Here is a 135,868-nt window from a genome sequence, read left to right as displayed (position 1 = left end):
CTAAAGTAAAGATAGAGGGATGAGAAGAGTCAATCGCAAACACAAGGTTTTATAGTGGTTCGAAGCTTCCACTGCTCCTACATCCACTCCCCAAAGCACCTTTGGGAATTTCCACTATAATCCAAGATTACAGTCCGGTAGTTTTGCGAGTGCACTACCCAACTCGTTGTTTTACACCGGGCTAACAACGAACCCTAAAACCCCCAATTTAACCTAGGCTTGGGACGCCTTTCCCTTGTTCCAAGTCCCTTGACTGGAACAAGCACAATATTGAAGGAGTTTTACAAACAATTAGAAAGCTCTAAATAAGCAAATATAACAATGATAAACAATAGAACCCGGAAGAATCCTTTTGCCGTTGGAAGCGTGGAAAATGGTGATTCTTCCGATGTGGATTGCGTAGGTTTGAGTGTGAGCTTTGAATCCCGGGCGGAAGAGAGTAGTTGAGCTTGAAATCACTTGGGAAGCTTGAAAGCACTTGATTTCTTCATTTGAATGCACTAACTCCCTTGAACCTCTTTTTCTTTCTTCTCTCTTGAATGATTTTGCTTTGGGTTGGTAAAAAGTTATTGAGAAGCACTTAAGAGCTTCCTTTTATAGCTCAAAAAGCAAATATAGCAGTTAGAGATAAAGTAAAAGAGATTTGAAATTCAAACCAAACCTGTAAAAGCTGTCAGTCGCATCCCAGGCGCTCCGGGGACGTCTCTGCTTCAACGAGAGACGTCTCGGCTACAAGATTTTACTTTTTACGTTGTCTGGGGACGACTCGGCTCTTTACGGGGACGACTCTGGAATTGTACCGTTTGAATCCTTGCCTTTCTGATTTGCTGAGAGGGTCGTCTCTGCACTTTACGGGGACGTCTCGGCTTGTTTGCACTTTTTGAATGGGGACGACTCCGCTGCCTCGGGGACGACTCCGCTTCTTTATCTCAGAAAAACATGTCTTCTGGAATTCCCTGAGAGAGTCGACTCCGCTCTTTCAGGGGACGTCTCCGCTGCCTTATCACCGAAAAAGTCATTCTCTGGAAAACCCTGAGAGAGCCGTCTCCGCTATCTTGGGGACGACTCGGGAAGTCTGCTTTTTACTTGCGGGGACGACTCCGCGTACGGTGGGGACGTCTCGCGCATATCTCTTGAAAACTGCCTTTCTGCCGCCACTGAGAGAGTCGACTCCGCTACTGAGAAAGTCGACTCCGCTATCGCGGGGACGACTCGGCAGGTGCCAGGGACGTCTCCAGACGTGCCAGTTCTTCCTGTTTGTGCTAGAGACGTCTCTGAGACAACCCGGAGACGTCTCGGCTGTCCCTGAACTTTTTTTTCATCTCAAAAATTCTTTAATAAGTCCTTAAAAATCATGGAAACTTACCTAGACATTTCTTAACAATATTCCTAATAAAATACATGAAATCCTCAATTAAATTGTTAAGATAAATGGAATTATACTCTAGTGTTTTGTATTCATCAAAATCCATTAGGGGGTCAACAACTTTTGCTACATTTATGCTGCTGGGAGAAGCGGATATTTGGTGGAATGTGGAAAGAGGAAAGATGGGACAGAATGCTACATCTTTCACTTGGGAAGGATTTAAGGAGCTTTTCTGTGATAAGTATATTCCCCAAAGCGTGAGACGGCAGAAATTTCGAGAGTTTACCCAGTTAGAGCAAGGGAATATAACGGTCGCAGAGTATGCTGCAAAGTTTGAGGAACTGGCCAGGTATGCCCCAGGACAGGTGGAGAATGAAAGAGAACGAGCTGAAAAGTTTGATAGTGGATTTAGAGCCCGAATCAGACAACAGGTGTCTACCTTCGAGCTTTCTTCCTACAAGGATGTGGTTAACAAGGCTTGGGTAGTTGAAAGGGGCTTGAATGACACTCAAGAAGAGAGGGAAAGAATTTTGAAAAAGAGAAACAGGCAAGCTGAGTTACAAAATAAGCATGGCAAAAATACTGAATTCAGGCCCAAGAAACAAACTACTGTGAATGATAAAGCTCAGCGCAAGGATACTGTGAAATGCTATAGATGTGGCGGACCCCACTATCAGAGCGAGTGCAACTGGTTCAATGGGAATTGCTTTTCGTGTGGCCAGCAGGGCCACAGGGCAAATACATGTCCTAATCGCAGTGAGCAACAGGCTCGACAAACGTCTCAGCCTATTTCGGGAGCTCCAGCAAATCAAGTATCTCAGAATGAACAACAACGAGGAGGACAGCAGAGGCCTAGAACTCAGGGTCGAGTCTATGCTCTTACACAACACGATGCCGACGCCTCTAACACCGTGGTGACAGGTACAATTGAAATCTCATCCATGAATGCCTATATTTTGATTGATCCTGGAGCTACTCATTCTTTTGTATCTGCTGATTTTGTTGGAAGAAATAGTACATTGATTTCCTTGCCACTAGAGACTGAACTGTGTGTCTCCATCCCTAATGGAGATGTAATCTTAGTTAACCTTGTCTGCAAAGATTGTATCCTGAATATTGAAGGCAGGGAAATGAAAGTAGATTTAATAGTCCTAGGGATGAAGGATTTCGACATGATCCTTGGGATGGACTGGTTGGCAGCATATCATGCCACTGTTGACTGCTTCAAGAAAACAGTAAAATTTCAAATTTTTGGTCAGCCAGAGTTTACTTTTAATGGCAACAGAATGTTACCTCCGCCAAAAGTAATTTCAGCCATACAGGCTAAGCGACTCCTTCGAAAAGGTGATGAAGGATTCTTAGCCATGGTAATGGGCACCCAGCTGGAAGAACTCAAACTAGAGGACATTCCTATTGTGAGGGAATTTTCTGATGTCTTTCCAGAGGATTTGCCAGGATTACTCCCTGATAGAGAGGTTGAATTCTCCATTAATTTGATTCCTGGCACTGGACCGATTTCTAAGGCCCCATACCGGATGGCTCCAGCTGAATTAAAAGTGCTAAAGGAACAACTACAGGAGCTGTTGGATCAGGGTTTCATCAGGCCTAGTGTTTCTCCTTGGGGTGCCCCTGTATTATTTGTGAAAAAGAAAGATGGCAGTTTTCGGCTTTGCATTGATTATCGAGAAATAAATGGAGTAACAGTGCGGAACAAATACCCTTTACCGAGAATTGATGATTTGTTCGATCAGCTGCAAGGGGCACAAATCTTCTCAAAACTTGATCTACGCTCCGGATATCACCAGTTGAGAATAAAGGCTGAAGACGTACCAAAGACAGCATTCAGAACTAGATATGGACACTATGAGTTTTTGGTTATGCCCTTCGGGTTAACAAATGCACCAGCAGCCTTTATGGATCTTATGAATCGGGTGTTCAAACCCTACCTGGATCAATTTGTGGTAGTATTTATTGATGACATTCTAGTCTATTCCAAAAGTCCACAAGAGCATGAGGAGCATTTGAGGATAGTATTACAAACTCTTAGAGAAAACAAGCTTTATGGCAAGCTGCAGAAATGTGAGTTCTGGTTAAACAGTATCACCTTTCTCGGGCACGTGATCTCCAAGGATGGCATCTCTGTCGACCCAAAGAAAGTAGAGGCAGTAGTTGATTGGAGTAGACCTACTAATGTGTCCGAGGTGCGCAGCTTTTTGGGAATGGCGGGATATTATCGGAGATTCGTTGAGGGATTCTCTCGTATTGCCATGCCTCTATCTCGTCTAACCCAAAAGCAAGTAAAATTTGAATGGAAGGAGGATTGTGAGTAAAGTTTTCAGGAGTTGAAAAGATGATTGGTGACAGCTCCGATATTGGCCCTTCCATCTGGAATAGGAGGCTTCAGCATCTATAGTGATGCATCACACAAAGGTCTTGGTTGTGTTCTTATGCAGAATGAGAAGGTGATAGCCTATGCTTCTAGACAGTTGAAATCATATGAGCTGAATTACCCTACTCATGATTTGGAGTTAGCAGCTGTGATCTTTGCTTTAAAAATATGGAGGCACTATTTATATGGTGAACATTGTGAAATTTTTACGGACCACAAGAGCCTGAAGTATATTTATACTCAAAAGGAGCTGAATTTGAGGCAAAGGAGATGGCTAGAGCTATTAAAGGATTATGACTTAACTATTAATTACCATCCGGGAAAAGCAAATGTTGTGGCCGATGCTCTAAGCAGGAAATCTTCAAATAAATTAGCGGCCTTGATCACTACACAAAGAAACATTTTGTTTGACCTAGAGAGATATGAGATTGAAGTACGACTGCATGATCCTCAGTTACGACTTGCTAATCTTATGGTACAACCTACCTTGATTGAGAGAATTAAGTCATCTCAAAAAGAGGATTCAGAATTACAGAGGGTAAGGGGAACAGTAGAAACTGGTGTCCAAAGTGAATTTCATGTGCATGAGGATGGTTCTTTAAGATTTGGTAGCAGATTGTGTGTCCCAAAAATTCCAGAACTAAGAAATGAAATTTTAGAGGAGGCTCATAGCTCGGCTTATACAATGCATCCAGGAGGCACAAAGATGTATCAGAATTTAAAGAGACATTTTTGGTGGAGTGGTATGAAAAAGGATATTGCTCAATTTGTGGCTCAGTGTCTAGTATGTCAGCAGGTAAAAGCAGAACATCAGAGACCTGCGGGACCATTACAGTCTCTACTTATTCCTCAATGGAAGTGGGAGCATATTACCATGGACTTCGTGACTAGCTTGCCTAAAACCCTACGAGGTAATGATGCCGTGTGGGTAATTGTTGATCGGCTAACTAAATCAGCACACTTTTTACCTTTCAGAGTTGGTTTCTCCTTAGAGAGATTGGCAGGTTTATATATAGAGCATATTGTGAAGTTGCATGGGGTCCCAGTTACCATTGTGTCAGATAGAGACAGTAGATTTGTATCACAGTTTTGGAAGAGTCTTCATAAGGCTCTTGGAACCAAATTGAGCTTTAGCACAGCTTTTCACCCCCAAACCGATGGACAGTCAGAAAGAACCATCCAGATTTTGGAAGACATGTTGAGAGCCTGTGTCATGGATCTAGGAGGAGCGTAGGATGGCCACTTATCATTAATAGAGTTTGCTTACAATAATAGCTATCAAGCAAGTATACAAATGGCTCCTTTTGAGGCGTTGTATGGCCGGAAGTGTCGATCTCCTATTTGTTGGGATGATGTGGGCGAGAGGAAATTATTAGGTCCAGAGATAGTACAACAGACTGTTGATAAGGTGCAAATGATCAGAGAACGACTTCGTACAGCTCAGAGTCGCCAGAAGAGTTATGCTGATAATAGAAGGAGAGAATTGGAATTTCAAATTGGAGATCATGTTTTCTTGAGAGTGTCACCTACAAAAGGTGTGATGAGATTTGGGGTTCGTGGCAAATTAAGCCCTAGATATGTTGGTCCGTTTGAGATTTTGGACAAAGTTGGGGAGGTGGCGTATCGACTGGCTTTACCACCGGCTTTGTCTAGTGTGCACAATGTTTTTCATGTGTCAATGTTGAAGAAATATGTCCCAGAACCGAGTCATGTGGTAGCATATGAACCATTACATCTTCAGGAGGATTTAACCTATGAGGAGTTCCCGGTACGAATTGTGGATAGAAAAGATCAGGTACTACGACATCGAACCATTCCTTTCGTGAAGGTACAATGGAATAATCATACAGAAAGAGAGGCTACTTGGGAGCTCGAAGAAGAGATGAAAGTCAAGTATCCGCAACTTTTTGAAACCTCAGGTATGTCAATTTCGAGGACGAAATTTTTTTTAGGAGGGGAGAATGTGAAGACCCACATTTGAGTTGGGCCGGCCTTTGAACAAGGGCGGCCCAACACGTACAAGGGGGAGGGAGTCTCCCGATTGAAATGCCTCCCTCCCCTATTTCGGAAGTATTTCCCCTCCTCCCGAATCCACCGGAAGAGAGGTAATAGGGTGATAAATCCTACCAAATCAGGAAGATCTCCCCTCTCTCCTCCCCTAGGGCATCAACCGAGGGCTTACACACACACACAAAAAAAAAAAAAAGAGAGAGAAGGGAGATTGGGTTTTACCTTGCCGCGGGAGGAACCGGAGCGGTCGCCGTCGATCCGGCCGGGAGGAGCTCGCCGGAGGCAAGGTGAGCACCTTCTCCTTCTTCTCCTTCGTCTTTGGCTATTATTTCCTTGGGGATGTGGCTGGGAAGCCGCCGGGCTGATGGGGAAGCCGAGCCTCTGTTCGGCCTTCTCCCCTTCCGTTCCGGCCGGCCGTCGCCGGGTGTGGCACCACCATGGGGCGTCGCCGGCCATGGGCCGCCGGCTGCCAAGCATTCTCCTCCTTTCCGTCGGGAAGGAGGAAGGAAGAGGGAGAGAGGGAGAGAACCAACTCTCTCTCTCTCTTCTTTGTTGTTTTATTTACGGGAAGAAGAAGGAAGAGAGGGAGAGAGAGAGAGAGAGCCGACTCTCTCTCTTCTTTGTTATTTTATCTTCTCCCTCTAGATGCTGTCTCTTATTAGTCTGTTTTCTCTCTAGTTTAATTCAGGGAGATCATGGATTGTTGGATAGTCTTGGAATACTAGATTTTAGAAGACCCTTTAGAGGATTAAACAGGGGTCCTGGATTATCATATATCTTGAGTAAATTTTAATGATGATTTGGTTCTGTAGGGGAACAATCTGTTGGACGAGAGGACGTTGAGCGGAATTCTGTGCATTCCGGTTCTTTATCGCCGTGAGGGCGGGTGATTGGTTGTCTAAATTTTCAACAAAGGTAAGGATCCTTGTACGCCAATCCTGCATGATATAATATTTTTATACTTAGATATGTATGATATGCCATAATCCAGATAAATCAAAATTAGTTTTATATTAAATTATATTTTGATCGTGTCGGCTTGTGGTTGATATTATGATCGTATTCGCTTGTGGTTGGTATTATGATGGATGCATGCATGCGCATAACTTACACCTACATAATTGGACTGATGGATGTGGTGCTCTAAACTAACCATGTGATATTGGTTGCCCCGTCACGGGCTGGAAACGTGACCGTGGTTAGTTTAAAGCCGGAAATAAATGTAAAGAAATTGATGTGTGGATGTAAACTGGATTGTATGTAAAGGGACTTTGGATTTATCTTGTTATTATGGCAGGCCCCGTCACAGGCTGAAAAATGTGGTACTTTGGTAGGCCCCCTCACAGGCTAGAAATGTGGAACTATAATATGCAGGCCCCGCCACAGGCTGAAAATGTGATACTTTGGCAGGCCCCCTCACAGGCTAGAAATGTGGAACTATAATGTGCAGGCCCCGCCACAGGCTCAAAATGTGATACTTTGGTAGGCCCCATCACAGGCTAGAAATGTGGAACTATATTGTGCAGGCCCTGCCACAGGCTGAAAATGTGATAATTTGGTTGCCCCCACCACAGGCTGAGAAATGTGACCGAGATTTGACCCAAAGTCGGAAAGATAATTAATCCGGATCAAGTTGAAGAAAAGGCATTGAAACTATAATACAGGTTTATAAGCTATCCTATGCTATATCATTATTGTGTGGCTGGACTTTTATTGATGTTTTATGTACATATTTATATTGATTATTTGAGGTTTGATAGCCAGTTTATGACTTCATGATATGTGCATTGACTTGTCGTGATTTTCAGATTTATATTATTATTGTGTTGGTGTGGATGTATAGAGATTCTTACTGGGCTGTAAAGCTCATCTCCTTTTCTTCTTTCTTTTTATCAGAGTTGCAGGATGCTTAGATTTGGATGGGATGGGCGCAGAGTGCAAGTATCAGAGTCATTAGCTAGTTAGTTTGTTTGTACTTCTTTGATATCGATGAACATTTGAAGATCTTGTAATTGAACTAATTTGTTTATTTGGACATGTTGGACTGCTCTATTTGAATTACTAGATTAATTGTGGATTTATTGGAATTTTGTTAATCATAGGCCTTGCATGAGCTTTAAGGCACTGCTCTAGGGCTCATGCGGCCGGTCGCGTACCGAACCTGGGTGCTGGGTTCGGGGCGTGACAGTAAACAGGCGAAGGAAATAGTCCAAGAAATGCCAGAAAGAACTGAGTCAGACGACGCGGATAATCTAGGCATGATGCTTAGACCGGACCGGGTCCATGTAGGGCTGATTTATGATGCTAATAAGTAACAGCAACCCATTAGTATTGGAGGCTGCCGCAAATCCCTCTCTTAAGCTGTTTCCACGTTTTTGTTCTAAAAAAAATTATTTATTATTTTTTAGTGTGACTCCACTAAGTTTATAATAATTAATGCCACGCGGTCAGATTATAATATGATGGCGTCAAGACGAATCATTCAAATACCAAAAGCAAAGGCTCATAAATGCATGGCTTCCCCTACGGAGTTTCTGGTTTGAACGTATCAAGGGACACAGAAAATTAGAAAGGGTCAAGCAATTTTTTATTTTCTTTGGTAGAAAACGGTTAAACAATTAATGTTCTTCCCATGCTAGTTCTTCGTGAAGCCTGTAGATTTTAAAAAAAAAAAAAAAATCAGAAAGTTGACTAAAGATGGGAATTTATGATCCGAGGACAATATATTTTAAATAAATTTAGATTTGATGTAAATCTATTTCCATTATAAATGGATCAATCGGTCTACATTTGTTTATTAAATAAATTAAATTTAGATTTAGATCTTGACTCGTTTAAATTATTTTAATTTGTTTAATAATTGAGTCGGATCATTGTCCGACTCATTTCATATGTTTAAAATTTTATTAACCTACTTAATTTATTTGAAATCTGCTTGATTTATTTATTTTTATTTTTTTGACTAAAGCGGACATTTCGTACATCACGGATAGAAATACATCCAGTAGAACCAAAAAATAAAAGGTTTCGAAGTGCTCTAGACAGCTTAATCTATTTTTAATCTGTTTAATCTAACCCGTTTAACTTATTTAATCTATTTAAATTTATTTAATTTATTAAAAATTTATTTTAATTTATTTAATCTAATTTGATTTATTTAATAAATAGATTATGTGTATCGTATCAAATTATCTATTTAATTAAAAAAATAATTTAAATATAAACTTTTAGTTTGTTTTATAAATAAGTTAGATTTGGATTAGCGGTGGTATCCCTTCCAATCCGGTTGCCATTCTTAAACTTGACCATATACAAATCCAAAATCTGACAATAGCATGAACCCAAGTGAGGGACCATCAAAAATATACTCGCAACCACCCATCCATTTTTAATGGAGGGTCCACATCCACCGTCATGCACTCTAGGCTCTTCAATATTGCCAGTCCTTTCGATCTTTTTTTCTTTTTGACCTCGTCGATCGGCCGGCGTCAGGAAATAATTCCTTAGCATTGGATTTTTTTCGCTCATTTTTTTCGTTATTTCTTAATGCGAAGTAATTTGGATTGGGGTTTATTAGGTCTTTAACTGATCTCTTGTAATTTATCCAGTAGATGCGGGAATAATTAGATGAAGGATGAAATACTGTAGGATATTGCTAGAAATATATATTTTTGGATGCTCTGCGGTCGATCTTTTGAATATTTCACTTGTCAATGTGGTCCAAGTGGGAGAATGTTGGGATCCCGTCAAGTTGTGGCCCACATTGACAAATGGCGTCAATATAGTCCAAGTGGGAGAATATTGGATTCCGTTTTAATTAAACCCTGATCCCGTTTAATTAGAACCCACGTTTGACAAGTGTTCCTTCAATTTCGTAAATCATGATAATCACAAGGGCATTGAGGTATTTTCACAGCAGTGAAGGGTTACCTTGATGGGGGGTGACTCTTCACGGGTGTAACCACCTGCTGCGTTTAGTCTCTGAAGAGGGCTATAAATAGCCTGTTAGACCCCTTCTCAAAAACATGCATTAGGAGTTTTCTCTCCAGAAGATCTCTCGCTAATCTCTACCCAGATCAGAGCAAATCTCGATTGATTGCTGCTACGGATCAGATTGCACGCATCCCAAAGTTTAATACAAGATGAATTTAGCGAGTCAAGATATAGTTTATGATTCATTAACATATAAGACAATCTTTGCTTGTCAAGATCGTCTCACTGGTAATTCATTTGTTTTCAGTTCAACATCAAACAATTTCCTGGCATGAAACATCTTTAAGAGTCCAGCAGTGTAAAGGTAAGGCACCATTTACTCCTTTAATTTTAATTAATTAAATAAATTAAGATAGCGATGGATCTTGATATATTGAATGATAGACCACTATGCTTAAGGAACATCAAGACATGGATTCTCAATTTAGAAACAAACGTAACTTCTCTATTAAAAAAAACCAAAAACAAAAAAGTGGTTTGCAATATATTATATTCCATAAAGGCCCCTGCCTTCACGGTTCCAAACATGAAACATGTCTTGTCACCATCAAGATGGTAGCCTGGTGGTAAGGAAGCTTAGACTCGATCCAAATTGTCCGGGTTTGAAACGCTCGGGCGTCAATTAAATCAGGGAACTGCACATGCCTCATGCCCGGATGGCTCTGTGTGGATATGCTTTCCTTCCATCAGTACTGAGGTAGCGATGAGGTAACGTACTCATACGTGGATGGCCCAAGAGGGTTTTCCACGGGTTGGGAAGGGCACGCGGAAACTTGCGATCCGCATCGAATATTCTCTGGTGGAAGGAAGGCCCAGTGGGGGCTGCTATGCGGGTGGGGTTCTGCCCCTCCCCCTCTCCTCCTATTTTTTTCAACAAAAAAAAAAAAAAAAACATGTCCTGTTTCATATTTGTATGACATTGCTCAGTAATATTTTAGGCCATAATTACTGTTATATATTGCAATCAAGGATAACCACAGCCTTGTATGTTACATAGAACATAGTTTTTAAGTTGCAAAGCCAAGATTGGAAACAAAATGTTATCAAAATGCAGGAACATTACATGCATCAACTCTTTGTTGGAGAAATTGAGCATTAAATATCTGTTCTCCAATAAAGAAATAAAATATATGCTTAACTCTCTCTCTCTCTCTCTCTCTCTCTCTCTCTCTCTCTGTGTGTGTGTGTGTGCGCGTGTGTGTGTGTGTCGCTTAAAGAATAAAAAAAAAAAGAAAATTAACTTCTCAAAAGGGATAGGACTCGCTCCTTCTAGCAGGATATCATGAAGTCCATCATGATGGTAATTTGAAGTCCATCATGTACTTCCATTAGACATATCTATTTTCGTTACCAGGTCATTTAAGTTGCCTCCATGACCCGACTATCCTTGCTGGTCTTAAGGACACATTAACCAAACTCAAAAGTCTTTGATCTACAATAATTGGAAAAGTGTATATATTTCATGCATGTTTTTGTAACGGTAACTATTGAGTTTTGTCCCAACCATTTGCAGTTAGCTTTGTAAAATATTTGATACCATCGGAGAGAAGAAATATTTTTTCCATCCCGCTCAACCCGAATCTTTTAAAAGAAAACTAGAAAAAGATGAAAGAATGGTGAAAGTAGGGCTCTAGTTCTCTTTCCTTTGATTGATGATTCACACATACAAAATTGAGGTAAATAGTTCCTATTTATAATACTAGTGAGATTACCTCCTTCATAAATTAAGTTAGATTTCTCTCTTAGTTTAAATAAAATTAGGTATCCTAAAAAAATATGACTAATTAAAATAATTAAAAAAATACTAAAATTCTATAGAAGATAGATCTCGATTTTTATATCAACCGTGCCTCCTGTCGCTTTGCCTAATTCTTCAGGGATTGAAAAATAATGTCTTGTCAAAAATTTTTCTAAAAGAAATGTTTCAGTTTGACCAGCCGATTTTGGAGCCTAAGCGATGGAATTTCGACCCATTTCAACCTCCTAAGAGGTTGGCCCAAAGTTTTAGATCTTGAAAAAACCACTACATTTCAAAAAAAACATCATCCCAATCAAGCAATTATAGACTCTAGAAGTTTGGCCTACGATTTGGCTTCTTAATGTGGCAGATCTCACTCGTAGATCCTCTCCAGCCCTACTCGAGCCAAAATAGTGTATATGAAGTTTCTTAATCCTTTTAGATACCTATAGTGGCTAAAGTGGTGTACATCAAGTTCAATAATCCTTCTACATACTTGTAGTGGACAAAGTGATCCAAATCAAATCTGATGTTTATTCTTGATATCTGTAGTGGAGAAAGTGGTTCACATCGAGTCTACTAATCCTTCTGAATACTAATAGTGGCCAAAGTAGTCTATATCAAGTCTAATAATCCTCCTAGATCAAAGCTTTCCTTATTTAGGAGATTTAGCTCATGCTAAATTAGAACTAAAGATGGAAAATGCATGCTTCCTGCCTCGCAGTTGAACGACTTTGTTTTACTCAGAAATAGGGTTGTTGGTGCTTGTGTTGAAGGTGTCACCAATTGAGACACGATCTCGGTGAGTTTGGCTACCTTCTCCTCTAAATATATGAGACGTTCAATCATCTCATCTTCCATCGAAGTAGAACTAGCAACATACTTGTACTTCAATGTACTTTAAGCACTGATAGACCTACTCCTGGCCGCTTATACCACTCATGCATTTGGACCATGCACTAAGGCTTCCATAGATGTAAAGGATCGAAGCTCTAATACTAACTTGATTTGATCAGATCAAATTGGAATTCCACTAGATAAGAGCATGGCTCTGATACCAACTTGTTCCAATTTGGTTCAATTCCTCGCCTAGTTCGAATAGAATTAGATATCCTAAAATAAATATGACTATTAAAAATAATTAAAAAAATTAAAATTTTATAGAAGATAGATATCGACTTCTACATCAACTTTATTTCTGTTGCTTTATCTCATTCTTCATAGATTGAAAGATATCGTCCTCTTAAAGTCTTTTCGGAAAAGAAAAGTTTTGGTTTGACCAGGCCATTTTGAAGCCTATATACCGAAATTCAGTCTGATTCAATCTCTTAAAGGGTTGGCCTAAAGTTGTAGATATCAAAAAGTCATCCAATTTCAAAAAAAAAAGATCATCTGAATTAGGCATCGTATGACCAAGTTAAAGCCTCCAACCTACGATTCGACTTCCCAATATATGGCAGATCTCATTCCTGAACTCTTTTCATCCCTACTCATAGTAGCCAAAATGGTCCACATTAAGTTTATAACATTTTTAGATACTCGTAGTAGCCAAAGTAGTTTATATCGAGTTTAGTGATTCTCTCAAGATCTGATAACAACTTGATCTGATCAAATCAAGTTGGAATTCCACCATGTAAGATCATGACTCTGATACCAACTTGATTTGATCGGGGAGAAAGTTTTTTTTCAATCTGCTCAACTCGAATCTCTCAAAAAAAAATAGAAAAAGATTGAAGAATTACGAAAATAGAGCTTAAATTCTATTTTCTTTCATTAATAATTCACACATTCAAAATTGAGGTACATAGTTCCTACTTATAATACTAGTGAGTTTCTCTCTTTCACAATGGGTTGGATTCCTCTCCTAGTTTGAATAGAACTAGATATTCTAAAATAAAAATAACTAACAAAATAATTAAAAAAATAAAATTCTATAGAAAATAGATCTCGACTTCTACATCAAGTTTGCCTCATATCACTTTGCTTAATTCTTAACAGAATGGAAGATAATGTCCTATCAAAGTCTTTTCTATTAAAAAAAAGTCATATTTTGACCAGCCTGTTTTGGAGCCTAAATGATAAAATTTGGTTCGATTCAACTTCTTAGGGGGTTGGCCCAAAGTTGTAGATCTAGAAAAACGACCCAATTTCAAAAAGAAAAAAAAAAAGATCATCTCAAGGCATTGTATGACCAAATTATGGCCTTTGAAAATTTGGCCCGCACGAATCTCGCTTTTGGACCCTATTCAGCCCTACTCGTAATAGCCAAAATGCTCCACGTCAAGTTTTGTAATCCTCTTAGATATCCGTAGTAGCTAAAGTGGTCTACATCGAGTATGATAATCCTTCTAGATATCCGTAATGATCAAAGTGATGCACATCGAGTCTGAAAATCTTCTTAGATACCTATAGTGGCTATAGTGGTTCACATCGAGTCTGATGATCCTTTTGAATACTTATAGTGTCATAAGTTATCTATATCAAGTCTGGTAATCCTCCTTTCTACTGTGATTATTTTTATTTTGAATGATCTCATATATTGCTTTGAATGTATATAAGTTTCCTTTTAGACCTTCCATTACTATCTCAAGTCCTTTCCTTCTGTTCCTAAAACTCCCAAAGAAAGATTTGAGTTCCTTTCCAAAGTCTTCTTGCGTCTTTTCCATATGTATACTTATGCCATCTTATTCATTAGTTTCTACTTTCTATAACAGTTTCTTAATTCATGCATTCTCCATAGCTTTTCTAATATATTCATTGTTTACTCTGTCCTTCCTAGTTTTATTATGCCTCTATATCAAATCTACTTGAGACAATATTCAACAGCTGTGAAACATGCATTGACTCTCAAATAAATATTACTACAACTATCTATGAAAGATGGACCTGATTAAGTTACAACTGAGAATAAATGATACAAAAATGATGTGCAGTTGTGGTGTCATTGTTATGCTTGTACTCATTTTTTTTCCTCGATCTTGAAGCCTTTTGAGATTAAAAACATGCCCAGTCATTGCTTGCAAAAGACCATTCGCAGACCCATGGACCCCTTGAATCAGGGATTTGGTGTTCAAACTTTTATTCTTCATACCTAGCACGTTTTGAGAGGGTTATTCAGGAAAAAGATTTCCATCTTAGCGACCATTCAACCCAACTTATAAACAAATTTTGATGTTACTAATATGGGTTATTCAAATGATTAATGTGTATCTTTTGTAACCCAGGTCTAATCCGACTTAAAAGCTGGTCTAACTACAATATTGTGTAACTGAGCATAATTTGGTAAATTTGGCTTATATAGGATATATAAAACGAGCAGAGCCATGTTTCTAAGAGATATTTATTAAGTAAAGTCATCACTTATTTTAAAAAAAAGTCATCCTGTTTCCAAAGCATTAAATATTAGATTGTATCTGTATAACAAGTGCCTATTTTTTTTATTTTCTTGTATGAACATATAACAAGTGATTAGAGATATGTAGTTGTCTATATAATCTATCCATACTAGCATATATAGATGAAAGAAATTAACCATTGTTAGAAATCGACTTGTCAAATTTGCAATTAGAGTTGTAGTAGGTTACCCAATCTTATAAGCTTGTTTCTATTTCCTTGTCAATTAAAAAAAGAAAGTACAGCTATATTCCTATTTCCAAAGCATTAATTAGATTGTACGTGTCTAACAAGTGCCCTCTCTTTATTTTCTTGCAAACATATAACAAGTGATTTGAGATATGTAGCTGTCTATATAATATATCCATGCATCTAGCATATATATATATATATATATATATATATATATATATATAGATGAAAGAAATTAACCATTGTTAGAGATCGACTTGTCAAATTTGAAATTATTGTTGGAGACTTGGAGGTTACCCAGTCATATAAGCTTGATACGATGCAAGATAAACAACAAGAAATTAAATTGGTGTTGACTTTGGATGATAGCTTGGAATTCACACCATTCATGCCAACAATCTTTAAACCGTATCCCATTTTGTCAGAATGATAGCTCGCTTTATTTGACAGGATCCACATCATATCATCTTAATCCAATTAAAGGATGTGTCTATGAACCCAAATCTACTGCAGCTTTGGAAGCAACTGGACAACAAATCATCTGTTGCACCTATAACACAAAACAGCATAGATACGTCAAAATCCTCTGTAATTGGCGTGACCTAGGGAGATAATAAAAGTACGTGGCAAGCAAGCATGGGGACAGCATGCAAGTCTCAAGCCTTCAAGTTAGCAGGTTGACGTACCGAGTGATATACTCCAAATTATTGCTTTGAAAGGGCTTGCCGCAGCCACCAAGATGGTAACCTGTTGGTAAGGAGGCGATAATTTCATCCGAGTTATCCGGATTTGAAATATGCGGACGTTCATTAAATTCGAAGATCGGATGCCCCACGCCTGGATAGCTCGTTAGCAGTTATACTTTCCTTCTATATGTAGCTTGGTGGTGTCAGGTGTGACGTACTCACCTTCGGATGGGGAGGGTATGAGTAAAACGAAGTCTGCCCACATCGAACATTCTTCTGGCAGGATGGAGGCCCAGTGGGGGTTGCTATGCGGGGGTGGACTGGTCCCTTCCTTTTTCTACCCCTTTTATTTCCAAAAAAAAAATAATAAATAAGAAAAAGAGGACTTGCCAGCATGCATCATAAAGACACAAGATCGGACTGGGCATGGAATAGCGGTTGGTGGAGGTCCCTCCGACGCATTATTTTCTTATTTTTGGACGTTAGGCGAGGCAGACGGACTATAGTACTGCGGTTGGTGTTGGGTCATGGAATGGTAGCTGGTGGATGTCTGCCGACGCATCCTGGTTTTCTTATCTAGTTACCTTTTCTGTTTTTTCTTTCTTTTTTACTTTTTTTTGAGGTCACGGGAGGCCCACCAATATTAAAAAAAAAATGGTCAAGCAGAAAACTTTGCTACGGTGATCGGATGAATTCAAGATTAATACAAAACAGGCAACGGACATCCATTACTGTAGAACATCTACAAGCTGATGAGGGATTGTAATGCTTTCTAGATCACTTACATATACCAGAAGATGAAAAGAACAGTTGATTAAATCGCCTCCTATATTGCTCTAACACTCCAATGATGTCTTCTAGAATAGTTATAAGACTATTCCACAACCTCCCCTCTTTCATCACCTTGTATTTTTTGATACTCAAACTAGAGCCATATGCTCTATCCAATCTATCAAAGAAAAAAACAAAGAGTGGCCGAGCTGAATATTGCTTAACTTTCTGCCGAGCTTTTTCTAAGCTTTAATCAGGCTGAGCTGAGCTTTCCTGCCATATTCAAACAGCGTAAGTGCTCGTGCGAGACTCATAAAACAATCTGAAATGTGTTTAAGCTTAGTTTATTTTCTAGCTAAGCCGAGCTCAAATGAGCTCCTAGTGAGCCAAGGCTGAGTCGGTTCGCTTGCACCCCTATCCCAGAAGCACGGAAAGGGTCACAGGTGTGCCTCCATGGCAGCATGTCCCCAAAATATGGGCCTTATTGGCTACTGATTGTGGTTATGGACTACCTAATTGTGGCTCAAGTCTAACTCGCATCTAGATCCTAGTCCGATGTTGGTGTTGTAGTTTTAGGTGAATGATGCATCAGAATGTCCTAGTGTTTGTCTTTCTAATGAAAATAGCTATTACCAAAGATAGGCACAAGATCAGAAGAAAGCAGCCATTGATCTCTCCTCTGAAACCATTTTCTTGGAGCTTATAACTTCTTCCAGCGGATGGCTAGCGACGCTGAAAAACTTGCAAACCCTCCACCTTGTAAGGGAAGTCTGGTCACGGTTCTGAGCATTGATGGTGGCGGCGTGAGAGGCATAATCCCAGGAACCATCCTCGCCTTCCTCGAATCAAAGCTCCAAGTAAATTATACTTCAACTATGAAATGAATCACCTTTCTTAAGCTTCTTCCTTCCTTCAAAATTTTATTATGATCTTAATGAGAGGTTGGTGGAAGCAGGATCTTGATGGAGAGGATGCAAGGATAGCAGACTACTTTGATGTCGTTGCTGGAACAAGCACAGGAGGGCTCGTGACTGCAATGCTTACAGCTCCCAACAAGAATAATCGCCCACTCTTTGCGGCAGAGGATATCCCCAAGTTCTATTTAGAAAACTCCCCTAAGATTTTTCCTCAAAAGTAAGTAGGACAAGTTATAACTTGGTCCGTTTGTGATAACATGGAAGAATAGCAATTGAAATAAAACAATTCAACCGCAACAACGGATCATGCATGGCCATTAAGGAACTGATTGTAATGGGTATGTCATATCTAATTACGTACCCCATTTTTAGGGATTAAGAGAAACTTTTCCTTCTTTCAGGGCTGGGATTTGCTCTTCAACGCGTAATTTGTTTAGTGTAGTCACAGGGCCCAAATATGATGGGAAGTATCTGCGCTCGATAATACGAGAATTACTTGGTGAAACAAGAATTCATCAAGCTCTAACTGACATAGTTATTCCTACTTTTGATATTAAGCTTCTTCAGCCCACTATCTTTTCCACCTTTGAGGTATCAGTCTGCCATCCCTCCATAACCTTCTTATTTTTTAAGTCTCATTTTGCCCTTTGTGCGTGCAGGCAAGACATGCACCTCTGAAAGATTCTCTTCTGTCTGATATATGCATTAGCACATCTGCAGCTCCAACCTATCTTCCTGCCCACTACTTTGAAACAAAAGATGCTAAAGGAAACACGAGAAGCTTCAATCTTGTTGATGGAGGGGTTGCAGCAAATAATCCGGTTAGAGTTTATAGATTAATATTACCTTTGTTTTAACACCATAAGCTTCTAATAATAATATGATCCAATAACTTGACAGACATTAGTAGCGATCAGCGAAGTTATGAAGGAGATCCTCAAGAAAAATGAAGATTTCTCTCCCTTCAAGCCAATGGACTATGGCAAATTCCTTGTGATCTCTCTTGGGACGGGGTCAGCAAAGAACGAAGAGAGATTCAGTGCACAAAAGGCATCCAAATGGGGTGTACTAGGTGTTAGAATAATTTCAAAATATGGGCATACACTGATTGCGTATTTTTGTTTTATAAAACGGGTTAGACGTATGGCTCAGAATGGTACTATGATTAAGCCCAATATGATGTGTGATCATTTTGTTTTATGGGCTTTGGTGCACCTTGGATGTATAGGATTGAGTCCTATTTATTGTGGTACTTTTGGTATGTAGGCCAGGAAACCCAATTAGGGTTTTGGAGCCTTTAATGGGAAGGCTCCTCTATATTTCCTATATATAGGCTAGGTCCCCCTCTCCTCTCCATATGGTTGATAGCTTGCCCCATTGACGGCTATCTTTTGTGAGGAGCAAGGAAGGGAAGATCCAGCCGCTATTATTCCAGGTGATTGAAGAACGTATTCAATATGTCTTCCGCAGGTATATCTCTCAAACTTGAATACGGCATTATTGTGATTCTAAATCTTAGCATGTTATTATTTATGACTAACAATTGGTATCAGAGCCTCCATGCTAAGATTAGAGTCCTTCATACACAATTATGATTTCATCTGGACTTACAGATTAATTTTATGCATTGATGAATGGATCTTCTGCATAAATCTGCATACACAGATTTTTTATTGATAATCAAATATCAGATTTGATTTTAATTTAAATCTGCCATTGTATATTATTTTCGGATTAAAAAAAAAAAAAAAAACTTAATTTTTCCTTCTCCCGCATACATCCTTCATCTTCTTCCCGTTCTACAACTCCTCTCTTCATGGGCTAAAAGAAGAAGAAGATGAAGGATGGCAAGGGGCCTTCCTCGCCGCTGGCCGGCGCCTCTGTGCCGTGCGACGGCCGGCGGAAGGAGGCCGAGGCGGCTCGCCCGCCACCACCGCGGGCGGACGGCCGCCCTACGGCGCCACAGCAGGCGGACGCCGCCGCCGCTGCGGGCCGCGGGCGCGTCCCAAGCCACCCCACGGCCGGCCGCAGGCCGTGGGTCCTCGCGGCGACGCCGTCAGGTCCCCGGGAGGCGGACGGCATGGTCCCGCGGCTGGGAAGCCGGGGGCGCGTCCCAAGCCACCCCACGGCCGGCCGCAGGCCGTGGGGCCTCGCCGGGACGCCGCCAGGCTCGGCCGTGGGGGCCCTCTCCCGGCCACCCCACGGCCGGCCGCGCGTCTCAGGGCGTCGCGGCGGCCCGGCGGGGGGGTCGCCGGCCACGGGTGGTGGCCGGCACAGTGGCTGCCATGGGAGGCAGCCACGGGTTGCTTCCATCCCCCCCCCCCAAAAAAAAAAAAAAAAAAGGGGCGGCGGCCGTGAAGACTGAAGAGGAAGAAGGTGGAGAGGGAGAGAATAGCTTAAGTTTTTTTTTTTTTCTTTTGCTTGGGCTTAAGCTTGGGTTTTGGTTTTGGGCTTGCAAAGCCCAATCTGAATAAGTCCATGATTGCAGGTGGGCCTTTTATTTAGTCAGCCCATGTTTATTTCATTTGCATTTTATCTTAATGGATCAGAATGGGCTTCGGCCTGGGGCAAAGAGTTAGTAACCCATTTAATTATTATTTAAATACTGAATAATTTGAATTAGGCCCTCATGCATATTGATTATTGAAGTGTTAAATTTTGGGCATATATTTTGGACATATCTTGCTACCATATATGCCTTGAATTTTGTGATTAATATTTTTTGTTTAAATCACATATGATTTTGATTATGACTATAGCATGTTTAATGGTTATGATTTTGTCACATAACTATCATTTTGTGATTAAAATTTGTTGGGCATAAAGACTATCCTTATTTTCCCATTAAGAGAATATTTTGAAATTGAAGTGGGTGGTAGCCACCAAAGTGGCACACTCACTGATATTTATCTAATTTTCTCAAAAAAAAAAAAAGGGGTAGCATTGCATTTTTTTTAGATTATTGCATGCAATATCTTGCCCGAAGGTGTTATTGTGTATGATGATTTAGAAAAATGACATGAAGTGATTAATGGGATTGCATTAGCTTAGAATCATTCTTCTGCCCAAAGGCGATGGTGTTTCGAAAGCTGATATGACTTTGTTAATTGGCTTCATGATATGTTTTAAGAGTACCTTATAGCGTGTTGTATTGTTAGCCCAAAGGTGACTTTACAATGATGCACCAAGGCTCTTACCGTAATTAGACTTATATGTTTTTCAAGTTGATTACGGACTATCTAATTAATAGCCCAAGTTGATTAGATAGATATGTTATCATCCATTGATTGCATGCATCATATTTGGATGATATTAAATAAAATATGTTGTTTCCGCAGTTTTGAATGCCTCTTCTCTTTTCAAGCCAATTGTCTGCTATTGAAACCTTGACTGAAAATAATTATGTGAGATGGAAGATAGCACCATCCTAACCTGTGAAACCAAATCGTCGTGAGATAAGATATTGAATTATGCTCTATTAGCTTAGCATAACTATAGCTCACCGATCTCCAATTGAAACTAGCTACATCATATGCATCAAACTTAAAATGCCTTGTAGTGCCTGCTGGAAGCCCTGGCAACATTAAGAAAATGCTGAAGGCAAGAAGAAAAGTTTCCATGCAGAATGCTGGATGAGGAAGAACGGCACCCATCCCTTTGCTACTCGTTTAAGACTCGCTAGTGGACAGATTGAGTAGGTGACATACGTTGAATATTGAATACTGGATACTGCACACTGGTGTCCTATTTCCTCAAGCATGGGCCTTACTCGGTTGTCCCTAGCGTTGGGTCAGTAGAACTTTAGAGTGCTCACAAAGAAAGAATGCTTTTTAATGTGCCCAACGTTAGATTACCAAAACAACCTTCACCAGTCCGGAGTCTCTCTAGTTCATGACATGAACTGAAGGGTGCAGCTCAATGACCCACCATCTGCTGTGAGTAAGAATGGCGTGGATGTACTATATGAGTCCTACAACCTATACCTCTTCTATATTTGTGTCATCTTATTATAACCGAGGCATAAATGGTAATGGATGGATGAACAAGACCCTTCAGCTAGTAATATGTACATCATAAGGAGAGAATTAAGACTGATATGATTACTACTACTGCATGGTAAAAGGGCCTTTTTTGTAATCCTTTGGATACCCTTTTGTTTTGGGATTTTAGCTTAGAAGGGTGCGGTTGTTGCAATGAAACCTCTGCAGTCACCAACTTCTAGAGGGAATTTGATTAGTCTTGGTAATCAAAGGGAGACCGCCCAACCCTAATAATTACAAGAACTAATAGTGGTAACAACCCTAGCATCTAATCATTAGAAACAAAAAAAAAAAAAAAAAAAACTTAATTGCTTATATTATACAATGCCATTCTGCTGGCTTCCCATATTGGCTGGTAAGAAGTTCCTCTATATTATGGCATAAGCATTTAGGGCACATTTCAAAAAAAAAAAAAAAAAAAAACGAATAGAGAGATTGATGAAAGTTGAGATTCTACCCTCTTTGAATTTTTCGGACTTTGACACTTGCATAGATTGCATAAGGGGAAGCTGACTAAAACTACAAGAAAGGGATCCAGTAGAAGCGATGGTCTTTTGGATCTAATTCACACCGATATTAGTGGACCGTTACTTTCTACTATATGTGGGAACAAATATTTCATAACCTTCATTGATGATTTTCCGCATTATAGTTATGTTTACTTGAGTAATGATAAATCTTTCACTCTTGAGAAATTCAAGATATTTAAAATGGAAATAGAAAAGCAATGTGGGAAGAGTATTAAAATTGTGAAATCTGACCGTTGTGGTGAATACTATGGTAAGTATGATGAGTCCGGTCAAAACATGGGTGATTTTGCGAGATTTTTACAAGAATGTGGGATAGTTCCGTAATACACAATACCAGGAATAGCTGAGCAAAATGGTATTTCTGAAAAGCATGATCGGACTCTGAAGGATAAAGTTAGCAGTATGATTAGTAAAACAAATTTTCCATAATTCTTATGGGGTGAAGCATTGAAATCTGTCGTATACATTCTGAAAAAGGTTTCTAGTAAAGCTGTTGAGAAAACTTCTTTTGAATTGTAGACAAGACGTGAACCCAATTTAGCCCATTTTAGAGTTTGGGGCTGCCCAGTTGAAGTTAGGATTTATAATCCTACTGAAAAGAAATTAGATCCCAAATCTACACCAAAATTTATAGATCAAAGGGCTATAAGTTCTATAGTCCTAATCATGGCACCAAAATTATTGAGTCCATTATGGAGAAATTTCTTTCTTGTACTTGGTACTAGTGGGAGTTCTGTATTAAAGAAAACATTTACAGAACCGAGTCAAGTTGTGGTTTCAATTTTCGTTGTACAAGAAAGAGTTATTTTTCAGCTGATTGCCACGGTTCATGAAGAACGTGGGCATCAAGAAGAGCCTCACGTTCCTCCTTCAACAGTGGTTGAGTTAGTTTTTTGAACCACAGGTTAGGAGACCACAAAAAGAAAGAAGGTCTGCCTTGCCTAATGACTATAATGTCTACTTACTCGAGAGTGATTTTAATATTGGGCATAATATTGATCTTGTCTCTTTTAATGAACATTAACAAGACCTGATTTAGATAAATGGCTGAATGCCATGGAAAATGAAATGCTTTCTATAAAGAGAAATGGAGTTTGGAAACTTGTTGAACTTCCACCACATGTTAAGGCCATAGGTTGCAAATAGGTTTACAAATTCAAGTAAGACTCAAAAGGGAATATTGAACCACAAAAAGCTAGATTGGTTGCAGGGTTCACTCGTCGAGAGGGCATCGCCCATAATGAGACTTTTTCACCGGTTTCATCCAAGGATTTCTTTAGAATTATCATGGCACTTGTAGCACACTATAATTTGGAGTTTCATTAAATGGATGTTAAGACAATGTTTTTAAATGGAGATCTCTATGAAGAAGTTTACATGAGGCAACCTGAAGGTTTTGTCGTAGAAGAAAAGAAAAATTTGGTGTGTAAGTTGAACAAATCCATATATGGGCTCAAGCAAGCATCCCGATAATGGTATTTGAAATTTGATGAAGTTGTGCTTCTCTTGTTTTTGTTGAAAATACAGTGGACCAATGCATTTATCTCAAGATCAGTGGGAGAAAATTCATTTTTCTTATTTTGTACGTGGATGATATTTTACTTGCTAGTAGTGACTAAGGTTACTTCATGAGACAAAGAAAATATTATCTGCTAATTTTGAAATGAAAGATCTTGGGGAAGCTTATTTTGTACTTGGAATTGAAATACAGTGTGATAGAGACCGTAGCTTGTTTGGTTTTCACAGAAGACATACATACGACGTATCCTAGAGAGTTTCAATATGCAAAAGTGTGCACTTAGTGATGTACCTATTGTAAAAGGAGATAAGTTTAGCAAATCCCAATGTCCAAAGAATAAACTTGAAAGGAAATCTTTGAAGAACATACCGTATGCAAGTGTTGTAGGGAGCCTGATGTATGCTCAAGTTTGCACTAGAGCAGACATAGCCTATGCAGTGAGTGTCTTTTGTAGATTTTAATCGAATCCAGGACAAGAGCATTAGAAAGCAACTAAGAAAGTTTTGAGATTATCGAAAACGACTGAAGGTTATATGCTTACCTTTCAGCGTACAGATCATCTTGAGGTGGTAGGCTACTCAGATTTTGATTTTGTAGGATGTCAAGATAATCTGAAGTCAACTTCAGGTTATATTTTTATAATGACTGGTGGTGCTATTTTTGGGAAAGGTATTAAGCAAACTCTAGTGACTTCTTCTAACATGCAGGCTGAATTTGAGGCATGTTATGGAGCTACAGTCCAAGCCATTTGGTTGAGGAATTTTATTTCAGGACGGAAAGTTGTTGATTCCATCTCGAGACCAATTACCATCTATTGTGATAATAGTGTAGCGGTATTCTTTTCAAAGAATAACAAGAGTTCTGGTGGCTCTAAGCATATAGACATCAAGTACTTGGTGGTCAAAGATAAAGTTAAAGAAGGGCAGAAAAAAATAGAACATATAAATACAGAGGCAATGATTGTAGACCCATTGACTAAAGGACTCGCACCAAAAGTCTTTAAGACACATATTGCAAATATGGGCATTGTGGAAACCTTTGATATTTTTGGTTAGTGGGAGTTATTTATGTAAAAGAATTATGTTTTAGCTTGATTCCCTTTACAGGGTACGTAGGCAACCCATATGCTTCGGGTACAGCCTCTTCCAATAATAATAATATTTATTTTTCTATTTATAATTCTGTATTTTGTGCACAGAAATTATAATTATGTTTGAGCATGCATTTCACATATGTCTTTTATTATGATATCATTTTGATCTCGAGATATAATGCATAAAGACATGATGTGAGTCTCTTTTGAGATATGTAGCTTCTTTTGAAGCATTTATGAGGACCAATATGAATTAGCACACCTTTGATCACATTTTGGTGCTAAGTTCATACTACATACTACCACATTGGTTGGAGGATGGGGATCCATGTCGATAAGGATGTTAGCATTTGTAGCTGTGGAGTGGTCTTACATCGATTAAATGGTGTAACGACTTCCATGTTCAATGTTGATGTTCTTGTTGGACCGGATCATGTATCCAAGGTGATTATCATTTGAGCTATATGTGTGGCCACTTTTGTAGTCTAACCCGAGAGTCGTTTTCAAAACAAAGTTTTTAAATTAATATGACAATCCGTGTTCGCCCAAGTGGGAGAATGTTAGAATAATTTCAAAATATGGGCATACACTGATTGCGTATTTTTGTTTTATAAAACGGGTTAGACGTATGGCTCAGAATGGTACTATGATTAAGCCCACTATGATGTGTGATCATTTTGTTTTATGGGCTTTGGTGCACCTTGGATGTATAGGATTGAGTCCTATTTATTGTGGTACTTTTGGTATGTAGGCCAGGAAACCCAATTAGGGTTTTGGAGCCTTTAATGGGAAGGCTCCTCTATATTTCCTATATATAGGCTAGGTCCCCCTCTCCTCTCCATATGGTTGATAGCTTGCCCCATTGACGGCTATCTTTTGTGAGGAGCAAGGAAGGGAAGATCCAGCCGCTATTATTCCAGGTGATTGAAGAACGTATTCAATATGTCTTCCGCAGGTATATCTCTCAAACTTGAATACGGCATTATTGTGATTCTAAATCTTAGCATGTTATTATTTATGACTAACACTAGGATGGTTGTACAACAATGGTGCTACGCCTCTGATCGACATTTTTAAACAAGCTAGTGCTGATATGGTTGATATCCATGCATCTGTGGTATTCCAAGCAATTCATTCTACGGGAAACTATCTTCGCATTCAGGTAAGCTTCACTATTTCTCCACTATTTCGTCCCCTCTTTTTGCAGCAAGGGTTACGATTATGTTGATCATTGTTAAATATAGGATGACAACTTGACTGGAAAGGCTTCATCTGTGGACATCTCTACGGATGAGAACTTGCTAAGGCTTATGCAAATTGGGAAGGACCTCCTCAAGAAGCGAGTGTCAAGGGTGAACTTGGAGACTGGCTTGTCTGAGGAGGTCAGTGAGGACGAAACCAATGAAGAAGAACTCATGCATTTTGCAAAGCTTCTCTCCGATGAAAGACGGTTGAGGTGTGGGAAAATGCTTGAACCCGGACAATATGGCTTACCCTTGCTTTGTATTGGCTTTTACGCACAAATGTTTCAGTTACCAGGGTGTAATTCTAAGATTGCTTGGAGCACAGTGATCTCCTATTTCTACAATAATTATTCTTCATGTCAGAGGAAAGAGGGAGGAATAGATTGACTGGGTCTAAAGCTAGTCATCACTAGAAATATTTGTGAAATACCGCAGATTTTTTTGCCAATAAAAAATAAAAATGTTGAAGTTTGAACTAGTTTAATAAGTTTGCAAGTCATGTAGTAGACAACTTTTGATGTGTTCGCAAAAATGCTTTTGCGAAACTAATCTCCCAAGTGTAGGAGAATTGCACAAGCAGTAAAACTCGGAAGTCCGAGGTCGATTCCTCATGGAGCGGTATATGAATTATCAGTTTAATTTCAGATATAATTTCAGATGGTTTATAGAAGTTTAGAGAAACTAATTAATAGATTAAGTTTGATAATATGGAGATGGCTAGGGATCCGGAATCCCCCTTGACAATATTACTTTCAACAAATAAACTCGACGATTCTCGATTAAGGATTGAATAAATAAAATAGTTTTAATCATGAAATATATCGATTAAATACAAGAACTCAATGTCTAAGCATTCATCGTGCTAGTTATGTCTACGACAAATCAAATATCAGAGCGATCCGTGTATCAATAAATATAAAACATGACTAAACTATCTAATAAATAAATATGAGAGAATCAGAACATATGAAAAGATGTAAATCAATTAAAATCAAAGTTCAGAGTTTACTTCATGAAAGCAATAAGCCAGGGATCTTCCATCACCCTTGACCCAAGGAGTTAGCCTCCCATTACAAGCGTCAGCATCTCTCCCCCTTTTTTTTTTCTTTTCTTCTTTTCGGAAATAGGGCATCCCCTGTTTCTCTCTTCTTTCTTTTTTTTTCAATGGCTCCCGACTCCTCTTTCGAATCAGAGCTCCTCCCCCTCCAGCCGAGAGATATCCTATATATCCCACTCTCCTCCTTAACGAATCAAATGAATCTCCCTAAATCTCGTTTGCTGTGATTCGGCTGGGAACGTGGAAGGGATGGATGGACGCGAGGAGGAACGGAAGCTGTAGAGGAGGCAGACGACTGGGAGATGGTAATGGATGAGAGCTGTGGCATGATCTTTGGCATGTGTCACGGGAAGAAGCTGATAGCGGAGGATTGCACGCAAACGGGTGAAATTCGGGAAGTGAATCACGGACGCGGGCGCTTGGGATCAATCCGGAATGTTGAGCCGGAATTTCTGGGATTCAGATGATTGAAATGCTGCTTCTAGTTTCTTTCTTTGGCCACGAAAAGCTGGGAATGCTAGGCGTGGATGAGCTGGAAATGAAGCTCGGACGGGTGAGGCTTGAACGCTTGGGAGAAGCAAACATGGAAGATAGAGAGTTAGACACGAATGCTGGGAGGATGCCGGATATGCACGCGGGCGGATCCAATGCTGAGAACGGACGCGGAAGACTGAAAATCGGACGTGGGGAGGATCCAACGCTGGCTCACGGACGCGGAGAGGGTGCTGGCCGCGGATTACTTGGCATGCATCGCGGGAAGGAGTTGATCATGGGTGCGGAAGATGCGCGGACAGCTGCGACGCTTCACGGGATGCTAGGATCGCACATGGGCTCAGAAGCCGGATGCGAATGAAAGGAGGAAAATGGAGCTCAGATGCGGGATCTCGGACTCGGACGGACGAGTGGAATGCGAGGAAGACGCGGAAGGAAGTTGAGATTCAGGATGAGTGAGACTTGGAAAATCCACACGCGAGAGAAGAGAATGGGCTGCACAAGGGCTCCATCGGGATGAGATGCACGGGCTGCTGGCTGCTGGGATTTGATTGCAGTGAACTAGACGGCTGAACTTAGCCTCCTTCTAGTGTGCAACTGGAGTTGACCCATGCGGTTGGCTGATCACCTGCAGTGATGCATCTTTTTGGACCCGATGCGCATTTTAACTTTGATTTACAATTACCTGCACCCCACAACAATATAGTATTAATGCAGCACTTTTTATCATTATTTGTTAGCAATAATACTAATTTAAGTGATGTGTAGATCGCACTTTTGTGCTCTCATCAACCTTCAAGTCACTTGTTGGTGCACTCTTGGTATAAATAATATAATAAAAGGTTTTGCATATCCCATCCAAGATTTTATCAGTATTATGTAATAAAATTCCTTTAATCCCCATTTGCAAATTGACTCAGATAAAGTTATGTTTATTTGCAATGCACACTTTAGGTTAAATTTCTAACACTAAACCCTAGATAATGCTACAAATAGTCAACCTGACCCAACCCGGTTAGACACGACCCAACCCATTTTGGAGGACCCGCGAGCCGGGTTGAGTCTTAAAATTGGACATGTTACATTTTTCGAGTCAGGTCTGGGTTTACTGAATTCAGACTCGACCCGACCCGAATGGAACCAAACCTTAGATTTTTCTTTTCTTGGATTATTGGGGAGAGCAACGGCGGTGCCTCCGATGGCTAGGCCTTCGGACTTACTTTCTAAAGCTAAACCCAGCAGCTTCGGACTTTGGGCTAGATCTCGCACTTTCTGGACCTAGTGGACTAAATGAGAAAAGGCCTCAGAGAGCATGGAGAGAAGAAGGAGCGGATCTTGTCAGTGGAGCGGGTGGGGAGGAAGGGATCGGAGCCATCTACGAGCTCCTAGATCTCCACCATTCTCGCCTTCTCTGCTTCCCCTCCCCTCCCCTCTTTTCTCCTCATACACCCAACCATCATATCGAAACCCTCACCATCAAATCTCCACCATCAGACCGATTTCTTCTCGTTCGAACCTTAGATTTCGTCGCGCTCCTCATAGATGTAGATCTTTAGGTTGAGGCCAGAGCTGTAGCCCTGGTAGGGCTAGGGGAGGGTGCCGGTGCAGTCGGAGAGGGAGGCAGCAGAGTGGCCGGTGGAGAGAGGAGCAGGGGAAGGGAGGGGGCAGGAGAGGCAATCAAAGGCACGAGTGAGGAGGAAGGTGGTGAGGACAAGGGTGAGGGCCCCGATCTGGTAGGCCCTCATGAAGAGAGGGAGGGGATGGTTGTGGTGGTGGGGCCCGCTGCCAACAGCAGAGAAGCCTCTAGAAGTCTCTATCACCTCACTAGCTTTGTCATGGCCCATGGGCCTACGATAGGTTATCCCAAATAGGGCCCAAAATATGCGACCCATATGTTTATGTTCATGATTTTGAGTTGATCTATATATTTATTTATTTTATTTTTTTATAACAAAAGTCTTGATGCTACCTCTAGCCTGTGAATTCCGTTTGTCCCAAGAAATGAAAAACTTGCAGTTACGGATGGTCAACCATTGTAGATTCTTTTAGCAATTAATGTGTTTCTAGGATAAACATGATTTGTTTATTCTATTGGATATAGTTTATTTTTCTACTTTGTAATTTCTGCAATGGCTTCTAATGTTCTGATCCAAACCAGACTCGAATTTTTTGGATTAGGACTGGATTATAAATAATTCCGACCTGACCTGACCCGAATGACCTATTGGGCTAGAAATTTTAACAATGGATCCGACCCGATCTTCTATTGGATTGGGTATGGGTCCAACATTAGGACCCAAATAAGGAAGCGAGTTGAGTCGGAATCATTCATAACTCGGTCCAATCCGACCGATTTGCACGCCTAACCCTATATAAGCCATTAGTATTGATGTTAGTAGGGATGGTTGAGGGTTTAGGGACGAAAATACTTTCCATATTGTTTCTTAAATGGTGTGATTCTTGTCTAGGGTTCTTTTTTGCTTAGTATATTCTAGGCATTAGGGTTTCCTCCCCTTTTTCTAGTTGCTTACACTTCTACCCCTCTTCCTCTTTTACTTGTATTCTCCTGTTTTCCCCATTGTCGGTGCTCCTCTCCCATGCATTGGGGTGGACCAAGAGATCAAATCAAGTACTTGATTATTGATCAATTGTTTGATTTCTTTCTTTGGGCAAATTCCCCAAATTTTCATGATAAAGAGAGATTCAAACCATCAAAGGAATAAATTCAGACTACATGCATTGCTCAGAATCAACTAAAACAAAAACCAAACTACCTCAGATATCCATCAAAGAATACTATCAAAACATGAGAGAGAGAGAGAGAGATAATGCTCCATCAAAAAACACTGCAAGGCATGGCAACCCGCTCTGTAAGCATGATTGCTTGCTTCCTTTAATATCCTTGATGGCGATCTAGAGGATGTAGTGGGGTGGGGCCCAACAATGTATAGGAGCTTGTGAAGGATAATGATTTGGAGCTTAGAGTAGGTGGAGCCGAAGTGCACCAGCACCTTCGACAGCCAACAGTAATGCAAGAGACTATCGCAAGTGCAAGGAGAAGAATCAAGTGGAGTTGAGGAACCCTAAAAACTAATCTGGAGAAATAGAAAACCCTATTCTACAAATGAGTGGACCCTATTTCTTTTGTTACTGACATACTGTTAATGGTAGACCCTAATTGAGAGTAACTAGAGAATAATTGACATATAGTACCTGTGGTTAACTTAACTAGGGCCCATGGTTTATAGAGGAGATAGTAGGATAATAAGAGAGATGTATGGCAAATAGTCACACTACAAAAAGAAGAAGCAAAGCCGACTCTTGAATGCCGACGCTATGGGAAAGCGTCGGCAAATTTGGCTGGTTTAGAACTTTTGCCGACGCATATTAGACGCGTCGGCAAATTAAAACAATCTATGATGCTTAAAAGCGTCGTCATAGTCCTCAATTCCGAATGACGCTCGGAAGCGTGGGAACTGGTTATAGGGCGATGCTATTACGCATCATTGTTCTTCTAGACCTACAACGACGGTTAAATGCATCGGGATAATACGACGCTTATAAGCGTCGATATTAGACGACGCGTATAAGCGTCGTCGAAGGCGATCACACCACCCTAACCCAGTGACGGACCCCAATCGAGCCCTTATTTCTCCTCTCCGGCGCTGCTCGAGCTTCTATGTTGCTCCTCTCCGGCGCTGCCCTAGGTTCCGTCTTGCTCCTCTCCAGCGTTATCGTCACTTCCGTCTTGCTCCTCTCCAGTGCCGGCCGTCCGACTCCAACCCCTTCTCCTCCTCCCTCCTCTCTGGCGCCGACCGACCAACCCCAACCCATCCGTCCGAGGTATTTTTCTCCTCCTCCCTCCGCTCCCTCCTTCTCGCTTGTTCTCCTCCTTCTCCGCCTCCTCTTGTTCGTGTGTTCGTTGGTGTTTCTTCCAAATTTTACTGATTCTCTTGCTTGGCCTCCGCTCGAGGATCTCCTCCTCCTCCCTCCTCTCCGGCGCCGTCCGAGCAGCCCTCAAGCCTCGATCGAGCGGTATCCCTCCTGTCCGGAGACCGGCGTCGACCGACTGGCCTGAAGCAACGAGGTATTGTTCTTTTTATCTAATTTTTATTTAAAGGGAAACCCAGGTTGGATTTCATTACCATCCGGAGAAAACATTCCTATGATTTCTCAAAAACAGCCCTAATTTCTTCATGGTAACTCTGTTGAACTGGGTTAACATTAAGGAACAACCTTTCTTCATCAAAGAAGAAAGATAGAACTAGGGAAGGGACCTTATTTCTTGATTAATTACATTAATGAGAGATACACAATTTTTTTCCTTTCTACTGCACAACATACTATTTCCTCATTTTACAATTTTAGATATTTCATGTACAATGCATGTGTAATTTTTTATATAAATTTTTATTGATTATTTTATTCCATGAAAGACCTTGTGAAGTAAATTATTTATTTTATTTAGTGTTTAGTAAATCCCAAGAGCATGTCTTAAGAAACAGCATATAATCATGGAAGGAGGGATACCATAGATGACTTCACTACTAGAAAGGTGGGTTTTACCAACACTTTTTTGCCGACGCTTGTCACAAGCATCGGCAATTTTTGGTCTAGCACCGACAGTTTAAAAAAGCATCGGCACGAGACGACGCTTCTTGGGCTAAGACGACGCTAAATAGCGTCGTCAAAAAATAAAAAAAGGCCGACGCTTTTGAAAGCATCGTCGGAGGCCATTTTTGAATCAGAGGCCGCACCCCCCCTCCCCTCCTCTCTTCATTGCTCTTTCTCGATCTCAGTCAAATAAAAATAGTTGAATGATAAAAGACGCGTTTGACCCGTTGCCCTTCCTCCCTTCCTCTCCTCTCGGGATAATAGAACAAGAGCAGGAGAAACTAATTAGGTCCTCGATCAAGATAAAGGTAGAACTAATTAGGTCCTTGATTTAGCCCCACATCGACGGATCAACAAGTGGTGGTGGGGAATTAGGAGGGCGGAGGTGGAGATGCGATGATTGACACCGAGCTGGTCCTGGAGAAGGCGCTGGGCTTCGCGTCCAAGTGCCGAGCCCACGGCCTGATGCGCCGCGTCTTCGCCATCATCCCCACCACCGCCTTCGCCAAGATGTCCACCCAGCTCGGTGGCGGCGTTGGGGTTGGCCTTGACGTCCTCCACCACCCGGCGGGCCTCCTCCTCCCAGCCGTAGCGGTTCTGCTGCACGACCTTGTTGGTGAAGAAAGGGACGGTCATGATGCGGCGCATCTTGTGCCAGTGCTCGCCGTAGATGGTGAAGACCATGTTCTGGCCTTTGCCGGTGAAGATGTCGAAGACGATGTTGCGGGTGCGGAAGCCGAACTCAACGCCCTGGGTGTGCAGGACATCACGGGCCATCTCGGGGGACGAGACCACGACGAGATTCCGCTGGCCCATGCAGAGGAGGAAGATGTCGCCGAAGCGCTTGGCGAGGGCTGTCAGATTTCGATGGTTGAGGTCGTCGCCGAAGCGCTTCCCCCCGGAGCTTGGACACGGCGATGGCGAGCGTCACTGCGGCGAAAAGCCCTAGCAGGGCCTTCTCCAGAGGACTAGATCCATTACCCTCCACATGAGACCAAAGGCAGAGAGAGGGTTTCAGGAAAAAAAAAGGCACAGAGAGAGAGAGAGAGAGAGAGAGAGAGAGAGAGAGAGACGGGTGCCGGGTGGGTGGTGAGGATTGGGATGGAGTGGATGAGAGGTGGGGTGGGGACTTGGGAGGGTTTTAAAGGGGGTGGGGTTAACGGAGTAGGTGAGGACTGAGGGCCGTTAGGTGTGACGGAGTAGGTGACGGAGGGCTGTTAGGGGTGACCTTTGTAATCTGGGGCTTTTAACAACACTTTAAAGCGTTGCTAAAAGAGTTTTTAGCGATGCTTAAAAGCGTCGCTAAAGGTAGCGTCGCTTCTGGAATGCGTCGGCAAATATTTTTCCCACTCTTACATAGCCGACGCTTTGGCGACGCTTTGAAAAGCGTCAGGAAGAAATGTGCCGATGCTTATAAGCGTCGGTAAAGACCTTAAAAAGCGTTGCCAAAGCTTCTTTTTCTTGTAGTGCTTCACGACAACTATTGCTGAATTAGTGAAGAGAGAGAATCATCACATAGATAGTTTTTCTATTGAGGTCTCGATACCACCTGTTATAGTGGCTAACGAACGTGCTATCTGGTAAATTGTCTTTTCCCAATTATCTGTACCACAAATGTTGTTGAAGCCCTTGTTGAATTATCATAAATATAGAATCATTACTTTTTGAAAAAGCATAAACCTATATCAAGGAGGGAAGAGAAAATTTTCAATGTCGCAACTGATTCCTTTTTATGACGTTTATGTTGATTTTATTTATGCATTTATTATCATGGTTACTTATGTATGAGAAAGTTTATATTATTATTATTATAATTTGGCTCACAAGTCACAAGGATGGTTTTAATTATTGCGATGCTTTAAAGATTATCATGTTAAATAATGAGTAAATAGGAGAAAATATAATTTAAACTTGTGGCTGTTAGTCTTAAGCCATGATGTTGTTTCAGATGAAAATTTTGTTAAATTGAAGGGCATTTCAATATTTTTGTGAAGCTTTGCTGTTGTGCTTCTTTTAAGATGCTAAATTACTGCTGTTGTTATACCTTTAGTTTCGATTAATTTAATTTTGTTGCATGCATATATGTGCATGTTTATCTTCATGTGGATCTGATGTGTGCATTTTATGGCATTTAGAGGATGATTTTGTATCCATTCATGCTGCATCACTCTGTAAAGCAAAATACCTTTTCCCTTTAATCACTGCTGCAATTTGAAGATCATAACTGTTTAGTGCAGCCTTCAAGATTCAAACTTCAGGCTGCTTTGCTTGTTGGTGATTGGATTAAGTGGCGTAAAATCGGATTACAATCCTTATTACATAGAAATTATTTACGTAATGCATAATTTTATATGAGTTAACAGGATAATTAAACCAGTTCTTGGACTTTGAGATATCCTATTATGCAAAGATTGTGTCCCTCTCTTTAATCAGTTCCATTTACGGATTTCAAGTTAAAAAAGAACCACTTACCTATGCGTTGAAGGTCTGGAAAGAGCAAGGGACCACTGACAAATTTGGATGGAAGTTTTAACATGATGGAGAAGAAAGCATGCAATAGTGACTAATGTTGTTTTTTATAGGAATATAGGTAAAGCATCTAATGCTGAGCGCCGTTATGAATTTGTTGGTTATTGTTTATCAATGGGCAGTTCATAATGTAAAATCTTTATCATTTAACCAAATATTTCTCAATCCTCTTTATCATATTTAAAGACTGAATAACAGCAGGAAAACATAATAGCAACTAGGAGTCTAATTGTTTGTGAATTTTCTCAATTTACAATCACAAAAAAAGCTGACCAAGAAAAAAATGTAGGAAATTGCATATGGATATCAATCTCTCACTATAAAGTTTGAGATAATTTTGAAGTTATCATGACTGTAGGTTACTGAAAATTGTCCCTTTGGTTTAATGATTAGTTAACTAATGAAATTTTAGCCTGTTATGCCCATACTGATAAGACCTTCGTATAGCATGTGCATTGTACTGACAAATGATCTCACTAATAGAAAACATATACAAGATTATCAATAGATGTCTAACATAATTATATTTGCTTAAGACATGCTGTATATATAACTTATACAGTGCCGAATATGTATTTATTATATATATATATAATAAAGTAACCCTTGCTTCTTTCCTGTCTGTTTTACTATTTGAGAGACATGAATATGTTCACTTTCCCATTGTATAAAGGAATGAATTCTTGTATTCTGTTGAAACTCGCTGACAGAGTACACCTAGAAGATGTGGTAAAGTATGGGTTGATTCTTTAATCTGTTTGTGTAGATGATTGGTATCAGCCACTTGACTGATGGATTGGTATCATTCAGTATTGTCTGGACTTTATCTTCTTTGTTGAGATGTCCTAATTTTGTTTATATTTTTTTTATAAACTGCAGTTCAATCGGTATTCTAATAGAATGGACAAAAGTTGGATAAATAAGTTGAGATCCAGTGCCGAATATTTGGATGAAGTTCAGAATTTCATTAAGTTTATGTAATTATAATGTATTCTTGTATTTGAATATTTAGTTATGTTATCCTTCGGTACATACTAAATCTATTTGAATATTTTATGTAATTATAATGTATTCTTGTATGAGCGTGATGACATTCGTATTTTTAGTTTCTAAAATATTTTTTTTTCTTGTAGGTTGATGATACTTCATCTACTCGTAGAGATGATGATGCCGTCGACCCTTGATACATATCGTAGATTGTGTACTTAGGAATTTGAGATGTTTGTTTATAGAATGTTTTTGAAGTACAGTGTAATCAAATATGATAATATGAATGTAATCAAAGTTCTTGTTTGTGACGTGTATTTTGTTATATATGTGATTTAGTGTATTTGTTTTGTTAGAATTTAATGTATACAGAGTATTAAAAATTACTTTATGAAAAAAAAAATTTTAAAAAAATTCTATTGCCGATGCTTTTAAGCGTCGGAAAAAGCAAGTGACACGAAAACTGGCACGCCTTTAACGATGCTTTATGGCGTCGGCCTAGTCCGACAGTAACCAACGTCGGTCCAAGTTCGCCGACGTTTTTAAGCGTCGGTTATCTCGATGATGAACGACGTTTAAAAGCGTCGGCATAAATCGACGACGCTTTTTTGACGCGTCGGCCTAAACCGAGCCCACGCCCACCTGCCCGACGTCTTACCCATGCTTTGGGGGGCGTGGGCAGAAAATCTACTGACTAAAAGCATCGGTAAAGACCAAACAAAGCGCCAGGAGATATCCTTTCTTTTGTAGTGTCATAACTCTACCTGGGTCGATTTGCATATAGGGATAACAAAAGTTTAACATGCAATATTGGCAAAATCTTGAGTGCATTGTGCATGCAAAAAACTCAATAATAAAATATCATGCAACTTGTGCAAGTAAGGAAATAACTAAGAAGATGTATTAACCAATGTAGGTCTTGTTTTCACAACATTATACCATAAAAAATCCTTTCTACACATAGCATTCATATTGAAAAAATACCCATCTGTATTTTCTGATTTAATTATGAAGTAAATATGGTATTACTCATATAGAACAACGTATTAACAATGTCAGTGATTACAATCTTTGTAGGATTAGCTACATAACATTTTGGGAGAAATAAATTATACAATTGATATGCTTTCTTTGATAACTTGATCTACTTTGTCAATTCAAGTTGACTTTGATGTAACATGAAAATAGTTGTAATTGTTATAAACTCATATTCATGCATTAGTTAATAGGCAATCATATTCATAAACTGTAATTAGTAATCATAGATATGTAGTTATCCATCACATATGGGTAGAAGACACCAGCTTTGAAGAACTCCTTTTCACATGTTCATATCAAGTATTCCATTAGTTTACAACATCAATTTTTGCTGAGCCTTTTTAACAACTCCATCCATGTTCTTGTATTTCTTACCCCTACTCCATCTATTTTTGCCTTAGAGGACAAGCTCAAGTCTCTCTTTTGCAAGGCACATCTTAATGTTTTACTTCTTTCTCTTGAGATAAAATACATCAAGCTTCAATTTACACTGCATCTTGTAGATGGCTATAAGTCTTCACATCCTATGACCATTAAATGGTTTTCAAGGAAGTTGATTATACTGGTTTGTAAAGGTATATCTAATACATCCTTGGAGTAAACTTTCTTTCTTGAGAGAAAGGGAGTCTGCCTTCGCTATAATTACTTAAACACAAATATCGAGGATGTGCTACCCGAACCTTCAGCTATTAGGCAAAGAGTTATGACGTTACAATACATATATTTAGAGAGCTAGGTTTAGACAGACTTAGTCTATCAAAACAAGATTTAAGCTGCTTATTTCTTTTGCTCTTCGTTGCTTCGAATAATCTTATAGTTTCACAATCCTTTTGTAATTCTTCTATATGGAAGGTGAAAAATCACCTCTGTGCCGCTTCATGATTTCATGCAAGTCCCACTGGCATAAAAACTACTAATAAGATGTATCAACTGAATTGATCCTTCTATTGACAAATTTCTAGAAGAATAATTGTTTTATATGGTGAGTATTCATATCGAGGAAACCTCTAATCTACATTATTTTTTTATTTGGTTACAAGAATGGAAAAAATATTATCTATAAATCTAAGGGAATTTATAATATCAATGATTAAAAGTATAACAAATTATCTGATTAATATGTTTTATCTATTCTGTTTTTATCTAAACTTCCAATTGAAGAAAAGATTCTAACATAGTCATAAGATTCGGCAATTTTTTTAAAAAATTGTGAATTATTTGAATCTGACTATGCCAGCAGATCAATCAACAAATAACTCAAAAATAATGGATATGAGTACATAGTAAGAAGCTGAAAATCCATGAAATATTTGTGTGTTCCTGAATTATTCACTTATAACTTAGAATAACTCATTGCTCCATGCTCATGCATCATGCCACTAGTAGTAAAGGTAGGATTTTCTGAATTTTGATCTTAACGGAATATAACGATATATTTTCTTTGTAAGTACAATAACCTGTTATGTGCCTTTATCTCTTGTTAACATTTTCTTTATCTCATGTTCCCTTCTCCATTTTTTTCTCACCCTCTCACACAACTACCTTTTGTAGCACCTAGATTCAAGAAAATCCACTAGTTTTGTAGAAATATTTATTTATTTTTATTATACTGAATTTCTCTGCATTTTTTTTCTGAATTTATCAGAATTTTGCCAAATTCTGAACTTCACAGCCTTGCTGAATTGTTCCCCGATGTCGAACTTGTGACTATGATTGTAATATGAGTGAAAATAATTGTAATAATTTTAATTATAAATAAATTAATCTAACTGTTACAAATTGATTAATCTAACAACTAGGCGCATATGTACTATTTGTATTGTACAGAATAATCTTCAATCTTATGCATAGAAGTCAGTTTTATAATTCTTCATTAGCATATGTTTCTATTGGGAGCCTTGTTGCCTATGCAAAATCTCTCAAAATAAATCCATCTTGTTGTAGCTCATCTATTTTAAGACCTTTAGTGCTAAGCTGCTCTCTTCACGGGGGCATCTTGTAAATTTTGTTGCACGATTAGCAAGAAAGGGGAGACAAAATTGGAGGAAGATTTTCCTACATATTACTTGGATTTTGCTTATAATAAACATAGCAACTTTATTTTGATAAACATTATTTTTATACATGATTATCCTCGTTGTCACCAAATTCGGACTATGGTCAGAATTTGAGCACGCTGGTGACATGTTGGGTGCTGGTCTCCTCCGCTGGTCAGAGCGCAGGTCTGAGCGTAGCTCGGTCGATCTTGAGGTCAGAGCGTAGCTCGGTCGACCCTGAGGTCAGCTGGAGGGAATTTGAGCAGGCTGGTGACATGTTGGGTGCTGGTCTCCTCCGCTGGTGGCCTGCAAGAAGTCCGCTTGCTAGAAAGTTTCTAGCGGAAAATCCTCCGATATCTAAGTCAAAATAACGAGACAACAGTGCAGAAGGGAGAGGGTTTAAGCAGAGAATAACTCTGTGAGTAATATTGCATATGTACCTGAGGTCCTTTGGACTATCTCTTTATATGGAGGGTTAGATTTATTGTTACCTGGGCTGACGTGGCATGTACTGATGGCTAGATAACGGCCAGTAGTACGGCCGCATCATAGATGTCAGTCTGAGTGAGCGGCATGTAGTGTAGGTCTGACACAGAGCGTGGTACTACCATGAATGCAGGCTGTCAGGACTATCGATTGTTAGAACTGACAACCCTTATCGACACGTGTTGATTTTTCTTCTCAGCTGGTCGGCTCCTCAGTTGGGGATGAAGTTGTTCACCTTGTTTATGTCGAAGGTCAAGGAAGTCGGTTTGACCCGAGGTCGAGGTGTCCTATATTGTTTTCATCATTTGTCCTCCACTTTTGAGGCTAAACTACATTTCGGTTCGGACGACGGAAGTCAAGTCGCCACTTTGATCCAGGGCAAGACTTTTGTTATAGGCAATAATGTGTCGATCTATCTTCTCGAAGCGTCTCCGTATTTGAGTTATCCCAAGGCATCATTATTACGGGGTTTTCCTTGAGGCATGATTACTGCAGCAATCCTGGTGAATCGTCGCACCGTGGCTCGAGCTGATACATGACTTGATCTACTCAAGTAGCCGAATTAGCATTTTGATCAAGGTCGTCTGCACCTCTATATAAGGGTGGTTCTACCCTTCAGTTATACTTCTTTGCTTTATCTGCTGTTTTGCCTGTGTGCACAAGCATTCTGGCCTCCGATTGGTGCTCTGACGAATCTCCGTTCCTCCAGCACAGGCATCCTCTGTGTTCCTCCATTTTTCGGTGTGTTTCTGCTCTTTGGCTGCTCGACCACTCTCCTTCATCTTCTTCTATATCTTGTCCATGACATTTTTCTTGGTCTTTCCTTTCATCTTTGTCTTACCACCATGAGTCGGGCTAAGTCCAATGCTTCGGAGAAGAGTTGGTCGTTTGACTGCTCTTCTTGAGGTCGGCAGTCGTCACCTTCGGGCGAGGCTAAGTCCAAGGTTCGGTCGGGCTCAGATATGAGGCATTCGTCCTTACTTAGGAAAAAATAAACCATATCCAAGCTCAACATTTTGTGCCCCCCGAGTTCACCTTTGAGCTCGCCGATCCTGGTGACCAGATGACGAACCCATGTCCTTCTCAACTCGACTTCTATGAGAAAACTCTACAAGTTGGGCTGAAGCTTCCTTTCCTCTCCTTTGTGCAACTGCTGAGGTCTTACAGCCTCGTTTCGACCTAGCTAGTGCTAATTTCGTAGTGGGTCTTAGTTGGCTTTCTTTCTCTTTATTTTCTCTAGAGCATCCAAGCCTCGATTCTCCTCTTTCAGAGGTGCTTTACCTTAAAGAGACATCCTCAAGAGAGCAACGGGTGGTATTTTTCTCTATGAAAAGGCCATGGGTTGCTCTGAGGTACTCTCTCTTCCATCCACGAATGAAAAGAAAGGTTTTTCTTTATCCACTCCGAGTAGCCGTGGAGGTTTGAGACCTAATGGAGGGTGCCTCGGAGAGACCTGAATCGGCCCCCAAGGCTATCCAATGACAATCAAAGGGCCTTGGACAAGCTTCTAGAATCTCAATATGAGGCTCCCACCCTGTAGGAGCAGTTATTCGAGAAGGCTCTGATTGAAGTCGATTTAAGTCTGGCTGACCTTTAGGGTAAGCTTCTCCTAGATTTTTTCTATCTTTGCACCTCAATGTTATCGACTAACTTTGTCTTCAATTCTGTAGCTCTTGCTGCTATGAAGACCGACTTTAAGTTGATCTGTCATAGGAGGAAATTGAAGAAGAAGTCCGCTACAGGGTCCAGGGGGAAGCCCACCAAAGGAAGATGTTGAGGTGGGAATCCTCCTCGACCCCTGCTGATGAAGCTGTCGAAGCTGCCGCCAAGGTTGCTGTCGAGGTTGTCGAAGCTGCTGAGGTTGCTGCTAAAGTGGTCGAAGCTGCCGAAGTTGCCACCGAGGTCATTATTGAGGCCTCAGTTCTCGAAGTATCACCCGAGGTGCTTGTATCTCTGGGTGAGACTGTGGTCATCGACCTCGAGGTTGAGGTTGTATTGCCTATCAGGTCGGCTCCTCTAAGGGGTCATCCTTACCCAACCTTCTACCGCTGCAACGTCTCCACACTGGTCATCCTCCGAGATCCGCACCTCAGCTCAGTCAAATCAGGCCCGTCTACCTTTGACAAGGGAGCCCCTCAGCTTCGGCCCTCCGGCCCACGCATCCAAGACCTACTTCCCAAAGTGGTCAATCGAAGAGTCTGATTTAGTGCTGGAGTCTCCTAAGGTGGCGAGGGAGTTGGTACGAGCCATACAACTCCAGATTGACAGGGAGGTCGTGCAATCCCTCAACTATGCTGAGTTCTTCAGCAAGGCCTTCACCATGATAGTTCGGGTAAGCTTTTGACTTATAAATCCTCATTAAGTTACTCACTTTGGCAATTAACCCTCCTCTTTTTTTCAGCATGCCCTTGAGGTTGGCTGCATGGATAAGAGGATCATATTGCATTTGAGGCTAAGCTCAGAGTTCAAGGTGAGGGCAAGAGGGAGCTGAGGAGCAGGCCAAGAAGGCCGAGGAGCGGGTCGATTGGGCCAAGTAGGCTGAGGAGCAGGCCGAGAGAGCCAAGGCAAGGGCAAAAGCCTCCAAAAATAGGATCAAGTCGGCGGAGGCCCATGCCGTGGCCGTGCAGATCGAGGCGATAATTAAGAGGAGCCAATTGTCCATGACCTAAGAGGCCCTAAAAGTTGCTAAGCAGCAGGTCGCGGATCTTTCTGGGAAGCTAGCCCGGGTGGAGCGGAAGACCGATTAGGCTCAAAAATTTGCCTGCCAAGTCGAGGGAAGAGTTTTCGAGGCCTAGAAGCTCGTCGCCCAAGCCGAGGAAAAAGCTTCTAGAGCAGTCAAGGAGTTCCTTGGAGAACGCGACCGATGTTTTTGCAAAGGGCTTTGAAGCATGTCAAGCTCGAGCTCAGTAGTTCTTCTCGGGGATGGACTTCTCTGTTTTTGATGACGACGACAATGACGCCGATATCCTCGGCAGCGAAGGCGGCAGTGATAGAGGCAATGACCTTGGTATTGGTGAAGATGGCAAGGTCAATGGGGATGGCGGAAGCGGCATCTTCAGCATCGATGGTGATGGTGAGGGCACCGGGTGGGGCGAGGGAGTTCATCCGGGGTGATGCCCTCCTTGTCCTGGATCTTGCCCTTGACTTTGTAGATCACATCTGAGGACTCGACCTTTAGGGTGATGGTCCTACCAGTAGGGGTCTTCACGAATATTTGCATCTTGCAAGATCGGATTATGAACACTTCTCTTCAACTGAAGGAAACTAGACACATCGCCAGTGCCGAAGGTGGTGATAGCGATGAATAAAGTCCCACCTTTCCACCTTTTTGATCGTTTTTCTTTTCACTCGAACCGAGGTTGACGTACTTTTTTTTTGTTTAGCCTTTGCTGTGGTCAGTATAAAGATTTCAAAGCAATGAAAGTGAAAAAAAATTCAAAGTACCTGACTTTAGTTTTCATCCTTTCTGTTTACTTTTGCTTATGTTCAAGTCATCGCCCCAAGCTTTGACCTTCTATGTAGCTCTTTCTGTTCGGGTTCTACCATGCTCAAAGTATACACTAAAAGATAGTAATAAAAGTAAAGAAATTTTCAAAGTATCTAACTTCGGCCTTTAATTGTGTTCGACCACTTCTTGATTTGAGCTTGGATCGTTGCACTGAGCTCGTCCCCTTGTGGGGCTTCAGCTTGTCTTGGGCTCTTCGGTCGATCTTTCTGAAATTTGGCTCCCAAGAAATTCTGAGTGAGCTCGACTAAATGAGGTCCCAGGTCGGCCCATGGTTCTCCTTTCATCTCTGGACTACAGTCCTAGAGGAATCCCTGGATTGAGATTCGAGAAAAATTCCAAGTGGGCTTGGTCTTCTACTTGGGTCGATTCTGATCTATGGAGGTCGATTAGCACGCTAAGCCTACGGTACAGGGCCGATCTTCTACTCGGGCTATTCTTAACCTATAGAGGTTTATAGGATCTCCAAGCCTTCGGCATGGAGGGCGGTCTTCTGCTTGGGACATTCTCAACCTAGGGAGGTCGGTAGGCAAGCCTAGCCTTCAGCGTCGGGGCTGGTTTTGTGCTCGGGCCATTCTCGACCTAGGAAGATCGGTAGGCACGTCAAGCCTTCGATAGGAGGGCCCATCTTCTGCTTGAGCCATTATCGACCTAGGGAGGTCGATAGACATGCCAAGCCTTCGGTGCGGTGGCCGGTCTTCTCATCTCTAGACTTCACTCCTAGAGGAATCTGAGTGGGCTCGGTCTCAAGGAGGTCGACGCCTTCTTTCATCTTTCGAGTATGCTCCCAGAGGTATCTCTGGAGTACGCTCCCAAAGGAATTCTGAGTGGGCTCGGTCTTGAGGAGGTCGGCACCTCCTTTCGTTTATAGAGTATGCTCCCAAAGACATCTCTGGAGTTGGCATCCAGAGGAATTCGAGTAGGCTCAGTCTTGAGGAGGCTGGCACCTCCTTTTATCCCTGAAGTATGATCTCGAAGGCATCTCTAAAGTTGGCTCCTAAAGAAATTTCAAATGGGCTCGGTTTTGAGGAGGTCGGTGCCTCCTTTCATCTTTGGAGTATGCTCCCAAAGGCATCTTTAGAGTTGTCTCCCAGAGAAATTCTGAGTGGGGCTCGGTCTTGAGAACGCTCCAGGCATCCCTACGGTGTCCCAAGTCGAGTATGCTTGTCATAATTGTCCAATCTGAAGACAGAAGTATAGCAAGAATATTTATTTCATTAGAAATGAGTCCGAAATAGAATGGACCTTACTGATAATAGACACGCAGATTGTTGGAGTTCCATGTCCATGGGATCAGAGTGTCGCCGAGTTGCTCCAGTCTATGCACTCCCAGTCGTACAACATCGATTACTCGATATGGGCCCTCCCAGTTTGGGCTCAGCTTTCCAAGTTCTCCTGGTTGGGACGCTTTTGCTTTTCTCAAGATGAGATTACCAGGTCAGAAGAGCTTGCCTTTGACATTTGAGTTGCAGTACCAAGTTGCTTTCTTTTGGTATGCTGCCATGCAGATCCGTGCTCGCTCTTTGGTCTCTTCCAACAGGTTGAGATTGGCTCGGAGCTGATCCAAATTTGTCTAGTCATTGAATCCTTCCACCTGAAGTGATGAGAGTCCAATCTCCAGTGGGATCACTACCTCTATTCTAAAGGCAAGGTTGAAGGACATTCCCCTAGTAGGAGCTTGAGATATTGTTTGATATGTGCACAAGACATTATAGAGCTCTTTGGTCCATAGCCCTTTTGCTAGATCTAGTCACGCTTTCATCTCATGCAGGATTGTCCGGTTGGTCACTTCGGCCTCTCTGTTGGACTAGGGGTGTGCTACTAAAGTGAGCTGGTGATTGATTCTAAGTTTGGTGCCGAACTCTTTGAATTGGGTATTGTCGAACTGACGCTCATTGTCGGTGATGATTACTCAAAAAAAGCCCGAACTTGTAAATTATGTGTTGTCAGACAAGTCCTGTGCTTTTGCCTTGATAATTCGATCTACTGGTTCGGTTTTTGCCCATTTGCTGAAGTAATCCACTACTACAACAAGTAACTTAAGCTGCCCGATTGCCACTGGAAATGGTCCGAGGATGTCAATCCTCCATCACTTTACCAGTCGACCTGCATTTTCAGGCTTCTAAAGAACCTATCTTATCAGCTGGTTGGTCAGAAATGTGACGGAATGGGCCTAGATATATGGTGGGAGCATCTGGGCCAACATGATGAGGGCGTAGACCATCTTCTCCAATCTAGAATATCTAGTCTTAGCATCGCTCAGAATTTGACTTATGTAGTATATCGGTTTCTGGCATCCTTCCTCTTCTCAGATCAGGACCGAACTCACAGCAATAGAAGAAATGGTTCGGTACAGGTAGAACATTTCTTTGACCTACAGTTTTATGAGGAGGGGCGACAAGCTGAGGTACTTCTTTAGTTGGTCGAAGGCCTCTTGACACTCCTCAGTCTATTGGAAGTTCTTCAGATGCTTCGATGCCTTGAAGAATGGGAGGCAATGCTTTGCCAATCTGGAAATGAACCTAGCCAGCACATCGACCCAACCAGTTAGGCATTGAACTTCTTTGACGGTCTTCGGGAGATGCATGTCCTTCATTGCTAGGATCTTCTCCGAGTTCGCTTCAATGCCGCATTGCATCACCATGAACTCTAGGAATTTTCTCAAGATGACCCTAAAGGCACATTTCGCCGAGTTAAGCTTCATTTGGTACCTTCTGAGAGTTGCAAATGTCTCCTCTAGGTCGGCGATGTGCTGCTCCGTTGCTCGGCTTTTTACAAGCATATCATCCACGTACACCTCCATATTTGGACCGATCTATTCCTTGAAGATTTTGTTGACGAGGTGCTAGTAAGTGGCCACTACATTCTTAAACCAATGGAAATTACCTTGTAGGAGTAGTAGCCTCAGTTTGTAAGAAAGGTCATCTTCTCGTCATCCTTGGGTGCCATTGGAATCTGGTTGTACCTAAAGAATTCGTCCATAAAGGTTAATAGCTGATGTCCTAAGGTCGTATCTACGAGTTGATCAATCCTCAACAGCGAAAAGCTATCTTTCGGACATAATTTATTTAAGTCAGTGTAGTCGATGCAGACTCGCCACCTCCTATTAGCTTTCTTGATAAGTACAGCATTGGCTAGCCAGTCAGAGTAGCTTACTCACGAGCAAAGGTGGCTTCTAGGAGCTTGTCGAGCTCGTGTTTTATAATCTGGTGCCTTTCTACAGTGAAGTTTTTTTTTTCTTCTATCGCACAAGTTGCTGAGTCGGGTCCACATTGAGCTTATGAACGATCACGTCGGGATTTATATCTGGCACGTCAGTAGCTAACCAGGCGAAGGCATCCACGTTGGCTCAAAGAAAGTTGATCGCTGCGGCTCGATTTTGTCTATTTGGGCCGGTGTCGATCTGAATAGTTCGGTCAGGCTCATCTTTCCGTAAGGAAACATACACCAACTACTCAGCTAGTTCTCCTCGCTACTCTTTTGGCTTATCCTTTATATCTAGCCCTTCAATCGGCAGGGCTTCTACCGGCTTCATTTCTTTGAGGGTGGCCATGTAGCACTAGCGAGCTATCTTCTGGTCACCTCGGATTTTTTCCACTCCATAGCTCATGGAGAATCGCATGAGTAAGTGGTAGGTGAATACTATGGCTTAGAAAGCATTCAGACTGGGTCGGCCTAAAATTACATTGTATGCTGAGGGGACTCGAACCACGAGAAAGTCCAGCCTCAAAGTGTTACTTCGGAATTCTTGTCCTGTGGTGATCACTCCTACGAAAACCGAGTCTCCCGAGAAGCCAACCAGAGGAGTGTTGACCTTTTGGAGTTATTTGGCAGGCTGCCTCATTTTTTGAAAAGCATTATAAAACAATACATCGGTCGAGCTTCCATCATCAAAAAGTATCTCTTTATATCAAATTTTGTGATAGTAAGATAAATAACTACAATGTCATCATGAAGAATCTAAACTCCTCCTAGGTCGGCATCAGAGAAGTTGTCTCTTTAGAGTAGCTTTGGCCCCTTGGGGAGCACGGAAGCCTAAGGAGCTTGGGACCTCGGTGAAACTGTCGGTGATGGTGTGATGACTCCAGTAGTTGGATTGTTGTGAATTGGCTCCAGGGACCGTGGATGAAAGGCTGAGGCAGGTGCTTCTTGGTCACACTTAGCATGGATGTATCAACCCAACCGTCCACATCGGATGAGAACCTCAATCTCATTCTTGTACTGGAGACACTCCTCGGTGTCGCGGTCCTGGTCTTGGTAGAAACGGCAGTAGAACGTCGGGGCCTTCATCCGACGAGAAGGGTGCCTCGGCCTTCTATTTTTATGAGGATCTGCGTCCGCGAGATAGTGAGAGGGGTATACCTCACAAACTTTTGAGGAGAGCTCTTAGGCCATAGCGAGCCCCTCTTGTGCAGAGGTAAGACACTCCTTGGTTCTTTTCGCTCCTTGTGTACCCTCTTGCTTCCTCGGGGGAGTCTCCCACCAACAAACTTGTGACAGGAAGCCATGGCTTTCTCCGTGTTGGTATACTTGTCAGCCTGTGCCAGCATTTTGGTGAAGTCGATAAAGAAGTACTTTTTCAGAAAGAAGAGAAAGTTTGATGGCCGCATGCCACTCTTCATCGCTGACATCACGATCAACTAGTCCAGGTTGCAGACTTCTAGTGTCATTGTATTGAAGTGACTGATGTATTCTCTAGGAACTCTCTCACCCTCTGCTTGATGTTGAATAACGCATCCAAATTGGCACATCGTCTTCAGCTGGAGATGAATTGTGTCACGAAGAGGCAGACGAGCTGTTCGAATGAGTGGATGGACTCGGGTTAAAGCCCGGAGAACCACAACCGAGCCACCTTGTGAAGGGTTGCAGGAAATGCCTTGCAAAGTGTGGTGTTGGTGGCTCTGTGTAGTATCATAGGGGCTTTGAAACTCTCAAGATGATCCAGAGGATCCGAGGTGCTGTCGTACGGCTCTACTTGAGGGATCTTGAACTGAAGTGGGATCGGTTCCTTCATGTCTTCCTGGTGAAGGAGGCTCCGAGGAGAGGTTGAGGTCGTTTTTCGCCTTTGAAGCCTGTCCTTTGAGGGCCTAAATCTGTTGGCCCATCTTCTTGATTCTCCTAACAAGATTAGTGTTCCGCTAGGGCGGGAGCTCCACCTAATGGAAAGGCGAGAGGCTCGGAGTGAAGTCTTCGCCGGAATGGAGCTTGGAGCATGCTGCCTCCCATCCCATCCAGGGCTACTCCTCTGGGTGTGTTGACTCTGACACAGCCGCTCGAAGTCCAGAACTGGAGAGTAGTGGCTGACCAGGCGCATGTGGTGCGTCGTGATTGAGAATGGTAGCTGGGTTGGCTAGATTCCGGTCAGACCGGCTTCGGTCGTGCCATTTTTTGTTGCAGGTCCTAGACCGCTGCAGTCAGCACCTGCACCTATTGAGTGAGCAGGTTGAACCGTTCATAGTCCACAAGCATGGCAAGTTGTTCTGGTGGAGCAGGTTGCAGACTCTATAACGACCTTTGGGAGGTCGAAGCATGGCGTTGCGAAGCATATGATGCACCGCAGGCTCCTCGCGACCTCATGCTAGAATCTCTCCCTTCGATTGATGTTGATGTAGCTGAGGATGCCTGCCTTTTAGTGCCAATCTATTGCCATCAAATCAGGACTGAGGTCGTAACATGACTCGGTCGAGCCTGAGGTCGGCTAGAGACGATTTGAGCAGGCTAGTTGACATGTCGAATGTCGGTCTCCTCCATTGGTGGCCTGTAAGGAATCTGCTTGTCGAAGAGTTTCGGGCGGAAGACCTTCCAATGCCTAAGTTAGAATAACAATGCAATAGTGTGGATGGTAGAGAGTTTTAGCAGAAGGTGACTATGTGAGTAATATTGCATGTGTACTTGAGATCCCCCGACCTGCCCCTTTATATAAGAGGTCAGATTTGTCGTTTCCTAGGCTGATGTAGTATGCACTGATGGCCAGATAACAGCTGGCAGTACGGCCGCGGCGTGGAAGTCAGTCCGCATAGCCAGCGTGCAACATAGGTCCGATGCAGAGCATGGTGCTACCACAACTGCAGGCTGCCAGAGCTGTCAGTTGTTAGAACTGTCAGCCCTTATTGACATGTGCTGATTATTCTTTTCGGCTAGTCGGCTTCTTGACTAGGGTCGAAGTCATTCACCTCGGCTTATGTCTGAGGTCAAGGAGGTCGGTCTAGTCCGAGATCGAGATATCCAATATTTTCTCCATCAATCCTCATTCTAGAACTTCATTCCAAATTCTAAACTTCATCTCTGGCTATATGACCCCAACAAAGCTTATCATCCTTCATCTTTGGCTAAAACTTCTCGAGCGTCATTGGGCTTTGATGTGAGAAACTTGTTCTTCATAGACTGATGAGTATGTGACCGTAGACCTTTAGTGATACCAAGATAAGAGAGATAGAACTGAAGGAAGTTTCTTTTATGTATTACTCTAGCTTTAGTTACATATAGTATATACCAATATTCATGGTGGGATATCATCTTCTCGATCTCAAACCATTTCATTCCAAAAATATTTTCATAGATGTCTAAATTGAATTGCACCATACGCTGGTTCTTGTGATTTGGTCAGCAATGCCATGACATCTAATGCTTCAACCATCAAATGGAACTATAATAACTGAAAGCCATAGGAAGTAATCCGATGACTTGTTGAATTACATCCTAAATATTAATTTGGAGAAGTGTCCAACAACATTTGCCCACAATTTAGGGGCTCCAGTGTTGCTACTTCACAGAGGTGTCATGGGGCATCCTATTTGTCAGTCTGGTAGACAATGATCATAACAATTAAGCTTCCAATAATTTGGAACTGTTAATATAAGTCCTCATTTACTGACGTGCTATGAGAGGCTTTCTCTGGTGTTGTTAGAAGAATTTCAAGTAAACATAATGGTATTCAAATCCTTTTTGGCAATTTCCATCCATAGAAATGAATGGCTCAGTTAGAAAACGAGATAAACTCAAACAGAATTCAGAGGTCAGCTCATTAGTAAGCCTGAACATGAGCAGAATGGAGAAATAAAACAAAGCTTGGCTCAGCTCAATAAAAGCTCAGTGCAGCAGAATGTCAAAAGAATGGAAGGTTTAAGTGCTAGTACGTCTCCTAATTCTAGGAGACTTGAATTAGGAGACTTGATGTAGCCCACTTAATAAGTTTTTCCACATGATAAATATAACTTTGTTTAAATGATGATTAAATTCAATCAAATTAAGAGATTATTGAGAGTTTACCTTAATAGGTTAAAAGATCCGACTCTCAAATCTTTTTTGGAAATTTCCATCCATAGAAATGAATGGCTCGGTTAGAAAACAAGACAAACTCAAACAAAATTCAGAGGTCAGCTGGTGACTAAATCCAATCAAATCAAATTTAGAGATTACTGAGAGTTTATCTTCATAGGTTAAAAGATTCGACTTTCAAATCTTTTTTGAAAATTTTCATCCATAGAAATGAATGGCGCGGTTAGAAAACAAGACAAACTCAAACAAAATTCAGAAGTCGGCTGGTGACTAAATCCAATCAAATCAAATTTAGACATTATTGAGAGTTTATCTTCATAGGTTAAAAGATTCGACTTTCAGATCCTTTTTGGCAATTTCCATTTTATCAAAATAGGTTAAAAGACACAAGAGGTTAAAAATATCAAAATTTCTCCAACAACATGACGTCAGAGACACCATAAGGAAGCAAACTGGCTCACGTGGCGGCAGAAAATATGTATTGTTTAAGCATGTCTGAAAAGACTGCAAAACCAATGTGGGACTAAAATTCTCACCCATGTTTTTTCCTTTCCAACTGGCTTCATGAGTGAAGGAAAAGATCAGATGGAAAGGACTCTCCTTCCTTCTCTCTCATCTGCAGCTTTTATGGACAAGCTACTCTGGAGACTGGGCACTAACCCAGAGTGCCTGCTCAAGTAATGAAAGACAAGTGCTTCCCACAGGAATCACCGCTAGCGACTACAGTTAAACCATCTGCCTCCTTCGACTGGAGGTCAATAGCGGCGGCCAAATCGATAGTCCTTGAGGGGATCTCTTACTTCATTGGAACCGTACAAGCGGATTCGCAGCTTTCACCAACCGGAGCCCCCGTTGCCCATGTTTGAAAAACAGAGGAGGCCGCCATGGCCGCCTCCTCCCCGGCCGCCGCTACGGCCTATCGCTCTGGCGAGCCAACACCGACGTCCGGCTCGTCGCTAGGACCCACCACGGCCGCCATGATCACGCCACCGTAAAAGAAGAAAAGGGGAAAGGAGGAATATAAAGGACGACTGTGCTCAGGTTTCCGTCACCGTACCCTTCTCCCATAAGGTGGGGTGGCTGCATGGGCTACGCTGTGCGTGAGCCGGCTAGCGGCTGCGCCGCCGTGCAAAGGGTGGCGGGGTTCTTGTTCCCGTGGACTTTCAAGGAGAAGGGGAAGGACGGGTCTTCATGCCGTCGTTTTCCCTCCTCCTCCCATGTGGCCGAAGAGGCCCACAGCGAGCGGCCGCCGGCGTCATTTGGGGAGTCGGAGGCATGAGAAACCAGTGGCCGCCGGCGTCGTTTAGGAGAGGTTGGGCTGCCGGATTTGGTGCCCTTCCTCTTTTCCAACCGCAATCTGTGCCCACACCGCCAAAAAAATTAGCAGTTTAAAGTTAAAAATAACTGAGGTATCCTTAATGAATAGATATATAAAAAAAATATTTATAAAGGTATATATGTGAATAATACTTTGCAAGAGTATTCATACAATTTCATATATTTAGGAGGGTTTACATGCAAAAAAAATTAATTTTTATTTTTTCTATTTCAACCTGTCTAGCGCCAGCTCCTTATTGTTTTCCATAAAAATATTACTTAACCTACAGCCATATAGTAGAAGGCCACCTTAGACAAATTTGAGTATTAAAATAGACTGAAATAAAAAAAATAAAATTAGAATTTTTGCATGTAAATCCTCCCAAATATATGAAATTGTATGAATACCCTCATAAAGTATCATTTGCATATATACCCTTATAAATGTTTCTTTTGCATATCTATCCATTAAGGATATTTCAGTCATTTTCAACTATAAACCGCTAATTTTTTTGACGGCATTAGATTGGTGCGGGCACAAATGCAAGAAAAAAGATAACGGTATAAGTGCAAAATAAGTATTTTATAAAAGTACACATACAAATATTAATTTTAGGAGGGTATTCACATAAATTTTAATATTTAGGAGGACATGTACGCAAAAAACTATAAAAAAATTGAAGGGATTAAAAGGTTTCAAGTTTTTGGGTTTCAACTCGAAACCCGAAACCTCAAAACCCGAATTGGCCTATGTTATGCTTTTTATAGTTAACCCTCGACAGTATATTATTTCAGAAAAGGGGCTTCCAAAATTTATCTATGGTCCCCAAAAAAAATTTGATTACATAAAGATTCTCTAATATATTTAATTGATCCTTGATAGTACGTTATTTCACAAAAGGATCTTCAGAAACTTACATGTGATCGCTAGAAGAAAGTTTTATTACATAAAGGCTCTCAAATATATTTATTTGGTCCATGTACTCAAGTTTCATTACAGAACGGTACACTAATAATTATATATTGTTTCCTGTAATGAATATATTGCATAAATAATCAATTTACATGCTTTCTTATGGTGAGTTTTGATTATTTAAATTTTTCATATTTGCATGTTTTAAAGATGAACAATCTCATATTATTGTTTCTTTGGAAAAAATAGAAAGTTATTGTTTGGAATAATTAAAATGAATTATAATAATTCATAAAGAGTATTTATCTCATTAAAGCTTTATTTTGATACCATTTTTTAATGAGAATATCATGATAATTTGGGAGTAACCACAGCATCTTAAATTATTATGACGTATAATTTTGGATCACATTCAGATTTATAATTGTAAGACAAATTAAGAAATTAAATGGTATCTAATATTGTAATTAGGTTAATAAAATAATTATTATGCCCACAGAAAAATAATTATTTTATTGTCTTAATTGGAATAAGATTGTGGATTCATCGCTGAAATAAAAATTTTCTATGTCCACAAAATAATAAAAATTTCTTATTTTAGTGTGTGATATTTACTAGTCTTATTAATAAAGTTTAAGTGAATTCAATACATGTTGCAACCTTTGCCCACGGGAAGGTTTGAATTTACTTTAATTTTGAAATATTTCATAGCATAATATGTTCTTGGTTTTTGCAGATTTTCCTATTATGTTTTTTAGTACTACATCATCTCGAGTTCCAATCTTGAGTGGTAATAACTATTCTGACCGGAAAGATAAGATATAACTGCTATTATTCATGTAATGGTATTTGTTGATGAAGTTAAAAGTTGCAAGATTGGTTAAATTTAATTTATGGCCATAATACATTTTTGTCCCTTTTAGGTCACGTGGGCCAAGTGGAAGAAATACAACCTCGTTTAAGTGGTGACTAAATCCAATCAAATTAAGAGGTTATTAGGAGTTTATCTTTTCTGGTGGTTTCCATGATGGATGAAAACTATTAGAGATAAACCTTATAGATAAGGATACGGGTTCCTAACCTAGCATTATAAATAGCTTGTAGATCCATCACCTAAGACACTCAAGTCCTACATAGGTTAGAAGATCCGAGTTTTTTCTTTCTCTTGCAGGTCCGTTCTCTCTCTCTCTCTCGTGTGGTGTCTTCGTGCTTGAACAGCGATAGCCGGAGGTCAGTAGAAAATTATTTTATATTTAATATTCTGCCAAGCATAGTTTCTCCTACATTAAGAGCTTACATCTGTCGGTCCACGAAACATGATGGAGATTTAGCTCAGCCAACTAAGAAATAAATAAGGCACACGTATAACACATGCAACGTTCCCACCAGGTTCGATAAAAAATCATAGAAAAGTGAGAAGAGAGTATGCCCAGTCATACTATCTTGCACTATTGCTTGCGTTGCAGCCCTGAAATGAAAAAGCAAACACCAACTATTTATTGCAGAAATTCAGGTATTGTGGTGATGAAGGGGGAAACAGAAACTCCACAATAACAGATTCGTCCATGCAACCGAAAAGCTTAGCAAGTTCTTTTTTTTTCATATATCCTAACTCGTTATTACACAAACCAAAAGCCACCATCCAGTTAGTGGATATACAAAAGAAGGGTAAGCAATGAGATTTAGCAGTCTTTAAGTCAGATCACCCACTTCTGCTTCCTTTGCTTTCAGTACATTCTTTGCTCTCAACAGAAGTGTTGTTCTCCAAGGATCGTGCACTCAATCAAAACAATATCTGACAGCGAGCTATGATTTAACATAACCAAATGAAATCAAGCATGGGCACGGCCATAATGTATCCATAAGAGAGAAAAGGATATTTAAACAAATAAGCACCATGAATGAAATATCTATAAGAAAATGCAAAACTGTTGCAATGATTTAACATGCTACTTAAGGCATGAGGGAAAATATATACATCAGCAACTTGTCTAACTCGGATCAGGAAGTGTTAAAAAAAAAAAAAAAACGTGTAATCAGGAAGTCAATTCAGGAGATGGTCACATTACAAAGGAATGGTTATTCATATTTCAAGTACCAAGTTACATCTCTGCGTGCATTGGGAAGATAGGATATTATTTGATGCCCTCTTATGATAAAAAGACATGTCGTGTGCCATTGCACTTATGAGCTAGTGAACTGTCAACAAATAAAGACATGAATTTGGTCCAATAATAACATAGATAATCTTATAATAATGGACGCTCTTCTTGATCTCTTCATTTTGTTGGAAGGATAACTAGAGAAACATTAAATGCCATGCTTCCTCAAACTTAGGCAGCAAAACAGTAGGTTTCTCAAGGATATTGGCATATGCACTCAAGATTTTAGACAAGTATGAAAAGTATCACTCTCTTGGCCGGATCAATTGATGTATTGATAATCATGGGAACCTAACCATAAAAGTTCCTTGTTAGGATCATCAACCAATTCCATAAAAGTTCCTTCTTTACATCTACATGATTTTGTCTAGGTATGGATGACATCCATCATCTGAAACCATCTAGGACTACAGTTGGGTGGGTCAAACCAAGCTTAACCTGAACTTCGAGCAAGCTGGGCCATGTAATACTCATTCAGCTGGGCTTGGATTAGCAAACAGAACCCCAGTTCAAAAATCTAGTCACACTGTCAAAACATGGCTCCAAAACACTACAGTAAAAGAGGAAAAGGACGACGCTTAACTGCCGACGCTAGGGAAAAGCGTCGGCAATATCTGCTCCCGCGCCAATTTTTTCCGACGCGTTTTATGAGTGTTGGTAGGTAGAAGCAGTGAACGACGCTTAGAAGCGTCGTCGTAGACCAAACACCAAATGACGCTTTAAAGCGTCGTTCTTTTGACCTAAGATGACGTTTATAACCGTGGTCAATTGAAACGCTAATACGATGCTTATAAGCGTCGCCGACGCCCCCTTAAAACCCAGCGGCCGAACCCGAGCCCGCATACTTGCCCTAGCTTCTCCCGAGCCCCCCATTCTCCTCTCCGGCGCTGCCCTATAGCCTTCGTCTTCCTCGTCTCCGGCGCTGCCTTAGCCCCCATCTTCCTCCTCTCCGGCGCTGCCTTAGCCCCCATCTTCCTCCTCTCCGGCGCGGACCGTCCGACTTCTACCTCCCTCCTCTCCGGCGTCGACTGACCGACCCCAAGCCGCTCCACTCGAGGTAGTTTTCTCCTCCTCCCTCCTCTCATTTCGTCTCGCTTGTTCTCCTCCTTCTCCTCCTCCTGTTGTTCGGGTGTTCGTGGGTTTTTCTCCTTCTTTAATTTGTTCGAGGTAGTCCCAATCGATCCAGGCCCGCCTCCGCCCCGCCTCCGCCCGAGGTATTTTCTAAAACTAGTCTGTCATATTTCTATTGCAATTTAAGGTTCTATAGCACTTCATGTATCCCTTCTCTCTAATTACATCTTGGATCTTTCTATTTATTTTTGTTTGATTAAATGTTTTGTTATTCATGTAATCATCGACTGTAATACATTGCATCAAACCTGCTAAACTATTCTAAACAATTAAAACTACGGATTGTCAAAGTTAGATGAGATTCTTGATTTAGTAGAAATGACTTTGATCATTTCTTACACGTTCTGCTCTCCGGTTAAATGAAGAAAAGAAAAGAATGCTACATATAAAATACATAGTTTTGCACATATTTATCTGTGGTAAAAGAGCAAAGTTATAACAGAACATAACTTAAAAAATCCTGCACTAATCTATGCATATCCACCTAGAATCTTGTTGGTAATACGTCACAGGAGTTTAACTCTTCTGCATACATCTAGCTTTACTTGAGCAGTCCCTTAATCATGTTGCTAAACAGTGAAGTTACATCCAGGCCATTAAATAATGACTATTTGGATTGCACTAGACACTATTGAGTCACAAGGAGAGAGAAAATATCTTGGTTAAGTCCTTGACCACTTCAAAATCTTCAAATCTCAGCTTGCCAATACAATCAACTCTGTCTCTCTCTCTCTCTGTTCTTTTTTTTGGTTTAAAACATTTTACTTTATCCCTAGTGTATTTTGCAATGTTCTTCTGTATCCAACTACTTATGTTTTGGCTTGGATGCATACTTGACTAATTGAAAGCCATTTTATTGATCATGAACTAGTAATTGGTGAGTTTTTACAAAAAACTAAAAAAAAAGGAAAACAACTGAACAACTTAATTATGCAAGAGTTGGTAGGAGTTCTGCACATGCTATGCATGCATGGAGGGAAGGTAGACAAAGGCTTTGTACAAGTATGTAAAAGCAGACATAAGAAATAATTATACAAACATAAACTATTAGAAGTTTACTTATTAGAGTTGCGGGTTTCTACATAATCTTGTCTCTCTAGTTTTCTTAAATTGCCTTCCTCCCCAATATTTTGAAAATTACAAAATTATCTATCTTCAAGCATATAGAACCCTCCATTTGGTTAAATTAAAATGGGATCACTGTCATGGCTTTTTTTTTTTTTTGATGTTAACGACCCTTTTAGCCTTATTATGGGATCGATCGTATGATTCATAGGTGAGGGCATAAGGAAATTTTCTGGTTGTTTTACAAAAATCAAGGAGATAGACTGTAATTTTGAAAAGCCGAATACATCCCTGACATAATTTTAATATTTAGTTTTAGATAGTAGAATCAAAGAGATTTCAAAGTTACTTGGACAAGTCGTCGAATTAATAGGCAAACCATACAGAATGTATTTACAATCTAGAATGTCAAGGGATTTTCTAATACTGATACTAAAATTAGGAGCTCGTATAATTTATAGACAATTATACTGATATAGGCTGCTTTTGGTTGCACTGTATAATAGAAAATTTAGTATATGTTTCTAACAAAAGCCAAAGCATATAAGTTAAGACATCAGATCAGCTGGATCTCCCAAGCTTGGTCTTTCTTAACATCAAAGGCAAAGCATGGTCCAAGGGTCCCCCTACCCCCCCACCTCCCCCAAAGGATGATTCCATGAGCTAGGTGGCATGGCCAGGACATGGGAGAGCCTGTCATTCCATTTAACTTGGTCCATTCACTACATTCCATCACAAAGAGCATCAAGGTACACTCTTACAGCAGAAGTAGGTGAAGTTTGTCATTGCCAGCAATTGGTAGTCTTTGTCTAGGTTTGGCTGAAAAGCTATGCTACCACGAATCTTATTGTTAACTTGTGCAACAAGCTCATCAAAGAACTGTAGGGGGTCATATGGTTTCTTCACCAAAGGAATATGTAGCATTCTTGGATTGATCAAAGTTATGTTATCAACATGTTTTGGTTTACTTTGAATCATATAACTAATTCAATCATTTCACTTTGTTTTAGATAATCAAGGTTTGATTTTAGGTCAAAGCAAGAGAAGACACTAGTGAACTATTGGTATTCTCTGAAACCAATACATCACTTTCTCTATGTTATGATTTTACAACATAAGGCATACATTGCTGAAAGTTTGAAATGTTGCGTCTTTAAGATTTATATGGACATTGATACAAGAAGTAGCATTCCAGTTAGATATATAAATTTGCAAGGCAAAATATCTTCTGAAATTTATATGTAGGCCATCCTTCTAATTTTGTTTATCTTTTTTTTAAAAACTGCAGTTCAATCGGTATTCTAATAGAATGGACAAAAGTTGGATAAATAAGTTAAGATCTAGTGCTGAATATTTGGATGGAGTTCAGAATTTTATTAAGTTTGCTTTTGAGAAATCTAATATGAATGGGAAGATTTTATGTCCATGTCAAAAATGTGTAAACGGTTCTGCTCTTGATCCAAAAATTGTTGCAGAACATTTGGTATGGAATGGTTTTCTAAAGGGTTATACTGAATGGGTACTCCATGGAGAGTTCATACCTTCATGTAACCAACCCTCCGATCTAGAAGACACCTTCAATTTTGGATGTAGTGACACGGAACAAAATTCTGTAGAAGAAGATGATATAAGGGGCCTACTTAGAGATGCTCTTGGACATAGTATCAAAACTGTAGGAGAAGATGAGCGTGCAGTTATTGATCAGTCCATGCATGTTGAGGAATCTATACATTCTGATAACACAGCTCATTATGATAACTTGGTGAAAGATTGTGATCAAGAACTGTATCCGAGTTGTAAGAATTTTACGAAGATTTCTTTTCTGTATTTATTACATTTGAAATATTTGAATGGGTGGTCCAGCAAGTCTTTTACCATGCTTCTTCAATTATTAAAGGATGCATTTCCGGAAGGTGTTACTTTGCCATCATCTTCATATGAAGCCAAAAAACTGATAAAAGAGTTGGACCTTGGATATGAGAAGATACACAGTTGTTCGAATGACTGCATTTTATATCATGGTGAAAATAGGAACCAAGAGTCGTGCCGAATATGTGGAACTTCACGATGGGGAAAACATAAAGATGACGAGAATGATTCGTTGACTGAAGTGGATGCTGCACCGACTAAGAAAAAATCGGCTAAAATTTTGAGGTATTTTCCTCTTATACCAAGATTGAAAAGGATGTTTGCATCACCGAAGACGGCTTCCTCGATGAGATAGCATGACGAAGGCCGTACAAAGGATGGAATGTTACGACACCTAGCGGATAGTCCCGCATGGAAAGCATTTGATGATAGGCATCCCGAATTTGCTTCTAATGTTCGCAGTGTTAGGCTAGGTTTAGCTACTGATGGGTTTAATCCATTCCGAACGATGAGCTCAACATACAGCACTTGGCCGGTTGTTTTGATTCCATATAATTAGCCACCATGGATATGTATGAAACAGTCTTCAGTAATTCTATCAATGGTTATTCCAGGTGAGAAGGGCCCAGGTAATGATATTGATGTTTTTCTACAGCCTCTAATAGAGGAATTGAAACAAATATGGGAGGGTACTGATGCATTTGATGCTTTTGCTGGACAAAATTTCAAATTGCGTGCAGCTCTTATTTGGACTATCAATGATTTTCCTGCATATGCTAATTTATCTGGTTGGAGCACTAAGGGGCGTATTGCATGTCCTTCTTGTAGAGATTCAACCCATTCGTATTGGTTAAAACATGGAGGAAAGTTCTGTTATATGGGCCATCGTCGGTGGTTAGAAGCAAACCATCCATTTCGATTTCAGAAAGACTTGTTTGATTGTACCATAGAGTTGCGATCTGCCCCTGTTCTACCAACTGGAACTGAAGTCTTCAGACAAATGCATGACACCAATTATATACCGGGTAAGGTCGCCAAATGTTCAAAGAAGAGGGGGAGGGAGCATGTTGGCAGCACAATGAATGAAGGATTAATAGCAGAGGTTGCTGAGGATGCTGACAACTTTTTTGAGAATGAAGACAACATATATGGTCAGGAAAATGATGATGACTCAATGGCAGCATCTACACAGAAACAACTATGGAAAAAAAATAGCATTTTCTTTGATTGACCTTATTGGGAGTATAATCTTCTTCGACATAACCTTGATGTGATGCATATAGAGAAGAACGTTTGTGATAACCTGATTGGAACATTGTTAAATCTTGATGAGAAGACCAAAGATAACTTGAAAGCGCGTCTTGATTTGAAAGATATGGGCATAAGACAAGAGCTTCATCCGATAGAGCTTGCCAATGATAAATTTTATACACCTCCTGCATGTTATACAATGTCTACTCAAGAGAAAGATCTTTTTCTATCAGTTCTGAAAAATTTGAAGGTTCATGATGGATACTCATCGAATATTTCACGATGCGTAAATCTCAAAGAGCGAAAACTTTCAAATCTTAAAAGTCACGATTGTCATATTTTGATGCAAGATATCTTTCCATTGGCTTTAAGATCGTCAACACCGAAACAAGTTTTTGCAATTGTTTCTCAATTATCATCATTCTTTAAAGCATTATGTTCCAAAGTTCTTGATCCTAAGGAGCTTGATCAATTGGAGTCTAATATTGCACTTACACTATGCAATATAGAAAAGATCTTTCCTCCTCGGTTTTTTACTATTATGGTTCATCTACTCATTCACTTAGCGGCGGAAGCTAAACTTGGTGGCCCGGTTCACTACCGATGGATGTATCCTATTGAGAGGTGATTTTTCTAAACTCTAATATAATTATTTAATAATCAGTTTGATTTTGATATTTATTTTAAAAATTTATTGTTGAAGGTTTCTTATGCGCTTAAAAGATTATGTACGCAATCGAGCCTATCACGAGGGCTCGATTGCTGAAGGATATATTGCTGAGGAGTGTTTGACATTTTGTTCGAGATATCTTGAAAGTGTTGAAACGGTTTTCAATCGACCTCAAAGAAATTGTGATATCATAGAGAATGCAGATGTTTACAAGTTCTCATCTGGTGGAAGAGTTTTGGAAAAAGTTGAAAGTGTTGTTCTTAACCAGAAATCGTTGGCACAGGCACATCGCTATGTCTTACTTCATAGTGATATAATATCCGAGTCTCGCAGATTAGTACGGTTAATTGAAATCTAAATTTACTGTCATGTCAGGAGAATGTAATATTGGTATTTAATTAAAGATAACTTTGATCGTGCAGAGAATTTTTAATAGCTCAGCGAAGTCTCAACCATAACATTTGTCCTACACCAAGGATTGAGCAACGATGGTTGGTTGAATTATTTCCAGAATGGCTTTCCAAACAGGTTAGATGTCTAATATATTAAGCTTTTTTTTTAAAATTTTATAGAGAGAAATTAATCATTACTTCCATAATTTTTTTTAGGTACCAGTGATGATGGAGAAGCATTGTTCTGATGAGTTAATAGTCATTGCTCGAGGTCCGAATAATATTGTCAACAGATATGTTGGGTTCATTATAAATGGTTTTAAATTTCATACTAAAGAGCGTGAGAAATTTAGAATAACCCAAAATAGTGGAGTTATAGTTGAGGCGGACGGAAAAAATTATTATTGTGCTCTAACAGATATTTATGAGCTGGATTATTATGAAAATTTTAAGGTAGTATTATTTCGATATGATTGGGTGGATATAAACTCACCTAGAGGTTTGAGGCAAGACATAAATGGATTCACACTTGAAAATTTTTCAAGGTTGATACATACTGGTGTGTTATTGAAAGATGATCCATTTGTTTTTTCATCTCAAGCTCGACAAGTATTTTTTGTGCAGGACTCAAAAGATAAAAATTGGTCTCTTGTTATTAAAACGAAACCTAGGGACTTGTATGATATGGGAAAAAAGTTGGAAGAGGAGGACGATGATACTTATACTCAGTGTATGCCTTATAATGTTGTGCCAATTGATGAAGTAAATGCGCCAACGAGTTTGATGCAATGAAGGAATCCCGTGTACAAGATCTTCTGATCTCAGTATGTGTTTGATTGTTAGAAGTTTTTGTTTTTTCCTTTATATTGCTCAGCTTACTATTTGTGTTATAAAGAAAAAACTATATTGCCATTTGCCAGCTTAGTGCTCTTCAGTACAGAAGAATGGATTTCGATGAGTTCTGTGCGGCTACATTAAGTGTCCATCAGCTTGAAGGTCTGGATAGATGGGAGCAACATGCTCGATGCGCTTATGAGCTTTTTGAGAAGGATGGAAACCGACTTTAAGCTCGATGCTCGATGCTCGATGCTCGATGCTCGATGCGCTTATGAGCAACTTGAAAGGACAAGTTGGCTCCATTCCTGAATCCGTCCTTGCAGTTGGAGTTTCAAATGTTGCTGGTACTTTAAGAACATCTATTGTCTTGTCTCTTAAAACTTCTAATTTCTGATTTAGTAGTCTTTGAAAGATGTAATCTCTACCTTCTTCCAGTCCTCAGTCGATGGTGCTTCATTATAGTTATCGTCGCATGTTTCCAATACAGTAAATGTGTGAGATACCGGGCTGAAGTCGGCAACCCCAACCGACTTCAGCCCCATTCTCCTTTTGCAAGGGAGCCAAAGAAGGGGATCGCAATCGCGATCCCCGCTCCGGCTTCTTCGGGCGCAGCGAGGGCGGGGCGCCGCGGGCGTTACGCGGCAGCCCCGCGGTCGTTCCACAACCACCCCACGACCGCATGAGCGGCCGTTGATTTCGCCCCACCGCCATGATTTTCGCGCAGAGAGCCGTTGAAATGGGGTGATAAAACCCCCATCTTCCTCTTCGTAAGAACACCTCCGAGCCCTCCTCCCTCTCATCCGTCTCCTCCTCTTCCTCTCCCTTCTTCCTCTTCCTCTCCTCCCTCTGTTCTTGCCTCCCGAGTGACTAGCGAGCTCTCCCGGCCGAGTACTGCCCAAATCCCCTCACGGCCTTCCCCTGTCTCTGGATCTACCTTCCTTTCGGAAGGTGCCGCCGCCGCCGCCGCTTGACACCGGATCGATGCCTCCCTTGGCCGAGACCCACCACCTCCGTCGATCGCCGGTGAGCTTCCCTCTTCCTTGCCTTTGATTTATTGCCAAAAACATTGATTTTTTTTTTTCTCTCTGTTTCAGCCCCAGCAACCGAGATCATCTCGGTTGCTTCTCCCCGTCGGCCACTACAACGGCCGCCGGCTGCCATGGCGGCCGGCTGGCCATCGACCGAGGGGTGGCCTCCGGCCACCCCGCCGCCCCCTTCCTCTTTCGCTCTCCCTCGCAGTTTTCCCCTGCCGTGGGGGGGACGTTGGGGAAGAAGAAGGCCCATGTGGGCCGAGCTGGGCCAAGGCCCAGTTCACTGTGGGCCCAACATGGGCCCAGTTGGAACCTGAAAAATAAAAATAAAAATAAAAAAAGATGAAACCCAGTCCAGATCCGAAATCCAGTTCAGATTCGAAATCGGAACCCGAACCCGTTTAGCCAATAAATGAAATTTTGCAGATAAGCCCTTGACAGTATATTATTTTACAAAAGGGTATTCTGTAACTTATGTTTGGTCCCTATAAGAAAAAAATATTACATAAAGGTCCCCAACTATATTTATTTAGTCCACTCAAGCTTTATAGAATAGTACACTGTAAATTAAGTATTAGTCCCTGCAATAAATTTTATTGTATAAATGAACTAATTAGAAGCCAACCTTGGGGGCCCTACTTAGCTGGGTCTATACGGGCCCATTGGGCTGTGCCCAATATGGGCCTATCGGGCCATGCCCATTATGGGCCAACTCTGGGCCCTGTTGGGCCGTGTTCAATAGTATTATTTTTGGATTTTTGCTTAATTCTGATATTAACAAAGAATTAATTAAATTTAAATAGGTGAACCTGATCTGCCTATCTGAAGTAGGAATTAAGCGAGAAGAAGTAAGTAACTTAATACTTCAAGTGTGATTTTTAAATTATTTGATAAATAGATTAAATTCTGAAATATGTTTTGTATTTAGTAAAATGGGTCTGGCATGTTAAATTTCATTTGAAAATTATGCTCTGAAATCCGTAAACTATGACTGAAAAATTTATGAAATATGTTTTTATATATATGTATTCTCAGCATGGCTATGATCTGTTCTGTTCTGTTCTGGCCCCGCCAATGGGGATTATACGTTGGACCTGTCGACTTGTAATCTGTGAGGAACCGGTTTCGACACCGCGCCACCGGTGATTAGAATAGTGGTTTCTGGATACCGTTTCCGCCGGTGGCTAACAATAGTGGTTTCTGGCACTCTGTGCAACCCATGCCACTGGGTTACGTGGCCGTAGCCTATTATGTTGAGATTCTGGTATAAGAGTTTTTGGAAAAATGATAATATGTTTTGGAAACAACAAAATGATGTTATTTATGATTTATTCCAGACATTATCCTATATTTTGATCTGACATGCTCTGACCCCACTTTGGGGTATTTTGTTGCTTACTGGGCTAGTGTAGCTCATTATTCTATTTTCTCCATTTTTCAGATCAGAGGCTTGATCTCACGGGATTGAGGAGTGCGTTAGATTTTCCGACGATTCCTTTAGTTATTGGTCCTTTAGTTAGATTGATTAAAGTATTTGACTTACGTAAGCATATGTTATTTGAAATTTTGTAAGACTGCTTTTGAATAAATTTAAAAATTTATGTCAACTTTGAACATCTGTGATTGTTCCGATATGTTTTGATGCCTTGCACGCCTGTGCAGCCCGCCGTGCGGGCGTGCGGCGTCTGCCGCGACTCGGGCTCGGGGCGTGACAAAATGCTTGTTTATATTCCAAGGCGGCCGCCAGCATCAAGAGACAATGTCTTTGTGCTAGGAATTTCAAGTTGCAAGGCAATCTCAGCAAAATTTTCTTCACGGGCTGGAGAAGCTTTGATAAATTTCACACTTTCACGGATGTTGTATATAATACCATGGATTGAAGCAATCACATCTTGAGCAACTACATTCAAAATATGGGCATAACAACGGACAACAAACAGCTGACCCTTGAGCATGAGCGTGTTCTTGTTGGACAGGTGGTCTCTGAGATTTGCACTGTAGATGTCATGAGATGAGCAATTATTGTCTAAAGTGATGGTGAATAACTTGGACTTCATGCTCCAATCTGAAAGGCTAACCCCGATAGCTTCACTAAGAGCATTTTCTGAATGAGGAGATGATACCATCATGAAGTTAAGCATTCTTCTGTGCAGCCTCCAGTCGCTGTCGATGAATTGCCCAGTAAGGCAAACATATCCGAGAGTCTGACTTGTTGTCCACAAGCCTATGGTGAGGCTAACCCTTCCAGGCATAGTTCCAAAGACTTGCATGAGGCTTTGCTTTTCTTTCTGATAAATGGATATACGCAGCTGACGTCCTGGTCAAATGCAGCATTTGCAAAGCCAGACATTCTGTAGCGTCTTTTGGGAGGGGGTTCACCACAAGTTTCATCGGCTTTTGAACCTGAAGTAAGCGCAAGCATTTTCTTTTCCTGATTTTTGATTTTAGGACAGGATCCCAGAGCAATATGCCTCTTGAGGTGGCTAGTGCCTGCAATCTTCGACCCACTACTGTAAGCAAATGTTTGCTTGCACAACTTGCAACAAGCCCGTGTACATCCTCCAGCCACAGCTTCAATAGTGAAGTGTTCCATCTTTTTCAAATTTTGCACCACTTTTTCAAATTGAATTTAGTATTACATCTTTCAAAGACTTCAAGTCAAGAAAAACTTTGAAGTTTGAACATGTAGACTGATATGAATATACTTTGAAGTTTGAACATGTAGACTGATATGCATATACTTTGAAGTTTGAACATGTAGACTGATATGCATATGAAGTTTGAAGATGATATAGTTGTATGATGATCCATGTTCTAAATGCCTTAAAAATCAGAATGATTGTGATGATCAGCTTGATATGGCTGGTTGGTGTCATATTGTCCTAAGAAAGATATCTCTGGCGATCTTCTACAGTAAAATTTGATCTTCTCTTTTATTAGCCCTTTATTTAGTATAAATTTATCATTTAACCAAATATTGATTCTTTTTTGTGCATACCAGGTAACAATATGCCCCGAGGGAGACGATTTAGAGATGTGGAGTTCCAGCATTCTCGGGTGGGATCTACTTCTGAGTAGTCCCTGCAGTCCCAGCAGCCATGTGATCACCAGCAGCACGAGTCAGGATCTCAGCGCGAGCCTCCTGCTGATTGTCCGGAGGAATGAGCTCCGGATCCAGGGTAATTCGAATTAAAGTTCATATTTTATGTTCATATTTGTCTTCAACTTTTTAAGACATTTTATTTAATTTGAATAGATGGACAAGGGACAGTGAGGACGAGACGGGGACCCACTCAAGCAAAGGATGTGTGGAAGCTTCCTCCGGGTGAGAAGATCATCATCCGATGCAACGAATTGGGGCAGCCCATCAATAGAGCTGGAAGTCTACTATCAAGCTTTTTAGGATCGATTGCACGCAAGGGTCAGCTGTGTCCACTCAACTATACGAAGTGGAATGACATGCTTCCTTCGTATAAGGTTGAGCTTCTTAGACTTATACAGGTAATGAATTGAATTTATTCTTTTTAATTCGACACCTCCTGTATGTTAATTTGCTTAATATCATAATTTTATTTTAGATGTTTAATATTATTATAACATTCTGTATCTTGTTGTAGGGTATGTTTGTACTCCCTCCAGAGAGCCATGATTGGGTGCTAAAGTCCCTCAATCGCAAATGGAAAGAATATAAAGCAAAATTGAAGACGAACTTCAAGCGCGAGGGTATGACAGAGGAGGAGGTTGCTCGTGTGACTCCTCCTGATGTATACCCTCAGCAGTGGAGGGAGCTTGTTCACTACTGGTTTTCTGAAAGAGGACAGGTCACGTATATTGTTTTAATATCTTCTATTATCTTTATTATTAATATAGATTGCAAATATATACATTGAATCATATTATACTGTGTACTTTTATTTTGGTAGACATATTCTAATATTGGTAGAGCTGCACGAGCATCTCAAGCAGTTCCTCATACTTTAGGCTCGAAGAGTTATGCGAGACGTAGAAATGAATTCGTAAGTTCTTTTGAAACTATTTGAAACTCTACTAACATATAGCACGTATCATGATATATAGTTTGCCCATATACTGTCCGTATGTGTAGATAGTAGAGCATGGAAGGGAGCCTGGTAAGGTAGAGTTTTATAAGATGACCCACACTCACCGAGATGGCAGCTTTGTCCGAGACGAGTCGAGAGATATAGTTGTATGTATTCATTTTTTATTTGATCATAATTTTTTAATTAATTTTACTTCTTTTAAATTATTAATGTGACTGTTTATTTTTTTGAGAGAGATATAGGAAAGAGCTACAAATCTTATTTCAGAGCGCTTCGGGGAGTCATCATCATCCGACGCGGCCAGTCGCGTCGAGGCTCGGGTCTATGCCGAATTGATGGGCCCAGAACGTTATGGTCGCGTAAGGGGTTACGGTATCGGAGTTACCCCCACTCAGTTATCTGCAGTGAGCTGATATACCCAAGATGCCAGACAAGGTACTAGCACTGCAGAGGTTTGTAGTTTGAAGACAGAGATGGCACAGATAAAGCAGTCATATGAGACAAGGATAGAGGAGATGAGGCAGAGTCATATGACTGATATGGCGGAGTTGAAGCAGAGCCAAGAGTTGAAGATACAATCTTTGCAGGATCAGCTTGACCATATTTCATCTTTTTTGCAGAGATTTGCTCCTCTGGTACATAACTAAATATATTTGAATATTTTATATAATTATAATGTATTCTTGTATTAGCGTGATGACTTTCGTATTTTTAGTTTCTAAAGTATTTTTTTTCTTGTAGGTTGCTGATACTTCATCTACTCGTAGAGATGATGCCGTCGACTCTTGATACATCGTAGATTGTGTACTTAGGAATTTGAGATGGATGTTTTTAGAATGTTTTTGAAGTACAATGTAATCAAATATGATAATATTGAGATTTTGAATGAAAAGTTCTTGTCTGTGTTGTGTATTTTCTTATCTATGTGATTTAGTGTATGTGTTTTGTTAGAAATTAATGTATACAGAGTATTAAAAATTGCATATACAAATTTTTTTAAAAAAAAAATGTCATTGCCGACGCTATTTAGCGTCGGAAATACCAAGCGGCACGACATTTTTTAAAAAATGTGAAACGCCTTTCACGACGCTTTATTGCGTCGGTAAAGTCGCATAGGCCGACGCTTAAAAGCGTCGGCATAGTCCAACGGAGACTACGGTGGGAAGCGTCGGTTGAGGTACGCCGACGCTTTTAAGCATCGGATTGCTATAACAGGAACGACGCTTAAAAACGTCGGCATAGACCGACGACGCCTTTTTGACGCGTCGGGTTAAATCTGACCCACGCCCACCTGCCCGACGTCTGACCCACGCTTTGCGATGCGTGGGCTGGAAATTCGCCGATGCTTAAAAGCGTCCGTAGAGACAAAAAAAACTGCCAGAAAATATTCTTTCTTTTATAGTGAAACTACTTTTCCTGTATGAGAGTGGACAAAACTTTCCCCATTCAGTCAGTGCTTCTTCTCCACCCTTATCTCCAATCTTTCCCCATCCGACTTCAGATACTCCATCGTCCCCAACGTTTGTTCTCCTTCTTCCCTTCCTCTTCTTTCCAGAAAACGTATGGCGAGACAAGGATTCGAGGGCGGATATCGGCGACGAAGGAGGGGGCGGAGCCGGGACGGGGAGAAAGCCGAAACCGTCCGGTCTAACTAAACCACGCCGGTCGAGAGAGAGGTTCCATTTTTTAAAAACTTTTTTTTCCACCAAGGACGCATGCCTTCTCAACATAATCTCTCTGCTTTAATGAGGCACGTAGGGATAAACCACATCCTATCACATTACGACACGTAAACAAGGTATGGCAACATTCCAGAGCCTCGAGTACATGACGGTGGATGTGGACCCGCCATTAAAAATGGATGGCCGGTTGCGAGTATATTTTTGATGGGCCATCACTTGGTTCGTGCTATTGTTAGATTTTGGATTTGTATACGGCCAAGTTTAAGGATGGCAACCGGATCGGAAGCGATACAACTGTTTATCCAAATCCAACTTATTTATTAAATAAATTAAAATTTTATATTTGAATTAATTTTTAAATTAAATAATTAATGTGACACGATATACATAATTTATTTATTAAATAAATCAAATCAGATTAAATAATTTTTAATAAATTAATAAATTTAAACAAGTTAAGCAGATTGATTAAGCATGTTAAAAATAAACTAAGTAGATTTCAAACATATTAAACAGATTTTAAACATATTAAATGGGTTGAATAATGATCCGACTTAATTATTAAACGAATCAGAATAATTTAGACGAGTCAAAAAAACTAGATCTAAATTCAACTCATTTAATAAATAAATTTGGACAAATTGATTCATTTATAATCAAAATACATTTATATCAAATATAAATCTATTTGAAATAGGCTGTTTCCGCTGATCATAAATACCCATCTTTAGTCAACTTTCTAAAATTATTTTTTTTAAAAAAAAATCTTCATGCTTTTGGAAGAACCAGCGTGGGAAGAACATTAATTCTTTGACCGTTTTCTACCAAAAAAAAAAAAAAAAAAAATTGCTTGACCCTTTCTAATTTTCTGTGTCCCTCGATATGTTCAACCCAATACTCTCTCGGGGGAAGCCATGCATTTGTGGGCCTTTGATTTTGGTATTCGAATGATTCGTTTTGGCGCCATCATATTATAATCTGACCGCGTGGCATTAATTATTATAAACTTAGTGGAGTCACACTAAAAAATAATAAATATTTTTTTTATAAAAAAAACGTGGAATCAGCTTAAGAGGTAGGGATTTGCGGCAGCCTCCAATACTAATGGGTTGCTGTTACTTGTTAGCGTCATAAATCGGCCCTACAGGGACCCGGTCCGGTCTAAGCATCATGCCTAGATTATCCGCGTCGTCTGACTCAGTTCTTTAATTTTGGCATTTCTTGGACTATTTCCTTCGCCTGTTTTCCAAATCCTTGGATCAACTGATTTCAACTGTCACCTTTCCCTCTCCTTTCTTGCCTAGAAATACTTCGAGAAATGGGTTCTTCATCATATGATAACTGAAGCTATTGAGCATTCCTTAGTTCCCCATCCTGAACTGCACAAACCCAACTTTGTTTCAGGTCCTACAGGCCTCGGTATTACAACTAGACCAAGCCTCATGGGTTCCCACAGCTTGAGCCTTTCAACTCTCAGCAAGGGCACCGCCACGCCAAGGTCTCCTCCTTCCCTTGGAAAGATGGTTACAGTGCTAAGCATAGATGGTGGGGGAGTGAGAGGCATCATCCCTGGAACTATCCTTGCCTTCCTCGAATCCAAGCTTCAGGTAGGACAATCCTGTTCCATTCATTAGATAAAAAAATTCTGTAGGTATAGTTGCATTGTTCTTCCTCGAAAAGCAACTGTCACGCCCCAAATTCGGTTCATGACACGGCCGTGTTATTGCCAAGTTAAGCATACAATAATACGCAGCCACTTTAAAACTTCAAATTGTAAACAACTATATTCATGAAAGTCATTAAATGTTCATGTATTAAAATCCATACAAAGCTTCTAAAGACAATATCAATATTTAACATTCGTCTTTCCCATAACCTTGGAGCATGTTACGCTCCTTGTTCCTAGCATCTCCTATTCATCTGTAAGGACATAAATAAAATGGTGTCAGCTATGAAGCCCAATAAGTAAACAAGCATAATCTTATCGGATCAAGCATGATGTTTTGTATGCTAATTTATTATTTGAAAAACAAACAGTTTTAATAAAGAAAGTATTTTCTATAATCAAACCAGTCATAAAACTATGCATATCCATTCATGCAACATCATAAATATGATTATGCATCATAAAAACTTTTGCCATTATTCCATAATTCATGCTTTTGAAAACCGTGCTTGTCATAATTTATGTTTTGAAATTCGTACTCTCAGATGATAGTGCAGCTATGGTCACTATTATTACCCGTGACAGGGCCATAATCTTTACCAACTATTATTCCCCGTTGGCAGGGTCTAAGCCAAGCTACTATAACCCGCGGGTGAGGGCCGTTGCCGAGCTACTATAACCCGCTAGTGAGGGCCTTAATCTTTGCCAACTATTATTCTCCGTTGGCAGGTGAGGATGATAGTGTTATTTTGATGATTAACAAGCAATAATCAAAAGTATGTTACAAGTTAATTCGATACTTCATTTATAAGTCTGTTACTCTCATTATATTCGTATAATAAGATAAAGATGCATTTTATTGTTTATATGGATGAATCTAACCTTGAGTTGCAGCAAAGTGTGGATTGAGTCGACCTCAAGGTTGATTGGGTCGACCCCGGCACATAAAGAAAGCATCTGGCACACTTCTGCAAAAATGGCACGGATGAACAGTAGTTGGGTCGACCCAAGGAAAGCATGAGTCGACCCAAACCTCAAGCCTCTCAAGCCTCAAGAAAACAGTTCTCTGGAAACACTGAGAGGGTCGACCCAAGAGGAAGTTGAGTCGACCCAAGTTTGAGTCGACCCAAACACTGAGAGGGTCGACCCAAAGGCAGTGACAGAATAGGTTCTCTGAAAACCCTGAGAGGGTCGACCCAAGTGAAAGTTGAGTCGACCCAACTGAACCTTGAGTCGACCCAAAGAAATATTGAGTCGATCCAAGTGAAGGAAGGCTGAATTACAAGTTTCTGTGATTCTGAGAGGGTCGACCAAGGAAAGGTTGAGTCGACCCAAGCACGGGAAGAAGCATAACGACTAGTTCTGCAGAAGTACTTTTTGTCCTTCCAACAGTGAGTAACGGCTAGTTTTTGAATTCTAACCATTGGGGCTTGTCCAATGGATGAAGGAAACTATTTAAAGTGGCACTATTCATCAGAGAGAACATCCTTTTGCAAAATATCAAAGAGTACACAAGAAAGACAAAGTGCCCTAATCTTCTTCATCCAAGTGTTTCATTCAAGAGTCAAAAGAAAGTGGTTGAGCAAATTCCAAGAGTCATTAAGAGCTCCATCCACCCTTGAAGAGTGAAGCATCCTTGACAAAGAAGAGAGAAGTCACATCAAGCGATAACTATTCTCTAAAATCTTCTTTGTAAATTATATTGTTATATTTGCTCATCTAGGAGCTTAAATCTTCTTACTTTGTTTATTAAACTCATTGTAAAGGTTAGTTGGTAAGCCCGCAAAACCAACGGTATAGGTTGATTGGTGAACCCGTAAAACCAATTGTAAAGGTTCGTTGGTGAGCCCGGAAAACCAACATAGGTTCATTGGTGAGCCCGTAAAACCAACATAGGTTTTTGGTGAACCCGGAAAACCAAAGTGTAAAGGTTTTTGGATTGTGAGCCCGGAAAACAATCCAACTGTAATCCGCGGGATTATAGTGAATTTCCAAGGGATCGCTTGGGGAGTGGACGTAGGTGCTTAGGAGAGCACCGAACCACTATATTTCTTATTGTTTGTATTGTGATTTGTTTTAATTCCACTAACTCATCAATTAACATAAGTAAGATAGTTAAAATTAAGAGAAACCAATTCACCCCCCCTCTTGGCTTGTCACCTTGGGCAACAAGTGGTATTAGAGCAAGGTGCTCCAATAGTACTTATTGATATCACAATCAAGAGTTAAAGATCATGACAACCCAAGTGGGATGTTCTATGAGTGAGGGGCAATCCACAAATAGACCTCCTCTATTTAATGGCACAAATTACACATACTGGAAAGCTAGGATGAGGATATTCATTCAAGCTTTAGACTATGAATTGTGGTATATCATTACTAGAGGACCTCGCACACCCACAATTAGTATAGAGGGCACTATCATATCCAAACCAGAAATGGATTGGAATGAAAGTGATAGAATATTAGCACAATTAAATACAAAAGCAATTAATGTACTTTACTGTTCATTAGATGTAAGTGAATTCAATAGAATATCTACATGCATCTCTGCAAAAGAAATTTGGGACAAACTTGAGGTCACACATGAAGGGACTAATCAAGTTAAGGAGTCAAAAATAAACATATTAGTACATAAGTATGAATTGTTTAAAATGGAATCCACTGAGTCCATAACTGATATGTTTACTCGTTTTACTGAAATTATAAATGGGCTAAAGAGTTTAGGAAAGTCTTATACTAACTCTGAATTGGTGCGAAAAATTCTCAGGTCTCTACCAAGAGTTTGGGAGGCCAAGGTAACTGCAATTCAGGAAGTTAAGAACCTCAATACACTGCAATTAGAGGAACTTCTAGGATCACTCATGACTCATGAGTTGACCATGAGGCAAAATTCAGAAGATGAGGTCAAGAGAAGAAAGACCATTGCCCTAAAGTCAACCACTCCAAAACAACAAACTGAATCGGAAGATTCAGATGATGATGATGAATTTGATGAAGAAGGAATGGCTATGCTTGGAAGAAAATTCAGAAAATTTATGAGAGGTAAGAATAGATTTCATAAAAAGAAACCCTTCTTCAAAGGTAGCTCAAGCAAAGAAAAGGGTAAGGATAAAAAAAAGGAAAAAGAATCACCTATTTGTTATGAGTGTAACAAGCCCGGGCATTATAAGATAGATTGCCCGGAATTAAAGTGGATGGCAAGAAAACTGAAAAAGAAGAACTTCATGGCTGAATGGAGTAAAAGTGAGGAGTCAAGTTCGGAAGAGGAAGATCATCAAGAGACGGCCCAAATATGTCATATGGCCAATGACGATGAGGTAGATTCTAAACTTGAATGTGATTTTACTGTTGATGAATTACATGATGCATTTTTAGAACTCATGGAAGAACATAAAAAACTAATCAATAAAAATAAAGTTCTAAAAGAAGAAAATCAATCTCTTATCAAAGATAAGTTAAAACTATCTCATAACTATGAAACATTAAGTAGGAAACTCACAAATGAAACCAAGAATCTAATTGCTGAAAAGGTCAAGTTAAAAGAAGATGCTGAAAAATATAAATCCTTAGTAGATAAGTTTACACTTAGTTCTACCAAATTAAATATGATTCTTGATAGTCAAAAAGCTATATATAATAAGGCTGGATTAGGATATAAAACAAATAGGAAACAAAAATACTTAAAGAACATTTTTGTAAAAGCTAAAAATGAAAATATTACTTGTCATTGCTGCAATAAATTAGGACATAAAGCATATGAATGTAACTATAGAAAGTCCAATTAAAACAAATTGAGTAATAATCATAAGCTTAAATTCAAGAAAGTTTGGGTTTCAAAAGGAACATCAAGTACTAACCCTAAAGGAGCCAACATAGTTTGGGTACCTAAAGCTCTTTCTTGATCTTTATTGCAGGGGTGTCTTGCAGCTAATAAAGTGGAAAAACGATGTTATCTAGATAGCGGCTGTTCAAGACACATGACCGGTGACGTAAATCAATTTGTCACCTTGGAATCTAAGAAGGGTGGAGTAGTAACCTATGGAGACAATGGAAAAGGGTATATCATTGAAAAGGGAATTATTAACTTTGAAAAGTTGAATATTGATGACGTGCCAATTCAAGATAAGGGAGATGATTGCGTGCCACCACAATCTCAAAACTTGCCAAAGGAATGGAGGTATGCATATGGACACCCTAAAGACTTAATCATTGGTGATCCATCTCAAGGGGTAAGAACTCGATCCTCTCTTAGAAATTTAAATGATTATCTTGCTTTTGTTTCACAGTTAGAACCTAAGACTTATGAAGAAGCTGAAAAAGATACCAATTGGATAAATGCCATGCAAGAAGAATTAAATCAATTCAAAAGAAGTAATGTGTGGATATTAACTGAAAGACCAAAGCATAACTCTGTAATTGGAACAAAATGGATCTTTAGAAATAAATTAGATGAAAATGGGTTAGTTATAAGAAATAAAGCTACACTTGTAGCTAAGGGATACAATCAAGAAGAAGGGATAGATTTTGATGAAACATTTGCTCCTGTAGCTAGATTAGAGGCTATTAGATTACTTCTAGCTTTTGCATGTTTCATGGATTTCAAATTGTATCAAATGGATGTAAAAAGTGCATTTTTAAACGGTTTTATAGAGGAAGAAGTATATGTAGAGCAACCTTCTGGTTTTGAGAATCATGAATTGCCAAATCATGTGTTTAGACTACATAAGGCATTATATGGATTGAAGCAAGCACCTAGGGCTTGGTTGTTGGGAACCCGCCTATGCCGCTGATATTTCAAAAAAAAAAAATCAGATGGCAGCGGAAGAGGCATGTGCGGGATCGACGTTCATCGCATGAACGTTGTTTCATGAACCGTTCGTAGTTAGGCAAGAATTAAAAACTTTTAAAAACATTAGAAGATCAGATCTTCACCTTGTGCGGGTAGATGATCACCGCAAATCTGAGTTCGTGGTTTTAGGAAGAGGGTTCGCTTGAAGCCGTTCAAGTGTCCAGCCTCTACGGGTATCCACACGAAGCAGAGATCCGATCAAAGCTCTCTAGTCTTCCCGGGGTGCTAGCTCCCTTGCAAAGACTTCTTTTGATGGCTGATTTCCTTTCATTCAATCAACCCTTGATTGTGCTTGAGAGGAGGAAGAAGAAAGGGGATCTTGAAGAAGAACCAAAGCCCCTACTGCAGCCTTTCTTTTCCCTGCGTTGGATGAAGGAAGGGAAGGGGAGGAGGCCGCCAAGGCTTCTTCTTTTCTTCCCTTTGCTTGCGGCTGAACCAAGGAGAGGGGAGAGGGTGGCTACGACTGCAAGGAGGGGAGAAGAATCACTTAGGGCGCCGGCCCCTTTGCCCTCCTTTTATAACCATCTAGGGCTCCTACAAGTTAGGAGCCCTTGATGTATTACCAAGAGGGGCGCCGGCCCCTCTTGTTGCCACACCAAAGGATCAAAGGAGGAGGGGCGTGAGCCCCTCCTTCATGGTTGCCCTAATCCTTATTAAGTAAGGATTGGGATGCCCTAATGTGGTCAAGCCCTAATCCAATTAGGCTTAGCCCAAGGGTGAACCAATTTGGATCCAATCTAGGTAAGTCCTAATCCAATTAGAACTTAAATCAATTTTGACTCAATTGAACTCTTCAATTCTAATCCAATTAGGAGTCTTATTGATTCATTCGATTAATAATTAATTGTGACTTAAGAAACCCTAATCCAAATTAGGACATATTTAATTTTAGTCCTAATCCAATTAGGACTCTATTTGAATCCGAAGTCCTAATCCAATTAGGATTTCTAGGAATCCTATTCTAAGTAGGAATCCAAAGATGAATTCAAAATCCTAATCTAATTAGGATTGTAGGAATCCTACTCCAAGTAGGAATCCCAATCCTACTCCAACTAGGATTCCCAGTCCTAATCCAATTAGGACTCTAGGAATCCTACTCGAAGTAGGACTCTTGTTTCAAGTCCAATTAATTAATTCCCATTGTTCCTTCTTCAACTTATTTATCAATCGAATTGATTACTCGTGATTCATAATCACTTTTGAACCATCGGATCGGTCAATACTTCTAGTGTGTGTGACCCCATAGGTTCTATTCTGACTGGTAGTGAGATATATTGTGATCTCTATCACAATATCATTGAAAATTCCTTTCAATGGATTGGAACGATTCCAACTCTACTCATTAGGATTTATCGATCATCAAGATAATCCCTATGAGTCCCACCATCCACCAGTGACACCTAGCAGCATGTAGTGGCTACCCAGCAGAATAGAATGATGAACCTCTAGGTGCAGTTATCATGTGATACAGTCCTACTATCGTGGATCCCTACAGGACGGAGGTCATGGACAACTCGTCAAACCCCATCGTTTGTCATATGTGAAGATTTATTCGACTTAAGTTCGAGAGTGGAAAACTCTTTCTCCACTGTGCATACTGCCCCGGCCGAGGTCTTACGAACTCAGTCTTATAAATCACATTGGATCTCTCCTTATCTATCAAGGCCGATAGATTCCTTATAGGTGCATACCCTACTCCTACAGTGAACTTACTGCAGCCAATCTACACTGCATGGACCCACATGGTAGAGACCATGTATGTGTGCAGTCAAACTACAATAACCTCACTGTGAGTAGCCGAAGCACCGCAGGTCAAAGGACCAGTCACACTACTGCAACATCAAGCAAGTCACTGACGAGTGGATAGACATCCAAGTGACTTCTTGTATTGGTCACGCTCAGTACCCTTGTTCTTAACAAGCACCTGCACTATTACTTCAGTGTCGCCACACTGTGGACTCGAGTCTCGTCCATCCATAAGGAAAGTAATCTGTGCACTGATCTCATCGGATCGATCACCGTCCTCGTGATGATCCATCGATCAGGAGCGTTCAGAAATTAATCACTAATGATACATGGCTCAAATCTCAACTCTTGAGAATATGCATCATCATCTTATTAATTTCTTGGACGATTCATAGACACAATAATAATATGAATGAAAAAGATGCCTTTCATTTATTCAATAATAATAAAGTCAAGTACAAATTATGTCCTAGAATTAATAATGTGTCAGCCAAAATTGGCTTCTAGGGCATACATCTAACAATCTCCCACTTGCACTAAAGCCAATCAGTCATATATCTTAGTCCCATCTTCTCAAGGTGGGCTTCAGTTTTTTGCTGACGTAGCTGTTTAGTGAACGGGTCTGCCACGTTATCTGCAGAGTCTACTCTGTGCACTTCGACATATTTCTTCTCAACATAGTCGCATATGAGATGGAAGCGCCGCTCTATATGCTTGGACTTCTGATGAGACCTTGGCTCCTTAGCAAGGGCTATGGCGCCATTATTATCGCAGTAGAGTGTTATGGCATCTGATTACATTACATCCAATTCCGCAATGAATTTCTTGAACCAGAAGCTTTCCTTAGCAGCTTCGGAGGCGGCGATGTATTCAGCTTCCATAGTAGAATCAGCAATGATCGGTTGTTTGGAACTCTTCCAATTTACCGTACCACCATTGCACAAGAATACATATCCAGATGTTGACTTCCTATCATCGACATCAGTCATGAAGTCTGAATCTGTGTATCCTTCTGCCTTCAACTCTGATGATCCTCCAAAAACCAAGAATAAATCTTTAGTTCTTCTCAAGTACTTAAGAATATTCTTCACAGCTGTCCAGTGTTCTTCACCTGGATTTGACTGATATCTGCTTGTGACACTCACAGCAAGAGCTATATCAGGTCGTGTACATAGCATGGCATACATGAGGCTCCCTATTGCCGATGCATAGGAAATCTTGCTCATGTGTTGAATCTCTTCAGATGTGTTGGGGCACATCTTCTTGGAGAGACGAATTCCATGCCTAAGGGGTAAAAGACCCCTTTTGGAGTTTTCCATGCTGAACCTTTTCAGCACTTCCTCTATATACATTTTCTGTGATAGGCCAAGCATCCTTTTAGATCTATCTCTATAGACCTTTATTCCCAAAATATAGGATGCTTCTCCAAGGTCTTTCATGGAGAACTCTTTTGACAACCAGACCTTGACCGAGGTTAGCATGGAAATATCATTCCCTATCAGGAGGATGTCGTCCACGTACAGTACGAGAAAAACGACAGCGCTCCCACTAACCTTTTTGTAAACACACGGTTTCTCTTCGTTTTTGATGAAATCAAACGTTTTGATTGCGTAATCGAAACGAGTGTTCCAACTCCGAGATGCTTGTTTTAGTCCATAAATGGACCTTTGCAGCTTGCAGACCTTGTGATCTCCATCACTAGAAGTGAAACCCAGAGGCTGTTCCATATAGGTATCTTCATCAAGATATCCATTCAGGAAAGCAGTTTTCACATCCATCTGCCAGATTTCATAATCATGAAATGCTGCAATGGCAAGCAATGTTCGGATGGATTTCAGCATGGCTACAGGTGAAAAGGTCTCCTGATAGTCAATGCCTTCGCGTTGACTATACCCTTTCGCCACCAGCCTTGCCTTAAAGGTCTCTACCTTTCCATCCGAACCTATTTTCCTTTTGTAGATCCATTTACATCCAATAGGTACAATACCTTCTGGTGGATCTACTAAGGTCCAGACTTGGTTGGAGTGCATGGAGTCTAACTCTGACTTCATGGCTTCCAGCCATTTCTCGGAATCGATATCAGATATCGCCTCATCGTAGGTTTTGGGATCTTGTGTATGATCCCTATCTCCCACTAGGAACATTTCCTCGGTATCCTCTTCTAGTATACCTAAGTATCTATCGGGAGGATGGGAAATCCTACTAGATCTACGAGGTGGTCGAGGGACATCGTGTACTGGCTCTGTATGAATGGGTTTCAATAGGATCCATGACTCGTTGCTTTTCAGAGACTTTCTCTTCAAGCTCAATTTTCCTTCCACTGCCTCTATCAAGGATAAACTGGTTTTCCAAGAAGATGGCATGACGGCTCACAAACACATTGTGATCCTCTGAGACGTAAAAATTGTATCCTAATGACTCTTTAGGATATCCTATAAAACGAGCACTTATGGTCCTAGCCTCTAGTTTGTCCGCCTGTAGTCTCTTGACGTGGGCCGGACATCCCCAAATCTTGAGATGACCAAGACTTGGTTTCTTACCATGTCATATCTCATACGGTGTGGTAGGAACGGATTTAGAGGGAACTCTATTCAGTAGATATACTGCGGTAAATAAGGCATCTCCCCAAAGAAACATAGGTAAATCAGTGAAGCTCATCATGGACCTGACCATATGCCAATAGGGTCCGATTCCTCCTCTCTGACACCCCGTTGAGTTGAGGTGTACCCGGAGGAGTCCATTGTGAGACTATGCCATTGTCTTGAGATAGTCCCGGAATTCCCCACTAAGGTATTCTCCTCCTCGATCTGATCGAAGAGCCTTAAGAGGTTTTCCAGTTTGTTTTTCTACTTCATTCTTGAACTCTTTGAACTTTTCAAAAGATTCAGACTTGTGTCTCATAAGATACACATACCCATACCGTGAATAATCATCGGTAAAGGTAATGAAGTATGAATAACGTCCCCTGGCTAGCACATCGAATGGGCCACATACATCTGTACGTACTAGGGTAAGTATTTCAGTGGTCCTCTCCCCTTGTCCTACAAAGGGCAATCTAGCCATTTTTTCTTGAAGACAGGACTCGCAAACTGGATATGACTCAGAAGTCAATGAGCCGAGAAGCCCATCTTTATCCATTTTGTTCATCCTATCCTCTCCAATATGGCCAAGCCTGAGGTGCCACAAATATTTTTGGTTTATCTCATCCCTGGATCTTTTGGATCCTTTGGCATTCACTACTTGCTCAGACACATTTATAGATACATCCATATGCAAATGATAGAGACTGTCAATCATAAAACCACGTGCGACTATTTTATTTCTTAAATAAATAGAACAGCAGTCTTTGTCAAATGTAAAAACATGACCTTCCTGTGCTAGACATGAAACAAAAATCAAATTTCTGCTAGCAGCAGGTACATAATAGCAGTCTCTAAGTAATAAACTAAAACCAAACGGTAGTCGCAGATGGTAGGTGCCGACAGCCACAGCAGCAGCTTTTGCCCCGTTGCCAACCCGAAGGGTTACCGCACCTTCCGCCAGCCTTCTACTTTTCTTTAGACCCTGCATGGTAGTGCACAAATGAGCACTAGAACCAGAATCTATAACCCAACTAGAAGTAGAAGAAACCGTTAGATTAGTTTCAATTATGAGCAAGTCTGTACCTTCTGAAGGTGTGTCAGTCTTTTTGTTCTTCAGGCTCTCGAGGTATGAAGGACAGTTCCTTTTCCAGTGGCCGTCGACATTGCAGTGGAAACATTTTCCTTTGTCATTAGTGATGGGGACATCAGAGCCCTTCATCCAGATGATCCTGAGCCCCCGGATTGAGCCAGACCCGTTTATTTACATATTTATTTTATTATTTTATTTCTGGGCTTATTTGCATTCTAGGGTTTATTTGTTGTTTATTTTATTTCTGGGCTTATTTGCATTTTAGGGCTTATTTGTGTTATTTGTGGGTTCATTAGAATTTATTTCTGTGTAAGGGGGGGTTTATGCAAGTTGTGTATTTGGGCCCTATATATAGGGAACTATTTTCATGATTAGGGTTTAATGAAGAATTAAGAAATTTTCTCCCCACCTATTCTCCTCCTCTCTTCTTCTCTTCTCCCTCTTCTCCTCCTCCTCCTCTCCCTCTTCTCCCTCTTCTCCTGTTCTGATTTAAAATCCCACTGAAGTTTTCCTCCAGATTTGGTCCGGCATCAACTTGGTATCAGAGCCAGGCTGGTTTTGCTTCTATTGCCAAAGCCCCGATCCAACCACAATCTTCCTTTCCCTCGGTTCCCACCAACAGCAAGAACAGGACCACTCCCTCTGTCAGTTCCGCTCACCAGAAAAGAGATCTTCCGCTCTCTCAAGTCTCACAAGAAGGAACAGAGGGGAACCACTCCTGGTTCACCGGGCTTCTCGGTTCCTTCTTCTTTCCCTCTGTCAGATTCGAAAAAAAAAAAGAGGGAAAACCTCTGCGGCGGGATCCTTCACCGCCCGTCACAGCCGCGACCACCATCACTCCCGCTCGCCGCCGCAGGCCACCTGCGGCCACCACCTCGAACCGAATTCCGCCGACGAACAGATCGCCCGCAGCGCCACCCCGCTTCCGCCTGCACCGCCGGAAGCCGCCTTCGGCTGCCACCGTGACCGGCCATCCCTCGCCGGCCGCCGTCCGGCGCCGCAGAGCTTCGCTTCAGCCCACGAAGTCGTGGCCGTGATCTCGCCGCCGCCGCAGGTCACGGAGCAGCCATCGTGTTACCTGCCCCGAGCCCGCAGCCGCCGCCTCGAAGATCGGCGTCTTCCCGAACCGTCGAGAGGTTGAAGACGGGTGGTAACGGGTAAGTTCTAAACCCGTTACCCCAAAACCCGATAGCCCGGGTCCACATCCAGTAAGTCAAAAAAAAAAAAAGAAAAAAAAAAGAAACAAAAAAGAAACAAAAAAGAAACAAAAAAGAAAAAAAAAGAAAAAAAAAGGAGTAACAAAAAAAAAAAAAAAAGAGTTACCTCTTCGTCTTCCCCGAGCCGTGGCAGTCGTCGCTCCTCCGCCGTCGCGCCACCGCCACTCTGCCGCTCGGTTCCAGCCGCGCCGCCCGAGCCCGAGCCGCCTCCCGTCGCCACCGAGGTCTCTGCCGCGTCCGCCGGTGCCGCTCCGCCCTGAGTTCCCCGCCGAACCCTCCGCCGCGCCCTCTTCCCCTGACCGCACGCCGCTTCCGCCCCAGACCGCACGCCGCTTCCGCCTCCACCACAGTGCCGTTTCCGACGTCGGCGCTTCCATCTTCCGCCGCGGTTTGCCGCCCCATCGTTCGCCGCCAAGCCGTCCGCCTTCCGCCATCGTTCGAGACCTCCACCGCAGCGCTTCCCCGACTGCGGCCACCGCCCTCGGCCTTCACCATCAACGCCGCCGAAGCTTCCGCCCTCCCTTCGCCGCCACTACGCCATCCGCCACCGTCGCCGCTGCAACGCGCTCCTCCATCCTCCTCACCGCCCATCGCCCCTCCCTAAAACCCAAATCCCCATTCACCCCATTGGAACCCCTTTCCCCCTCCTTGACCCGCAGACAAGGCCCTCGGGACCATCAAGCCGCAGGCCCCTTCGGGCCCAACTCCCAGTCCCCTCTACCCGCGGGCCGCAACAAGCCCGCCCTGAAGTCCCTTCCAGAGGACCCAAGGTCAACCAGTCCCCACATCAAACTTCAGTAGGCTCTTTATCAACTTGTGCGCCAGTAGCATCTCCTCTCCACAACTTCAACCGCTAGCCGGTCATCTCTCCTCGGCGTCCACTTCAATCATGCAACAGTCTAAGTTCAGCAATCAACACCACTGAGTTTCTGCGCTGCATCCAACGACGTCTCCATTGCTTGAGAAGCCACGGGCGAACGACTCTGGTCGTCTACTTTCCGACAGGTGATAGGTTTCCACTTTTTCTTGAGCTTGTTCATTTAATTATGTTCTAGTTCTCTTGCATGATAGCCACATTTTGAAAACTTACTTTTGCTGTCAAAATTCAGAACATAAAATCCCTACTTTCAAATCCATCCTATTTGCCCTTTAAAAATCTAAATATTAAATTAGCACACCCTAACAACTGGATGCTTCTCAACATTCTTCGATCAGATTGATTTAGGATCAGAACAACTGTACTACTTGATTGCAATCTAATTTCTTAAATTGAATAATCTTAATCCTTAATTCTGAATAACCGAAGTAAAAATCAGCAACATTTAAATTTTAAGTTATTTTTGTGAAGACTTGCTGATTTCTGAAATCATAATAGATTGCATTAGTAGGTTGTCCTGCATCAGATTTGGTCTTACATCATAGTTATTAGGGTTTCATTAGTGACACTGCATTTCATATCATCACCCAGTGTCCTCATTGCATGCCAACCTGTAGTGATATGGAGTACTATCTCAGTCAACCTAAAACCCCTGTAGCTACCATGAATTCCGACATTTTGAGGTCTATCAAGGAACAGATCATTGCCATACGGGCTGGATACAAAGAATTCCAACAAGAGATCCGTGAGCTCGTGCAACATTCTAGGACCCCTAAATCGCCAACCCCTGTTACAGTCCAACCTAAAATCGGTTTGGTCGCACCACCTGTAGTCCTTCCCCACTCTCCTAGGCACCAAACCCAATACTCTAGGTGTCAACAATTCGGCTATATAGCGCCCCAATGTTCCACTAAGACCTACCCAATTACTGAACCAGAAGTTAGGAACCAAGAGGCCGAATATGTCGAAGAAGTCTATGAACCAAATATAGAAGACTATGAAGAAGACTTTGAAGACGAACCTACAGAATTAGACTTTGTCCAAAATGATTCCCAAAGGGAGACTATTGATCTAAGTACAACCAAGCCACTTCACATCACTACTGTGGAAGAGGTAGTGACAGATATTGAAAGCAAGTCACCTGAATTGGCACTTGTAGCTAAAGATACCCATGCAGAGTCCAACCTTGAACATTCCCCAGTAGTAGTTTCTCTTCTAGAGGAGTTTCATGATGCACTCCCTGATGATCTTCCGGATGCACTTTTTCCAATGCGTGATATCCAACGCGCAATCAATCTAGTTCCCAGAGCATCCCTGTCCAACCTTCCACATCATAGGCTCAGACCGAATGCATATGCTAGGACCTGGAATTTAATGTTACCGACAGTTGAGTTTGCATGTAATCGTCCATTCGAATTGGTGCATGATCACAAACCTAGGCAACCCATAGACCTGTTTTTCATGTCTCATCAGTATAGAGTCTTTGAGTCTACACAATCATTTGCATCACATCCACATTCATTGCATCAAGAAATCAGCAATTGTAGTCACTTTAATAACTTAAAATATAAATTCTTTGCTGATTTACATAGACGTTATAAGGAGTTAAGTGAAAAAGATTACGTCATGATAAGAATTAGGTTTGAACGACTTTCTTCGGAAACGTTTAAGAAATTGCAAATTTGTAGTGCAGAACAGTTCAAAATCTTAAAGAAAACCAGTTCGAATGCATATGTTGTGGATCTTCCTGATGACTATGGGATTAGTGCGACATTTAATATTGAAGATTTAGTCCCATACAAAAAGATAATATTCCTGCCTTCTGACCCCTTTATTGATATACCTGCCCATGTTGGACACCCTGCCCTATTACCTGCTGTTGAGCCACCACCTCCCAAATTTCATGCACGCAGAGAACAAATAGAACATATATTGGATGAGCAGGTTATTTCAAGCAGGAACGGTGGTTACCAACGTTACCTTGTTCGGTGGAAAGGTCGACCAAAGTCTGATGTGACGTGGATTTCCAAAGCACAGTTGCAGCGCATTGACCCCGATCTTCTGGAGCAGTACGACAGCCGGCCAGACCTGTACTCGACGGGGTCGAGTTTTTCTCACCCGGAAGGAGTTGATGGGGACATCAAAGCCCTTCATCCAGATGATCCTGAGCCCCCGGATTGAGCCAGACCCGTTTATTTACATATTTATTTTATTATTTTATTTCTGGGCTTATTTGCATTCTAGGGTTTATTTGTTGTTTATTTTATTTCTGGGCTTATTTGCATTTTAGGGCTTATTTGTGTTATTTGTGGGTTCATTAGGATTTATTTCTGTGTAAGGGGGGGTTTATGCAAGTTGTGTATTTGGGCCCTATATATAGGAAACTATTTTCATGATTAGGGTTTAATGAAGAATTAAGAAATTTTCTCCCCACCTATTCTCCTCCTCTCTTCTTCTCTTCTCCCTCTTCTCCTCCTCCTCCTCTCCATCTTCTCCCTCTTCTCCTGTTCTGATTTAAAATCCCACTGAAGTTTTCCTCCAGATTTGGTCCGGCATCAATTAGCCTTTTTCTTTTGAACTTCCTTCTTTGGCTTCTTGTCTTTCTTCTGCTTCTTCGCAGGCTTCTTTTTCTTCCAAGCAGACTTTCTCTTGGAACCAGAAGTCAACTCAGCAGCAAGGACATTGCCCCTTGAACCTTTCAAGGCTCCCTCAGCAGTTACCAACATGTTGATCAGTTCAGTCTTAGTGCATTCAATCTTATTCATGTGGTAGTTTACTATAAACTGACCAAATGAATCAGAAAGTGACTGTAGAATCAAATCCACTTGCAATTCCTTGTGCATGTTCATTCCGAGCTTTTCAAGCTCCTCTAGGTCCTTGATCATAGTCAGACCATGATCATGGACAGACTGCCCTTCGCGCATCTTTGTCTTGAAGAGCCTCTTGGACACTTCAAAACGAGCTGTGCGACTCTGCTCACTATACAACTCTTGCAGGTGTGCTAGTATGTCCCTAGCAGTCTTGAGATTCTCATGCTGGCATTGGAGTTCATTTGACATGGATGCCATCATATAGCATTTAACTCTAATGTCATCATCCATCCACTTTTGATGCATCTGACGCTGAACATCAGTAGGACGTGCTGGTAGTGTGGGGATATCTGAATCAAGTATGTAGCCTATTTTCTCACAGTCCAAAACAATTTTAAGGTTTCTAAGCCAGTCCTTGTAATTGGTTTCAGTCAATCGGTTGGTCTCAAGAATACGGGTCAAAGGGTTTGAAGCTGACATTGTATCTGCAGAGAGTAAAGATTCTAGTTAGACTTTTGTACTTGATCATTAATCTGTTCTAAGGTCTTTTAGAACAAATGTACCTCCCACTATTTTCTCGAATTCCTCACACTCCTCTGGTAGGAAAACGGAAATCCTACACGACTAGGGTTTCTAGTGGGTACTGCGGTTCCACCGATTTACATGCCACCTCACCTAACAGTTATTGGTGATACATAGATTGATGAATGTACAACTCTTGTACAATGCTTCTCAAGCATGTTGCAGTGTAACTTGGTCTCTAAGCCATGAAAACCTCACCTAACAGTTATTGGTCCCATTTCTTAGTTAAGTCAGACCCACCGTATAACCGTAGGAATAAAGTCGTCATTGGGTCCTCACCTAACAGTTATTGGTGCCCAACCCCATCTTTACCCTACAACATCTCATGTCTATAGAGAGGTCCAGCCCCCCGATGCAACTTGCCCACTGTGTCCAGCCGAGACAAATCAACATCAGAAAGACCTTAGCAGCTCTACTACAGTGGAAGACCTATTGACTTAATATTGGTTAATCAGGTCTTAGTGTTTGCAACTTGAGCTCTTCATAAGAGGTAATCGAACAATTGGCCAGGTAAGCAGGTGGGAGGCTCCCCTTACTCAGAGAGTAAGGTCCTAATTAAGTAACCACCTTTCATGCTTTCCTAGACACCAATTAGATCAATTAATCTAATATGACTTGCTCATGTCGGTTCACTCTCGACTTGATTGAGGAGGTTTTAATTTAGGTCTCAATTGGGTTTGCTACATCACATGTAAACCTATCTATCCGACTCACATTCACATCACATGCAAACGGCACATTGCAGGCAGTTATAATCGCAGCAATAATTAAAGCTAAACTTTAAATAGGTGATGATCATGGATTCTAGTTAGGTCGTATTACAAGCACATGCACGTCAATCGATCAACTGGTCTTCAACTCTTGAATTGGTTCCAAGCCTCCTTGACTCGATCCTTGACCAACTCTTGATCCAATCGCCATCAACCGCTTAGACCCCTGTTCATCTCATGCATCATCTTCGACTTGATCGTTGACGTACATCACATCACAGAAATACAACCAGATATAAAATAAAAATAAAAATAAATTACATCCCCTTTTAGGAGGCATGCAGGCCTCTCAAAATATTAAACAAAATGCATGCAAGCATCTGAAAAATTACATGACATCACAGATCACATCGCAGGTCATTACATTTGATACCAAAAGGGTTTGAATCCTATGATCATCACCACATGCAGCAATTATAATTTTCAGATCTGAAAACTAATTGATTATCTTATGACATAGGTTGCTGATCATGCTAATCATGATTCTAAACTTTGTAATCCCATTATCAATGCAATTAGAATCATCTTTTTATCACATAAAAATCAGCATGTAAAAATCAGCACCCTAGGAAAAAAAAAATCTGCATGCAGAAATTTTCAGCATGCATGATCATTCAATTTTCAGATCTAATAAGCCTATTTATAATTAATTCTTACCTTAATCTACGAAGCCTAGGCTCTGATATCACTGTTGGGAACCCGCCTATGCCACTGATATTTCAAAAAAAAAAAATCAGATGGCAGCGGAAGAGACATGTGCGGGATCGACGTTCATCGCATGAACGTTGTTTCATGAACCGTTCGTAGTTAGGCAAGAATTAAAAACTTTTAAAAACATTAGAAGATCAGATCTTCACCTTGTGCGGGTAGATGATCACCGCAAATCTGAGTTCGTGGTTTTAGGAAGAGGGTTCGCTTGAAGCCGTTCAAGTGTCCAGCCTCTACGGGTATCCACACGAAGCAGAGATCCGATCAAACCTCTCTAGTCTTCCCGGGGTGCTAGCTCCCTTGCAAAGACTTCTTTTGATGGCTGATTTCCTTTCATTCAATCAACCCTTGATTTTGCTTGAGAGGAGGAAGAAGAAAGGGGATCTTGAAGAAGAACCAAAGCCCCTACTGCAGCCTTTCTTTTCCCTGCGTTGGATGAAGGAAGGGAAGGGGAGGAGGCCGCCAAGGCTTCTTCTTTTCTTCCCTTTGCTTGCGGCTGAACCAAGGAGAGGGGAGAGGGTGGCTATGGCTGCAAGGAGGGGAGAAGAATCACTTAGGGCACCGGCCCCTTTGCCCTCCTTTTATAACCATCTAGGGCTCCTACAAGTTAGGAGCCCTTGATGTATTACCAAGAGGGGCGCCGGCCCCTCTTGTTGCCGCACCAAAGGATCAAAGGAGGAGGGGCGTGAGCCCCTCCTTCATGGTTGCCCTAATCCTTATTAAGTAAGGATTGGGATGCCCTAATGTGGTCAAGCCCTAATCCAATTAGGCTTAGCCCAAGGGTGAACCAATTTGGATCCAATCTAGGTAAGTCCTAATCCAATTAGAACTTAAATCAATTTTGACTCAATTGAACTCTTCAATCCTAATCCAATTAGGAGTCTTATTGATTCATTAGATTAATAATTAATTGTGACTTAAGAAACCCTAATCCAAATTAGGACATATTTAATTTTAGTCCTAATCCAATTAGGACTCTATTTGAATCCGAAGTCCTAATCCAATTAGGATTTCTAGGAATCCTATTCTAAGTAGGAATCCAAAGATGAATTCAAAATCCTAATCTAATTAGGATTGTAGGAATCCTACTCCAAGTAGGAATTCCAGTCCTACTCCAACTAGGATTCCCAGTCTTAATCCAATTAGGACTCTAGGAATCCTACTCGAAGTAGGACTCTTGTTTCAAGTCCAATTAATTAATTCCCATTGTTCCTTCTTCAACTTATTTATCAATCGAATTGATTACTCGTGATTCATAATCACTTTTCAACCATCGGATCGGTCAATACTGCTAGTGTGTGTGACCCCATAGGTTCTATTCTGACTGGTAGTGAGATATATTGTGATCTCTATCACAATATCATTGAAAATTCCTTTCAATGGATTGGAACGATTCCAACTCTACTCATTAGGGTTTATCGATCATCAAGATAATCCCTATGAGTCTCACCATCCACCAGTGACACCTAGCAGCATGTAGTGGCTACCCAGCAGAATAGAATGATGAACCTCTAGGTGCAGTTATCATGTGATACAGTCCTACTATCGTGGATCCCTACAGGACGGAGGTCATGGACAACTCGTCAAACCCCATCGTTTGTCATATGTGAAGATTTATTCGACTTAAGTTCGAGAGTGGAAAACTCTTTCTCCACTGTGCATACTGCCCCGGCCGAGGTCTTACGAACTCAGTCTTATAAATCACATTGGATCTCTCCTTATCTATCAAGGCCGATAGATTCCTTATAGGTGCATACCCTACTCCTACAGTGAACTTACTGCAGCCAATCTACACTGCATGGACCCACATGGCTAGAGACCATGTATGTGTGCAGTCAAACTACAATAACCTCACTGTGAGTAGCCGAAGCACCGCAGGTCAAAGGACCAGTCACACTACTGCAACATCAAGCAAGTCACTGACGAGTGGATAGACATCCAAGTGACTTCTTGTATTGGTCACGCTCAGTACCCTTGTTCTTAACAAGCACCTGCACTATTACTTCAGTGTCGCCACACTGTGGACTCGAGTCTCGTCCATCCATAAGGAAAGTAATCTGTGCACTGATCTCATCGGATCGATCACCGTCCTCGTGATGATCCATCGATCAGGAGCGTTCAGAAATTAATCACTAATGATACATGGCTCAAATCTCAACTCTTGAGAATATGCATCATCATCTTATTAATTCCTTGGACGATTCATAGACACAATAATAATATGAATGAAAAAGATGCCTTTCATTTATTCAATAATAATAAAGTCAAGTACAAATTATGTCCTAGAATTAATAATGTGTTAGCCAAAATTGGCTTCTAGGGCATACATCTAACATTGGTATGATCGATTAAGCAAATTTCTACTAAATAATGACTTTAGTAGAGACAATGTAGATAAAACACTGTTTCTCAAAAGAAAGAACGAAAATCTACTAGTGGTACAAATATATGTAGATGACATAATCTTTGGTGCCACAAATGATACTCTTTGCAAAGAATTTGCTGATTTAATGCACGGAGAATTCGAAATGAGTTTGATGGGAGAACTAAGTTTCTTTCTAGGATTACAAATCAAACAAACTAAAGAAGGTATCTTCATTCATCAAACTAAGTATACAAAGGAAATACTAAAGAAGTTTGGGAATGAAAATCATAAGGGAGTAGGCACTCCAATGAATCCTACTAGTAAGCTAGACAAAGATGAGAAAGAAAAGAGTATTGATATTAAGCTTTATAGAGGACTAATTGGATCCTTGCTCTACCTTACTGCTAGTAGACCAGACATCGTGTTTAGTGTAGGAATATGTGCTAGATACCAATCAGATCCTAAGGAGTCACATTTAAGTACTGTTAAAAGAATCCTTAGGTATTTAAGAGGAACTACGAACATAGGATTATGGTACTCAATAGACTCCTGTCTAGATTTGCTTGCATACTCAGATGCTGATTTTGCTGGATGCAAATTAGATAGGAAGAGCACTAATGGAATATGTCAATTTTTAGGAAACAACTTAGTATCATGGTTTAGCAAAAAGCAGAATTCAGTGGCATTGTCAACAGCTGAAGCTGAATATATAGCTGCTGGCAGTTGTTGTGCTCAAGTACTATGGCTTAAGCAACAACTAGAGGACTATGGAGTTAAGCTAGATAACATTCCTATTAAGTGTGATAATACTAGTGCCATCAACCTCACTAAAAATTCGGTTCAACATTCTAAAGCCAAACACATAGAAATAAGATATCATTTTATTAGGGATCATGTGCAGAATGGAAACATATGTATTGAGCATATATGCACTGAAAAATAATTAGCTGACATATTCACAAAACCCTTGAATGAAGATAGATTCTGCACGCTAAGGAGGAAATTAGGCATATGTGATCCTTTTTATTGAAGAGATATAAAAGGGAGCAAGCAGTCTCATGATACATTCCTCCCATTTCTAAAAAACCCATGAAACATGAGTCAAACTTGTCATCTATAGATTTCTTACTCATGTATCATTGTCCCAGAAAGAATTTGTAAGGATTGGAAGCAAAAAAAAAATTTAGAAGCAAAAAGGAAGAGAAAGGAAAAATTTCTGAACTTGGGTCGACCCAACCCAAAATAGGGTCGACCCAACGTTGAGTCGACCCAAGAAAATTCTTGAGTCGACCCAACGTCGGGACCCCACTGTTAAAAGGGGGACCCGTGAGCTATCTAGGGCACTGTTTACACTTTGTCCTCTTCCGAAAACCCTATTTTCCACTCTCCAATCTCCTCCAATCATCTCCAAACAGTAGATTACTTCACAATCTTGGAGAAATGGGACCCAAAAGAGCCGTAGCCAAGCGATCCGGGAGAGTCTCACGGATCCAACGTGCGGAAAGAGAAGCTACGGAGCCATCTGCAGTGTCTCCACAAGGTGAGACACGTGTAGAGCCACCTCCTCCTCCCTCCCCTTCAGTACAACTTGCAAAGTTTGCGGGAAGACCGGTTACAACGGGGAGAAGGATCCATTCCGAGTTCTTAGATCAAGAAGGATTTCGTTTAGGAGAATGGATCCGAAGGCAAGGATGGGAGTATCTCTGCTCCCTAGATGTGGTGATATACCTGGGACTAGTCTGGGAGTTCTATGCCTTCCTCAAAACTGGGATGGGAGGGCTCATATCGGAAGTTCGAGGAGTTAGGGTTCGAGTTTCCGAAGAGAGTTTGAGTGAGTTGCTTCATCTCCCCTGCGAAGGAGCAACTCCAGAAAAGCCAGAAAACAAGTTGAGAGCCCTGCAGTTAATTCTTGAGAATGAAGACTTCGACTTCTCGGAGCAGGTTATAGCGAGCTCTCTTTCTGCAGAGATGAGGTTGTTGCACAACATCATTGATAGGATTCTATTTCCGAAGAGCGGGAGATTTGATCTCATTTCAGAGCGAGATCTAGTTGTGATGGAGCATATTATTCAGGGTATTCCCCTGAATCTCCCGGCCATGATACTGAGGCAGATGAGGAAGGTGATCTACAACTCCAGAGTATCCCTGCCTTATGGTATGATACTCACCTTGATCTTTCGACAGCACGACATATCTGTCGAGGGAGAGATCTCCAGGCATCTGCTTTTTACTGATACATACACTGCACGATCACTTATTCGCATGGGCTATGAGAAAGTGAACGGGCAGTGGGTTCGTGCTGGAGCAGGAATTCAGGGTGATGCACCAGAGGGTGATGCACCAGATATTGGAGACCCTATCCCTGAGGATGAGGAGCATATGGATCATCCTACTGCACCTTCAGAGGCTGGACCATCGTCATCTGTTCCTGCGGGAGACACAGATGAGTTCTGAAGTAGGATGACTGAGCTTATATCAGCTCAGGCGAGGACAATCACTAATGGGCTGACGAGCAGACTAGATATCATGTCTGCTGAGATCAGTGATCTGAGAGAGCAGATAGGAGCTCTACGGCGAGAGAGAGAGACTCATGGACCATCTGTGCCACAGGCAGCTGAGTCAGAGATTTCGGCACAGAGTCATCCAGCTCACCGAGCTCCACGCCAGACTCAGTCTCATCAGGCTCGACCTCTCCTCGCCACTTATACTAGGAGGATGAGGACTAGATCACAGCCATTAGATACTCCCTAGGCTGATATTAGTATTTCTGTTTAGAGCCTAGGATATGTATCTAGTTCTTATATGTATTTTGTGTTGATCATGTATTTCAAACTTTGATTGAGGAACATTGTATTTGTTTTTGTTTTTGGCATTAATTGTACTAAAATATTCCTATTTTGATCAATGAAGTTTAAATGTTTGTTAATTATTGTGTATATTCCCATGCACCTATTTGATGATAACAAAAAGGGGGAAAAGTAAGGAAAGACAAATAAGTTGTGTAAGAAAGAGAAATAAGTTGTCAAACAAGTTGAAAATTATAATAGGAAAGCATATACATTTAAGGGGGAGCAATTTGTAACAATGAAAATGATCAAATCTAAAATTTCTATTGAATTTCAGAATTTGGCACATAGAATTTCAGAATTTGGCACATACCTTTCACACCTCGATGCATAATCTGAAACTCATTCTTATCTCAAATTTTTGAAGTTTCATCTTTAATAAAATAAAAATGAAAGGGGGAGCAATTCAAAAAGTCAAATTGGAAACATTTGGATGAAATAGGGGGAGACTTCACTCTCATATTTGAAAAGCTGAAATTCAGCAACTTGAGCCCTTTTAAAACTGATTTTAAGATAAGTATCAATAGGCTCATACTCTATATTTTGTAATCATCAAAAAGGAGGAGATTGAGGATGATAGTGTTATTTTGATGATTAACAAGCAACAATTAAGAGTATGTTACAAGTTAATTCGATACTTCATTTATAAGTCTGTTACTCTCATTATATTCGTATAATAAGATAAAGATGCATTTCATTGTTTATATGGATGAATCTAATCTTGAGTTGCAGCAAAGTGTAGATTGAGTCGACCCCAAGGTTGATTGGGTCGACCCCGGCACATAAAGAAAGCATCTGGCACACTTTTGCAAAAATGGTACGGATGAACAGTAGTTGGGTCGACCCAAGGAAAGCATGAGTCGACCCAAACCTCAAGCCTCTCAAGCCTCAAGAAAACAGTTCTCTGGAAATACTGAGAGGGTCGACCCAAGAGAAAGTTGAGTCGACCCAAGCTTGAGTCGACCCAAACACTGAGAGAGTCGACCCAAAGGCAGTGACAGAATAGGTTCTCCGGAAACCCTGAGAGGGTCGACCCAAGTGAAAGTTGAGTCGACCCAAGTGAAAGTTGAGTCGACCCAACTGAACCTTGAGTCGACCCAAAGAAATATTGAGTCGATCCAAGTGAAGGAAGGTTGAATTACAAGTTTCTGTGGTTCTGAGAGGGTCGACCCAAGGAAAGGTTGAGTCGACCCAAGTGAAAGTTGGGTCGACCCAAGGAAAGGTTGAGTCGACCCAAGCACGGGCAGAAGCATAACGGCTAGTTCTGCAGAAGTACTTTTTGTCCTTCCAACAGTGAGTAACGGCTAGTTTTTGAATTCTAACCATTGGGGCTTGTCCAATGGATGAAGAAAACTATTTAAACTGGCACTATTCATCAGAGAGAACATCCTTTTGCAAAATATCAAAGAGTACACAAGAAAGACAAAGTGCCCTAATCTTCTTCATCCAAGTGCTTCATTCAAGAGTCAAAAGAAGGTGGTTGAGCAGATTCCAAGTGTCATTAAGAGCTCCATCCACCTTTGAAGAGTGAAGCATCCTTGACAAAGAAGAGAAAAGTCACATCAAGCGATAACTATTCTCTAAACTCTTCTTTGTAAATTATATTGTTATATTTGCTCATCTAGGAGCTTAAATCTTCTTACTTTGTTTATTAAACTCATTGTAAAGGTTAGTTGGTAAGCCCGCAAAACCAACGGTATAGGTTGATTGGTGAACCCGTAAAACCAATTGTAAAGGTTCCTTGGTGAGCCCGGAAAACCAACATAGGTTCGTTGGTGAGCCCGTAAAACTAACATAGGTTTTTGGTGAACCCGGAAAACCAAAGTGTAAAGGTTTTTGGATTGTGAGCCCGGAAAACAATCCAACTGTAATCCGCGGGATTATAGTGAATTCCCAAGGGGTCGCTTGGGGAGTGGACGTAGGTGCTTAGGAGAGCACCGAACCACTATACTTCTTGTTGTTTGTATTGTGATTTGTTTTAATTCCACTAACTCATCAATTAACATAAGTAAGATAGTTAAAATTAAGAGAAACCAATTCGCCCCCCCCCCCTTGGCTTGTCACCTTGGGCAGCAGCACGGTCTCAACCAAGCTACTATAACCCGCTAGCAAGGGTCGTATGTCAAGCTACTATAACCCGTTGGCGAGGGCCATAATCTTTGCCAACTATTATTCCCCGTTGGCAGGGTTTCAACCAAGCTACTATAACCCACTGGCGAGGGCCGTATGCCGAGCTACTATAACCCGCTGGCGAGGGCCATAATCTTTGCCAACTATTGTTCCCCGTTGGCGGGGTCTAAGCCAAGCTATTATAACCCGCTGGCGAGGGCCGTATGCCGAGCTACTATAACCCGCTGGCAAGGGCCATACATAGCAATCTAAGAGTTCATAAACCATATCATGCTCTTTATGAATCTTATCTCATAGATACATTGGAAAATGAATGATGACATCATGATGAATAAAACTCATGATCATGATGAAAGCTTTATTTTTCCATACATCTTTCTATATCATCCTAATCATGTGTAAATAATATAATAATCATGATGGATGCTATTTATTCAAAATCATGCAATCATTTGGTAACACATGCTTGATCCTAATTTTGTGAAAACATAAATAATCTTATACAATTTCATAATCAAATAGTTGCAAGTATTTGATAAAACATAAGATTATATCAGGGTTACTTACTTTTCCCACAATTCATATACACAATTCAAATTACATAAATAATACATGTTCATCTTATAAAATGTGATACATGATCCATAATAAGATTAAAATAGATTACTTACATTAATTTGCTCACCAAATGCTAATTCTCCAATACCTAGCAAGAACATTAAATTACATGTCACTTGCACATTTAATTTCTATTTATTTATAATCTTAAAGTTATTTACAGCCCATCCTTAGGACTCAATTTTATTTTCGGGTTCATAGCCTAATTTAATTTCTTGTTCAGGCCTAAGCTAATTTCTGATTTGGATTTGATTCCATTTCTAGTTCAGATCTAGGTCCATTGCATACTGGTTCAGGTTTGACCCAACTTCTAGTTCAGGTCGGGTCAATTGCATACTGGCTCAGATCTGACCCAATTTCTGTTTCAGGTCTGGGTCAATTGCATACTGGCTCAGATCTGACCCAATTAATGGTTCAGGCTTGGGTCAATTGTATACTGGTTCAGTAAATTCTGGGTTAAAAATTATTTAGCTCGGACCAGGGCCCAGCACGGCTTCAAACTTCTAAATCCAAATCTATTTGAAGCCCACCCTGGAATTAGGCCCATTTCGGCCCATCGAACTCTTCATTTTATTTTTCTTTCTCCTTTTCGTTCTTTTCTTCTTTTCCTTTTTCTTTCCTTTTTCTTTTCTTTCTTCTTTTTCTTTTCTTTCTTCTCCTCCCTTCCCGAACCTTCTCTTCCTTTCTTTCTTCTTCCCTTCCTGAGCTCCTCTTCCTCTTCTCCTCTTCTCCTCTTCTCCCATGAAACCAAGAGGCGAGCTCAGGAGGAGGCCGGCCCGAAGCCGGCGGTGCTGCAGCCAACCGGCTGGCCTCTCTCCTTCTCCACCTCCGATGGAGGAGATGGGGCACGGGCACTCCTCAAGAAGCAGAGGAACCGGCCGAAGCCGGTGGTGCCCGCGTAGTGCGCAGACGACGCTCGTGATCGGCCTGACGGCATCCACGGTGCCCCGAGTCGGCGGCGCCTATGGGCAAATAGGGAGATCCCCCTTCGGCTCTTCTTCTCCGGTCATCTTTGGCCGAAAATCAAACTGGTTCCACCCATGGGAACCGGATCTACTCCAGCCGAGAGCTCTTCCGTGCATTAGAGGTAGGTATACATTCAGGGTTTTTAGATCTAAGATTTTAATGGGAGTGAGAATCACAGTCGAGTGGAAGGGGAAAGCTGATTCGGCCTGGGCCGTCCATGGCCTTCGGTCGACCGATCCAACATTGGATGACGGCCGCTCATAGTAAGATCTTCCCCTTCCTTCCTCTGTTAATCCTTTCCTAGCTAAATTAGATCTAAGCTAATAGCATGTACATCGTGAATGGAAAAAAGAAATTAAGGATTTACCTAGCTCCGAGGAGCTGTGAGGTGTTTCGGCGAGCTACCGTGTCCGCTCCAGCGACACAAGGTGGTGACGATCAGCAAGTCCCTCCTCCTCCAGCGCCGCTGCTCCCGATCCAGCTCCTTTGCACAAAAGGAGAAGCGAATGAGAGGCAGTGAGAGGGTGAGGGATGAAGTATCTCTGAGAAGAGTCCTTGGGCTCTTATAAGCCTCAGCGGGGAAGGAGAAGTGGTGGTGATCGTGGCTATCAGGCGGTTATAACCACCTCAACAGTTGCCGATCTCCACCGCTATTCCTCCCAAGTCTCCAGATGAGCCGTGATTTACATTCTTCCCCCCTTAAAAGAAATTTCGTCCTCAAAATTTTACATACCTTAATTCTTAAACAAATGAAGATATTTAGTCTTTTATCTAATATTCTACTAGACTTCCGCTGCGCAACTCTGATTGAGCCCAACATGTCTAAGGCTCAGTCTCAATTTGTATTAACTCTAACTTTCTCATTTAAGTGAAAAGATTCTTAAACATAACATCCATGAAAATAGCTTTCTTAAGGGAGACGGCATCACATAAAGACTAATTCAAGCATTATAGAGAGTTAGAAACCCAAAGGATACGAAGGGGTCGGAAGATTTACAAGCAATTGACACATAGCCTTCATGCAATTATCTAGAATGATACTTGTCACTATTTGGTCACAAGCATTCTACTAAATCAATGCAAAAGCTGAGCTCCCAATTCAGTAGGTTCCAAGTCATTCTTCTTTTTATTTGGAAAGTCTCGTGCCAAATGTCCATGTTGACCACAAATGAAACATACTCCCATTTTCTTAAAACAAGGCCCCCTATGAGTCTTGCCACAGTAGGTACAGGCCTCAAATCTCTTCTTCTTATTTGTATCACCTTCAGAGTTTCGTGGCCTGTCACTCAGACTTTTTGTCATCTTGGGTCTCTTCTGGTCACCTCTTTCTTTTTCTGATCTCTTCAATTCGGCTTCCAATTTTAGAGCCCTTTCCAATACATCCTGATAACTTGTGAAAATCAGAACGGCCAACCTGGACCTGATCCCATATCTCAGGCCTTGTTCAAACTTATTAGCTTTACTTACTCTTCCTCCATGAACTGAGGACAAAACCTGCCCAATTCATTAAACTTGCTGGCATATTCCAATACTGTCATATTCTCGGTCTGTTTTAGGGCCAAAAATTCATTCTGCTTCACCAATCTCACTGACTAGGGAAAGTACTGATTGTAGAATTTACCTTTAAATTCCTCCTATGTTAGTTGTTCACCTTTTTCTTGAATAGCAGCCTTCATAGCTATCCACCAGAACTTGGCGTTTCCTCTGAGCATAGGAACCGCCAATTTGACCTTAACCTCCTCAAGAAATTGTAGGGCATCGTACATCTCCTCTATCTTCTGAATCCAGGTCTCAGCAGCCAAGTAATCTGCCCCTCCCTCAAACATTGGAGGATGCAGCCTCCGAAATTTCTCATAATAAGTATCGGTGGACGACAAAGGTCGGAAGGAAAGCTGCATCAATTGCTGCTGCTGGAGAATCTGTGCCATCACTTGGCATACCCCAACAAGATCTGCCCGAGTGGCTACAGCGTTTGAAGCTGGCCCAGCTGGCATGTTGGTAGCTTCTTGGGATGATGCTTTCACTCCTTTTCTTTTAAGTTAGCCAGAACTTCATTCTCGCTATCACTCATCGTCACCTATCAAAATATAGTATTAATCCTTATCCATTTCATCACATTATATATATATGTATTTAAATATATATATATTCTTTTATTATTATTATTTAGAATATCATTATTGTTCTTACTGTGATTCCAATTATGGGAAAGTTAACTTAGCTACCCATTCCCATAATTAATTTTGAAGTTTTTAGATCATGGTTAAAAATTATTGCTCTGATACCATTAAATGTCACGCCCCAAATTCGGTTCATGACACAGCCGTGTTATTGCCAAGTTAAGCATACAATAACATGCAGCCACTTTAAAACTTCAAATTGTAAACAACTATATTCATGAAAGTCATTAAATGTTCATGTATTAAAATCCATACAAAGCTTCTAAAGACAATATCAACATTTAATATTCGTCTTTTCCATAACCCTGGAACATGTTACGCTCCTTTTTTTTAACATCTCCTATTTATCTGTAAGGACATAAATAAAATGGTATGAGCTATAAAGCCCAGTAAGTAAACAAGCATAATCTTATCGAATCAAGCATATGTTTTGTATGCTAATGCATTATTTGAAGAACAAACAATTTTAATAAAGAAAGCATTTTCTATAATCAAACCAGTCATAAAACTATGCATGTCCATTCATGCAACATCATAAATATGATTATGCATCATAAAAACTTTTGCCATTATTCCATAATTCATGCTTTGAAAACCGTGCTTGTCATAATTCATGCTTTGAAATTCGTACTCTCAGATGATAGTGCAGCTATGGTCACTATTATTACCCGTGACAGGGCCATAATCTTTAGGGTCTAAGCCAAGCTACTGTAACCCGCTGGCGAGGGCCTTATGCCGAGCTACTATAACCCGCTGGTGAGGGCCTTAATCTTTGCCAACTATTATTTTCCGTTGACAGGGTCTCAACCAAGCTACTATAACCCGCTGGCAAGGGCCATATGCCGAGCTACTATAACCCACTGGCGAGGGCCATAATCTTTGCCAACTATTATTCTCCGTTGGCAGGGTCTCAACCAAGCTACTATAACCTGCTGGCGAGGGCCGTATGCCGAGCTACTATAACCTGCTGGCGAGGGCTATAATCTTTGGCAACTATTGTTCCCCGTTGGCAGGGTCTAAGCCAAGCTATTATAACCCGCTGGCGAGGGCCGTATGCCAAGCTACTATAACCTGCTGGCAAGGGTCGTACATAGCAATCTGAGAGTTCATAAACCATATCATGCTCTTCATGAATCTTATCTCATAGAAACATTGGAAAATGAATGATGACATCATGATGAAATAAAACTCATGATCATGCCGAAAACTTTATTTTTCCATACATCTTTCTACATCATCCTAATCATGTGTAAATAATATAATAATCATGATGGATGCTATTTATTCAAAATCATGCAATTATTTGTTAACACATGCTTGATCCTAATTTTGTGAAAACATAAATAATCCTATACAATTTCATAATCAAATAGCTGCAAGTATTTGATAAAACATAAGGTTATATCAGGGTTACTTACTTTTCCCATAATTCATATACACAATTCAAATTATATAAATAATACGTGTTCATCTTATAAAATGTGATACATGATCCATAATAAGATTAAGACAGGTTACTTACATTAATTTGCTCACCAAATGCCAATTCTCCAATACCTAGCAAGATCATTAAATTACATGTCACTTGCACATTTAATTTCTATTTATTTATAATCTTAAAGTCATTTACAACCCATCCTTAGGACTCAATTTTATTTTCGGGTTCATAGCTTAATTCAATTTTTGGTTCAGACCTAAGCTAATTTCTAGTTTGGATTTGATTCCATTTCTAGTTCAGATCTGGATCCATTGCATACTGGTTCAGGTTTGACCCAATTTTTGGTTCAGGTCTGGGTCAATTGCATACTAGCTCAGATCTGACCCAATTTCTGGTTCAGGTCTAAGTCAATTGCATACTGGCTCAGATCTGACCCAATTAATGGTTCAGGCTTGGGTCAATTGTATACTGGTTCAGTAAATTCTGGATTAAAAATTATTTAGCTCGGACCAGGGCCCAGCCCGGCTTCAGACTTCTAAATCCAAATCTATTTGAAGCCCACCCCAAAATTAGGCCCATTTCGGCCCACCGAACTCTTCATTTTATTTTTCTTTTTCCTTTTCCTTCTTTTCTTCTTTTCCTTTTTTCTTTTCTTTTTCTTTTCTTTCTTCTTTTTCTTTTCTTTCTTCTCCTCCCTTCCCGAACCTTCTCTTCCTTTCTTTCTTCTTCCCTTCCCGAGCTCCTCTTCCTTTTCTCCTCTTCTCCCATGAAACCAAGAGGCGAGCTCGGGAGGAGGCCGGCCCGAAGCCGGTGGCGCAGCAGCCAACCGGCGGTGCCTGCAGCGGCCGCGGTCCCACCTGCAGCGGCTGCGGCCTGGCTGGCCGCTTTCATTCTCCACCTCCGGTGGAGGAGATGGGGCACGGGCACCCCTCAAGAAGCAGAGGAACCGGCCGAAGCCGGTGGTGCCTGCCTAGCGCGCGACCGACGCCCGTGATCGGCCTGACGGCATCCACGGTGCCCCGAGTCGGCGGCGTCTATGGGCAAATAGGGAGATCCCTCTTCGGCTCTTCTTCTCCGGTCATCTTCGGCCGAAAGTCAAACCGGTTCCACCCATGGGAACCGGATCTACTCCAGCCGAGAGCTCTTCCGTGCATTAGAGGTAGGTATACATTTAGGGTTTTTAGATCTAAGATTTTAATGGGAGGGAGAATCACAGTCGAGTGGAAGGGGAAAGCTGATTCGGCCTGGGCCATCCATGGCCTTCGGTCGACCGATCCAATATTGGATGACGGCCGCTCACAGTAAGATCTTCCCCTTCCTTCCTCTATTAATCCTTTTCTAGCTAAATTAGATCTAAGCTAATAGCATGTACATCGTGAATGGGAAAAAGAAATTAAGGATTTACCTAGCTCCGAGGAGCTGTGAGGTGTTCCGGCGAGCTACCGTGTCCACTCCGGCGACACAGGGTGGTGACGATCAGCAAGTCCCTCCTCCTCTGGCACCGCTGCTCCCGATCCAGCTCCTTTGCACAGAAGGAGAAGGGAATGAGAGGCAGTGAGAGGGTGAGGGATGAAGTATCTCTGAGAAGAGTCCTTGGGCTCTTATAAGCCTTGGCGGGGAAGGAGAAGGGGTAGTGATCGTGGCTATCAAGCGGTTATAACCGCCTCAACAGTTGCCGATCTCCACCGCTATTCCTCCCAAGTCTCCAGATGGGCCGGGATTTACAGCAACAATAACATGTGTTTGGCTGCAGGAGTTTGATGGAGAGGATGTGAGAATTGCGGATTACTTTGATGTTGTTGCTAGAACAAGCACTGGTGGGTTGGTTACCGCCATGCTCGCTGCTCCAGATGAGAATAATCGTCCACTCTTCACAGCGAAGGAAATCAATGACTTCTACCTTGAAAATTGTCCAAAGATTTTTCCTAAGAATGGGTGAGGATGGGGAGACACAGTCCAAACTCTTTAAAAATACTGAATTTAGAGATGTAGAGAAGCTAGTGGTTCTAGTCATACTTAAGCATAGAGCCACAACAAAAAAAGAGAACAGTTTTGATTTGCCCCTGAAACTCCACACTGAGATACATGCACATGTTTATAGGTCAAAAATTAAAGAGCGAGGCTAAATTAAGGACTTGAATGAAAATTTGTATGATTTCTCTCTGACAAGAATTTATAGTTGCCTTCTATATTAGCTTCATGATGCATCTCCATGCAGCAATGGAATTTTGGGATCAGTGAAGAGCTTACAGGGTAGCATCACGGGACCAAAGTACGATGGCAAGTATCTACACTCCAAAGTCAAGCAATTGCTTGGTGGGATTAGGCTCCATCAGACTTTAACAAATATAGTTATTCGCACTTTTGACATCAAGCCTCTCCAGCCTACCATCTTCTCCACCTTTGAGGTACTATTTTTCCCTCTCCTCAAAAGACTACTTAAATTTGGCATGAACTCTCTCTCTTCCTTTAATTTTACCTTTCTCCCCTTCTATACAGGCTAAGAAGGAAGCTTCCAAGGATGCTTTTCTGTCAGATATATGCATATATAAGTACTTCTGCGGCCCCGACATATCTTCCTCCACATTATTTTCAAACCAAAGACTTCAACGGGAAGTCCTGAAGCTTTAATCTCATTGATGGAGGGATTGCTGCAAATAATCCAGTAAGTCATTGCATGAACACCATTTCAATTATTAATTTCTGCATTATTTTACGAAGAAAAACTAATGCTTCGATTATAATCATCTTAAATGATTGAGAACAGACATGTTGGCCTTGAATGAAGTTACACAAGAATGTTTCCTACAAAATGCGGACTTCTTTCCAATTAAGCCAGCCGACTATGGAAAATTTCTGGTTCTCTCTTTGGGGACTGGATCAGCCAAGCAAGGAGAGAAATTGAACGCATCCAAGGCGTCCAAGTGGGGCGTGCTTGGATGGCTATACAACAATGGCATGACACCATTGATTGATAGTTTCAGTCAAGCTAGTTATGATATGGTGGACATCCATGCCTCCGTCATATTCCAGGCATTGCATTGTGAGAGCAACTACCTTCGAATACAGGTCAGTAACAACATTCTAGCAGCTAAAAGGAATAAATTAAAGAAATTTCATTTTAAGTGTCTTATTGATCTGATGAATGCGACTAAACTATTTGGTCGGCTTGTAGGATGATACTTTGATGGGCGACATGGCATCTGTAGATGTATCTTCCAAGGAGAATTTACTGAAGCTTGTTCAAATCGGCAAAGAACTGCTAAAGAAACCAGTATCGAGGATGAACTTAGACTCTGGCACGTATGAAGCAGTCGAAATGGTAGGGACAAATGAAGAAGAACTCATCCGTTTCGCCAAGATGCTTTCCAGTGAAAGACGACTCAGGCTTGGGAAGATGCCTTTGAATTGACAATATCGGCAGGGTGCCTAACAAGAGATCGTGAATTAATTCTCTTTAGCTATGCAATACAACTATTCTTTTATTCTTTCTTTTCTGGTACAAAATATTTTTTATTCTTTTATTATGAGGACCAGTAGCATTTCTAAAAATAGTGATCTTTAAATAACATTCTTGTGCTAAGACACTGAGATATAATTTGTTTTATTTGTTATATATATATATATATATATATATATATATATATATGATTTCTTCATTTTAATAAAAGAATTGTATCTAATTGGTTATCCAAATGAAGAGAGATTGTATACTTGCATCTATTGCTCAAGAAGACCCTTCCTTAAGTCGATGAATTAAAAATAAGTGAAACTTCTACTAAGATAAAGAAAAAGAAATGGAACTTCTCTTTCCAACTTGAGGTGTTGTTTGCAGGAGATACCAAAACTAGAGCTTTGGGGTGGATGAATTTGGGAAAAAAGAAAGAAAGAAAAACAAACTAGTTTTGCATTTGTTGTTGAATCTTCTATGAGAACCATTTTGTTGATGGTCATTCAAACCATCGATATTGGTCAAGCATTAGAAAGAGAAGAAGAAGAATGCTATAACATTACTGTAACATCTGAAAGAAATAGAACTTTGGTGGCAAAGCTAGAAACCTGAAGAATCTCTAACTATAAGTACCGGTTGAAAATCGGTCTTGAGGAGAGGAAAAGTCATGCTTGTACTTAACATCTCTTAACTTTGTAATTGTTCAGTGCTTTGGGTAACTTTTGTATTGTCGGATGAATTTCAGATTAGGCCTTGGTCCTCTTAAAAAGAATGCCCTAACCTAGGACAATCCATATTGTCTATTAATTTTGTAACCATGTGGCATGACACATGTGTAGGTGAGCTTATGTCTCTTGTGACAATTGCAGTTAGGGTTATTTGGTACCCTGCATTTCTAGTAGCACGTAAAAGCTATTGCAGCTGCAAGAAATGCTATATTTGTATTTGCAGATATTTGTTTGACTTATTTGTATTTGCAAGTATTTGTTTGACTTATTTGTATTTGCAAGTATTTGTTTAACTTATTTGTATTTGCAAGTGTCTAGTTAACTTGCATTTGAAGATGCACTTGTCTTACCTATATTTGGTTGTTTAAATGAAGAGAGTATTAGCACCCTACAACGGACATGGTAAGATTATCTCCACTAGTATTAAAGAAAAAGCAGCTCAGTATGCAAGGCTCCATCCATTGTTGGGCTTGAGAAAGATTAGATATATACAGCCTTACCCCATGCAGAGAGGCTATTTCTATATTTTGAATATGTGATTTTCAATCACAATAGAGCAACATTAATGTTGCATCAAGGCTCACCCTCTGATATAGTATTAGCTCCACTAGTATTAACATATTATATAATCATATCATTTAATATTATCATATTATAATATATTGTCATATAATGATAATATCATTATACCTTTAATGATTATAATACAAAACAATATGTATATATTATAAAATAATATAATATCAATTTATATTATTTTGATATTATTGTACTTAATAAAAAAGAATGCCTTGATGTACAAGGTTCCACTATTGTGGGGTATATATAAGGAGGATCAGATATATGCAACCTTATCCCTGCATGCGGAGAAACTATATCCATATTGCAAGCACATGAATGTTAATAATAACTATATTATACATATTTTATCATATTATTGTAAAAATAATTGTTACATTTAATATTATTGTTATATTATTATTTTATCATACAAACTTATGACAACAACAACCATGATAATATCATGATATATTTTATTATGATAATCATATTAATGATATTATCACATGATTATTGGAGCGAGGTGAAGGTGATAATAGTCTTCTTAAGGTTGCAACTAGTGCTTGCTTCTTGGTTCGAGACTATCTTTTATGCATCTTATGTTGTAGCAAAGGGACTCTATGGTGTGATTTGCCTAGAACTTAGCTCAATTGTAGGCAACAAGACATGTTTGCATGTTTCACATTCCAACGCAAAACTAGGGACATTGAAACATCTATATTGGTGCATACCAGTCAGATAAACTTATATCGATGTATACCAACAATACCACATTAACTATACCGATCCATATCAATGGCCTTCCATTCTTTTTGATGTTTATAATTTTGGTATGCCCTGTCTGTATTGATACGGTATCAATAATATACTATTTCAATAAAAAATAGTACAAGATTCGGTATTTAAGGCCATGATTCTATTTCTTGGCATGCAACTATGGAAGCAATATTATGAAATTGCATAATTATGTTTTCATCTATAGGATGAAAGCCTAGGTGCAATTAGGTCCAACTAGCATAAAATATGGTCCTCATGTCGGGTGCTTTCACTAAAACCAGCTTTTAGAAGCATAATACATAAAGCATGATGTCCCATTTTCTTTGTAAGAGGGCCTCTCTATAAAGAGATGGTGTCCTATGGGCCAAGTGCATCAAATGGAATACCCCTGCCTAAGTTCATATTTACCACGCTATTATGAGTTGGATCTAGTATGCTTGATGCTGATTGATGGATAGACTCATTTTCCATATCTATTGTGTGGGAAATGTGTGGGATACGGGGCTGAAGTCGGCTGGGGTGCCGACTTCAGCCCCGATCCTAATATGGGAGGAACCGAACAGAGGATCGCAATGGCCCGTATTCCAGCTCCTCCGGGAGCAATTGGGGCAAGGCACCGTGAGCATCCCGCGGCACCCCCCCTTTTCGGTGAAACCGCGGCCAATCACGGCCGCGGATCACGCTCGACCGCCGCGATTCACGCAGTGGAGAGCCGTTACCAAAGGGATATAAAGCCCATTCTTTTCCTCCTCCTCCCAGACCTCCGAGCCCTCCTCCGACTCTTCCTCTCCTCTCCTTCCTTCCCTCCTCCTCCTGTTTGGTGACCGGCATGCTCTCCCGGCCGAGCGCCATCCGAAGCCCCTTCACAAGCTTTCCCTGTTTCTGGATCTTCTTCCTCTTCGGAAGCGCCGCCGCTTGACCACTGGATCGAGCCTCCCCTGGCCAAGATCTGCCTCTCCGTTGACCGCCGGTGAGCCTCCCTCCCCCTTATCTTTGTTCTCATGCTAAATAACATGATTTTTTTTCCTCCTCTGTTCGGCCCCTCAAACCGAGATCATCTCGGTTGCTCCTCGACCCCGGCCACCGCAGCAGCCGCCGGCCGCCCCTGCGGCCGGCTGGCCATCGACCGGGCGACAGCCCCTGGCCACCCCGCCGGCCCTCTCTCTCTCTCTTCTGTCTCTCCTTCTTCCCCTGTCCGTGGGGGGTTTGGGGAAGGAGGAGGCCCATCACGGGCCAAACTGGGCTCGTTGGGCCCTATCCATTGCAGGCCCAACTTAGGCCCAGTCTAGTCCGATTGGGCCCAGTTGGGCAGTACCTTTGTGGGCCCAACTTGGGCCCAGTTCAAATCCAAACCCGGAACCCGAACCCAAACCCGAACTCGAACCCGAATCCGAATCCGAACCCGAAACCCGAAATCCGAAACCCAAAATCCGAACCCATTTGGCCAATAAATGGAATTTTTCAGTTCAGCCCTTGGTAGTATAATATTTCACAAAAAGGTATTTTGTAATTTGTATTTGATCCCTATAGGAAAAATTTATTACATAAAGGCCCTCAACTATATTTGTTTGGTCCTTTTACCCAAGTTTTATTACGGAACGGTGCTATGTAATTAGACATTGGTCCCTGAAACGAATTTTTATTGCATAAATGAACAAATTAGAGGCCAACCTTGGGAGGGCCCTATTGGGCCGAGTCTATGTGGGCCCATTGGGCCGTGTCTGATGTGGGCCCTATCGGGCCATGTTCATTATGGACCAACTCTGAGCCCTGTTGGGCCGTGCCCAGTAGTATTATTTCTGGATTTTTGCTTATCTCTGAAATTAACAAGAAATTAATTAAATTTAAACAGGTGAACCTGATCCGCATATCTGAAGTGGGGGTTAAGCGAGAAGAGGTAAGTAACTTGATGCTTCAAAATGCATTTTCTAAATTATTTGGTAAAATAATTATTAGTGGATTAAATTTTGAAATATGTTTTGTATTTAGTAAAATGGGTCTGGCATGTTAAATTTCATTTGAAAATTTTGTTATATGCTCTGAAATCCATAAATTATGACTGGGCAATTTATGAAATCTGTTTTTTATATATATGTATTCTCGGCATGGCTATGATCTGTTCTGTTCTGGCCCCGCTAATGGGGATTATAGGTTGGCCCTGTCGACTTGTATCTGTGAGAAACCGGTTTCGACATCGTACCACCGGTGATTAGAATAGTGGTATTTGGACACTGTACCACTGGTGATTAGAATAGTGGTATTTGGACACCGTACCACCGGTGCTGAATAATAGTGGTGTTTGGCACTTTGTGCAACCCATGCCACTGGGTTACGTGGCCATAGCCTATTATGTTGCGATTATGAAATCAGAGTTTTTGTAAAAATGATAATAAGTTTTGGAAACAGTAAAACGATGTTATTTATGATTTATTCCTAGTTATTATTTTGTATTTTGATCTGATATGCTCTGACCCCACTCTGGGGTATTTTGTTGCTTACTGGGCTAGTGTAGCTCATTATTCTATTTTCTGTTTTTTTCAGATCTAGAGACTTGATTGTACGGGATTCGGGGAGTGCGTTAGATTTCCGACGATTCCTTCAGTTTTTGGTCCTTTAGTTAGATTAGTTTGAACATTTGAATTATGTTGGCACGTGCTATTTTGGAATTTTGTAAGACTGCTTTTGAATGACTTTAATTATTTATGTTAATTTTAAGCATATGTGATTAATCCTTAAATAAGTTTTGAACATCTGTATTTGCTCCGATATGTTTCTATGCCTTGCACGCCTGTGCGGCCCGCCGTGCGGGCGTGCGGCGTCTGCTGCGCTCCGGGCTCGGGGCGCGACAAAATGGAAGGTTATTCTTCTTTGGTGTTTGTTTCTGCGCATCTCTCATAAGGCCTAGGAGTCCCTACTTTTATGTGGAGCGTCCACGCAGCTATCATCTTAAAGTGGGTCTCCCTGGTATCGTAAGCACCATATGGTTTTGCACGAGGCCAATTATATATCTTATCTTTATCTTGTGAGCTCTACGTATGCATCTTGGTAATTGGCCCATACGATGTAGACAAGCTAATTGATGTGGTGTATGCTCATATTGGTGAATGTGGTGTATGGTATGACTCCTAAAAAAACAGGCAAACAGTCGTGATCTTGTGCTCCTTGTTGCATACTTATTATTATACAACATGGAGGAGACCATTTAAAATATAGGCAAAAACCTGCTAACATGCCATGGAGTTAGTGGAAGCAATCACATGTTTGCTGATTTGCCCAATGTAGCCGATCTGCCTCACTTTTGGCATGGTCACCAGATTCTTCTATACTATCATAAAGCCAACATTCGGTCCTGTTCATTGGTGTCCAATGCAGCGAATAGAGCCAATAGAGGCACTCTCATTTTGCCACCTGCATTTTGCCTTAGTTTCTCTGAGACAGCCAATAGTGAGGCATTACGGTTGCATCTCTTAAACTACTTATTACAGGATTTTTTTTTTCATTGGGGGCACGAAAGGAGCATAGCTGCAACATTCTTATTTAATTATTTCATGCAAAATTGTTAATCATTAGTAATGGTTCAGTGCATAGGGCAGCATTTGCATTCACATATGAATTCTGGTTGGAGAAAAAAAAAAAGGCTTGTTAAATTAATAGTAGCAAAATAAGATCCGTATGGGCAACTCAAAGGTAGTATAAATAGTCAAGCATGATAAGGTTTTACCTGACTAAGATAAAGTTGGGGAATAGATTTGGCATAGCCATTGCGATAGTTGTCATGGAGAACTCATGGCAATGTTTGACATGTTAATACCTCAAGTAGAGTATTAATTTTCCGAAGGAAAGAAGATGAAAATTTCAATGCAAGAAGGTACTTATGCACATGCATGACAGATACAAGATTTATAACACACTAACTGAAAGTGCCATCAAATAATGGATATTATTACCGCCTAATTCGGACTGAGGTGGAAGTGCAACTTGGATAATCCTAAGATCGGCTGGAGGCGAGCTGAGCAGGCTGGTTGAGGCGTCGGGTCGAGCTGGCCGAAGCGAAGACAATGGCGCCCAAGGCAAAGGCCATTTCAGCTGAGGACAAGTCTAGGTCGGTAGAAGCCCGCGCCTTGGTCGTGCAGACCTAGGTAGAGGTGAAGGAGGCCCAGTTGTCCACGACTAGGAAGATCCTCAACCCTGCTGATCAAAGAGTGGCGGATCTTTCTGCGAAGCTAGCTCAGACCGAGCAGAGGGCTCGAGAGGCTGAATGTAGGCCATGAGGTTGTTAGAAGTATGCCCTAGAAGCCAACGTGGCTGACGTATATTTGTAATATGGGGTAAAAATTTGTAATTTGACACTTATTAATAAATAAGATTGGGCAATTTGTTTTTCATTCATGTCTGTATGTGTCCATGAATCGTCCAAGAAATTAATAGATGATGACACATATTCTCAAGGAGTTGAGAATTTGAGGCATGTGTCATTAGAAATTAATTTCTAAATACTCCTGATCGATGGATCCATCACGAGGGACGGTGATCGATCCGCTGAGATTAGTGCACAGATCACTTAGTCAGATGAACGAGTCTCGAGTCCACGGTGTAGAGACATTGGAGTGATTATGCAAGTACTGTTAGAGAACAAGGTACTGAGCGTGACCAAAGAAAGTAATCACATGGATGTCTATCCACTCATCAGTGACTACTTATGCTGCAGTTGTATAACTGGTCCTTTGACCTGCGATGCCTCAGCTATTCACTGTGAGTTTGCTGTAAGTTGACGAGCATGTAAACTTGGATCCTAGCCATTCGGATCCTTGTGGTACGGATTGGCTGCAGTAGGTTTATTTTGGAATAGGGTTGCATCTAGAAGGGATCTATTGATCTTGATAGATTAGGAGTGATCCTATGTGATTTATGAGACTGAGTTCGATAAATTTCTGGCCAGGTATTTTGGAAAAAGAGTTTTCCATATCTCGAACTAAAAGTTGAATAAATTAGACATATGACAGACGATGGAGTTTGACGAGTTATCCATAACCTCCCTAATGTCGGGATTCATGATAGAGGGACTATATTATATGCTAACTGCACCGAGAGATTTAGATATTTCATTCTACTGGGTTGCCACCACATACTGCTAGGTGTCACTAGTGAATTGTGAGACTCGAGGCCTTCACTTAGTGATCAGTGAACCCTAAGAGTAAAATTGAAATTATTTCAGTCCACTGAAAGGAGTTTCAGTGATATTGAGATGAAGATCTCAATATGTCTCACTACCAGTCAAAATAGAATCTACGGGATCACACACATAGAGAATTTAATTAGTCAGACTATCATAATTGTGATTTGGAATCACAATAGAAATCAATGATCAATATGATTGATGATTGAATTAACCCACTAAGTGTTAGTGAGTTAATGGAAGAAGAATTAAGTAGAATTGATTACAATTGGATTGCAATTGGGCTGATTTAATGAGCCAAATCAAATTGGGTTCGACCCAAATTGATTTGGATTCATGATTGTGCTGAGTTACGCCCCGTTCGATGCGACGTTCACAGCGGAATTCGAACGGAACGTCGTTCATTGTATGAACGTGCCTCGAATCGTTGAATTCAAAAAATTTTCTGGATCCAAATCCAGAAGATCTTTGAACTCATTAGGAAGGGGAGATTAGGATCTAAGGAGGGTTGATTAAGATTTATAAAACTGAAGCAAAATCAGAAGTTATTAGATTTGAAGATCTCATCTTCAAAAATTCTGCAGGTGTAGAACACCGCAGCCCGATGATCTATTCTAGGTTCCTGTTTGAGCCGCACAATTGTCCGGCCTCTACAGGTATTCACACGAGGATCTAATCATCTGAGAATGGGTATTACCGGAGTGCTAGCTCCTTGCAAAGATCTCTCATGACTATCATAAGTTGGAATAAGAATCTGCAACTTACCTCCTTGATGAAGAACCTTTCTTCTTCAACCTTGCTCGCGATGGAGGAAGAGGAAGGAGGAACCTTGCACGTGGATCTTCCTTGCCTTGCTACCATGGAAGAAGAGGAGGATGAAGACCCCCTGCTGCCGTGAAGAAGGAGGAAGAAAGAAGAAGAGGCGTGGAGAGGAAGAGGAGAGAATTGATTCATAATGTCTTCCTTGCTACCCTTTTATAGATTGGGTTTAGGGCATCTTCTAATCTTATTAGGAGTATGGGACTATAACTCACCCTTGGATTAATGCCAAGTGTCCAATCCTTGTGCTCATATATGCATGACATGTGTCCACTTAATCAATTGATTAATTTTCTAATCACATTAGAATTCCTAATCTCATTAGCAGAATTAATTGATTTGGGAGCATGCATCCTACGACGCCATGTGGACTTTAAAGTCCGCATAGTATGAACATGACTTAAGTCATATTCATCCTAGGACAACATGTGGTCTTTAAAATCCGCACAAACCTTGGTTTAATCAAATTGACCCATTCATGAACCCAAATCAATTTGGGTCGAACTCAATTTGATTTGCTCATTAAATCAGCCCAATTGCAATCCAATTGCAATCAATTCCACTTAATTCTTCTTCCATTAACTCACTAACACTTAGTGGGTTAATTCAATCACCAATCATATTGATAATTGACTTCAATTGAGATTCTAAATCAAAATTATAATAGTCTGACTTATTAAACCTCTATGTGTATGACCCCGTAGGTTCTATTCTGACTGGTAGTGAGATATATTGAGATCTCCATCTCAATATCACTGAAACTCCTTTCAATGGACTGAAACGATTTCAGTTCTACTCTCAGGGTTCACTGATCACCAAGTGAATGCCTTCGAGTCTCACAATCTACTAGTGACACCTAGCAGTATATGGTGACAACCTAGCAGAATGGAATGTCTGAACCTCTAGGTGCAGTTAACGTATGATACAGTCCCTCTATCATGGATCTCGACGTGATGGAGGTTATGGATATCTCGTCAAACCCCATCGTCCGTCATATGTCAAATTTATACGACTTCCAGTTCGAGATATGAAAAACTCTTTTTCCAAAATACCTGGCCAGGAATTTATCGAACTTAGTCTCATAAATCACATAGGATCACTCCTAATCTATCAAGGTCGATAGATCCCATCTAGATGTAATCCTATTCCAAAATGAACCTGCTGTAGCCAATCCGCACTACAAGGACCCGAATGGCTAGGGCCCAAGTTCACATGATCGTCAAACTACAGCAACCTCATAGTGAATAGCTAAGGTATCGCAAGTCAAAGGACCAGTCATACAACTACAGCATAAGTAGTCACTGACGAGTGGATAGACATCCATGTGACTACTATCTTTGGTCATGCTCAGTACTTTATTCTCTAATAAATACTTGCATAATCACTCCAGTGTCTCTACACCGTGGACTCGAGACTCGTTCATCTGACTAAATGATCTGTGCACTAATCTCAGCGGATCGATCACCGTCCCTCGTGATGGATCCATCAATCAAGAGCACTTAGAAATTAATTCCTAATGACACATGCCTCAAATTCTCAACTTCTTTGAGAATATGTGTCATCATCTATTAATTTCTTAGATGATTCATGGACACATACAAAACATGAATGAAAAACAAATTGCCCAATCTTATTTATTTATAAGAGTCAAATTACAAATTTGTGCCCCAGATTACAAATATGCGTCAGCCACGTTGGCTTATAGGGCATACTTCTAACAATCTCCCACTTGCACTAAAGCCAATCAGACATGTATTTTAGTACCAATTTTTCAAGATGGACTTTTAATTTCTTCTGACTCAGCTGCTTAGTGAATGGGTCCGCCACATTATCTGTGGAGTCTACTCTCTGCACCTCTACATATTTCTTTTCGAGGTAGTCACGAATTAGATGAAATCGCCGCTCTATGTGCTTGAACTTCTGGTGAGACCTCGGCTCCTTAGCTAGTGCTATGGCGCCGTTGTTGTCGCAGAAAAGGGTTATGGCATCTGATGACATGACTCCTAGCTTTTTGACAAACTTCTTGTACCAGAACGCTTCCTTCGCAGCATTCGATGCAGCAATGTACTCTGCTTCCATGGTAGAATCTGCAATAATCGGTTGCTTGGAACTCTTTCAATTTATCGATCCTCCATTGCATAAGAATACATATCCTGATACAGACTTTCTATCATCGGGATCAGTCATGAAGTCTGAATCAGTATATTCTTCTACCTTTAACTCTGTGCCTCCCCCAAAGACCAAAAATATATCCTTAGTCCTTCTCAAGTACTTAAGGATATTTTTCACAGCTATCCAGTGCTCCTCGTCTGGATTCGACTGATATCTGCTCGTGACACTCACAGCATGTGCTATATCAGGTCAAGTACATAGCATGGCATACATGAGGCTCCCTATTGCCGATGCATAAGGGATCCTACTCATGCGCTAAATCTCTTCAGATGTTTTGGGACACATCTTCTTGGAGAGATTTATCCCATGCCTTAGGGGTAACAATCCTCTTTTAGATTTTTTCATGCTGAACCTCGTCAACACTTTCTCTATGTACATTTTTTGTGATAGGCCAAGCATCCTTTTAGATCTATCTCTATTGACCTTAATCCCCAAAATATAAGATGCTTCACCTAGGTCTTTCATGGAGAACTACTTAGATAACCATAACTTAACCGATGTGAGCATGGAAATATCATTCCCAATCAGGAGTATATCATCCACGTACAATACGAGGAATACTGATCGGTTCTTTTAATTTTGAAAATAAACCACGCAATAGCACGTACCCTATAGGATAGTGATTACGGGTGTCGGTCCACAAGAATTGTAGAATAAGTTATTTTTCTTTTAAAAATAGATCAAGAAGAAGAATTTGCTAACTTAATTTAACTAAATTAAACTATGAGTGCGAATTAGAATTTATCAGAATAAATGGATCTAGGGTTTGGAGTCCACCACATAGCATTGTATCAGGGTTTGTGTTCTTTATTTTTTTATCTTTTGGAGGGGCATGCAATATTGGCTACAAGCCTTTTAAAATAAAAGCATAAATAGTGTTAGGAAGATCCATCTTCGGTGTAGCATGAAGTGTCTACCTAATTTTCTTTCAATTTTTGAAAATAAACCACGCAATAGCACGTACCCTGTAGGATAGTGATTACGGGTGTCGGTCCATAGGGATTGTAGAATAAGTTATTTTTCTTTTAAAAATAAATCAAGAAGAAGAATTTGCTAACTTAATTTAACTAAATTAAACTATGAGTGCGAATTAGAATTTATCAGAATAAATGGATCTAGGGTTTGGAGTCCACCACATAGCATTGCATCAGGGTTTGTGTTCTTTATTTTTTTATCTTTTGGAGGGGCATGCAATATTGGCTACAAGCCTTTTAAAATAAAAGCATAAATAGTGTTAGGAAGATCCATCTTCGGTGTAGCATGAAGTGTCTACCTAATTATGCTAACCTAGGGTGCAGTACACCTCATCTTCCTAGGCATGGATCATCTTAGACTACTTTAGCAAACATGAATAATAAATAGCATGCTCAAAGTTTAAACATAATAAAAGAATTTTTCATTGATAATAAGAATTTAAACAAGCTCCAAAATAATAAAGAAAATAAGAACTACAATGCCCTGTAACATTGCTAGGGCTTCATCCAGCCCTAGACTAGACGTTTAGCCGAGCATGGCTTCCGGATGACCTCCCATCTTCAAATGAAATTGATCAACTCCCATTATTTCCAAAATATCGAAACTATTCTCTTTCCCCCTCCTTTCTCTCTTTTTTTTTAATTTCTTTTTCCCTTCTCCCCTCTCAGCTCTCTTCTTCTTTTCAAAGAAACAGAGGGTCTCCCCTGTTTTTCTCCCCGAGCTCTCCTCCTTAAGCTCCCTGCCGATGGCTTCTTCATATAGACCCTCTCACCCGATGATGGATCCCTTGGGAGCGTGCTGGTGGGGATGCGAATCCGGAATACTCGGTGGGAGGAGCCGCGGGATCAACGTGATGGCGGGCTCCGGATGCATCGTGGAAGAAGAAGCGGAGGACAGATCGCGGACGGATGGCGAATGGCTGGATCTCGGGATGTTAGCATGATCCGTGGAGCGCTGAGTTGAACGCAGATGGCCGGATCAATGGAGCTGGCCGCTGGATCGACGGGATGTTGACGTGCAGACGGAATAAGGTGAGATGGCCGGATCAATGGAATGGAGCTGGACGAGCCGATCACGGACGGCTGGGCATACGATGATCGCGGAGAAGGCTGAATCACAGGGATTGATGGCGGAGGAGCTGGGAAGAGAGGCTGCACCGGCTGATGGCGGAGAAACAGGATGCTGGTCGCTGGTGTGCTCGTTGGATGCAGCTGGAATGGACTGATGCGGAAGAGCGGGATCTCAGCTGCGGATGAAGAGGCGGAGGAACGGGAGGTGGCTGCGCCGCGTGAAGGATTTTGTGGAGGATTTCTCAGGCGACGCCATCTCCTGAATCTCGGCCGTGATACACTGCGGGGAGTGGGGGAAGAAGATGAATAGTGTTTTTATCTTTTATATATTTATTTTTTTTTTGTAACACTATTCATATGAACGGTGTTTTCACGGGACACTGTTCATATGAACAGTGAATCCAATAATTCTTCCCAAAATTATTTTTATTTATTTTATTACATTTATTATTTTCTTTCTTCCCTTTTTTTTTGTTTTGTAATTATAAATTTTATATGAAGGCAGGTAAGGAATTGGTTGGGAATTGACTTTGGGTTTGAGGTGGGTCATGATCGTTGCTTTGCTTGAACTTATTCTCGAGCCCAATGTCATTTAAATTTAATTCTTGCTAAACTGCTTCAGACCGGACTCGACAAGACTAAAAATAAGACCATGACTTAATAAAAAAAAGGGTTAATCAAACCTTTTTCTTCATACAAGAATAATTATCTAATCAGGACCAAAATCTATTTAATCATAGCCTTAGCTTGATTACAACTCCATCAGGTTACTAAACCGGGTTAACACAATCTCCTCCTTATGTGTTTTCATGAAAGATCGCAACCAAGGAAGAGACAAGTTCATAGTCTGGTTTAAGAAAAGAATTATTTACTTCTTACCATATTTTAAATTTATTTTAATGATTATTCAATTTCATGGTAAAATGTGTATTTATCAGTTTAAGAATATTGATAAGTGCTATGGAAAGATAACTAAATTATAAATTATTAAGCACTTATCACACCCCCAAACCTATGTTTTGCTAGTCCTCGAGCAAAATAAAATTAGAAAAGAAGAAACTCTAACTCACTTTCGCAGGCATCGCGATTGCATTTACTATATGCAACAAGGCTTTAAACCCCTAGGTTACCCCAGTGGACGAGTTATAGTCTCGTGAGGATTTCTAGTGAAGACACCCACAAACTTCAATATTAAAATAAATCATTTATTGTAATGATTTTTTTTATTTTATTTTCTTATTTTATTTATTTTTTATTTATTATTTTTTTATCAATTGATCTATGAAGTAAAAATCAAATTCCAAATGCATACTAGCTAAGAATTTCAAAAACTCTTTTTTTTATTATTATTATTATTAAAATCTAATTCAAGATACATAAATGATAAGAATTTCAAAGCACACACGATTTTATTTACTAAGTCAGCCCAAATTCTAGGTTAGTATGCAATCTAAGTTGAAGTCATTAAGTTTCTGTTTAGAAAGTTATAAGACTTATTTATACTGGAGTGCTCGGTGAAATCTGGACCGTACACAAGCTAAGGGTTCGGATCTCCAAAATATTGCAAAGATTAGTAGTTTCCAAGGATTGGTCGAAGGGACCTACTCACTAATTCAAAATCATCTTATCTGCAGGATTTCGAGAGTTGTGGATGTTTACTTTAGTACCTCACGGGCTTTATCTGTAATATTCTAGTTTACTCGAATTTTACAACGACGGCTTTCACACTGTTGTCTTTTTCAAGGTCAATATAGCATTTTTTTTTAAAAAATTTTTTCAAGAAAGATATATAAATTGTGCACTTTTACTCTTGTGGTGATTTCTCCGGGTAACGAGCAATCAGTCGACAACTCTCACACCAGTTAGCATAAGGTGTCGGGCATCAAGACTCCCCTACGGACTTACGCTCGAAGTCCTCATCACAAGCCCACTTGATCTTTGACAATAGGTAGCCCTTTTCGATGTTCCTGACTAAATCCATTTTTATTGATGATTTTTTTTTTTTGGATTAGATAAGTATGATTCATCAGGGTCCAAGGTTGCTACTATACTATCAACATAATGTCGAGCCTAGACCTTAGAAGGGTCGGCCAGTGTGTAGTGAAATTCCAAAAAATTAATTAGCTTACAACTCCCTAAGAGAGACTTAATAAAAAGAACTTAAATTTGTATTACTTCCGACTAGTCATTGGGCTTTTTAGATTTTATATACCTTGTGTGTTTATCATTCTCGCATTAATGTATAAAAATTAGGTAAAATTTTTTTTTAATTATTTATGATTTTTTTTCATTATTTTTTTTAATTCATAAAAATGAAAATGAACACTTTTTTTTTGAATAAAAATCAAGATGAAGACTCCCAAACATAAACCTGACATTGTGAAGTGAAAACGAATGCAAGAGATGCAAATAAAACCAAAAATGCTTAAAAATACTTAAAAATACCTCCAAACCTAGACCTAACATTGTCCTCAATGTTAAAGAAATCTAAGAGAATTGGGTTGCCTCCCAACAAGCACTAAGTTTATTGTCTTCAGCCAGACACAGTGAGGTAGTTTTTGCATCTCCTTTTATGATTTCATCTATTTTGTCTATCATAAAACACTCAACTTTCCTCGCGAGTTGGTCGTCTGCATTGAACACATTTAATTTTACCTTCATGTTCCCAATGATATATTTATTACCCCCGTTCTACAATTTATGCACGCATTGGCTGTTGCTAAAAAGGGGCGCCCAAGGATCACGGGAATTTGTTTCTTAGGATTAGGCTCATGTTCCATATCAAGGACGATGAAATCTACTAAAAATAGAATTTGTCTACCTTGACAAGAACATCTTCAATTATCCCACGTGGTGTTTTTACAGATCGATCAGCCAATTGAACGGATACCGAGGTTGGTTTTAACTCACCTAACCCAAGTTTCTCATAAACTGAATAAGGTAAAAGGTTGACACTTGCCCCTAGATCTAAGAGTGCTCGATCAATGAAATTATTTTCTAACACACAGGAGATGGTGGGAGCAGCAGGATCTTTGAATTTCGGAGGGGTGTTGTGTTGGAGAATAGAACTTACTTACTCAGTTAGAAAGACCTTTCTGGGCACATGTGTCCTAGATTTTTGCTTTTGGGTGCACAGGTCTTTAAGAAATTTGGCATAGGAGGGAACTTGTCTAATAGCATCAAGAAGCGGAAGGTTGATCTTCACTTGTTTGAAAACCTCCATCATCTCCTCTAGTGAAGTTCCCTTTTTGCCAAAGGGAGAGGGTGAATTAAGAGCTTCAGGAAATGGGGCCTTTGGGATGTGAGTTTTGGCAGAAGGTGGACTAGCTGAAGAAGAAGAAGGTTTTAGAGTTTCATTTGACACATGTCTATCCTCTTCTTCATCTTCCTTATTGTTATCTTCCCCAATTTTATTGTCTACTACACGTCCACTCCTTAGGGTAGTCAAAGCATTGGCTTGTTCATGATGAATTGCATTTAATTGATTTTCTTGAGCCATATATTGTCCCCTAGGATTACTTAGTGGTTGGCTTGGAAGCTTTCCTTCCTCTCGCTTGTTCAGTGCATTAGCTAGTTGCCCCATTTGGGATTCTAGCTTGGCGATGGATTGCGTGTGAGAGTGCACCAATTGTGTAATGGTTTCCAAACCTTGAAGGGCGTTCAACACTTTCTCCTCAAAGGCTGTGTTTCTTTGGGGTGGAGGAGGAGTGTGTTGAAATTGAATCGAGGGACGGTAGGGATGAATATTTTGTGGGGTTTGAAAATTCTGAGAATTTTGAAAATTTTGGGAATAGGGTTGGGCTGTGTTCGAAGCTTGCTGCTTCCAAGAAAAATTTGGATGATTTTGCCATCCCGGATTATATGTATTGGAAAATGGGTCAGTACCCGGTCTAGGCTGTGTTTGAGCAGCATTGATGTGTTCTTGCACGAGTTCGGAAAATTAGGGCGCTGAAGGGTACTCATGAATAGGGTTGGATGGGCTAGAACAGATAGTACACACTTGTGCTTGGGAAGAGTTCATGTAATGCCCACCTATCATCAGTTGGTCAATCTTATGGGACAATGCATCTATCTTGCTAGACAGGTCCATAGAATGACTTATTTCACAAATGGTCCCTTTTCTTTGAGAACTTAGGGGTGCTTGACGAGAACAGGAAGCATGGTGGAGGGAGTTTTCATTTAGATTTTCAAATAATTGCCATGCTTCATGCTCATTTTGAAGCATGAATGTCCCCCCGCATGCAGCATCGATCATCTGACGGTTTCGTTCAGTCAATCCATCATAGAAACATTGCACTAGCTGCCACTTAGGTATTTGATGATGAGGGCATTTACGGATTAGGTCCCGAAATCTCTCCCAAGTTTCATGAAATTCTTCTCCCTCAGTTTGGGAGAAGCTTGTAATAGCACGTCTAAACTGGTTCGTTCTTCCTATAGAAAAGTATTTTTTAAGGAATTCTTGTTGCATTTGATCCCAAGAACGAATCGAGTTGGCTTCTAAAGAATTCAGCCATTGTTTGGCTCTATCTTTAAGAGAGAAGGGGAATAATCTAAGTTTCAGAGCATCATCAGTGAAGTTCTGAATCTTGACAGTGGTGCAAATCTCAAGAAATTCATCTAGGTGTTTATATAGGTCTTCATTGGTGAGCCCATAAAAAGATGGGAGCATTTGGATCACACTAGATTTTATTTCATATTGTACAGCTGCTACTTCAGGTAATCGAATGCAAGATGGGGAAGTGTAAATGGTGGGAGTAAAGTACTCCCTCAGGAGTTTGGGTTGTTCTTCAGCCATCTCAGGAGGTGGGGATGATCCTAATGTTTTGATCTTAGCTCGAATGTTCCTAAGGGTTCGTTCTATTTCAGGGTCAAAAGGTAATAGGTTTCGTACTCTAGAACGACTACCTGCATACACTAGTACTCGATCAATCAAGCATGCAATAAAAGAGAAAAGCATATCAAACCTAGTCTTTGTCCTAAAATCACTAGACAGCTCCTAACTGGTTTAAAAAGGGCACCTAAGCCTCCAATCCGGTCTAATGAACCGAGTTGACCAGGTAAGCTCCCAGGTAAGTAGAGGGGTCACGATGCGTTCGCAAAGGCCCCACTTAAAACCCACTTGCCTCGAACAGATGAACTGTCTCCTTTATAGGGACAAAGCTTGCCTAGACATCAACTAAGCCACAGAACAAAATTGGTGCAACTTTCGGTGATCTTCGTCCTATTGAGCTCGAATGTCCCTAGGGGCCAATGTCTAATTGATTTTAATTAAAGTGACACTATGTGAGATTGAGTTCACCTAAATTGGGCAAGAGTCCGGTGATGAAATCCAGCTCTTATCTTGTTGGGGTGATTGCCCTTACTAAGTGCAGATTAATTGGTGTATGTGTATCAGGCATGCATTCACACTTTTGCTGAAATTAAAATCAAACAATCACCACAAAATTTCAAGCTAATAATTAATTTAAATAAGAAAAGTTTAGAGGTTACCAAAGGAAATTTCTCCAGTAATTTAATTTTTTTTTAGGCAAACCTCTACAGCATTCCTTTTCCAGCAGTTCTCTTTTTGATCATCCCAGATTTTTCCTTCGATTCCTGATCAAATAAGATCAAAAGAAAATTAAAAAAAAATTAGTAGAAGAGAAAAAAGAGATAAGAAAAGTAACAATAATAGAAAATAATTTTTTTATTTTATTTTAGACATATATATATTTTTTTAAAGTTTTTTTTTAATTAATTAATTTTTTTAATGATAGGAAAAATAACTATGCTAGCAATCCCCGGCAACGGCGCCAAAAATTGATCGGTTCTTTCATTTTTGAAAATAAACCACGCAATAGCACGTACCCTGTAGGATAGTGATTACGGGTGTCGGTCCACAAGGATTGTAGAATAAGTTATTTTTCTTTTAAAAATAAATCAAGAAGAAGAATTTGCTAACTTAATTTAACTAAATTAAACTATGAGTGCGAATTAGAATTTATCAGAATAAATGGATCTAGGGTTTGGAGTCCATCACATAGCATTGCATCAGGGTTTGTGTTCTTTATTTTTTTATCTTTTGGAGGGGCATGCAATATTGGCTACAAGCCTTTTAAAATAAAAGCATAAATAGTGTTAGGAAGATCCATCTTCGGTGTAGCATGAAGTGTCTACCTAATTATGCTAACCTAGGGTGCAGTACACCTCATCTTCCTAGGCATGGATCATCTTAGACTACTTTAGCAAACATGAATAATAAATAGCATGCTCAAAGTTTAAATATAATAAAAGAATTTTTCATTGATAATAAGAATTTAAACAAGCTCCAAAATAATAAAGAAAATAAGAACTACAATGCCCTGTAACATTGCTAGGGCTTCATCCAGCCCTAGACTAGACGTTTAGCCGAGCATGGCTTCCGGACGACCTCCCATCTTCAAATGAAATTGATCATCCCAAAATATCGAAACTATTCTCTTTCCCCCTCCTTTCTCTCTTTTTTTTTTATTTCTTTTTCCCTTCTCCCCTCTCAGCTCTCTTCTTCTTTTCACCGAAACAGAGGGTCTCCCCTGTTTTTCTCCCCGAGCTCTCCTCCTTAAGCTCCCTGCCGATGGCTTCTTCATATAGACCCTCTCACCCGATGATGGATCCCTTGGGAGTGTGCTGGTAGGGATGCGAATCCGGGATACTCGGTGGGAGGAGCCGCGGGATCAACGTGATGGCAGGCTCCGGATGCATCGCGGAAGAAGAAGCGGAGGACAAATCGCGGACGGATGGCGAATGGCTGGATCTCGGGATGTTAGCATGATCCGTGGAGCGCTGAGTTGAATGCAGATGGCCGGATCAATGGAGCTGGCCGCTGGATCGACGGGATGTTGACGTGCAGACGGAATAAGGTGAGATGGCCGGATCAATGGAATGGAGCTGGACGAGCCGATCACGGACGGCTGGGCATACGATGATCGCGGAGAAGGCTGAATCACAGGGATTAATGGCGGAGGAGCTGGGAAGAGAGGCTGCACCGGCTGATGGCGGAGAAACAGGATGCTGGTCGCTGGTGTGCTCGTTGGATGCAGCTGGAATGGACTGATGCGGAAGAGCGGGATCTCAGCTGCGGATGAAGAGGCGGAGGAACGGGAGGTGGCTGCGCCGCGTGGAGGATTTCTCAGGCGACGCCATCCCCTGAATCTCGGCCGTGATACACTGCGGGGAGTGGGGGAAGAAGATGAACAGTGTTTTTATCTTTTATATATTTATTTTTTTTTTGTAACACTGTTCATATGAACAGTGTTTTCACGGGACACTGTTCATATGAACAGTGAATCCAATAATTCTTCCCGAAATTATTTTTATTTATTTTATTACATTTATTATTTTCTTTCTTCCCTTTTCTTTTGTTTTGTAATTATAAATTTTATATGAAGGCAGGTAAGAAATTGGTTGGAAATTGACTTTGGGTTTGAGGTGGGTCATGATCGTTGCTTTGCTTGAACTTATTCTCGAGCCCAATGTCATTTAAATTTAATTCTTGCTAAACTGCTTCAGACCGGACTCGACAAGACAAAAAGTAGGACCATGACTTAATAAAAAACAAAAGGGTTAATCAAACCTTTTTCTTCATACAAGACTAATTATCTAATCAGGACCAAAACCTATTTAATCATAGCCTTAGCTTGATTACAACTCCATCAGGTTACTATACCGGGTTAACACAATCTCCTCCTTATATGTTTTCATGAAAGATCGCAACCAAGGGAGAGACAAGTTCATAGTCTGGTTTAAGAAAAGAATTATTTATTTCTTACCATATTTTAAATTTATTTCAATGATTATTCAATTTCATGGTAAAATGTGTATTTATCAGTTTAAGAACATTGATAAGTGCTATGGAAAGATAACTAAATTATAAATTATTAAGCACTTATCAAATACTATAGCCCTCCCGCTGACCTTTTTATACACACATGGTTTCTCTTCATTCTTGATGAAATCAAACGATTTGATCACATCATCGAAACGAGTGTTCCAACTCCGAGATGCTTGCATTAGTCCATAAATGGATCTTTGCAGCTTGCAAACCTTGTGATCACCAGCACTGAAAGTGAAACCCTAAGGTTGTTCCATATAGATATCTTCCTCAAGATATCCATTAAGGAATGCAGTTTTCACATCCATCTGCCATATCTCATAATCATGATAAGCTGCAATGGCAAGCAACGTTCGAATAGACTTCAGCATGGCTACCGGTGAAAAGGTATCCTGATAGTCAATGCCTTCACGTTGACTATAACCTTTTGCCACCAACCTTGCCTTATAGGTCTCCATCTTGCCATCTGAATCCATTTTTCTTTTGTAGATCCATTTACACCCAATAGGTACTATACCTTCAGGCGGATCTAGTAAGGTCCATACTTGGTTGGAATGCATGGAGTCTATTTCTGACTTCATCGCATCCATCCATTTTTCGGAATCGATGTCTAACATCGCTTCGTTGTAGGTCTTGGGATCATCACTATGATCTCTTTCTCCCATGAGGAACTCTTCTTCTATGTCCTCTATAAGCATACTTAAGTATCTTTCAGGAGGATGGAAGATCCTACTGGATCTACGAAGTGGACGAGGTTCTTCATGTATTGGCTCAATGTGAATAGGTTCACTAGGCTCAATTGCTCGTTGCTCTTGAGAGACTTTCTCTTCGAGCTCAATTTTCCTTCCACTGCCTCTATCAAGGATAAACTGTTTTTCCAAGAAGATGGCATGTCGGCTCACAAACACTTTGTGATCTTCTGGGATGTAAAAATTATATCCTAATGACTCTTTAGGATATCCAATGAAACGAGCACCAATTGTCCTAGCCTCTAACTTGTCTGCCTGTTGTCGTTTGACTTGGGCCGAACATCCCCAAATCTTGAGATAACCAAGACTTGGTTTCTTACCATGCCATATCTCATACGGTGTGGTAGGAACGGACTTAGAGGGAACTCTATTCAATATGTAGATAGCTGTAAGTAGGGCATCTCCTCACAAGAATAAAGGTAAGTCAGTGAAGCTCATCATGGACCTGACCATATCCAATAGGGTCTGATTCCTCCTTTCTGACACTCCGTTGAGTTGAGGTATTCCAGGAGGTGTCCATTGTGAAACTATACCATTTTGTTTGAGATAATCACGAAACTCTTCACTAAGGTATTCTCCTCCTCGATCTGATCGAAGAACCTTAATGAATTTTTCTGTCTGTTTGTCTACTTCAAATCTGAATTCTTTGAACCTTTCAAATGCTTCAAATTTATGTCTAATAAGATAGACATAACCATACCGTGAGAAATCATCGGCAAAAGTAACAAAGTAGAAAAATTGACCCCTAGCCTGCACATCAAATGGGCCACACACATCAGTGTGTACTAGGGCAAGTATTTCAGCGGACCTCTCCCCGTATCCTACAAAGGGTAATTTGGCCATTTTTTCTTGAAGGCAGGATTCACAAATCGGATATGACTCAGAAGTCAATGAACTCAAAAGCCCATGTTTCTCCAATTTGTTAATTCTGTCTCCTCCTATATGACCACGTCTGAGGTGTCACAAATACTTTTGATTTATCTCATCTCTAAATCTTTTAGATCCTATGGTACTCACTGTATGCTCAGATACGTTCACAGATACATCCATATGTAAGTGATAGAGACCGTCAATCATAAAATCACGTCCAAACAGTTTATTTTGCAAATAAATGGAAATGTAGTATTTATTGAAATTGAATTCATAATATTCCTGTGCTAGACAAGATACAGAAATCAGATTTCTGCTAGCACTAGGTACAAAATAACAATCTCTAAGTATCAAACTAAATCCTGACGGTAAATGCAAAGGGAATGTGCCCATAGCAACAACAGCAACTTTTGCTCCATTGCTAACCCGTAGGGTTACCGCACCTTCCGTAAGCCTTCTACTTTTCTTTAGACCCTGCATGGTAGTGCACAAGTAAACACTAGAACCAGAGTCTATAACCCAACTGAAATAGAAGAAACCGTTAGATTAGTTTCAATAATGAGCATATTAAACATACCTTCAGAAGGCGTGTCATCCTTCTTGCTCTTTATGTTTTCCATGTAGATAGGACAGTTCCTCTTCCAATGGCCGTCTTTATTGCAATAGAAACATTTTCCTTTGGGTTTGGCCTTCTTCTTAGGAACTTCCTTCTTCAGCTTTTTCTCGGTCTTCTGCTTCTTCGCAGGCTTCTTCTTCTTCCCAATAGACTTTCTCTTGGAAGTAGAAGATAGCTCAGCAGCGAGAACTGTGCCTTTTGAACCTTTCAAAGCTCCCTCAGTTGTCACCAACATATTCAACAATTCAAGTTTGGTGCATTCAATTTTATTCATATGGTAGTTTACAATAAACTACCCATATGAACATGGCAACGATTATAGGATCAAATCCGTTTGCAAATCCTTGTGCATGGTCATGCCAAGCTTCTCAAGCTCCTCAAGATTCTTGATCATGGTCAAACCATGTTCATGGACGGACTGCCCATCGCGTATCTTGGCTTTGAAGAGCCGCTTGGACACTTCAAACCTCACTGCGCGACTCTGTTCACCATACAACTCTTGTAGGTGATCAAGTATGTTCTTAGCAGTCTTCATGCTCTCATGCTGGCATTGCAATTCGTTGGAAATGGATGCCAAAATGTAGTACTTAACTTTATTGTCGTCATCCAACTATTTTGCATGCGTCTCACGCTGCTCATTGGTTGCACGGGTTGGTAACACCGGAAGTTTATGGTCAAGAACATAAGCTATCTTTTCACAACTCAAGACTATCTTTAAGTTGCGGAACCAATCTTTATAGTTTGGTCCGGTCAACCTATTGTTATCTAGAATTCGAACTATCGGGTTGGAAGCCATTGACATCTGCAGAGAGTAAAGATTCTAATTAGAAATTTGGATTTGATATTAATTTATTTTAGGAACTTTTAAAATAAAATTGGATCAAATCCTTCTACTATTTCTCGGATCTCTCACACTCCCCTAGTAAAGATACGGAAACCTACGACTTAGGGTTTCGAGTGGGGTGCTGCAGTCCCACCAATCTACATGTCACCTCACCTAACAGTTATTGGAGACACATAGATGATGAGTGTACAACTCTTGTATAATGCTTCGTAAGCATATTGAGCTAACCTAGTCTCTAAGTCAAAAGGACCTCACCTAACAGTTATTGGACCCGTTCCTTGGTTGTCATACCTACCGTATATCCCGCAAAAATAAAGCTGTGATTGGATCCTCACCTAACAGTTATTGGAGCCCAACCCCATCTTTACCCCACAACATCTCATGTTAATAGAGAGGTCCAATCCTCCGATGCAACTAGCCCACTATATCCAGCAGAGACTAATCAACGCCGGAAAGATCTTAGCAACTCTACTACGGTGGAAGATCAATCGACTTAATATTGGGTAATCAGATCTTAGTGATTCCAACTTTGAGCTTTTCATAGGAGGTAATCGATCACTTGACCAGGTAAGCAGGTGGGAGGCTCCCCTTACTCAGAGAGTAAGGTCCTAATTAAGTAACCACCTTTGAGCTTTCCTAGACACCAATTAGATCAATTAATCAAATATGGCTAGCTCAATATATCGTTCACTTTCGATTGATTTAGGAAGGTTTTAGGTCTCTTGGGATTTACATCTAATGTAACAATCTACCCCATACCATATGTCATTCGATTTACATATTATGTAAATGTCACATTGGTTCAATTTACATCCTATGTAATTATGAAACCCTTTCATATATTATGTGATTACATCTTATGTAAATGACATAATTGTTTCAATTTACATCTTATGTAAATGTCCTATTATTTAAGGGTTTTATTTACATCTCATGCAAATAAATTTTGTTTAACTAATACATACATCTCATGCATACATTGTTTTAAATATAACCTTAAACAAGTATGAACATTATGATTACCACATGCATCTTATGTATATTTTCAGATCTGAAACTTTAAACCTATTATATTATTCTCTGAATTTCAGATCATGCATTACTTGATTTAAAATATTATAATCTAATTGCAATTCTAAAACAATTTGCAAGATCATAGAAATAAAAATCTGCATGCTGAAAATTTCAGCAACCTGAAATTTCAGCACGCAAAAAATCCAGCAAGCATAATTTCTTTAAAAATCAGATTAAAAATATGGTAATCAATCCTTAAGTCCTAATCATGCTCCCTAGAACCTTGGCTCTGATACCACTGCTGAGTTACGCCCCGTTCGATGCGACGTTCGCAGCGGAATTCGAACGGAACTTCGTTCATCGTATGAACGTGCCTCGGATCGTAGAATTCAAAAAATTTTCTGGATCCAAATCCAGAAGATATTTGAACTCATTAGGAAGGAAAGATTAGGATCTGAAGAGGGTTGATTAAGATTTATAGAACTGAAACAAAATCAGAAGTTATTAGATTTGAATATCTCATCTTCAAAAATTCTGTAGGTGTAAAACACCACAGCCTGATGATCTATTCTAGGTTCCTGTTTGAGCCGCACAATTGTCCGACCTCTACAGGTATCCACACGAGAATCTAATCATCTGAGAATGGATCTTACCGGAATGCTAGCTCCTTGCAAAGACCTCTTATGACTATCATAAGTTGGAATAAGAATCTGCAACTTACCTCCTTGATGAAGAACCTTTTTTCTTCAATCTTGCTCGCGATGGAGGAAGAAGGAGGAGGAACCTTGCACGTGGATCTTCCTTGCCTTGCTACCATGGAAGAAGAGGAGGATGAAGACCCCTTGCTGCCGTGGAGAAGGAGGAAGAAAGAAGACGAGGTGTGGAGAGGAACAGAAGAGAATTGATTCATAATGTCTCTTTTGCTACCCTTTTATAGATTGGGTTTAAGGCCTCTCCTAATCTTATTAGGAGTATGGGACTATAACCTACCTTTGGATTAATGCCAAGTATCCAATCCTTGTGCTCATAGATGCATGACATGTACTTAATCAATTGATTAATTTTCTAATCACATTAGGATTCCTAATCTCATTAGGAGAATTAATTGATTTGGGAGCATGCATCCTACGACGCCATGTGGACTTTAAAGTCCGCATAGTATGAACATGACTTAAGTCATATTCATCCTACGACGACATGTAGTCTTTAAAATTCGCACAAACCTTGGTTTAATCAAATTGACCCAATCATGAACCCAAATCAATTTGGATCGAACCCAATTTGATTTGGCTCATTAAATCAGCTCAATTACAATCCAATTGTAATCAATTCCACTTAATTCTTCTTCCATTAACTCATTAACACTTAGTGGGTTAATTCAATCACCAATCATATTGATAATTGACTTCAATTGAGATTCTAAATCATAATTATGATAGTCTAAATAATTAAATCCTCTATGTGTGTGACCCCATAGGTTCTATTCTGACTGGCAGTGAGACATATTGAGATCTCCATCTCAATATCACTTAAACTCCTTTCAGTGGACTGAAACGATTTCAGTTCTACTCTCAGGGTTCACTGATCACTAAGTGAATGCCTTCGAGTCTCACAATCCACTAGTGACACCTAGCAGTATATGGTGGAAACTCAGCAGAATGGAATGTCTGAACCTCTAGGTGCAGTTAGCGCATGATACAGTCCCTCTTTCATGGATCCCAACGTGACGGAGGTTATGGATATCTCGTCAAACCCCATCGTCCGTCATATGTCAAATTTATATGACTTCCAATTCGAGATATGGAAAACTCTTTTTTCAAAATACCTGGCCAGAAATTTATCGAACTCAGTCTCATAAATTACATAGGATCACTCCTAATCTATCAAGATCGATAGATCCCATCTAGATGCAACCCTATTCCAAAATGAACCTACGATAGCCAATCCGCACTACAAGGACCCGAATGGCTAGGCCCAAGTTCACATGCTCGTCAAACTACAGCAACCTCATAGTGAATAGCTGAGGCATCGCAGGTCAAAGGACCAGTCATACAACTGCATCATAAGTAATCACTGACGAGTGGATAAATATACATGTGACTACTATCTTTGGTCATGCTCAGTACTTTGTTCTCTAACAAGTATTTGCATAATCACTCCAGTATCTTTACACCGTGGACTCGAGATTCGTCCATCTGACTAAGTGATCTGTGCACTAATCTCAGCGGATCGATCACCATCCCTCGTGATGGATCCATCGATCAGGAGCATTTAGAAATTAATCCCTAATGACACATACCTCAAATTCTCAACTTCTTTGAGAATATGTGTCATCATCTATTAATTTCTTGGACGATTCATGGACACATACAAAACATAAATGAAAAACAAAATGTCCAATCTTATTTATTAATAAGAGTCAAATTACAAATTTGTGCTCCATTTTACAAATATGCGTCAGCCACGTTGGTTTCTAGGGCATACTTCTAACAGATTGGATCAATTTGATTAAACCAGAGTTTGTGCGGATTTTAAAGTCCACATGTTGTCGTAGGATGAATATGACTTAAGTCGTGTTCACACTATGCGGACTTTAAAGTCCACATGGCGTCGTAGGATGCATGCTCCCAAATTAATTATCCAAATATGATTAGGAGTTAACCTAAGTCCTAATTTGATTAGGAATTAGGCTTATCTAGGAAATTGATCAAAACCTAATGTGATTAGAAAATTGATTAAGTGGACACATGTCATGCATCTATTTGATGGTGCTATGAGCACAAGGTTTGGACACTTGGCATTAATCTAAGGGTAAGTTATTATCCCATACTCCTAATAAGATTAGTCAAAGCCCTAAACTCAATCTATAAAAGGGTAGCAAGGGAGACATCAAAGGTAATTCTCTCCTCTTCCTCTCCACACCTCCCTTTCTCTTTTCTTCTTCCTTCCCATGGAAGCAAGAGGCTTCTCCTCGTCCTCCCCGGCAGCAAGGGAGATCAAGTTCATCTTCTTCCAAGCGTTGGAAAGAAAGAAAGAAGAAGAACCAAGGAAGAGATCAATTCGCCCAAGGAAAGAAGGAGTTCTTTCCTCCACGCCCAAGCCCCTTCTTCCTCCTTCTCCACGGCAGCAAGGGTTCCTTTGCACCCTCTTCTTCCATGGTATTAAGGCAAGGAAGATCCACGATGAAAGCTTCATCCCTTTCCTTCCTCCATCGCGAGCAAGGTTGAAGAAAAAAGCGTTCTTCTTCAAAAGGTATGTTGCAGAATTTCTTCCAACTCTTTTGATAGTCATGAAAGGTCTTTGCAAGGAGTTATCACTCCGGTAAGACCTTATCTCAGATGATTAGAACCTCGTGTGGATATCTATAGAGGCCAGACACGTGTGTGGCTTAACCAGGAACCTAAATAAATCATCAGGCTGCGGTGTTCTACACCTGCAGAAATTTTGAAGATGGGATCTTCAAATTAATTACTTCTGATTTTTATTTCAGTTTTATGAATCTTAATCAACTCTCCTCAAATCCTATTCTTCCCTTCCTAATGAGTTCAAAGATCTTCTGGATTTGGATCCAGAAAATTTTTGAATTCTACGATCCAAGGCGCGTTCATACGATGAACGACGTCCCGTTCGAATTTTGCTGCGAACGTCGCATCGAACGGGGCGTATCTCAGCAGAGGTGGGCCAACGAATTGCCGAAGCTAGGGAGATACCCTCTTTGTCCTGGATCTTTGACTTGACGTTGCGGATTGCATCTAAGGATTCGATCCCTTGGGCAGCAACCCGGCCGGTGGGGCTCTCAATGAAGGTTGCATCTTTTCAACCGAAGGAAATTGAGTACATTGGCAGCGGTGTGGGTGGTGAAGGCGAGGAATGAAGCCCTTTACCTCGTTGCTTTTGCTTTTTCTTATCGCTCAAGGGAATCAAGTTTAATGTACTCTTCTTTTTGTTTGGCATTTGCTGACATTAGTGTAAAAATTCGCAACTTTCTTGAAAACAAAAAAAAAATCAACTATCTGACTCTAGTCATGGTTTGCGTCATGTTGTTGTTTGTTCTTTGTTTGAGTTTGTGCTAGGCCTCAACCTTTCACTGTAGCTCTTTTTGCTCAGTTTTGACCAAGATTAATGCATGTACCAGAAGATAATATGTATAAAGAACTTTTAAAGTATCTGGCTTCAGCTTTTACTTGTTGTCGTTTATTTCTTTATTCGAGTACAGATCATCTCACAAAACCTTCCTGGTTATGGAGCTTTAGCTTGTCTTGGGCTCTTCGGCTAATTTTTTTGAAGTTCGGCCCCCGAGAACTTTCACGTGGGCTCGGTGTTCTACATAGGGCATTTCCAACCTAAAGAGGCTAGTTGGCATGCCAAGCCATCGGCACGGCAGCCAGTTCTCCTACTTGGGCCATTCTCGACCTAAGAGGGTCAGTTGGCACGTCGAGTCTTTGGCGCGGCAGTCGGTTGGCACGCCAAGCCTTTGGAGCAATGACCGGTTCTCCTACTTGGGCCATTCTAGACTTGTAGAGGTCGGTTGGCACGCCGAACCTTCAGCATGGCGGTCAGTTCTCCTGCTCGGTCCATTCTTGACCTAAAGAGGTCGATGGGCATGCCAAGCCTTTGGCACGGCGGCTAGTTCTCTTACTTGGGCCATTCTCGACCTAAAAATGTTGGTTGGCATGCCACAGTCCCTTTTAAACCCAACTAATTTGGGCTTCGGACTAGACTTGGGCCGAGCTAAAGAAAAAGGATATTTGGGCTACGGACCTGATTGTAAATTCAATATCTAAGTTACTGGGCTTGAATATGAATAAGCCCAGAAACTAAATCAGGCCAGAGGCCTAATTCAGAATGTAATCAAACTTTAGACCTGAATACAATGAGCCTAAACTTGAACCAAAAATTGGGTCAGACCTGAACCTGACATTGAGTCAGACCTAAATCAAAAATTTGATTAGACCTGAACCAGAAATTGGGTCAGACCTGAACCAGCAATTTGATTAGACCTGAACCAAAAATTGGGTCAGACCTGAATTAGACATTGGGTCCGACTTAAACTAGAAATTTGATTAGATCTGAACCAGAAATTAGGTTAGACCTGAACCAGACATTTGGTCAGACCTGAACTAGACATTGAGTCAAACCTAAACTAGAAATTTGATGAGATCTGAACCAGAAATTAGGTCAGACCTGAACTAGAAATTGGGTCACACCTGAACCAGAAATTGGGTCAGACCTGAGTTAGAAATTGGGTCAGACTTGAACTAGAATCTTGTTCAAACCTAAACCAGAAATTGGGTCAGACCTGAACTAGAAACTTGATTAAAACTAAATCAGAAATTGGGTCCGACCTGAACAAAAAATTTGATTAGATCTAAACCAGATATTGAATAAGGCTAGGGTCCTGAAAATAAACTTGAGTCCTATAGATGGGCTATAAATGAGTTAATTAACTAAAGAGTGCAAATAAATATAAATTAAATGTGTAAGTAACAAATAATTTGATGATATTGCTAGGTATTCAAAATTTGTCATCTGAACCTAGAACTTTATGAGTAAATTGAGTTGACTCTGACACAACCTTATTGTTTTCAAATGCATAAAATTAATTATATGAAATTGCATATTGCTGCTATGTTTCTAAAAATTAGGATCAAGTATGTGTAGCAAGTATTGCATGATTTTATATAAATGTCATTTGTCATGATTACTATATTGTGCACACATATTTTATGATGATATAGAAAGATGCATGGAAAAATGAAATTTGTAGCATGATCATGGATTTTTTGCATATTATGATGCCATTATTCAATTTTTAATATACTTATGAAGTAAGATTTATGGAAAGCATAATATGTTTTGTGAACTCTCAAATTGCTATATACAACCCTCGCCAGCGGGTATAATAGCTCGGCATACGGGCCTCACCAACGAGTACAATAGCTCGGCATACGACCCTCACCAGCGAGTATAATGGCTCGGCATACAGCTCTCGCCATCGGGTATAATAGCTTGGTGTAAACCCTGCCAACGGAGAATAATAGTTGGCAAAAATTACGGCCTTGTCACGGGTATAATAGTAACCATAGCTGCACTCCCCATCTGAGAGTATGGATTTTAAAGCATGAATAATGGCAAGTACAACTTTCAAAGCATGAATAATGGCAAGAATTTTATATGATGCATATTCATAGTTATGAACTTGCATTACTGGGCATCCATCGTTTATGATTAATTTGAATATATGCTATATGAAATGCTTGCTTTGCTATAATTGTTAATTTCTTAAATTAATGCATGGGCAGAAAATACATTATGCTTGATCTGGTAAGATTTTGCATTGTTACTTATTGAGCCATATAGCTCACACCACTTTATTCATTTTTTTCAGATAATTAAGATTGCTAGGATCAAAGTGCTTGACGTACTTCAGGATTTGAGAAAATTGAATATCAAATGTTAAAATTTTAGATGCTCTGTACCATTCCATTATGATGAACTTATTATGACATTTGTAAATAAAATTGTTTCATTTCTGCTATGAAATTTTAAGTAGTTTCGTGTTATTGTATTTATATATTTATAATAGTACGGCCGTGTTATGATCCGGATTCGGGGTGTGACACATACCATCTTATTCATTAGCTTCCATCACAGTTTCTTAATTCATGCAGCCTCCATAGCTTTTCTAATATCTTCATTGCTTCCTCTATCCTTCTTAGTTTTATTATGCCTCTATCTCAAATCTACTTGAGGCAATATTCAACAGCTGTGAAACATGCATTGACCTTTAAATAAATATTACTACAACTATCTATGAAAGATGGACCTGATTAAGTTACAATTGAAAATAAATGATACAAAATTAATGTGTAGTTGTGGTGTCGTTGTTATGTGCTTTGATGCTTCTACTCATTTTTTTCCTCGATCTCTGAAGTCAGTTTAGATTAAAAACATACCCACCTTGTCATTGCTTGCAAAAGAGCCATTCACAGATCCGTGGACCCCTTGAATCAGGGGTTTGGTGTTCAAACTTTAATTCTCCATACCTCGCTTGTTTTGAGAGGGTTGTTCAGGATAAGGATTTCCATCTTAGCGACCATTCAACCAACTTATAAGCTAATTTTGATGTTATTAATATGGTAGTCCACTTGACCTGGGATTCAGATAAAGAACTTATTGCCCAAGTATGTTGAACGCCCTGTTCTACTTTATATTCTAAAGAACAAAGTTCAGCTAGATATTTCTAATTCTTTGCTCCATGACATGATGCTTGGCTTTTAGTTCATGTATCCAAGAAATTTTCTCATAAGGAAATATTTATCTAAGAAGTCATATCATGTTGATCAGTATTGACTGTGACATATGAATTGGGGCTTATCCCTCCAGGAAGAAGAGAAAAAAAAGATTAAAAAGCTCTTGAGTGTAATATTACACATGGCAATTTGAGATGAGACTTTGTAAATTCCAAACGGCATACCAAAACTTCTCTTCTTCGTTGGTGTCATGTGCTGGTATTATATTAATATGGACCAGAGAAATAAAACAATTTTGAGAGGGTAATAGAATTGGTGGGTGCTAGGGCGAAAGGAAAACAGGCGAAAAAAAAAAAGATATAAGCCTGTGGACTGTGCCTGAGTGCACTAATATTCAAGACAGATCAAATGATTAATGTGTATCTTTTGTAACCCAGGTCTAATCCGACTTAAAATCTGATCTGACTACAATATTATGTAACTGAGCATAATTTGGCAAATTTGGCTTACATAGGATATATAAAGCAAGCAAAGCCATGTTTCTAAGAGATATTTATTAAGTACAGTCATCATTTATTAAAAAAATACAGCCATATTTCTATTTCCAAAGCATTAATTAATTAGATTGTACTTGTATAACAAGTGCCCTTTTTTTTATTTTCTTAAGAACATATAACAAGTGATAAGGGATATGTAGCTGCCTATATAATCTATGCATGCTAGCATATATAGATGAAAGAAATTGACCCTTGTTAGAGATCGGCTTGTTAAATTTGCAATTAGAGTTGTAGAAGGTTACCCAATCTTATAAGCTTGTTCCTATTTCCTTGTCAATTAAAAAAAAGTACAGCTATATTCCTATTTCCAAAGCATTGATTAGATTGTACTCATATAACAAGTGCCTTTTTTCTTAATTTCTTAGGAACATATAAAACAAGTGATTAGAGATATGTAGGCTGTCTATATAATCTATGCATACTAGCATATGTAGATGAAAGAAATTAACTATCGTTAGAGAACGACTTATCAAATGTGCAATTAGAGTCATAGAAGATTACCCAATCTTATAAGCTTGTTCCTATTTCCTTGTAAATTAAAAAAAAAAGTACAGCTATATTTCTATTTCCAAAGCATTAATTAGATTGTACTTGTATAACAAGTGCTTTTTTTTATTTTCTTACTAACATATAACAAGTGATTAGAGATATGTAGCTGTT

At 40.5% G+C, this 135,868-nt stretch overlaps 3 protein-coding genes, 1 long non-coding RNA gene, 1 other non-coding gene and 2 pseudogenes across 5 annotated transcripts; 5 read left to right on the top strand and 2 right to left on the bottom strand.

Annotated features, from left to right (window-relative positions):
• Positions 1 to 5,049: 5,049 nt before the first annotated feature.
• LOC120106497 lies at positions 5,050 to 5,736 on the top strand. Its single transcript, XM_039119426.1, has one exon. The coding sequence runs from the start codon at positions 5,050 to 5,052 to the stop codon at positions 5,734 to 5,736; it is 687 nt and encodes a 228-aa protein (XP_038975354.1).
• An 873-nt stretch (positions 5,737 to 6,609) lies between these two features.
• Positions 6,610 to 7,823, top strand: LOC120106493. Its single transcript, XR_005508639.1, has 2 exons — positions 6,610 to 6,680; positions 7,662 to 7,823. It is a non-coding gene; the product is annotated as an uncharacterized LOC120106493 (long non-coding RNA).
• A 9,376-nt stretch (positions 7,824 to 17,199) lies between these two features.
• LOC120106492 (patatin-like protein 2) lies at positions 17,200 to 26,296 on the top strand. Its single transcript, XM_039119422.1, has 7 exons — positions 17,200 to 17,395; positions 17,494 to 17,672; positions 17,857 to 18,046; positions 18,115 to 18,276; positions 18,356 to 18,527; positions 25,669 to 25,799; positions 25,882 to 26,296. The coding sequence occupies exons 1-7, from the start codon at positions 17,258 to 17,260 to the stop codon at positions 26,266 to 26,268; spliced, it is 1,359 nt and encodes a 452-aa protein (XP_038975350.1). The 5' UTR covers positions 17,200 to 17,257; the 3' UTR covers positions 26,269 to 26,296.
• Positions 26,297 to 32,168: 5,872 nt separating this feature from the next.
• Positions 32,169 to 33,056, bottom strand: LOC103700316 (annotated as a pseudogene).
• A 31,209-nt stretch (positions 33,057 to 64,265) lies between these two features.
• LOC120106496 (zinc finger BED domain-containing protein RICESLEEPER 2-like) lies at positions 64,266 to 65,134 on the bottom strand. Its single transcript, XM_039119425.1, has 2 exons — positions 64,945 to 65,134; positions 64,266 to 64,858 (listed from the first exon to the last, which is right to left on the bottom strand). Exons 1-2 carry the CDS (start codon positions 65,132 to 65,134, stop codon positions 64,266 to 64,268), a joined length of 783 nt encoding a protein of 260 aa, XP_038975353.1.
• Positions 65,135 to 69,777: 4,643 nt separating this feature from the next.
• LOC120106495 lies at positions 69,778 to 103,139 on the top strand (annotated as a pseudogene).
• Positions 103,140 to 119,769: 16,630 nt separating this feature from the next.
• On the top strand, positions 119,770 to 119,875 carry LOC120106498. The gene has a single exon (XR_005508640.1). It is a non-coding gene; the product is annotated as a small nucleolar RNA R71 (small nucleolar RNA).
• The last annotated feature ends 15,993 nt before the right edge of the window (positions 119,876 to 135,868 follow it).

The sequence above is a fragment of the Phoenix dactylifera genome, unplaced genomic scaffold (assembly GCF_009389715.1).
Source record: "Phoenix dactylifera cultivar Barhee BC4 unplaced genomic scaffold, palm_55x_up_171113_PBpolish2nd_filt_p 000546F, whole genome shotgun sequence".
Classification (NCBI taxonomy): domain Eukaryota; kingdom Viridiplantae; phylum Streptophyta; class Magnoliopsida; order Arecales; family Arecaceae; genus Phoenix; species Phoenix dactylifera.
Note: the sequence above shows the minus strand (reverse complement) of the source record. Positions and strands in the feature narration are given on the sequence as shown.

Excerpts from the sequence above, each read along its gene's own strand:
- LOC120106497 (XM_039119426.1), top strand. The coding sequence starts at position 5,050 with ATGGCTCCTTTTGAGGCGTTGTATGGCCGGAAGTGTCGATCTCCTATT.
- LOC120106492 (XM_039119422.1), top strand. The coding sequence starts at position 17,258 with ATGGCTAGCGACGCTGAAAAACTTGCAAACCCTCCACCTTGTAAGGGA. Across the intron at positions 17,396-17,493 it reads TCCTCGAATCAAAGCTCCAA|GATCTTGATGGAGAGGATGC; the intron begins GTAAATTATACT and ends TGGTGGAAGCAG. Across the intron at positions 18,277-18,355 it reads GGGTTGCAGCAAATAATCCG|ACATTAGTAGCGATCAGCGA; the intron begins GTTAGAGTTTAT and ends ATAACTTGACAG.
- LOC120106496 (XM_039119425.1), bottom strand. The coding sequence starts at position 65,134 with ATGGAACACTTCACTATTGAAGCTGTGGCTGGAGGATGTACACGGGCT. Across the intron at positions 64,859-64,944 it reads AATGCTTGCGCTTACTTCAG|GACGTCAGCTGCGTATATCC; the intron begins GTTCAAAAGCCG and ends GCATTTGACCAG.